Here is a 144,179-nt window from a genome sequence, read left to right on the forward strand (position 1 = left end):
GTTACTTTGTGCTTGTTAATGGGAGACTGAATGCATCTTTGTCTATCTGCTGTGTGTGGGTATTTGGGATGTTGTGGATGTGATGCAATGTCTGTCTGTCAGTGACTGATTCTGTTCAGATATTGCAACTCTGACTACGGTAGAAGTAGAACTAACACGTATGCATAAGTAAATCTCGATAATTCTGACGCCTACATTAGAAGATTTTTTACAAAAATGAATCTACAGCACTGTAAATTTTTTAGTTAATACCCGGTAAAAATTACCAGTGCATAATTATATGATGTGTTGGTGTGTTTAAATGTTTTAATAATATATCAGATGGACCAAAGACATTTTTCCACTAATTTCCAAAGTTATATTATAACAGGCCCTCTGAACACTTTTTCAATTGTTTCTGATTGTTGTTACTGTGCTGTGTCAGAGTTGTTCTGGAGTTATTTTCAGGCCTTTGGGTCCACAATGTTGGTCATGGTTCACAGCTTGTGGTTTAACCTCTGTTTCTTTCAGTCGTACAGAAATTTTATGCTGCAACCTGATGTGCAGTTCAGTGATCCAGCTGTGACTCGGACAGCATTACATGGTCTCTGTGTCGCCTCCTTCTGTCAGGGCCAGAGAGACAGATAGTGTTTGTATGTTGACCACCTTTTGACTCAGGGTTACATTCACTCCATTCTGTAGGGAGGAGGACTTTGTGTTTCTGATGTAGTTTCTACGAGAAAGACCAGGCCTCAGGCGTGCCACAGGGTCCCACTGAGCTCAGTTGGTTTAGTTTGTATATCGAAAAAACTTTTTTAGGCACACTTGAAGTTGAAGTATGACATTTTTCTCATTATTGAGTATATTTGCATGTATGTGCAGTTATATCCTAAGTAGGGCTGTCACAATATCAGGTATTCACTACCTGATACCTTGGCCAACCAAATTCACAATGGTGATAATTACAACCCCCAGAAAGACTTTTAAAAAGAGGTCTAACATAAAAAAGAAACATAAAATGTATTTTTTTAAAAACCCCGTACAACCAGAAGTCATCCAGAAATAACCCAAACAGGAAAACAAAAGGCTGTTGGGCCGGCTATAATGAAGAAATGGAAGGGAAGCCACACAGACTAGCCTACAGGGGACCGTTGTAGGGGCCCTCTACCCTAACAAGACATTACCTTACAAGACTTAACTGCACAGAAAATAAAGCTGTAAAAAAACGTAATATCTGACTGAGAAAAACAGTTGAAACAACCAGAACTAAACCACTGTCAGCCAGTCTCCAGACCAACTGCTGCTGCCAAGCTGGAAGGTGGAAAGAGAGAGAGCCAAGGTTTCTGTCCCCTCTTTATTTATTTATTTTGTGCCAATTATTATGGAGACAGCTAGAGAACATGAAAGGAAAGGAGGTGAAGAGAGCAAGGATGACATGCAGCAAAGGGCCAAAGGTTGGATTTGAACCCTGCAGTGAGGACACAGCCTCTAACAAAAAAATGGGGCACACACTCAGCTGAGCTACTGGGGCGTCCCCTCCTGTAAATATTGTTTTTCCTCAATCGGAGCAGACAACCACACAGGAACACTGGGTTGTTCAGGTACTGTGTATGATATTGCATATACATGAACAGAAAGTTGCAAAAACTGACAGGCTTATTTCTTTCAGAATCAGAACTGCTTTTATTGCCAAGTAAGTTCACATATACAAGGAATTTGCTGTGGTCTGTTGGTGCAAAACAATGAACAATACAAAAAATACTTAGAAGACATAATAAAACTATAAAAATATAAATAGAGTGTGACCAAATTTAGAAGACTGTCCAGATTTGTCCAGTAGTGCAAAACGTTTGCCCTAAACTATGCAAGGTTGCAGTAGATAGTGAAATTGCAATGTGACTAAAACTTATGTACATTAATGTAATGTAAGTGAAGGGGAAGGGAGGGGGTCAGTGTCAGTGGGGGTCACGGGCCTTGTTGATGAATCTAGTTTCAGATGGGAAGAAACTGTTCTTATGGTGAGAGGTTTTGGTCCTGATGGACCGCAGCCTCCTGCCAGAGGGGAGAGTCTGAAAAAGAATATTATAGCAATTTTTAATGGAAATTTAAGGGACACACATGATGTTAGCATCAAAATAAATCGTTCCTGTTGTTGTTGTTCTGCAGACAAAATCATACACTGTGGCTGGTTGAGGGATGCCTATTGTTGACCTTCTTATACAGAGTCTACCTGTTATTAAGATTATTTATATGATGATGATGAGGTACATTTTGACAACTAGAATCAGGACAGTCAAAATCACAAAGCCAGAGAGATTTTATTTCTTCTTTTTTTTTAAACAGAACCAAACTGTACGATAGGGAAAATACAGTGATGTGAATTTTATCATTCAAGTCTCACTGCAGAGCTACAGCTCATCTCAGCCATATACTGTAAAATTATCTTACTCTCTCTGCAGCGTTTACATCTTTTGTTGCCCATGTGTCTCCATCCATAATTTTATCTGCATAATTCCACTGTCGAATCCTAAATTATTTGACAAAATACTTTAGAATTATGATTTCCTAGACTCTAACCACACTCTTCCTGTCATACAGTGTTTTGTCCTAACTCGACTGATATGTGCTCCTTTTGTTATGACTGAATAATGTGTATGTTGATGGAAATAGTTGTAGGGTGTAGGGTGTTTTCCCCATGTCTTTTCCCAGCTGTAGCAGTTTCCTTTCCTCTACAGGTTAGAATAGAGCGCGAGGATGTCTTGCATTAAACATACTCAACATGCTGCCATCCTGACAGCAAAACACTCTGAATGCCTCAGATCTCCTCAGTCAACCCCTCACATACTGTATCTAAACAGTCTTTCCTCCAACTGTTGGTTTTCTCGAGATAGAAATCATTAAAATAGAATGTGAGATTTGTAAAAGAAACATTCACACAGCCCGAGGCTCTGCACCAACCACTGCAACTGAGGAGGGCTCCTGGTTGTGTGCTGATATCTCTTGAAGATTAAAAAAATGATTCTAGTTGCACCTGAAAAGATACCGCAGTAAGCAGTGATCAGAAACCAAAACCATGCTGCAGCTTTAGCAAGCATGCTTCTCACACCCAGGATAGGAAAGGATGTAATGATAGATATGCAAACATGAATGTTATACTAAAAACAGCATCACAATGGTTTTATGAGTTTATGGGACTAGTAGCAGGTTATTTCTACTTGACCGTTCATCCTACCTCTGATTATTTTACATTGATATGGTCTTATTTTCCTGTGTGTCCAATTTCACTTCACTGCCACCAGGAACACTGTACAGTATTTTGTGATTATAGTTAAAAGCAGAGGTGGGCAGAGTAGTCAAAAACTGTACTCAAGTAAAAGTACTGGTACTTTTCATTAACAGTTACTCAAGTAGAAGTAAAAGTAAAATAACTACTTTAGTAAGAGTACACATGTACTAACTAAAAAAGAGGTACAACATCAGCACACTTGTGTTTTTTCCCCCAAGTCTTATTTGTTGCACAATCTCACAGGAATTATTTCAACAACAGATGGCGTTCATCAGGTAAAGAAGTGAACAGACACCTATATTTAATTGTGACACACTAACACATCATCTTCTGATTAGATAATCTGCCTCATTTACACCAGGACAATATTCCCAGTCTGTATCTCCCAAATATGATCACAAAATATTACATTGTTATACACTATTATAAATAGTTTCTTGTTACCTTCTTTGGTTGTTGACTCCTATTTTATATTATGATTTGGCAAATAAATCAGCAGAGCTTGTGCATAATAGACTGTGTCTGTTATGTCAAAAAGTAAATATAAAGACTTTCCACATGTTACAGTGTCCTTACAGTTCAATCATTCCAGTACAGACGTCCCAGTTCCCATCACAATCAGGTGTGAGTCCCCATATCCAGGCCTGTCCAATCACATGAAGACAATTAGACCACAGAAGTGGTTCAATGGTTTTATTTATGTGAAATAGGAGATAATGTGCCTGTGATTAGGGATATAACAATAACAAAAACTCACATACGATAACATCACAATATATAGTCCACGGTACGTTTTTTCTCATGATATTTAAAAAAAGAAAAAGATGACTTGAACAACAACCTTTTAATAATAAATGTGATGTGTACAGCATTTATTATTTGTATACAGTTTGTTTTTACTTTTTACTTGAGGCACTTCTGCTTTCCTACTATAGTAAAATAAAAGTAGCCAGCCACAGACCTAAACATGTGTAAAAAGTAGCCATGAATTGTCTTTGGCAGTGAATGATTGGACTATGTACAATTACAAAACTATACAGCAGCCAGTAGCAACCCCTCCCTCCCTCTGGTTGTACAGCGGGACTACCAGGGCACCCAGGGGGGTGTGACACGGGAGGGCGTCCGAGAACAAGCACTTGGCCACAGGTCAGGTTCCTTAACGGAATGTGCATGAATATATAAACTAAAATAAAAGTAACACCATTAGTAGCGCCATTGTTTCCAAATGTAACGGAGTAAAAGTAAAGATTTTTTCTCAAAGAATCGACTTAAGTATACTACAGCAAAACTATTCCAAAAAGTACAATGTGTCCTAAAACATTACTCAAGTACATGTAATGGAGTAAATGTAAGTCTTTACTACCTGTCTTTGGTTAAACACGGTGTCCTTCATACAACCATACAAAAGAGAAAAAACTAATTTTCTGAATAATAATAAATAATAATAACAATAAAGTTAATAATCATGATTGTAAGATTAGAGACGGCATTCTTGAAAATAAATGACTGGAAATAGTAATTTCCATCTTACCATCCTGAACTTCCAGCCCTCATTCGGTGATGGAAACAGTGATAAAATTCCTCTCCTCTACTCATTTTCCCTCCTGCTCACCCTCCTTCTGTCCTTCTCTGTGCCAAAACAGCACAACACAATAATAAGATTACAACACTGAGTGTGTGTGGAGCTGGATAGCAATGCACACATTTTAAAAGGTTGTGTGGTAGACACACACGCACACACACACAGCTTTTATATTTCTCCTTCTATGGTGTTCGGTGGTTTTAGCCAGAAACCGAAAGCATGGAATTATGCTGGAGATCCATTTTACTGTGAAATTTCCTCTATCCCTGTCTCCCCTCACTCTCTTTTTTCTGTTTTCTTTTAATCCTCTTTGTGTCTTTAATATTTTCTCATTTTTTCCTTTCTTTCAATCTTTATTTGCAACAACAGAGGAGATAGCAAGAAAAGGGGAAGGGTTGAGGGTTGAGAGTAGGAGTAATGGGATGAAGTGGAGGATGAGTAGTAGTAGAAGAAAGAAGAGGAGCCGGAGGAATATGAGTAGGAGGAGGTGGACTACAAGGAGGAGGAGTAGGACTAGGACTTACAGCAGGAGTAGGATGAGTAGGACAAGTTGTAGTAAGAGGAGTAGGAACAGAAGGACGAGTAGGAGGAAAAGGTGGACTAGGAGTAGGAGTAGGACAAGAACAAATGCTAGAAGGGGGAGGAGGACAAGTGATCTGAGCAGGAGGACTAGAACTACCAGGACTAGATGAAGGACAAACAGCAGAAGGAAGAGGATGAGTAGAAGTAGAACTAAGAATAGAAAGTTGTTATGACGGCGGTGCATGCAGATGCAGCGGTCAGTAGCTCCTTCAATCTTCACTACATTTTTGATATGATTTTCAATTTTTTTTGTCTCTATGCCCGCTTTGAATACAATAGAGATGCACTTATCAACATCAGAAAAGGAAGTGCAGCAGACCACAAGAGGATCCCTACCAGCGGCATCTGCTGACATGACCAAAAGCGCTGTGATCACCCCAGGAAGAGAGGAAAGAGAGGCAGCATCAAAGCTAAGCTGACCTGACTTTGACCAAGAGCTGTTCCTCTACCAAGCCTCCTTCTGGCTAATGTCTGAGAACTGTTTTACCAAAATTGCTTGGCGCTCAAACGCAGTTAAAGTCGATGGACAGTGTTCACCAGATGTTTAATTTCTGATGCCAAGATGTCGACCATATTATCTGCCCAAAGAGTTCACCAGTGTTTTTATTGTTGCTGTGTACATTCCCCCAGATGCAAATTAAAAAATGCACTGCAGGAATTGTATGATGTCATCTGCAGCAACATGACTAAACGACCGGATGGAATTTTCATTGTAGCTGGTGGTTTTAATCAAACAGACCTCAGAACTGTTTAAACCAAATTCCACCACCATGTTCAGATCCCCACCAGAGGAAGAAATGCACCATGTGTATACAAATATTCCTGGCAGCTACAAAGCCCTCCCACGTCCTCACTTTGGCCTATCAGATCATCTTTCTCTGCTTCTACTGCCTACTCACTCTCAGCTCTATCCAAAAAACAAAAGCCAAAAAAGCTGCCTTTCAGTCAGACGACAAGGAAACATACAATACTGCCAGAGCAAGACTAAAAGCTGGCATCACGGAGGCAAAGAGGAGACATCAGCGGAGACCGGAGAGGGATCTCAACAACTACAGCCCTAAAGATATGTGGCAGGCGATTCAAAATCTCACAGGCTTCAAAAGCAGGAGCGCCCCCATCATGTTTGAGGCTATGTTGCCAGATGAACTGAACACATTTTATGCTCCCTTTAATCTCCTCAACATAGAGGAGCCTCCTCCACCTTCAGAGGACCAGCCACTGTCAGTGACCACAGCGGATGTGCAAAAAATCTTGCTGAAAGTGAATATAAATAACGCTGCTGGTCCAGGTAATATACCTGGCTGTGCAGTAAAACATGTGCTAATCAGCTAGCTGATGTTATTATTGATATGTTTAACATCTCATACTCACAGGAGACTGTTCCCTCCTGCCTCAAGACAGCCACCATCGTTCCTATACCTAAAAAGTCTCCTTTGTCTAGTCTTAATGACCAAGCGTGGATTAACCACCTGGCCGATTGGGCCAGTGCCCGGTGGCCTCCGACCTGTAGGGGGCCTCCAAAACCCCACCAACTGTGGCGTCATCCTGTCTTTGCTTTGCTAAATGAATGAATGAAAAGTAACTTTATTTGCAAATTTAAAAAAAATTGGTTTGCTGGCTGTGTCACAATGAGTCAGGTGACCCTGGGAACTGGATAGCGCCAAGACCGGTTGTACATTAGCAGTAACATACAAACACATAACAGAGACAAAAAGCGGTGAAGCAGCAAAGCATAAAGTGGATAGCATAGAGATCAATGTAAGGAAAAATACATCTGCCATTTTTAAAAACTGGGTTTTCTGGCAAAGAGCCAAAGCTCTCTGTGAGGAAGACAAAGAAAATGCAGCTCTTGAGCCGGACACTGAAGCGGAGGTCCAGCCTGACACAAAGTGCAGCTCCAGCCCAGTTTTTTGTTCAACCAGAAACAGCTGTCAAACTGCCACCACACTCCATTTACAGAGCTGGTAAATATATCTTGCTCCTCTCCTGATATTTTCACATCTAACAGGGTGAATTAAGGGTTTCAACCTAATCAGACTTAGTGACTGTTGGAACCAAAAAAAATATGAGCAAGAAGGTGTCTGAGTTTTAGTTTGTTTATGTCTGATTTAAATGAAGTGTGTTTCATGATAAGAGAAATGAATGTTTCTGCAAATGGAGTCTGGTACATTTGGCGAGGCTGTGGATAAATAAAAAGCCTTACCTTAGTCTTAATAAAAAGGTCTGTCTCTGTAGGGATTCTGTCTATTATTATTTTTTTTTATCTTAGAACAACAATCTGAGTCTGTCAGTGGCAAAACAAGCACTTAATATGGACGTACTGATGGTGGCAATTGTCCACAAGTATTTGCCTACATTTCGGCCCATTTCGCGGCTGGTGGCTGCAGCAGTCTCACTCAGTACTGGACCATTTTTTTTTAAAAAAGGCTGTCTCTCTCACAGAACATTGTTTTCATAACATACAATTCATTAATTTCATCATGCAATAGCTGTAGATGTTTGAATGAGTGTGTGTGTTTGTGTGTGATTGAATAATCTGAATCACGGAACTGTAACAGGAGGGAGTACGTGCTTGGATTTACTATTGAGCTACATGCTGTAGGTTAATGTGTTGATATTGGTGGCCCAGAAAAGTATTGTTGCAATCATTTGGTGTAAATCCTGTATGACAGAAGATATCTACAGGTGTTGTTGTCCGTCAAGCTGTGATCAGAGGCTGTAGCCTGTCAGTGTAAAGGAGGACGAGTACGAGGTGGAGTAGGACATATGGCAGGAGGAGGATGATGACGAGATAATAGGAGTAGTGGGAGCAGGAGGGCTTGGATAGTAGTAGTAGTAGGAGGTGTAGGAATATGAAGAGGGCTAGGAAGGAGACAGTAGAAGGAGGGAGACTAGGAGTAGGACTTTGATTTTAGGAGTAGAAGGAGGACAAGTAGAAGGAGGATGAAGAAGAGTATAAGTAGTAGTAGTAGTAGGCAATATCTGGCTTAAAATATTTGATAGTGTCATCCAGCCCATTGCGCTGTACGGTAGTGAAGTATGGGGTCCACTCAGTCATCAGAGCTATACCCGTTGGGACAAACATCCAACAGAGTCTTTACATGCAGAATTCTGCAGATACATTTTACACGTACACAGAAACACACCAACAAATGCATGTAGAGCAGAATTAGGCAGATACCCACTGATAATTAACATTCAAAAGAGAACCACCTGAAATCCAGCCCCTGAGACACCCTCCACTCCAAAGCCCTCCAAACTCAAGAGCTGAGCCCAGAAAAGAGTCCCCTATGTCAGTTGGTACTGAGGCTAACTGCCCCCTCTCAGACACAGTCTGACCAGCCTCACAACAACACTGCTCTCCAAACAGCAATCAGAGTACAGCAAATTATAACACCCAATATGTGTCAACATGCCACGACCTAAGGGACAGTGAATGACCGACACACACACGCACACACACACGCAGGCACACACACACACACACACACACACACACACACTGTATTTACTAGGGATGCAACAATATTCAATATTTTATCGAACCGTTCAATACGCCCTGTTAGGTTCAACACACAAAGGCAAACAATACAATACAATACAGTACAATACAATACTACAATAATGTTTGCTGTTTAACTTGATTGGATACTGCATATGTTTTTTATGGAAGGCAATTAAGATAAGTGTTAAATTTTTATAATAAGGTTTGTGGTTTGACTATATCTGCTTTTAATTATTTTTACATGCAATATTGCCTTTGCTAGTGTGAGTAGTTTTATATTAAGATATCGAAACCGTACCGTTACCGTGGCCCAAAAACTGATGCATACCGAACTGTGGGAAAACTCTACCAATGCATCCCTAGTATATACTGTATATATAATTTATATAAATCAATCTTGGTGTTGTGTTGGTGTTGTTATTTGTTATGTTATGTCCGAATGTTTGGACAAATGCTTTGGAAACATTGTTGTTAAACTTTAATGCCAATAAAGCCCCTTTGAATTGAATTGAATATAGAAGGAGTAGAAGGAGGAGGATGAGGAAGAGGAGTAGTAGTAATAGTAGTAGTAGTGTTAGTAGTCAAAGGAGGGGAAGGAGGAGGAAGACAGTTAGCAGAAGTAAGAAGACAAGTAGGAGGAGGAGTAGGACTTATAGTAAAAGCAGGAGGACTAGAAGTATGACCATGATTAGCAGTAGGAGTAGGACTAATATTACGAGGTGGACTAGTAGGAGGCAGATGAGGACTAGTACTAGTAGTGGGAGGTAGGAGCAGGAGGGCCAGGACTCATATGATGAGCAGGGGAAGGAGGAAGAGTAGAACTAGGACTACTAGTAGTTGGAAGAGGACTAATACGAGTAGGATGAGGAAGAGTAGAAGTGGGAGGGGGTTGAGTGGGAATAGGAGGAGGACTACTACTAGTAGTAGTAGTAGTTGTAGGGGGAATAGGAGGATGAGGATGAGGGCTACTATTAATAGTAGGCAACAGTAGAAGGAGGAGGAGAATCTGTTGTAGGAGGACGAGAAGGAGGACTACTTGTAGTAGGAGGAGGAGAGCCAGGAGTAATAGTATAAGGAGTAGGACTAATGTTAGGAGGAGAACACAAAGTGGGTGGATGAGGACAAATAGTAGAAGAGGGAGGAGTAGCAAAAGCAGGAGGGATAGGTCTAGTAGGAGGAGGGGGTTGAGGAGGAGAAGGAGGAGGACTAGAAGGGAGACTACTATTAACTGTAGGTAGAAGGTAGAAGGTAGAAGAAGGTGGAGGAGGAGTGTTATTGGGAGAAGGAGGAGGACTTCTATTAGCATCAATAGTAGAAGGAGAAGGAAGACTAGTAGAAGGACTACTATTAGTAGTAGGTAGCAGTAGATGGACGAGGAGGAGTAGTAGGACTAACATTATGATGAGGAGGAAACGTAGGAGGAAGAGGGCGAGGACTAATAGTAGTAGGAGTAGGAAAAGTAGAGGCAGAAGTAGGACTAAGATCAGGAGGAGGAGGAGAACAAATAGGGGGAGGGTAAGGACTAATAGTAGGAGGAATAGTAGTGGCAGTAGGAGGAGGTGGAGGAGGAGGGAGACAACAATTAATTGCAAGTAGCAGTAGAAGGAGGAGGAGGAGGAGTAGTTGTGGTAGTAGTCGTAGTAGAATAATACCAGAAGCAGTTGTAATAGTGTTACAGCCCTGGATCTGCTAACTATTGATAAAGTAGTGGTAAATTTAAAGTAAAGATAAGTACAGGTAGTAGTAATAGTAGGATGGTGGTAGTGGTGGTAGTTGTATATTAGTATATGTAGCAGTCATAGCAGAAGAAGTGTTTGTGGTGGAGTACTGGTAGTGACTGACACTGGCAGTATAAGAACGGAAGAGCGGATGATGTGTCTTTTATACTTTTGTTTCACATTGAAACTCAGAAAGATGTTGCATGTGAATGTGTTAAAAGCCTCTTAGAGGCAATCAGTGGCAGTATTGATCCTAACACACACACACGACTACAAATTACACACACACACACGCATGCACGCACACGCACACACTTAGACTCTTGCCCTCTCCTCCATTTCTCCAGCTCCCTCCTCCTTCCTCTCTTCCTTCCTCTGGTCCTCCAGTGGCAGACTGAGCTGTAAAAATCAATGGGGAAAATGTTCTCGAACAGCCAATCTAGAAGCCATCTGGCCCTCGTTGTCCTCAGAGACCAGCAGTGTGTCCCCCCGGGGACACGCAGACAAGAAGCTGAGAGAGAGAGTCGAGAAGAAGCCCAGGCACACAACAACACAACGCAAATGTTAACTCAATAAAACGTACATCCACAATGTGTGCTACACATCATGTGGCTGTTACATAAGAGGCAGATAGTTTGACACATACAGGAGATAGACAGAGTATCTTATGCTTAATAAATACTTGTTTTAGAGATTATTTTAAGAACATTTGATCTGGCCCTTGAATCATCTGGGTGTGTGATGTGCAGGGACCTGATAACAACCCTGCTGTATGACTTACTACAAAAAATATTCTGATTCTGATTATTATCTGATTATTAAAAATCCCAAATCAACTTGGAAATGTGCGCACACATGGATCAGCTGTTTATCCTGCCCTTTCCACACCCACATTCAAACATAAATAGTCAATGCAAAGCGCTGGATTTGTTTGTGTCGGTCACACTCGACACCAGATTTTGGAATTGAATGATAAGAAAACTCTAAAATTGTGGTAAAAAGTGACCTGTGCAAAGAACAAGAGAAGCAAGCGAGAAACAAAAAGGAAAGGAAAATGAAAGCAAGATCTGAAAAAGAAGGAAAGAAAGAAAGAAAGAAAGAAAGAAAGAAAGAAAGAAAGAAAGAAGCAGGGGGTTGTGTGGAAGAAGAAAATTAAGAATGATGGGAATATATCAAGAAGACAAAAGAGATTAGAAGAAAGTGAAGTGTGTGTGAGACAGTGAGCAGCAGAGAAGCTACAGACTCAACCATCTTGAAGGAGTTTATCAATACTGGTTTAATGAATATTGAAAGTTATATCTGACATCTGATCCTTTGAAAGGCTTTATGATTCTCTATTACAAACCAACAGAGGAATCATCCTGTCTGTCTGTCTGTCTGTCCTCATGGCTCAGGTTGGTATTGAATCAAAATTCAGGGGATCATATTAAACAGATCCTCAATACATAATTGTATACATGAGTGATTAATAAACAATCATTAAAGAAACAGCTAAGCAAACAGTAGTGTAATGCATTGATGAAGGCTCATTCTCTTTAAGACACTACATTTACTTAACATATCTGAATCATAAATCAAATATTTTTTGCGCTCTAAAACTCCTAAAACACCAAAACAAACAAGTATATTTCAAGCTGTTTCAAATACATACAAGTGTTTTATGTCAAGACATTTGATTCTACTAAACAAAAATACCAATTTGTTTGCTAAATAAGTGACTCTCCCTGGGGCAGAAGAGGAAAATGAGCTTTTTAGGACTCATTTGAACACTATAATAGGGGTGGGTGTATTCACCTATGAACCAAATCATTACTGTTGAATCTGCTTAATATAATACAGCTGGTGTCTAGTATGTGACATATATTCTTAAAGATATACTGTAAAATGTAACTTTTCTGCATTAAAAAATGTCTAAAAACAACCAGACCTTTGTTGTATACTGTCAGTTGTGTACTCACATAACCTGTTTCATCTGGCTGCCTGTCACTATGGCTTTAGGGAGAGTCAGAGAGCGAGGCAGAAGTCAGCTGACATGACTACTTAACATGAGTATAATTTTGTTATATACAATATTACCATGTCAGTAAAGACAGCAACTTCTAAGATGCCACGCTACTTTTGTCTTTATTGAAGGCAGAAATTACTTAAAGTGTGTTAAAGTTTCACCAGGGAAGGTTAATTGTTGTCTGCTTGCTTAACCACGCTAGTTGGCATTAGCGGCATTAGTGATTCTGAATCACGATTTGATTCGGAATCAATTCTCATTTCAAAGCAATTCTTGATTTAGTAATTAGTAAAAGAGGCACTATTTCCAGCCTTTTCTACAGTAAACTGGGTGCTAAACCATCCACTGGAAATTAAGATAAATGATCTGCAGCCTTTTTATTTTAAAAAGTTAACAGCGTGAATTCATTAATTTGAAAGCATGTCTGTATGTGAATAATAAAATATAAGGGTGTGTGTGCTGCTGTGTTATTAGCATTGTAAGAGCAGCCTCTCACATTTCACCTCCTGTATCACATCCTGCAATACTTAATGGTAATTTATTTTTATTTTTTTAATGGTGCATTGTAATCACTAGCACTAGGGAAAAGTAACCAGTATGTGACTTAGTAACTTACGTGTACTCAATTAGGATTCTGAATAACTTTTACTTGTAGTATTTTAACAGTGTTGTATGATTTTATTAAAGCAGCCTCTCTGAACTCTTCTTCCATTACTGGCTATTAATTCTCTTTACAGTATACAGCTGATACTTTATGTGTGGCAACAGAAAAAGCTGCTGAAAGTGGATTTATTAGTGCTCCAAAAATGGACAAAAGGGGGGTTGACTCCTGTGAACTGAACAGGTGGGAGGATCGTGTCGAGCTCTTCCCTCCACTGCGTCCCTGCTCTCCGCACAGACATCACCACATGATAACCACATGGAGGAGTCTCTGCGGCGAGGCTCTCACGCCTCAGATAAAAAACAACCACCCAGCATAGTATCTGCAACATCACTGCTGCTTCTGACACTCAGCTGCCTCTTTCTGCACATTCATACAGCTGCTCAGTCTTTACGTCGCTGTTTCCTCAGCTGTGCCCATGGTTTCTCTCCTCTCTGTCTGTCTGTGCAGCCTGTAATGACTGAGAGAGGAATGCTGCTGGTGTTATATACCCCTCTAAAAATAACTCACCCCTCACTGCCTTGTAGGGCCGGACTGACAGCCTCCTGCAGCCAATAGCGTCTCCGCGTCCCTCGAAGCTCCTCCCCCTCCCTAAGTCTCAGCGCCTCCTTAATTGGACGTCAGTGACATCATCAACCCTATTTACCTTATTAGGTCACGCATCAAATTGAGTGACAGGTGGCTCCTCCCCCGCCTCCCTCCCCTCTCGCGCCGGTCGCCTGGATTGCAGCGGGGTCCAGTCTGCTGCTGGAGGAGCGAACCTGGCAACCTGGCAGCGTGTACGGAGACCGATTGGCAATCTGGCAATGCGGAAATAGATCTGGCACCCCCGATCTCGGACCGAGGAGAGAGGCGTGACAGAGCGAGCAGACAGGAGAAGGGATTGCATTGATAAAGATAAAATAATCAACTCTTTCTCTCCTCTTGCCCGTTTTCTTTTTTAATTAAAGTGCTCAGGTGCGCATCATCCGCAGCCGCACCAGCTGGGGTTTTTCCAGCATTTGTTTGTTTTTTATTTGACAAGTGTGAGAAGAGGAAAGAAGAAGAAGAAGAAGCAGAAGAAGTGCGTTTTTATTGTTTGGATTCCGGACTTCTTCACTGACTTTTCCAGTTTTTGCATCAAGCATGGATGTGTTGGCGAATTACAGTATTTTCCAGGAACTCCAACTCGTTCATGACACTGGTTATTTCTCTGCGATGCCTTCCCTGGAGGAGAACTGGCAGCAGGTCAGAGATGATGCGTTTTCTCTTTTTTCTTTAAACTGGATGGGTTAGAAACTGGGGTGAGATACATCATGTGTGCGCTGGTTGCTGTTTTGTGTGTGTGTGTGTGTGTGTGTGTGTGTGTGTGTGTGTGTGTGTGTGTGTGTGTGTGTGTGTGTGTGTGTGTGTTGTAGTGTTTTGCATCACTGGAGCGCTCCGAAGCGGCAGCAGCAGCCCTGTGTGTAGTTGCGTCTTTTTTTTTTTTTCTCCCCCCCTTCGCTCACATGGAGCACGGCGAGGTCCGCTGACAGGAGAAAACACACACACATAGGGGAGGAGTGGGTGAGAAGGGGGAGGAGAGGGGAGAGGAAACAGACAGAGCTTTACGCACCAAAGGTACTAACGAACAGACTGCCTTTTAAAATGCGTAAAATCTGTCTTTAAATGTATCCACACGCCTTTTACTATGAACAAACGCCCCCCTACTATACTTAAATGTTAATTAAACCCCTTGATCATTAATGGAGAAGCAGGAGCATGACGCTGTTGTCCTGTGAAATCCACCATGATGAGATTCAGATTTGAACTAAAACCTAAAAAAGGCTCTAAAACGCAGGTGGTGAAGCTGAAAATGCTGCTTCCACATAAAGGTTGGTATTTTGGAGATGAGAGGTTTTCGGCTCCACTTCGGTTCTGTTCAGGATCAGATTCAGCTCTTCTACCACTTAGTTATCCCATGCACATCTCCCTCATTGACTAAACCAAAGTCTAAAATTCAGATGGTCAACCTTTTTTTTGTTTGTTTCTTTTTGTTGGTTTGTGTTTTTTTGTCCATACTCTAACAGATAAGAGGCTTTACCAGGCAGAGATAAAGTGACATTCAGGGCTCCACGTTGATCTGATTAGGATCAAATTCAGATTATTTGATGTATATACCTTAGTGAAAATGTGAAAAGTTTAAGGGAATTGTAGGATTTAAAACAATTCATTTCCTTTAACTTTCTATTGTGGTGTGAATGTTTTTTTTTTCATCCTGTTACAAACACCAACTCATCACTGAATGAATGAAGGTGAAAGAGGAATGGTTTTGTTTTTCAGTCAGGGCTGAGGATGGAGCTGGTTTTTAATGTGACTGATCCGATCGATAGTCCAGTCCGCCTGATATGTTTGGATTATCACACACACACACACACACACTCAGAGGCCATGGATGGAAGACGGACACATGCCTAATAGCTGTTGACTTGTCCTTAAATAATATATCCACATCTGCCACTGTTTGTTTACAGATAATCCTTCTGAATTATGCATCATCACCCACTATAGAACATTTGGACTCCGCATGAGAGCCCACAGACTGTCTCATAACCTTTATCTGAGATTTAAATCATCACTGTACTTGTATTGAAATGGATTACAGGCAATATATGGTGGTTTTATGTGCACTACAACACATCTGTGGTCTGAGGGGAGAAAAAACAGAAAGTTTGTTTTCACAAAGGAAATGACCAATACAAAGAATTTGTGTGAGGATTTAAAACAGTTTAAGAATCAAAATATGAAACATAATTGAATAACAGACATTCAGAAGACACAAATATTATCCCTGAAGTTTCCCCGTTAAACTTGAGAAATGGAAGCTGTCTGGAAGCCATCTTCAGTGTGTGTGTGTGTGTGTGTGTGTGTGTTTGTGTGTGTGTGTGTGTGTGTTGCCACCTGCTATTTAATGTTCGGTAAACTAATACACCCAAAGTCTACCCTGGGGTCCTTGCATGGGACACCATCTACTCAGGGAGTGCTGTGTTGGTCCACTGTGTGCATTCAAAAGGTTTGTGGACCATGTGTGTGTCTGTGTAGTCCTAACTGAAGCCCTGACTGCACGTCTCCTCCATGACTGTTTTACTGACACAAATTCACACTGCCTCGTCCTACTTTTTGTCCAAACAGCACGTCGTTTCATCCCCTGTAACCTATTTCTTTCTTCTGTCTGTAAGCATATTGTTAATTGATTGAGAGGTTTGATAGAGTTTCAGGTTTTGATGTCATGTCTCATTTTCCACAGAATGGCTGGAAAAGCTGTTCAAACTGATGCCTACAGACAGGAATGTAGACCTGGGGGAAGGCAATTCCACTCGGTTCATCCGCACTTTTGAAATTTGACAGCAATGCTTGCAATACTTGTACTGAATGACAGTACCTGTTTTGTGTGAGTGGCTGAAATGACATGTGGGCAATCAGAGTTTGCTGTTGATTTGGATCCCCATTGGTTGTTACCTTGGCAGTAACTGGTGGCAATGAAAGGTAACTGGGGAGAATTGAATGATGTCTTCTTGAAGAGCCACTTTTTGAAATCCAACCTTTAAAACAGGGGAAACAGCTGGCTAAAATCTAGTTTCCATCCACCAGCTATTAACATTATCAACAATAAATCAAATGTAATTAATGAAGTGACAAACCCACAGATATGTATCGCCAACTCTTGAAGCAGGGAGCCTTTTTAGCATATTAGCTGTGATAGTCCACTGTACACTACCTGCCCACCACCAGACAGCAGACTGACACAATCAGAGACTAGCTGGTGAAGCAAGCTGAACATGTGGCAGCTAAAGGGACAGATGTTTCTGTTAGGAGTTGGTGGAGACCAAAGCAGAACAAACAGGATAGGCTGATATTGCTTCAGGGCTGACATGTAAGAAGGTTTGCTAACAGCTCAGTCATAACCATTTACAAAGGCATGACTTGACGAGGTGGCAGTCTGTCTGACATTGGGAGGACACATTTCAAACTGATGGAATACCTTTTGTTGCCTTCTTTTGGTGAAAGCTAGCAGTTTCCCCCTGCTTCCAGTCTTTGTGCTAAGCAAGGCTAAGGGCATCCTGGGTCCGGTCCTTGTATTGAACACACAGGGATGAAACTAATATACGTTTTCTCATTTGAACCCTGGCAATCTCAACTTCCCTCATAAAAACTATGATAGAGGTTTCCATACTCTCCATTTTCGATATAAGCTCAGTGTTTAACAGTGGAAACTGTTGGGCTATTGTAGATAAAAAAGACACAACTGAGAGGGAAAGATGTGTGTTTTCAAATTTATCTGCACCAGTGGGGACAGTCTCAGAGAGAGAGTAGAGACAAACACCCACACACACCCACACACACACACACACACATGCACCACATGCACCCACGCACACACACACACACACACACATACTGAGACCAGGCCCACCCACATTTTTTCTAGTCTTGTTCCTTCTGTCTCCCTCTATCCCCTTATTCACTCCATCACACCCACACACACACACACACACACACACACACACACACCCACACACAAACACACACACACACATGCTTGGTTGGCATGCACTAATGGAAAGCTATGGTCTGGCAGGACTCATCCTGCCACTTTCGACAGTAATTGGCCGTTTGCTGTCAGACAGAGAAACACACACACACACACACACACACACACACACACACACACACACACACACACACACACACACACACAGACACACACACACACACACACACACACAAACCAGATTTGTGTGCGTCATTTATCTTTCCTGTCTGTCCCTGCATCATGCTCCTGTTCTTTGTTTCCTCATACAGGCTTCTTTTATCAGCTGCTTTGCATCATGACCAAACATGTGGAAAACACACACACACACTCTCTCACTCTCTCTCTCTCTCTCTCTCGCCCCTGTCTATCAGCCTTGTTGTCTCTGACAGTACGAGCCCATGTTCTGCATATAATTGCTGCATCCTTGCAGGTTTGGACTGATGTGGTGTGCTTTAGGAATGGAAAACCCAGACTTCTCAATTAGATATAATCCATTAAGTCCAAAGCAGAGCCCTGCCAAAGTCTGGTGGGAAAAATAGAGAAAACAAAGGGTTGATGGAGGTGAATACTGAAGCAGAGGTGGTTGCTACAGAGTTAACAGACGCCACATGCAGGTAACTGGCCTCATAGCCCAACAGTGCTTTAAACTGGCGCTGTCTCCTCCCCGTCTTGTCTCTTAATTTATGTACTCTGTGAGTCTGTAGTTCTTTTCAAGCTGATTGATTTATTTCCTGCAGTAACAGCACTATGCTAGAACCAACCAGCTGCATCTACTTCTTTCCAATCCTCCAGTATTTCTGCAAAAGAAATGCTCACAACTCATACCAGTCACCTCTGTTTTTCACATTCAATCATCCAGTTCAGAACTGCTGTTGAAAGCCCAACCAAACACAACCAAAACCTTCCCCAGAGAGGTGCACAGAGGGTCATTATTTCCCTTGAATTTGTCTCGTCAGGCAGGGCTCAGTCTTGGTTGTGTAAGTGCCACTACAAGCGCCATCATTTCAAATCTCTGCTAACCATTTCAAACACTACTGCACCTGAATTAAACCATCAAAAAAATAAATAACTCAGCTTAAGTATTTGATTTATGGAGCTTGTTGGATATGCTACACAGCCTAGCAGGAAATACTTCCATATACTGTAGATTAAATTCAGGTCACAGGTCAGGACATTTTTAGAGGTCTTGTTTCCTCTCACTGGAACTACTTGTGTGTTATTATCATCATTACAATTTTTAATCACCCACATTTTCCACTGACTGACTTGGAACTACATGATACATATTAGTACAGTTCAAACCGGTGTGTTGCTACTTGTCTAAGTACCGGAGCACACCTAAGTAGCACTTATGCATGCATACTTGTGCGTGACTAATCATGGGAATATTTTTTCATCAAGCTTATTTGTTATCTTATCCTTTTCTTTAACTTGTGGAAATGGATTTCCATATTTTGCACCGTGAACCTTCTGTAACGGTGCACTTTTGGAGTGGGTGACAACAAGCAAGGCTGATAGTTTATTCAAAGCTGCACTGTAACTTTTGTCATAATGTTTGTCCCACTGTGAATATTTCTGGCACTGAAGCAGAAACTCTTAATCGACTCTGTGCACAAAGCCTGGACATGTCACATTTTAAATTAATATACAGTATGTTAATAATTTGTTGGCTCAGGTCCTAAATGCAGTTGCTGCTTCTGTTCCTGTGCTGTAACTCTAGTTACTTGTTTTGAGTGTGTAGGTTGGTGAAATGCAGCCTGTCTCACACAGAGTAAATGACAGGACGATACTGTACGTGCCCAGCTCGTTACATATACGTCACATAATGTAATGACCTGTGCACGCAAAGCTGTTCAGCTCTGCCGATGAGAAGATGCCAACCTTGGTTCAAAACATGGCATCAAACTAAGTAGTTTCAGCAATTCATCACTTTAATATTTCCACATTCAACCGGAATATGCAAACTATGAACATTTTATTTCCCCACTTGGAGAAAAAATGTGGCAGAGCGGTGCTCTGGCAGCACTGCACCTATGATTGCGAAGCTAACAAGCTCAGTGTGGTGAATTTAGTAGTGCCTAGCAGTGAGGTTGCAGATTGCAACAAATGAAATACCCCCCATCTCATCCTCCCCTACAGTGGCTCAAAACTAAAAGTTGAAAAGGTTAAAACAAAACGCGAAAGGCCCTATGCAGAGCCAGTGTTTGGTTTGTCCATTCTGGGCTACTGTAGAAACATGGCAGTGCAATATGACCCACTCCCTCTGTAGTTACAAAAGGCTCATTCTAAGGTAACAAAAACTCTTGCCAACGCCTAAAACATTGCATCATTTAAAACTACAAAATATAACTTCCTGGAGAAAGATAGTCCAGTACTGGGTTGGCAGCACGGGTTGCTTTATGGTGGGTTTTTGTTTGGTTTGTTTTGGCACTACGGTTAATCATTAAAAACAAGCTCAGTCCTTCTCACACCAATAGAAGAACCAAGATATAGATCATAACAGTAATAACAGACTATTCAGGCTCTGCAGCTTCTTGTGTGTCGAGTGTTTCCCCCAGTCTCTCTTCTCTATGATAACCTGTTAACCTTCGGCAGGGACCACTGCATGAACTGAGCTCTCACTCTCTCTCCCATGTGGCTTGAGGCTAGCCATGGGAAGTTTGACAAGATAATGAATTGCCATGCATGCTGCAGTTTTTCACATTTCACAGCCACGTTACTGTATGTGGAGATGGAGGAAAGGATGGAGGGGTTGGTGGGTGGTGGGAGGATAAGTGGAGGGAAGGATGAGAGAGAAAGAAAACACCAACACAATACATGAGGCAAAATGAATAAGTGCAGGTGAAAGTTAGACCTTTTTTCCATATTTTTCACTCCATCTTCCTTTTGTGCCCATTCGCCATCCGTCCTGTTGCCACAGACACACACACAGTTATGTAATTGTCTGTGGTGCACAGCTGCTTCCTTATAGTCGCAGCAGACGGAAAAAAAGAGGAAGACGACGGAAAAAAACAAAGGAATGGAGAGAAAAGGAGGAAATAGCATCAGAGAGAGAGAGAGATGAAGAGAAGAAGGAATGTAGCTAATGATTATGTAATAACTAATCCAAATGTCACAAAATATACCTTTTCAAGGCAACTTTACACTGGATTTATAATTTTTCCTGAATGCATTTACAGGAACTTTTGCTACTATTGTTATATATCAGTATTACAACATGTTTCTAGTGCTCAAGCAATACAGCTATTAATCAACTATTTAAAGTGAAAGTAAAAAAAATAACAAAAATCAACTTTATTCAGTTGATAATTTAACTTGTTTTGTAAAAAAAATTGTAATATGATAGTTCCATCTTTTTAAATACTTGTGTGTGTCAACTGAATCTTTTTAGCCTTGTTGACTCTTTGTTCAGCAAACAATGCCAAAGTCTCATTTTAGGTGCTGCTTATGTGTCTCTACCTCTAAGGACTGTGATGTCTGGAGTGAAATATCTCATGTTTGGATTGCTATGAAATGAAATATGAGCCTCCATGTTTCTTAAAGGATGAATCCTAATGATTCTCCTCTGACTTTTCATCTAGTATCACCAATAGGTCAGACATCTCCATCTTTCACTCGTCCAGTACTGATGACCTACTGCTGCATTGTCTGCAGACCAGGAAAAAAACATATTCAGGAGCATGTGTGGATTATTCCATAATGGTCTCTGCACATGGTCACACCAGAATAATGCAAGTAAATCCAAAAGTGGAGGTTTATGAATAAATCAAACCTGATGTATTTTTCTGCTGAGCTGAATCAATTATATTAATATTTGATTCAATTTAGATGTAACAATGATGTCTTCCCAGTCATTTTTTTCATATAGCTGCCTGAAATGACCCATATCCTCAACATGGAATTACAACTAGGAGGAGGGCATGGTTTTTATCACTCAGATGCTTGTAATTTCATTTTTGAACTGAACTAGGCTTCGAACTCTTTCTCAGAGTGTAGCTCTGGCAGCATTTTTCTGTCCGAACCAGACCGAGTCGTGCCTGATGCAGTTAATGTAGGCTGAATGAATGCTTGCTGCACTCAACACGACACATAGCCCCAAGACAGACAGTAGGTCCATCACTTACCATCACTTAGGCTATTTCTATGCCTCCACCGGAGAAAGCCAGGGCTGGAGGCATTATGTTTTCGGGTTTTCCATCCGTCCATACGAACGTTCGTACATCCGTCCGGGCCATTCTTGTGAACGCGATATCTCAAGAACCCTTTGAGGAAATTTCTTCAAACTTTGCGCAAATGTCCACTCTGACTCAAGGATGACCTGATTAGAGGTCAAAGGTCAAAGGTCACTAGAAGCTCACATCTTGTGAACGTGACACCTCAAGAATGCCTTAAGGGAATTTCTTCAAATGGTACACAGGTCAACTTCGACTCAACGATAAACTGATTAGATTTTGGAGGTCAAAGGTCACTGCATCCTTACATATTGTAGCTTCTTAGGAGCTTTACCTTCTTTAAAGTGGAGGCATATAACTGCCACCTGGTAGTTCTAGTTACACATAATATCTACTGTATATCAAGTTATTTATACTATACTGTCACTAAAAGAACCTGAAAGCACCATGTCAGTTGACACAAAGAAACCCGACCCAAACCCAGACATCATTTTTAAATTTTGTTTGTGGTCTGGTATTCATTTTCTAGTCTCTATGCTTAGGCCCTGAGATTGACTGGTGACCTGTAAGAGTGATCTGCCTCTTGCAGACTACAGCCTAATGTGACCCTGTACAGGACTGGCTTTATTAAAAATGGATGAATAAAAGTCTACAATATGATTTGTAAGCACATAATTATGATGCACTCTGTCAGCACAATTTTGATTTAGTCATCGATGATACTTACACTTGCCATTCATTACTACATGTAAATATTATCGTCCAGTGACAAACCAATAATTGGGGAACGATGGAAAAACATCTGAAGCTGTAAAAGAAGTCAGATTTGAAGAAGACTTAAGTCCTAAGCATGCCTCTTCACTTCTTACAGTGTGGAAGCTCGTGCCAATAGTCTCCTCTCTATGAGCAGCTCTAATCACTGCGTTCATTCATTTTCTTTTTTATCATTCCCCCCAAACACACACAGTTATTGTCTATTCCTCATAATTTGAAATCACTCGAGTCGAACACATGCATGCACTCGCCCGAGAACCCATAATTCAGTAAGTGAATAAGGCATTCAGTCTACAGTGGCACAGATTAGATAAGAAAGTGAGCAGTCAGACGGCCACGGCAGGAAAGCAGAACAAATGATCTGCACTCGTGATGGAGAGAGCTTATACTGTGAAAGCCATAGTCCTGATCTTTCAAGATGAGTGGTTTTCTATGGAGGGCAACTCTCCAGCACTATTCACCGTGGAGCCTGATTACCACAGTTTACAAGGAGATTTACCCATTCAACTCTTCATGCCTCAAGTACACTGTGGATATCAACTATTGTGCAGTGAATCATCCTATTGTACATCATGTGTTGCACATTATTGATTTTTTTTCTCCGTATTTATTAAAGGAAAAGTCTAACATTGTAAGAAATGTGTTTGTTTGCTGTATTACATGCTGTCAGATGAGAAAACTGATATCAGTTTCATCTCTGTGGCTGTGAGGATGGTGTCTAGCCCAGCTTGGCAAAGACTAACAGAAAGGGGAACACTGCCACAGCCTCAATCACTGGAGTGAAAATCATATAATTTTGTTGCTAATTCCCTTTTCATAGGTAACGCAACACCATGAGAGTCATCCTGACATAGCATTAAGCTAAGACAAACTAATACATGCTTAAAAGTCCAGTTTTTTAGGTTGTCAGAGCAAAAAATGTATATATTTATAATGTTTCCATTAGTGTATAATTACCTGAAACTAAGAATAAGAATGGGGACGTTCAGTTGGTTTCAGTCTCCAACCACAAAGCCAGACTCCACTTAATCCTACACATATGACCTTTAAGGCTCAGTGACAGCAGCTTTTCAGACAAAAATCAGTTTCAGTGGAATTTCTGCAATCACTTAATTTGCATGCACAAGTAATATAAATCTGTGGCAAGCTTTCATATAGAGTTTAAACTTGGTGAACTAATGAGCTGCAACGATTAGTCAAGTAACTGATTGGATGATCATCAGAAAATTAGTCTGAAACTATTTTGATAATCTATTAATTGATATAGTCATTCTTGTTTCTTTTTCATTATTTTTTTGACATTTCATAGATTGAAAAAATCTGACTTCTGACAATTTAAGAAAGGGAGCTGACAAATCATTTGTGTGCTGCTATGTAGGAGCGTAAACTGTTTCACATCTGACATGCAATATGGCCTGCAGTCAGTGTCGAGCCAGGAGTTGCTGGTCCGGATAAGTTACCTTGAATTTAGAGTGTTAGCTTTCTGTCTGCTTCGTGACTTATAGCATGAGCAGTCTCTGCATAATCTCCATCACCATCTGTTATGAGTTGGATGGACAACAGGATCGTGCTGCATCATTTTCTTGTGTGACTGGGCTTCTTCCATAAGTCATCTTTCAACAACTGCACTATTTTGCCACTTTTCCAATCATTCAAACTACCAGGCTACTTACATGGATTCTATGTCAGGGAAGCTCTGGACTAAATCACACCAGACTTCAATGTGACGACAGGAAAGTGAAGTATTTTTGAATAAATTAAATTGGTTCTACAGGGAGTAGAAGTCACGTTTTTTAATAAATCCTCTCTGTTCCGTTAGGAGACTGGGTTTGCTGGTCAAATAAACTTGTATTTGGGAAGTTATTTCAAAATACAACAGCAGCGATTTTATTCGTTTTATTAAGAGAAATCCTCTTGGTGATCTCAGTCTGACCTGTGTTGAACTTCATACACACAGGTGTGTTGTGTGAGTGTGTGTGTCAGTGTCTCTACATCCTGCTGAGCCAGTGTTTGCAGACCGATTGGCTCAGGGATAAAGCCTTGTGACCTGGCATCCATCCAACCCTCCCCTTCTCTACTCTACCCAGCTCTCTCTCTCTCTCTCTCTCTCTCTCTCTCTCTCTCTCCTTCCTCCCTTTCTGTCCCCTCTTCTCTCCCCCAACATCCTTTTGTTTATACACTGTTTGAATTTGCCACACTCAAAAAGCTGAATGGAACGGAGAGGAACAAAAAGCCTAAATATAGCAAAAAAAGTTTTTGCTTTGGTCTGAGGTGGAAAATGTTTTGTGTCAGCAGAAAAGGAGATGCAATAAAGGCTTATGGAAACACAATCTTCAAATAAACAATGACATTGTAGGACCTGCCTCCTCTTCTTTTTTTCTCTTCTCTCGTCCTTTATTACTGCCAGACAGTTGTCAGAACTCCCAGAAGATAAAGAATAAAAGGGAGGCTGAAGACATCATGGTGTGTGTGTGGCCGGAAGAGAAAAAATAATTTATGAAAAAACACAAAAATACAAGCGGCACTGAAATATTATGATGTACCAGAAGAGTTACTGCAGCTCTTTTTATAATGTCCTCCTGAGAATATGCGCACAGTTAATAAACACGCAGATTCATATTTTACTGTTTAATATCTGCACACCTGGTCAGAATATGGCCTCTTCCTGTCTCTTTAGTTATTTGCTCCTGTGCTGAACCAACAGCCACCAGGGCACTCGTATGTACTGTGTGTGTGTGTGTGTGTTTTGGCAATGACATAATTTATAGCGTGCACAGGATGTTGACAGTGGCAGAGGAAGTGAGTGTCTGTGTGTGTGCTAGCTTAGCCCACAGTTGGCAGTCCAATATCCAGGATGCACACACACACACACACACACACACACACACACACACACACACACACACACACACACACACACACACACACACACACACTCAGACACACACACACACACATTGGTCACTGACGTTTGCTCAGTGACTCAGTGCTTAGTTTTGATGTTAGTAAGTAAGTGAGTAAGTCAGACGGCTACAAAAATAAATAAATAAATAAATGTGTGTTTTATTCCAAATAATTTTATTCCAAATTCCACTTTGTAGGCTATCTCAATAACGACCAACAGCACTTGCACAAGAGATTAGGAAGAAACAGTTCTTTGCAAATCTTTGCAAATATTTCTTTTTTATGTTGCTGCTGCTTCCCTATTCACTACATTTTCCCAGGAAAATGTCCTTGTAACAGACATTGTATCTGCCCCTTCTGAAATTGTTTCCAAAGGCACATCATCATCTTTCTGTGCCAGAGTAAAAGGAGCTGAACAACTTGAGCCTGCCTTTAAATGGAACTCATAGCATTTCCAGCTCTTAAAGTCAAGTACACAGTGTGATTGCTGTTCACCCTTTTAAAGAAATGGGGAACGATTTTGTGTTTTCTGCTTTTATGACATCAGGAGATGTGGCTGAAATCAGTATCACGGTATTAATTACAATAGAATTTCCAAAATCTGTATAAATCAAGATTTAATATATATATATATATATATATATATATATATATATATATATATATATATATATATATATATATATATATATATATATATATATTAATAATATTTACTTACATCAGACAAAACTTTACAGATGTGTACAACAAAAAATGTTGCAACTTGCATGGAAATGATTAATTTAGAGTGTTAACTGATGTCACTATATTATCATGTCATCACCAACCACTTCTCAGAGCCACAGTCAAAGTGTGTCTATGAACCCAGCACCCGCTGGAGAGCTTCATCAGGGATGTCTCAATGTTTCAGAGCATTTAAATATAATATACTGTGTGTAGATTTGTGCGTGTGTGTGTGTTGAGACCGAAGACAGAGCATGCCAGTATTCCAATGTGCCTTTATGCATGCATGGTTGGTGTGTGTGTGTGTGTGTGTGTGTGTGCAGAGTGGGACATGGTAAATGGGTCACATGGAGTGGAGGAGGATGACCTTGGGAATTTGTCCTGTTTTTCTTTGCAAGTCTGCCGACGTTGTTCTTTGTCTCAGAGAAACAGAGCTGAGAGTCAACAGATACACCCAAAGCTGGATTTGTTGACAGGAAATGAAAAGGTCTTCTTCAAACTGTTGCTACAAAGTTGGAAACGCACTGTTGTTTAAAACATTAGTGTATGATGTGGTATTAAGATTTTCTTTAAAGGCTCCCTGTGGAGATTTCAATCTCCAACAGCGCTGTTTGCCTCTGAGTGGGTTCCCATTTTATCTGATGCACAAGGAGAAGAGGACTGCTTGCTAGTAGACATGGTTAGAAACAATGCTGCATTTAAAATACTTTGAAATCTGATTTACAAAATGTTTTATGAGAAAGGAAATGCATTTAACACATTTGTCAGAACTCAAAGATACAATGTGTTTCAGTGAGTAACACTGAATATATAAATATGACTTTTGTGTTTTTTACAAGACAGGGCAACTTTAATTGGATCTATGAAAATAACAACAACAAAAAGAAAATCTCAGCCAGAACCGCACTAAAGAAGTTGTACAGGAGTGTCATCATTCAATCTCATTTTTTCATCTGCTTTCACCAGCTGTCTTTGATGTCATTGCAATAGTGTTTGAAAAATTGAACGCAAGCCTGTTCGGCTGACACCAGTCTACATGCAAATAATGCCTCACATATGTAGGGGGGGTTGATTCTGGTGAGTAAAACCTAGCCACTGGATGAAGAGCTGGAGGAGGATGGGGTGGAGGGTAGAGGGTCGCACGAATGCCTGAAATGACAGCTGACAGCAGACAGGAAAACGGTTTTAAGTTTGACGGCAGAGACGTGATTGGCTGATAGTGTTCGAAGCAGAATCTGGTTGGAGAAACACCCCATGTCAGGTGAATGGAGGGAGCAGGGAGAGAGGTGAATAAAAAGATAGTTTTCCTGGTTGAACTCACTCTGAGCTTCATGTTTCCTCCGGTTCTCATTGGTTGAATCCACCTGATCTGATCGCTGGATATCAAACGAACACAAAAACAGCTGCAGGGCCACAAATGTTAAATGCCTGAGTCACTAAGTGAATCCACATTATGTCATTACCTCTAATGTGCTTCCTGCTGCAGCTTTTAGTGATCTGACTCATTGTTTTGGATGAGACTAAGGTCTGGAACTGAAATATAAATGATTGGATCATTCATTTTACTTGTGTTACTAAAACAACGACTCCTATTAAATTAAATTACAAAGAAATATTTTCTTATTCATGTTTTTTAGTGCTTACGTTCCAGCTAAGTTTTTCTCCAAATGTCACCCAAAGTTGATTAAAACAATAAAGATACTATTAATAAGTACTGTTTGAGATGTGGCTTATTAGGTCGTCATTTTTCAATATTTGTCATAATGGCATGTTACGCAAGTATTTCTAAATCAGGCCAGCTGTGTGCTGCTGTATGTGGACAAATGGTGGTGGTGTCTGGCCCAGCAGTGCCACGCATGCTATACTGGGATATGTGGGTCGTCAGCTATTTTAATCCACAATGAATACCTGAGGGAATAGACCAGTGCTGCGGTGTGTGTGTGTCTATTTATGTGCATGTATAAATGTGTTCCGCTCCGTATGTACTTGTTCACAGATAAGACAAAGTCGAGACAGACAGTGTGGCGTCTATGAAAAAGAGAGGGAATCAGAAGGTGTGTCCACCGTAATGCAAGTTCATTTGTTGACATTTTGTTTTCACGTCAAACAGGGTTGTCATTTTCCAAAAGTGTAACTGACAGACGAAAGGTTAAATCTCTTCTTTTTCTTCCTTTTTTAGTTTGCAAAAAACTAAGACTCTTTAATTCCACCCTGCTGCCTCTGTCTCTTATTTTGTGTGGCAGTGTAGCTAATCAAACAATCAGTACAATTGTGGGTATTATCACAGTGTATCTTTCTCTTCTTATTGCTAGATAACTGCACAAATATAAAATAATGATTAGATTATGGGTCATAAATGTGACCTGTAAACCAAGGCGATCTTTCTTGACTGCTGTTTTGAGACCAATGTCACTTAAAAAAAAACATGTATTGTGTGACTGGATTAGGACTGGGACTATTTTCATTGTCAATTAATCTATTGATTATGTTCTTGTGTAATTGATTAGTTGTTTGGTCTATAACATGTCAGAAAATGGTGAGAAATGTCAATCAGTGTTTCCCAAAGCCCAGGATGGCATCTTTTAATGTCTTGTTTTATGGCTTATTAAGTAAAGAAATCAGAAAATCTGCACTTTCGAGAAGCTGGAATCAGAATTTTTTTTCTTTTTATCTTAAAAAAAATACTCTGATTGATTAAAAATCGAAATAGTCAGTAATTGGTTCAGTAGTCAAAGACTAATTAATTAATCGTTTCAGCACAGACTCTATGTACTGGCATACAGATTGAGCAGAGTTAGTGGTTCCAAATGTAGTGTTTCACCTATTGAAGTTATTTAAAGCAACACTCTGCTGAGTGTATATGAGTCTTCCTTTGTACTAAAACTGAAATGATAAGCCAGTGAACTTAATAACAGCTATAATGATAATTGATTCATCCTTTTAGTAATCGTACAAGCATAATGAGGATTTTTCTGATTTCATCTTGTTTTTATGTCTTTTCAAACTTTGTGTCTTTGGATTATGGTTGGATACAAATTTGAAGTGGCCACCTTGAACCCTGGGAAAAAAATATATGAATTGTTCCCATTTTATAGACAAACAGTTGAAAGACGAATCAAGAAAATTATCTGCAGATTGATCAATAATTATGACAGCAGTTGTAGTTGCAGTCTACTAATTTAAATCCCTCCGTTTGTTTCAGTGTGGATAGTTGTTCCAGTCCACTAGTGTGTCCACAGAGAGTAGAGCTGGGAGCCCAGAGCAAAGCCAACATGCATGCATTTTCAGATTTATGCACATTAGTGTGGACATGGCCTCAGTTTCCAGCTGGATGAAAAGCAAACTTCACTTTGATGCCAATTGTAGACACAATTTGTGTGTGTGTGTGTGTGTGTGTGTGTGTGTGTGTGTGTGTGTGTGTGTGTGTGTGCCGGGGGAAGAGGGGAGACATCTGAATTATTTAAGGTTGAACTGCAGGACACAGCCAAGTGGAGAAATAGAGGGTGTTTCTCTTTTACCCCCAAGACAACTTTCTAATCTAGAGAGGGCTTCATCAGCCACACACACACACACACACACACTCACAGACGCATCCACGGGGGCATGTATGAGTCATGTGTCCACCCACTTTGCTTTCCAGCAAGGCCAATGAGATCAGTGGCTTCCTCAAAATACAAGGACCTCTGGAAAAGGAGAGAGAGGGACAGAGGGAGAGCGAGACCCTGGTGTTAAAAAAAAGGAAAAAAGGTGTGATGAAAGTAGAAGCCAACCTGGAGTCATGAGCACACAAACACACACACAATCTTTCATCTATCCTTGTGAGGTCTCTGCACTGACTGGAGTAAATCTCTCAATCACATGAACTCACAGCTGAACTGAACCTGCAGTAATTCCACAACATTTTCATTCGATGAGGTTTGTGTGTGTTTTGTGGATGAGTTGCTGTTGAAATTCCTTTTATTGTTTTGGTTTCTGAGGATATTTGTGCAAGACCAAGAAATCCTGGACTGTATTGAAAGTTCTGTTTTTTATTTATGAAACAAACCTTCATAGACTTTATTTACTTCATGAATATTTTTTTTAAATTAACAACAAAAAGAAAAGGCAACAAGGAAAGGAGAGACCTGAAAACATGATTCCATACAGAGTACTGGGGTTCACTGATTGGTGAAATGTGTGTGAAATAGATGTAAATCATATGTTACGGCCTTCACAGTCACCAGATCAAAGCAGTTGAACACCTGTGGGAGATTTTGGAGTGACTTGTGCTCTGCACTGCCATAATCAAACACTAAATCTCACCCTCACATACAAGTTAGATTGATCAAAGCATGTTTTTTCTCTCTCTCATTGCCCCCCGATTGAACTGTTTAGTTCCATCAAAGACATCTCATGCAAGTTAGACGTAGTGGTAAAAGTTACAGATGGAGTCAGTCATACAAAATCAGTCAAAAAGGCAAAATTACGTAAACAAACCTGACTGAAAAAGGCCAAAAAAGAGTGAAAAACAGTATTTACTAGGCTTTCTGTCCGTTACTGTTGATGCATCGTGGCCAATATAAGTCTTGGAATGAGAGGTAGTGTTACAAAACATGTTGGGCATCAACTGAGTTTGGTTCATTGGTATGTTCTGGGATGAGGTCCTGATTAAATGGTTGTGTTCAGGATGTCTGAGCTTATTTAAATCATAACAAATGATACGTCTTCAATTATTCAGTGTGATGAAGATGTTTTGATGCATTTAGCTTAAATCTGTGATTTTCAGCGTTTCCACTTATCATCGCCATAAAGTTCAAATTTCATTTAATTGTCATTCTACAACACAGCATGGGCGTCCCACCCACCTTTTCAAATTATTGGTTTCCCACCCGCATTTTAAATGCTCTGTACGCCGAAACAACACAGGGTTATGCAATGAAATGCAAGTTGTAGTCCCTTTATGCTACACCAGAAAAAAAAAAAGTAATTGTTCATGTTGGAGTGTTGAGGATGAGTTCAGGAGTCTCACAGCCGGAAGAATGAAGCTGCTCTGTAGTCTGGTGGTATCGCAGCAGATACTTGTGTATCTTTTGCCAGATGGCAGCAAGGTAAACAGACTGTGTCTTTTAGCCTTTAGTATCCTCTGGGCTCTGTGCAGACCCCTCACCTCAATGATAATTATGATAATCAAATGTTATTGTGTAGAATATAATAACTGACTTAATAATCCAGATATGATCTGGTTCTCTTTGATAAATTTACATGACTCTATTACAGACAATGAAATGAATGAATGAACTTAAACGAGCGGAACATAAAGGAAGGGATCAGCTGCTGTTGTGTCTTAATGGGTTGACCCTGTCTGTATATGAGGGTGTGTGTGTGTGTGTGTGTATGTGTGTGTGAGATTGGGTGGAGGAGGGATGATGTGAGGGATGAGGTCATTGTGTAGTGTGAGCATGCGTGACTCTTTGTGTGAGTATGAAACAAAGGCAGTTGGGACTCTGCATGTGTGTGTAAGTGATGACTTCATTCGTTCTGCATTTATTTATGATCAGTGCTACACGTCAAGCAGTATGAGTGTGTTGTGTTTCTGTGTGTTTGTGTGTATGTTTCTCATCTTAAAAGGAAAAGATAATTTAATTTTCTGGTCTATTGAGGTAATTATGGAAAGTAAAGTCATTATTGATACTATGCTACTCTCTTAAGCTGGGTATACGCTGTACGATTTTGAAAATGTTGTTGTTAATTCCAACTCGTACTGTATAAGTAAATCGTCTGGATGGAAAGCCAAAGCTCATGATTAATGTGCTCACACTGTACGTGTGAAAATGTCCCGTCGGCCCCTGCGGACCATCCTGGCTATTGACAATTGTCAATAAAGATTAGTTTGAAAGCTCCGAGGCAGGTATTAGCAACAATGCTAACAAGGCAGAAGCATGCTTTCTTTGATAATCTGTGCAATCCTGTGTGCTGAAACCTCCAAGTAAAAAAGGTATATATGGACTCGAAGTTGGCTCAGAAGATGTGGACAGTATGGCTTGTCCATTTTGCAGAGAGCTGAAATTTGGCCTGACTGAGTTGTGCAGTCCAAAAATCGAGTCAAAAACAGGCTCAACTCATACAGTGTATACCTGGCTTTACCATCAGAACTTTCTTATTTGAGTAATGTTTTTGAATTCTCTAATAAAGGGACATTCAAACATCTTGGGAAATCCTGTTCTACCCACTGTCAGATAAGAACAATGATATCAGTTTCATCTCTGTGTATTCAGTACGTATGCAGCAGGACATGAGTAGCCAAGCTTATCACAAAGACTGGAATCATGGGGAAGCTGTTAGCCTGCCATCAAAAGTGAAAAAATACACCATCCGGCAACACCAGTATGAGGCTTCATTCACTGATACGTTACACTGTACCGCAACAGAGGTACCACCCGAGTAGAGTCAAGGGTACAATTATTATTATTAATTATTATTAATATTGATTTGACATTTTGTTAAATGGTATCCATGGCAACACGCATTAGAAAGCCACAGTGATTCATTTTTACAATGTACATTTTCTGAACAGCCTCATCAATATTGTTTCTGACACCAACCTCGGTGTTACCTCAGGCTGTGAAACATTTGATGAAGAGCAGTGCAACACAAAGAATAGATATTGCGTATTGTAACATTTTTATCAGCAAAGACATTGGTTTCTTACACATATTTATCAACAGGCAACAACCTGAGTGAAAACTGTTTTTCTGGAAGAATCTAGCAGCAGCATGTGTCTGCCAGGTGATGATGTGTAATGCAGCTCTGGTCTGAGTTAGGACACAAATGTGTGCAGATGTGCTTTGCTGAGTGGAAATAAGCAACAGTTCTGCACAAACGAAAAAAAGAATAAGCGAGTGTTCTGGCTTGTAGGTTTTGTCCTGCAGAAACGTCTCTGAAACACTTAAATTGTGTCTCTGCTTTTCTTTCTCCACTAAATGATGACCTGCACTCAACTCAGCTGAGTGTCTCATGATGAGATATATAGTATATGATAGGATAAAATGTCAGCTGTTAATGTTTCTGCAAATAAACAGATATGTTCAAATTCCGTGTCATATAGGCTACATCTATTTCCACATTGTGTGTTGGGTTCACTGGCAGGACAGGTTCTATTATCAGCAATTAATACATTTTAAAATGTAAACTATTTCACATCAGAGGAATAGCAAAGGAAATGAATCCGAGCACTGACCAGCACAATCAGAAGTTATGACAAAACATATGCCTAAATTAAAACAGAAACTGCTTTGTACAATGTAATAGAGTTTATTTAATGTCACGTGAGAGCTCAAGATGGCGGACGTGTACTTCACACCAGGGGCTGGTCTCGAAGGAGATAATGGTCGAACCGTTCCTGCCGACCTACCATGTGCCTTCGAAATCATAGTGTGGCGTAGGACAGAGCTGAACACTATTGTCCCAATTCAGGTGTGTGTGCTACCGCGACACTCATGTCTGAGTGAACAATGGCTTGGAGACTAAGTTGACCCCAAGCGATCTGTTCACCAGAAGTGTGCATGGATGTGCGTAGGTGTGTGTGTGTGTGTGTGTGTGTGTGTGTGTATGTGTGGGTTGGCAGTGAGGAAAAAGAAAGAGAAGGAAAAAGAGGAGGAGGAACTGACCGCCTTTATATCACTCTGTGGCCAGTGAACGAACTCAGGCTTGATCATATTCCTCCGGTCATTGTTCCAGATAGAAATACACGTCGGCAAAACTAACATTCACTCACATTCACATCGTTGAAAAGCTTAAATCAGCTTGTGATGAGCACAGAGGCAAACGGCAATCACCAACATTCACAGTATTAGAAGCAGCACATAAATAGGACGCGGCGGTCCACAGCACTCACAATGTTCTTTTAGCTTGCAGTACATGATAACAACTAATAGCTTAACTTGAAGATCGCACTGATGTTGTGAATGCGTGTGGTCCGTCTGCTCTGTTAATCCAGCTCCTTTCCTTGGCATGGATGAATGGCATTGCCGCTGTAGTCCTAGAACCCTAACCACTGGATAATTGGGACAATTTCTAGTCATGTTTTGGACGGAAAGTTGATTGTGGTGACCAAAACAGGTATTTGAAGTGAAAACCTGATATTTTTCTAACTCTTACCACATATTTTTGGGCCTAAACCTAACCAAAGCATAAACACAGCATTGTGACAAGAAAACAAATAGAAAATTGAACTGTAAAGGAACGGAGAGTTGCACCATACAGAAACTTGAAGTTTTAACTTTTGTTGTTTTGCAGAAATGTCAAACTCAGACCTCCAGCTGAGCTGTAAACCAAGACTTTTCAACTTGCCTCCAGTGTTGATTTAAAACTTCTCTGACTCCCTCTCTTTGGTCTGTAAACAAGTCACCAAGCACCATCGTTAGCCGATCAGTGGTGTTGTTGACTCTCTGCCTCTGATACACATCAGCAGATCCTCTGCACACTCTCCCTGTAAGCTCTGCTTTTTTAAGTGCCGGAAAACTCCAGCAAGCAATCCAAGCAGAAAATATGCTTGGGTGCCAGGAAATAGGGGTTTGTATTGGTTTTGACTCAAAGAACTGTTCCACCCCCCTCAAATACATTTGTAATAACAGCATCTGGAGAATCTGTTTGAGATCAACTGAGCACAGGACAGAACAAACACATTTTCATCTTCTTTTGTTTATCCCCTGCACTTCCACAGTCGAGTTACGGCCAGAGCATGTGTTTCATGCCGCCTTTGTGCCATCCTTGTTGATGATGGTGACCAACAGAGGCAAATTGTTTATTTGAGTAGCACAAAGTCATCAGAGTTGCAGCTGCAGGCTGTGAGGAGTCAGTTTGAGATATTTTCTATAGTCATGAGTCTTTAAGTCATGATGTCACACACACACACACGCACGCATATGACACACACATACACACAGGAAGGGAGAGAGAGAGAGAGAGAGAGGGAGAACGATAGACTGTAACCAAGTTGTTGATGTGACCTCGCACAGGGGGAGGTGGCAATCTGCTTCTACACCCTTATTGCTTGGTGAGTGCATCTTACTCTATCATTATTTTCTTTGTGTGTGTGCGTGTGTGTGTGTGTGTTTCCTTTTGTTCTGCCCCCTCGCCCCCCTCGTCTCTCGTCACATATTTGTCTCAGCTTTTCTTTGGCCCTCTCATCGCTCTGAGCAGTGAAGATTAGCCTGGCACGTAGGACACACACACACACACACACCCACACACACACACACACACACACACACACACACACACACAATCCAGCGTCTTATAACAAGCTGTTAACCCCTGTCTATAAGTGCGGTCTTTGAATCAGCTTGTTGAAAGGGAGTGTAATCCCTGCCGGACAATTTAATGGTAATCTCCATATCCTGATTAGATTACACACAGACACACAGAATCAGACACACACACATTGTCTGCAACACTCGTAAAGGACTGAATTGAAACAGACATATTCTTCTCCTTTATTCCAAACGTCTGTACTTAATTTAGTTTCCTCTCTGTTTATCTCAAACTGCGCTTCTGGGTTATTTAGACTTTTGGCTGTATCTTTTTTCTTCGTGATCACACACAGTCATGATTGTCTATGCAGATTACCGCTGTTGATGTCTTTTTATACTCTTCATTTCTTTTATGTTTTGGTAACTGACAGTGCAGAATGACAGGAAGCATGTGGAGAGTCTTTGTAGCCATCAGTCGTGTAGAGTGCATCAAGGCCTTAAGTCATCTGATGTGTTTATTTTTAGCTTAACAACCTCAAATTGACTTGTTAAAAACTATATTTAGCTCAAACAGTTTACACTTTTTACACAGTCTATCTAGGACATAAGATCCAGTTATACTTAACACATTCACATGGACGTGAGGGTCTGCATGCAGCCCAAACTTTTAATGACAACTGGACTTAACATGCAGACCGTAAGTGCCAGTAAATGTATGAAGAAGACACCCAATGTAGTATAAACAGAGCCCTGTGTGTGTCAACAGTCTGCGTCCATTTTTGGACTATATAGCTTCATCCAGAGGACGTCTTCCAGCTCTTCCTTTTTAAGCCTAATTCACACTGACATAGTCCTGTGTACAAAAATCTAAACCATAAAGATATAATGCAGCCTCTTACCAATGCCGAGAGCTCCAGCCAATTAGGTAGTGTTGGACACACTTTAGTCAATTTATTACTGTATGTCCATCCACACAATTCTGGTCAAGAACTTTGTCATGTTAACAGCGTAATTCTACAATCCACCTCACAATCAGGGGCGGCTGTAGCTCAGGAAGTAGCGGGCCCCTACAGTCTACATGTTGAAGTGTCCTTGGGCAAGACACTGAATCCCAAATTCCTCCCATTGGCTGTTCCATTAGTATTTGAGTGCATGTATGAATGGTTAATACTCTTGATGAGCAGCACCTTGTGTCATATAGCTCTTTGAGAAGTCGGTAAGACTAGAGAAGCAGTCAGTTTGCAAAGATGGAAGATAAAAATAAATGAGTTATAAATTTACATCTGATCTGATGTCATCAAACGATTAATTTATTGATTAAATTAGACTTTTTAGGATTGTTTTACCCATAGAAACCTGTACCCATAGTGACACACCACATTAATTTTAATATTTACAGATATTTCAAGTTCATTTTTCAGAGCTACCAAACTTGAAAAAGTTAATTGTTCAAATCAGTTTCAAATGAAATTTCATTTCCAAAGTTTGTCAGGCCAAGTCTGATAAACAGATGTGTTATTATTTTGATGTTTTTATCTGCTGTGTAAATTAAATTGAATCTTCTCCATCTGTTCCTGATAAAATATATGATCACAATTTTTGTGCTGTGACCTCCATGCCTGGATCTACTGACTCCTTTGAGGAGGCTGCACACTATCTGACTGCTGACACACACACGCACACACACACACACACACACACACACACACACACACAGCAATCATTAAATGAATGTATTCTTCAGACTGCAGGCTGTCAGCAATATACCAGGAATACATCAGGGGGTAAAAGTCAGCATGTGTGCTGTGGTATGCAGTCCTCACACACACACACACACACACACACACGCGCGCGCGCACACGAACACACACACACACACCATGGTGCTGACATCATACATAAACACCATCATCATGCAGAACATCATCTAACAGCTTGTGGTGTCTGTTTGTGTTCAGGCTGATGTGTGAGTGATCCAAAATCAAGCTTGTTGTTCAGAATAACACTCATTTAAACTAAGCCATCGTCACCAACAATAACCTATTTTAACTGAATGAGAAATGGGCGTTGAGCAACAGCTCACCAAACAACTGATGGGTGAGCTAATGAGCTCTCTGTCATTGTGGAAATAAAAACAGGAAGTTGCAACTGGAAAACATGGATTAATATTATGAGTCTGCTTTATTACTTAGTGAGTGTTTTACATGTCGTTGTGCTCAGCTGCATTGGATGAGTAAAGGGTTATGTCTATGTATGTCTCTTACGTTATTTTCCCCATGGGGATCAATAAAGTGTTTCTGATTCTGATTCATTAACAATTGAAAACTGAACATTTTTAATTTGGCCAAATGACAGTAATATTATACAACTCTGAAAGGATTCTGTGAATATTCATGGTCCTTGGAGGATAAGCCTTCATGATTTGAACAGCTTCAAACATTTCATTTACTAGAAGATATTCTCCTTGACCTTGATCAGCATGTTTCTATAGGTCAAACCCCGTAGATGACCTTTCCTGTAGCACCACCGTCAGAGCGAACTTTGCATTTTTAAAGTGCTTTGTGTACGGAGCTTTGCAGCCTCTATCGGCCACTCTAGACTTTTAATTCTGTCTCGAGGCGATTACAAATGGGACATTTATTATTTTAGCTGAAGCCACCATTTTCTGCTGTAAGTCAATTCTGCATTTTTGTGCCAGGTTATACCTTTGCAATTAATTCATTTCCCAGTGTGAATCACAATTTTCAACATAAAGTATGGTACACTATGGTATTTTGATTATTTTGAAAAGGATATTAATTTTACATATAAATTTACAATATAATACAAATAGGAAGACTGCATCTAGATGTGTTTTAGATGTAATTACCAATTATTCAGTCAAGGTTAAGTTCTTTACAAGCTTTTATATTGAATATGCTTTGAAAACTTATATATTAAAGCCATGAATTATGGCATGACTATTCAGGGATTTATGTATAACATTTTATGAAACAGGTTCATTAGACTCAATCCTGTATTTCCAATTTTCCCCTATTTTAAATCTTTTAATTTGTTGTTAAGGCGAACAAAAGGATACCCAACAACCAGCACGTACCAGTGGTATAAATAGCTCATCTACCTGAACCTGACATCCACAATGTCAGAACTCAGGCAGCAGCAGTATGGTACAGTCAAAGGTAACAACATTAGGCTTGTTCTTTGTAACTTGGTTCTGCCCTCTGGCAGCACCTACGGCAGGTGGTAAAGCCTGATGCTCTGACGTCTTTTCCATGACACCAACACGACAGAAAGAATGTGCATGAACTCAGTCACCCAATGCAGACCACCCTCCTGGACCCTCCACAGGGGGCCGGGATGGTAAAGGCCTCACTCAACAAGGCTTGACTGACCTTAAACAGGCTTGCACTGCATCATACACACACACACACACACACACTCTCTCCCTCTCTCTCTCTCTAACACACACAGAGTTATAGATGGCTTGTCATATTGTCACACGCTGTAGAAAATGCAGCAGTAATATCAGCATTTTCCAAAGCAGGATTCAAAGCGGTGCTACCTGCTGACAGCAGCTGATACTGAAGTAAAACTCACCTCACTCCACAAAGCATGAGTATAAAAGTAATCAAATATAAATTTGCATACTTATCATGATTGGACCAGCTGCCGTGCACATGCCGCAGTATGTCTTTCATACACCTAAATAAAGCCAGTAACCCCCTGTGGATTTGAATGGAAGATATCAAGTGTAAGTGTGTTTGTAGGTGTGAGGAGTGTGTACATGCACATTCACATGCATGTTATCTCCTCTCTGGCTAGCTAGATATGCATTCTGCAGGAATGCAGTCTCATATCTCAGCATTAACATAATGTTCTTCTTCAGTGGGTTCATTAGGTTCAGTGAAGGGTTGTTCACTCAGGCTGCTGGATACAGAAATGATCTGTAGGACACGTTATTTTCTCTGTAATTATGATTTGACATTTGTTTATTTAATGTACATACAGTATATACCGCAATAATGATAATTTCCTTAGAAAATGTTGTTACTATATATACATTTATTGTATTTGCATTGAAGAAAAGACAGCCACAACGATTCAGTCTGCAGCAGCTTTTCTCTCTGAGCTTTGACTTTTTTATCTAAAGAGACTGCATGTGGCACATTTGTAAGTCATTACAGTACTACAGTTTTACAAAGTTAAAATGCTGGCCTTGATATTAGCCTTCAATTAGCAGTCCTGAACTATTGACCCGTTGTTTTTCTTTGGTTTAAAGAACTCAAATTCTGATTTCTACTATAGATTTCTATGTAGCTTTCTCAAGCTACATTTGTCTCCACTTTGCTGCATGTATTTTTTATGCCATATATTTATATACAAAAACTATAGTATATACTTGGGTTGAGCAAGTACAGCTAAAACGGTTAAAACACACAACAAGTTTCTGGTAGAGATATTGTACTTTATGAGTACCAGTATCATCTGAGTAAAATCCTCAGTAAGTAGCACACTGAGGTTCATTCATTCAAGTTTACAAAATACATTGGTCTGAGGTTTAATTTTGAAGCTACTGTGAATAATTTGCTAATAAAATTATACATAGCAACTTCTGATCAACCCATGTCAATTTCAGGCTTAAACCAGGATGGCACTCAGTAGAGAGCATACTGTACCTCCGCCAAGGCCCAACAGTCCCCTGTAGTTCAGTCAAACCTAATATCAAACTAGATAGCCCTGTGTCACTCTAAATTTTAAACCACCCATAACTGCTTAACAATAATTTTAGCTCACCAGATCTAGGCTGTGCATTGAATTGTATTCACTCACAGCCACCTAAATACATATTTTTTTTGTTGTTTTTTTATCAAGATCCATGCATTATGTCCTGAGAAATGGAAATGTTGAAAAACTTTCAATCTTGCAAAATGTCAAAAAGATTCCTGGATCTGTTGCTTTAACCAGTGTAATCCTTCTGACAACCAACCAACCAACCAACAAACAAACAAATGGACGAGGGTGAAAAATGAATCTCCTTGGCAATGGTAATAGACAACTTCTTCTTAGTTCCATCCACTACCACCCATTCTGAGTTCAGATACAGATGAAGATAATTTGGTTGGCTGGTAATAATAATAATAATAATAATAATAATAAAAGAATATTGGTGTACTCACATATCCCTATATATGTATCATTATGCTGTGCATACAGTTAATACAGTAAACATATAAGGAGACACGAGAAGAGTATATTCTGTATCTGCTTGATCACTACTTTGTTGAGATGATAAGCCCATCTCATTAAATACAATGTTAAACCTGAGAGTGCATAGTTGTATAGCTGCAGCTTCCATCACATGGAAAAACTTGAGCTGTCTCGTGCATCATGTTATACAGGGATCTCTAAAATTCAGCCTGACACACTTGACATGTTTGGAAAATCCAGGAATTCTTGTGAGATATAAAACACTGCATTCAAACAATTCATGTAGCTTGTACAGAAGACACAACATGTCTCTTGTTGCTACAGTACAGACGTAAATCTGTCAGTGTCAGTTCTGCCTGCAGGTTCTTTCCAGTTTAACAACAGCATAACAATGTGTGATTGTTACTGTACCAAGGTCATTGGTTGTTTGTCCAGGTTTCTCTTCAGATTTCTCAGATTCTGAATCGATGTTTGGAATCTCAATTGTTTTAGAAAGTGACCAGTATTCACAATTATTATAGACACTTAATGTATAAAGGTTGAGTGAAAAAATGTCAGTGCTGTGTTTTACAAGGCTCAGTCCAGTCTCAGGATACTGATTTCCTATGGTAACGTGTATTTATCTATTCATGTAGTCTATCTGTCTGTCTGAGGATGACTGGAGCAATTGATTTTTATGACATTTGTGGGACATTTCAAACCAGGAGATGGTTATAAATACATTTTTATAATAACAATAGGTTTTTGTAATTATATGACAAAACAACAAAGACTACAACAAACAAAAGATGTCATTTTGTTCCCTGCCACTATTTAGCTTGACTACATTTCCCTATGCAATATTGGTGAACCTGAACCTGTGCAATCACAGGAAGAGCATAAGTTGATCCGGACCAAAGCAGAGCCGGAGGGCAAATTTCAGACCTGGTCCCAGAGTGTCTCAGCCCTGACAGACAGGGGAGGGGACAAATGAGACAGTGTCAATATTGAAACAGGCTAATGGGCTAATGAATGTGGAGAGTTCTGCCTAATGTTCCCAACAGAGCTCCTAGCAAAACCATTAAAGCACTTTTATATGAGTAGACAGGCACAATGCAGTAACTCGATTTATGGGGTACTTTCATGGTCAATTAGGAAGGGAGCGAGAGAGGACAGAAGCCTGATATGGGAGGTTTGTGTGTGTGTGCGTGTGTGTGTGTGTGTGTGTGTGTGTGTGCGTGCGTGCGTGTGTGTGTGTGTGTGTGTGCGTGTGTGTATGTGTGTGCGTGCGTGTGTGTGAAATAAGCTTATTAGCTTTAGACATGCGTTTCTGTCAATATTGTCCTGAGCGACTCTACTTGTGATTGTGTCATTCTGATCAGCATGGAGACCAACTGAACAACTACACAATAAATATGCTGTCAATCAAACATCATCCCCTCTGCCATATATACGGTGGACACAAGTGACTGACTGGACACTTTGAGTAAAAGACTAATATCAGTTTAAATAGTCTCCTGGGAATCGTCCAGACCTCAGTGTGTCAGACGGAATAATAAAGTTTGACATTATTTTTATGAAAGCAGAAGCTCCCTGTGGAACCATCTTATTACCTTCTTGATTACCTTTTACACAGCTGACCGCAGGTGTGGCTGAATGTCCTTTCATCTCCCAATATTTCTTGATGACTCCACACCTGAGGGTCTTATATCAAATGACAAGGATCAGACCTGCGAAGATGAAGGTGGCCACTTCGATCTAAACAAAAGTCAAATCAAGGATTTAATTATTGCAGGGCTCAACACTAACTTTTAAAAGAGGTTGCCAGGCGGGCGAACCAGACATCAGATTTGGTTGCCAGAACCTGAAAATATGGTCAGACTTTTTAGTCGCCTTATATCATATGTAATTAGGATAATGTTCAGTCACATGGTTCTTTGTTGGTTGAATTTGCACATTCCTTTCAGATGTTGATGGGTTCAAACATCTTAATTTGCCCCCACAGTGTCTCTAAAACAGATGCCTGTGTGCACAAAAGTTAATGCACCAGTGCACATGTCACATTGTCTGGCTCTGATTCCAACTGTAATAGCAATATTTCAATAATGCATCCATGATGCAATTATTAAACATTTATACATTGCATGTTTTGCTGTTTGCTGTCCCTGTTTATCAAAATTTTAAAAAAGTGGTTGCCATCCATGGCAATCAAAAGCCAAGGAATGGTTGCCAATTCCTCAAAATTGTTGCCAAAGCCAACATGGCACCTGTTACTGTCAAGCCCTGTATTGATTGAGTGTTCCTGTTGATGCTGTGTTTGATAGGACTCAGTCAATGATGGTTTCTTTTTTATCAACTGTTTTAAAACTGTTGTTTTATAACCTCTGTTGTTAATTTCGGTTGTTGGACTCTTGTTTGTTTGCCCCATAGGTACAATTTGTTCAGGCAGATGTGAACACAGCTCAATGTAGACCAAAAAAATACATTGAGACCCACTTCTGGAGCAGACAGTTTGTGGTGGGAGCACGACCCAACCTTGGATGTGGGCAAACTACATGGTATACTCTACAAGTTTTGTGCTCCCACAGTCAGGTGCACATTGCCTAGAATAAAGAGCGAAAACAACAGTTGCCAGAGAATGGATCCAGGTCTGATGTGGACCAGTAATTAAGTATGATGGGCTGATTAGGTTCTCTACACGATCTTCTTCCTGTGCTTAATATGTCGCTCCAGTTCCAGAGTATTCATAGGTTCTCTAGTGGCTTTTTTATGCAATATAGTTTACTTTATTATTATTTTTATTTTTTTTGAGACAAGAAAGGGAACCAAGGAAAAAAATAAGTAACCAGAAGAGTATATTCAGTATATTCAAACCCTACCACTTACCTGATTTGGACCAGAGCAACTAAACTCTACAGTAGTTTTAAAAAAATGCGCTTAAGGATATAAGACCATGTTCTTGAATGGGTGCACTAAAAACAAGTGCAACAAAATCCATGTTCACACTAAAACAGGTCGTTCCAGAAGCTTTTTGACTTGTGTCAAAATGAGCTTCTGTTAATCGGACAATATAATTAATACAGTTTAAGCAAATGTATTTGTGTTAGCCTCTGCTGATGCTTGAGTGCAGACCATCCTGCATCTCTTTGGCTGAGCAGAGCATGGCAGGGTCACATAAAAATTGATGTTGAGAAACACAGCACCAATAAAACATCTCTTATCATTCCTGACCATCCATCCCCTTAAAGGTCAGTGCAGTTGAACGCTACACGAAAACTCTGCTTGAATTTACTTTGCCACCAATGGCAAATCAATTTTGGCCAGAAATTTCGCTTTTGCACATAAATGCTGGAGTTACCGGGGCCTTATGCTGTGGTCTATCAGGGTAACAACATTTCAGAAAAATTGATTCAATAATTGGCATGACTCCTGATTTAATAGGGGTTTAGACTTCAGAGTGAAGGGGCCTTTGTCTGGAAAAATTGACTGAATTGTGATGTTAGATGTGTTTTGACATTTGGATCTAGGGTGTTTTACGGGTCAAACATCAGTTGTATTAACTCTTGTTTAGTTGTATCACTTAAGGCTGGCCTTATCCAACCATCCACACATCCATCAGTGATATTTACAGTTGTTCTTTGCATCCAGCCATGAGCTCGCACAGACAGATTTATGGTTTGCAAGATCTCAAATAGTTAAGAATGCATGTCTATTTTTACTGTAGCAAGCTGGTAATAACCAGGAACACTGTCCACTGACAGCATCAGTCCAAATGTTGCACACCTTTCTCACACAAACATATTCTCTAAGTCACTCATGTGCTGCACTCAGAGAGTAGTTGCGGCAGGCAGAGTCAGGGGAGGATATTTTTAGTTTGCGACAAACAAATCAGGTAGTACAGTTTCTTTTCACTCTTTCTCATGCTACATCAGAGAGAAAACAGTTTTGAATGAAATGGTTCAGTGGTAAGAGCAGCAGTTCAATGTGAAGCCTTAATGGCTCAGTGAACCCTGAGGTTTAAATCGTAACATAGAGCTTGTCATTTCATGCCATGCAAGTACCAAACATAGTCCTGTGTTAAGAGCAGCTGAATGTGTTTTGCATAGTTAGAAGCAGCATTGTTTTGTTTTTTTTGGTCTGCAAGCTGGATGAAAGCTGCACAGAGATGCTTGGTGTGTTTATTACCAGTGGTAATAGTAGCACTGACAATGAGTCTTTTAATTTAATATTGATCAGAAAAATATTGTTTACTGCTTCTGTAACTTCCCGAGCCACGAAGCAGTAGCATATTTGTTAAACCTTTTAGAAAAGTCAGAAAACTTGTTACATAAATGAAAATATAAAGTATTTACAATGTCAGACGTCAAGCTTTTGAAAATATGACTTTCCCCAAGAGGCAAATACTAAGAGGCATAATTCTCCTTCCAGTGTGTTCATGCTGTGATTTCCTTTGTTTCATTTATTCATAACATTTTGAGTCTAGTGTTAATTTGTTTTGTTGTTGTTGCTGAAAGGCTGAGATGTGGCTGTGTGGGTTTACGCTTTCATGTTTATATTTTTGTTATTTCAGGATATGTGATCAAGCAGTTGTCGGAAATGGTCTTTATTATTTATTATAATAATTGTTATTATTATTATTCATGACAGGCCATGACATTTTTAAATACAGTCTCAGAAAAAACAAGTTTTTATAAAGCAATATGTGAAAAGCCAAAACAGTTTTGCCAGCTGTGACGGAGAAACTAGGATCTCTATCATTATTTTATACTGTAAAGCTTATTTTGTATTTATAGTAATATGTACTTGGAGAACAATCTTCCATATAGTACAACATAAAACTTTTTTATGTCAGTGGACCCGCCTGCAGAAAACTCTAGTTCCATGAGAAAGTATTGCATATTCACAAAATTCACAACATGAAGGAAGTCATTTTTTGCCTTGCGTTACTCACACAAGTTTGACCTCAGAATCATTCATGTTTATTCACCCCAAAAAGCTAGAATACCTTGCTATACATTAGCCATAACCTAGTGAGCAACGGCAGGCACCAAAGGTGGGTGTGTTTGAATTCAGTTCAGCCTCTGACTAATCTCAGCACTGACTAGAGACTCTGGTTCCCTCTCCTCTTTTTTTCCATCTTGTCCCTATACTTTAATTAAGTAACTACTTTCATCCACAGCCTCCAAAATGTTTGCGAATTACAAGCCAATTCCACGAGGTGTGTTTTTTAATCAGACTTAAACCTCATCACGGTGTTTATCTCCATGTCATTCTTTGTCCTCTATCAGGAACGACACAGAGCTTTTATCAAACCACTTGACAGAAGTGTCTCTTTACCTCTTACATTTACTTTTATTTAAGTTTCGGAGTCAAGGGTTTTCCTTTCGTCAAGTGTTGAACGTTCACTATCAGTCTGTGGCTCTGAAACTGTGATGTGAATAGAATTGAACAAAAGCACTCTGAGCACTCACTGAACACCACTCAGTGCTTTGAGTATCTCAGCTACACTGTGACTGATAAAAACTGTATTTACATGAGAAGAAAAACACTGATGAGGTTTATTCAAATGCTGGATAAGACCGAGCTTTAATGACCTCTGTGGGGAAATAGAGTCATTGTAGCAGAATACTGAAATGATATAAAGCAAAAACCATCAACGATAAACAGGAATGCTGTTAATGGGGTGATTGATCAGATGACATTGAACTATTTCAACATGAGAACATGTTAAGTTTACATATTTCATTACAGTAACAGTGTTTGTACAATAACAGTGAAGTGGGAACATGAGGAGAACGGTCATGCATGGGCAAAGGAATAAAAGAGCAAATATGCGGAGATGAAAATATTAGATTTTAGTGAAAGTAAGTTGGTCATTCCTTAAAGAAAATGAACAGGGACATTCATTATTATAGTACGTTTTTTTCTTTTTCTAGATACATTATTTATTATCAAAATAACAAAATAAACCCAACGTTTCAAGTGCAACAGTCGCACACGAATGCAACAGCAAGAAAACTTGTATTAAATATTATATATATACGTATGTATGTATGTATGTAGATTAATGTGTCTTGGTTGGGAGTGACAATTTTATGCAGCAAATACTTTCAATAACTGATAAGTGAAATAAAGTATGTTTTTCATACTGTAAAGTAGGAATCTGGGTGGTACACTGAACAGTTGGTTCTTTGGCTAAAGATGACAGGAAATAGTAATAGTTCAAAGAACAAGTGGTACTACAGAGGCACTAAAATGTTTAGAGAGAGACCCATTCATGCATAAGCTGATTGAAAGGTTAGACATTGTGGGTGCATGTGTGTGTGTGTGTGTGTGTGTGTGTGTGTGTGCTGTCTGGATGTGATGTGATGTGATGTGTAGACAACAAGACCATCATTTTTCCAGGCTGGATAAATGCCTCATGGTGGTGGACAGGCTGTCCGACATGACGAATGACCAACAGAGAAAGAGAGAGAGGGAGAGAGAGAGAGTGGTACTGAGACAGAGTAGCTTCATTAACAGAAAGCACAACAGACAGAGGGATATGGAGCCACATCAAGGCCTAAAGGTTTGTTCATTTGAAAAAAGATTTGATTGAAAAAATACAATCTGAAACTGAAAGTTGAGTCGGAAAAGGTTCATTTCAATTTACATATAATGTGAATGAATGTTATGGTCCTTAAAATGTCTTGCTCATACTTGAGTCTTAACTTGTCTTTAGTCTTAACACATCTGTGTTTCAGTCAGTCGTGCAGCAGCACAGCTGGTCTGAGTATTTCTAAATGTGCTCACACAGAATCTCAATACATTTAAACCGGTGCAATCATTTAAAGCATTTTAAGGACCGTAACATTCATTAATAGCAGCTAACAGCATAAAGCTAGTTAACCTTATGATAGCTTACAGCTTTGACAAACTCCCCACATAAAGACGTCTTTCTGTATGTCCCTATGTTTAAAAATTACCCAACATTGCAATATTTATGATTATTTTCCACAGTACCTCTTCTACAAATAGCATTTCTTACCTGTGCCTGATTTCTGTTCATGTATCAACCCATTTTACAGAAAGTCTCACGTAAATCATCACCATATGAGTTTGCTGCTGTTTATAAATCATCTGAGCCGACTGGTCCTTCTCAGACTACATTAACAAATGGAATCCATTAAAAGTCAAACACAAAGGAAAAAAATACAAGACAACAGTTTTCATTATTGATCTGTCACATATTTATATTGTCGAGGCTTCACATCTGAATCCTCACATCCCACTTACCACAAGTTTTTGTGTTGTTAAATATTTTACAGGCTTATTTAAATTAGTCAAATGCTAATATAGACATCAATTATTTATTGTGTGCTGTTTCTAATATGAATGTGGGCTATTTAGTCTCCACACCGGCCACACAGCAAGTCCTCTGTTAACAGAAAAGCCTAAACCTTCAAAATCAGACAAATAAGATCAAAATCTCTCCAATTCAGCAAAAAAATGAAGTTTCTATAAAACGTCATATGGTTGGGTCAATATCTAAGCCAATAAGCTGTTGGATCAGGCGACAGCCAGGCACTAGCAGTTGGTGGAGAGCAACTGCAGCGCCTGGCTCCAGAAACTGCAGCCGCCTCGATCCCGTGAGAATACTGTTGCCCACATGTACATGACGTCAGAGCAAGTTGCAGACACAAAACCTGGCATGCTTTGTGTAGCCGATGTGCATTGATTCTGATACTGCGCTGCAATACCATTTCTTATGTGGAAATGGGAAACGTGACGAGCATTGCTGTTAAACTTCACAATCTGGCACATTTCACTGCTCTTATATAATGATAATTACCACGAGTGGTTCTGAAACAGCTTGTTAAATGTAACTTTGTCCTGAGCATCACTTAATTCACTGCTAATCAAGTGAATACAGTGTATAGAAAGTGTTGAGTCATATTTCTCAAAGTACCCACATTGCCTGAAGGCAACATAACATTGATGCCTCACCCGCCCCCCAGGTCAGATCAGGGCCAAAAGTCTAAAACTTGAAAAAATACGATCTGAAAGTTATAGCATGAAATCTGAAACTGAAAAAAAATAAGACCTCAAATATGAAATTATATATAAGTGAAAATTAAAAATTAGGAATTTATTCAAAAGACTATTAGAATTCAATCAAAATTACATTTAAATTGAAATTAACCTTTCCCTACACTTATTTTTATTTTGAAAATGTTTTTGATTTTCTTAAGAATTCAAGATCAACACTTGAAAAAAAATTCAAATTAACAACCTGTTGGCCTTGATCTGGCTCCGTAGAGGAACAGATAATTCTGCCACAGATTTCAATCCCTCCATTTCAGCCAGTTAATGAAATAGCTAGGACACACACACACACACACACACAAATACACGCAGAGGGACAAAGAGAGAGAGAATAGCCATAAGCCTGGTTAAGCAGTATTAAATTATTCTTCAAATTAAAAGGCCGTACCTGCCTTGTCCGTTGTGAGCTGTGTGTGAATGTGTGTGAATGTGTGTGCACGCGTGTGAGCGATTAAGCTGTTAATTAATTTTATGTCCTTGTATTTAATAACCGTGGACAGTGAAAATGGTGTGTGTGTGTGTGTGTGTGTGTGTGTGTGTGTGTGTGTGCCTGTGTGTGCCTGTGTGTGCGTGTGTGTGTGTTCCAAAGAGCGTTTTCCGAGGAGGAGACGGAAAGAAAAAAAATCCATGCAGACACATTTTCTGAAGCATTTTAAGAATGTTTTTTAATCATTTGTCTCACTGTAAAGTTATATTTCCATTGCACAAAGCTGCTGATTAAATGTTTGGTTCCCTTTTGAAGTGAGAGAATATTGCATAACTTCTATTGTGATTTATCAACACCATGATAAACTTTGAGTGGGAAACAGAAATGTCTTTTTTGCTTACATTATTTACTACCTGTAGTGAAGGATTATTAGCAAAACTCTTCTATCTTCATACTCCAAGCTGTTTTTTTTTTCTTTGTGAAAGAACATTTGAGATGAATTTAATACAACAGGACCATGATTAATAAAAGTCAGCAAATAGAAATTGTCTATATGTAATGCACAAACTAGCAAATCCATAACTTAAATTTAAACTGTACAGATCATGTCCTCCATTGAGGTGAAGGATTTCTGTTATACTGAAGTATCAGCTGGTAACTGAGCTCTCACACAGTGGTCATCCTGATCCATATTCCTGTGGATATCCAGACTTTGATGATGCTGCTGGCTGCTGTGATGTCTTCAAGGTTGTCACTTGGATGAGGCACGACACCTGCCAAGCAATAACTTCCTCCTCCGATGTGGGCGGCAACACCTGAGCTTAATCACGTCACACAGATTTTCTGTAAAATATGGCATAGTCAGTGTTACTTGTAAGACAAATGCACAACAATATTACAATATAAGTCCAACTACTAAAGGCTGCAGCAGCTCATTGTATGTCAAAGTAGTTCTGATGTGTCCTCAAACAGTGTGTCTGGGGTAAGTCTGTGTGTCAGACAACATCGCTTGTTGCAGGTAACTATAGTGAACGAGACATTTTACTAGTGAGACTCTGTGTTGTTTATAGGCTGATACAGTGTGAGTCTACAGTAGCTTTATGAGCAGGAGATGTTAAACTGGTACAGCACTAATAATGCTCAGCAGTCACTGCTGTTACCAGTACTACAGTAATACAGTGTATCTTAGGGTCAAACTAGCTGTATTAGCAAGCTAACTGCTGGGTGCTAATCAAAGTTGTACAACCTTGACAATCAGTAACTGCAGTTCAACCATTTCATTTTCACACGCAACTACACCATTACAACACAGGGCATATCTATCAAGTAAATGTACTTACAGCAGCAATTGGCAAGGCCTTTCACAGCCAATGTCTCAGCCCAGCAGCTTTTCGGGAGAACAGCGTTGGTCTGTCGGATTTTCAGAACACTCCTCATTTAAAAGCTTATTTTTCTACCACCGGTTATGATGGCATCCTTTCACAGAGCAAGCTGTGCTACCTATGGTTAACTTATGAGGCTAGGAAAAAAATTAAGATATCAAAGAGTGACCGCCCATGCCAAACGTTCTGAAAAGTCAAGCTAATGTATCCACAATGAGATAGGGATCATTTCATTGGTCAGCACTACACCTGGCGTTCTATTGGCTGGGGAATTTTGACAGGATTATTGGACCAAAAAAGTCACAGAGCGCAGGAGAGATCTGAGAGCAGAAGTTTTACGACCGCAGAGAAACAGCACGAGTGTAGGGTTTGATAATTGTCTGCTTTGGTGTCCGGTATTTTGCCAATTATCTTTATCCAAGTTTTATTTTTCTGATTGCAGACAAGAATTAATTAATTTAAAAATGTGCTGCTCTGCTGCAGCCTCTGCCTTTCTGTCTGTAAAGGTGAGAGCAGCCCATCCGGGTACTTTGCCCTTGCATGATTCCCCCGCCCTCCTTCTGGGTGAAAACAGCCCCTCTAGTTTGACTGGAGGTAAATGCAAAATCTAGGCACGCTGCCGATTTAATAGCATAAAATAAGTATACAATATGGAATTTTTAGCCGATAGGAGCTCAAATCTGATAGCCAGACAGACAGGCAATCATGTTATGTTGCAGTCGATCTACATTCGGCGTCATTATATAGAAAAAAGAAGAGAGAAATAGTGGATGATGAGTTTCCTTTCAGTCCCAGTCTCCTCATCAAAGTGGACTAACCTGACACACACAACTACCTTATTGAATGTCCAGGTAACTGTTCTGTCATCTATAATCTTTCCTGTCATTAAGACTGTATTTTGCTGGTTTATAACCTGTCCAATGTGACTTTATTGTAAACTCATTACATCGCTGTGGCGAAGCAGAACCACTGTCTCTGTTCTGACAGCCGTTTGTGCTTACATGTAATTACGCAACCGTTTACCACAAACTGAGAGGAGGTGAGAACAGGCTGGTTTAAGCTCCACTTTCAATGTTGATGTTGCCAAGTTTTATTTTTAGAAGGTAGGTCAACTCAATTTATGTGATTTATTAACATTAAATTCCCTCTGCTCCTGGTGGTCTGTCGAGGGGACACAGTGGTAAACCAGAGTCCATTCTGAAAGCAGGTGTTCTATCTATAAAAACTGCAGTAACTTTACAGAAAAAATAAACCACAAAGGGACAATGTCGATCATACAGCAGCTGTTATTAAGCTATTGTTGTCATAGAGACAAGATGCACATGCAGCATTTTTTCTCTCAGCGCACAAATGCTTCAAATGCAAACTTATGTATTTGTTCTGATTTTGGAAACATTGCATAGCCTTAAATGTACCACAATATGCAACAATAACAATACTACTAAAAATACATTGCGGTATAACTAAAAGGTTCAATAAAACTCTCATGGAGCTAAAGTGACAGCTTTGTTTAGATTGGCTGGAAGGTCAGATGTTACTACACTCCCCTACACTCCACTGTAGCATCAAGTTGGGTTCCAACATTTTCATTCAAGTTACATGCAAAAGTCCACGAGATTCTTCTTGAATTGTGTTTCCTTTTTTATTTCATTGTGAATTTATTTTATTTTATTTCAATTGTTTTTTATCTGTGCAGCATATGAAATGATTTTCAGAAATGTGATTACTAATCAGGATCAATTATAAGAATGAGAATAAGAATTAGGTAGTAAAATGGTTTCTATAATTTACTATGCTACAACGATGAGATGCTTCATCTGATTCACCAAGAGGGTGATATAAGAAAAGGATGTAAAGAGAAAATGAAGGAGAAAGAGAAGGAGAAGGAGAAAGAGGAGTAGCTGACCTTTGCTTTGTGAATGAGAGAGGAGGGTAGAGGTGTTTATAGAAGTGAGAGGGAGGAGATGGCGGAGGGGACAAGGTGCTCAAGGCATGAAAAGATAGAGAGACTAGAGAGAAGATGGAGAGAGAGAAGTAGAGCAGTTACCCAGCAGTAGAGTCTGAGTGCTCTCCTCCACCAGAGACTGCTGATTAAAATTTCATTGGCTGAGGCTGGAGGTCGGAGGTGAAGCTCTGTGTGTGTGTGTGTGTGCGTGTGTGCATGAGCAATAAAAGCTCAGAGCCTCCTCTCTTCTTGCACTCCTGTACTCTCGCTCTCATTGGCTTATTATCCTTCTTTGTCTCTGGTTCTCTTGAGCTCACTGCTTTCTGATTGGCTCTCAACAGTCATACTGATTTCTCTCTCTTACTAAGCTCAGATTTACTTGCTCTTACGTACTAGTCTGTAGTTTAGTTAGCACCACGTGCATGATGGGTACCCCATGTCTCCTTTACTTCACAATATTGGTTGTGCAAGTCCTCAGAAATGAACGCACATCAGTATATCAGTATAACATGACCTGGGACTTAAGTCGCCCAAGAAAAATGACTTAGCTTAAGACTTGGACCAAAGGATTAAGTTTGGTATTTTTCTGATAATTTGATTACTAGATGATTGAGAAAATCAAAGATAGAGTAATTATTGGTGGGAATACAGTGTACGGTATGTTTGATGCAGCCCCAGATTGAGCCATGCTAATTTTTTCCAGACTAATCTTCTGTCAGATCAAAGAGATTCCAGTGACGCTGCAGCATTCTTCTACAGGGCTCATCTCTATTAACCTCTTTTATTGAAGCCTCGTCCTGCTGTAACACATCAGACCCTGCAGGACTCTCCTCTGTTTGTGCTGCTGCTTTTTCAATTAAGGGAGAAGTGAGGGGATACCTGAACACACTGACAGCACACACACACACACACACACACACATTCATACAAACACAGTGTGTGCCCTGTCACTCGAGCTGTATTGTGTTGTGTCAGCATCTTGATCACTGCTGTGAGTGTCATACAGGAATGACTGATTGTAATGTACTTGTCTATTAGTGTGTATGTGCAACTTTGGGCAAATCAGGATCATGTATTGGAACAATTGTTAGTAATTAGTAGTGTTTTATATGTGATGGTGTCACAATAGAAAATGTGCAAAATAAAATTTTGGAGGACATGTTAAGATGGCTGGATTAAAATGTGTCGACATAGCAAATAGACTATTTTAGAGCTGCAACGATTATTTGATTAATCGATAAGTCGATGGAAAGGAAAATTAACTGTCAACAATTTTGATAATTATCTGTTTTCATCATTTTTTGAGCAAAAACATCAAACATTTGCTGGTTCCAGCCTCTTAAATGTAAGGACTTGCTGCTTTTCTTTGTTATTTTTGACAGTAAATGAAGAGTCTGGTTTTTGGACTGTTGGTTGGACAAAATCTGAGGACGTTGGGCTCTGGGCACATACTCATACATCCAGGTCACTTCACTCAGTAAGGAAGCTTCCTCTGCATAAAAAGACTATTTGACTGCAGCCACGGTTTTCTCAGTTTGGTATGGAAGACCTTTACTGGTCTGCACAGAGTGCTGACATGAACTCCATCCAACACCTTTGGGATGAACTGGGACACTGACTGTGAGCCAGACCTTATCACCCATCATCCGTGTTTGACCTCACTAATGCTCCTGTGGATTAATGTTGGAAATCCCTTTAGCCAGGTTGTAGCCAGCAACATCTGGTGGAAACAAAATGTTCCAATCACAGTTGGAATGTTCAGGTGTCCACGTACATTTAGGCCATGGAGAGTCTTCCTTGAAGTAAAGGTTCAGATGCTTCTTCGGGGATGCTCCAGCGCACGTCTAGAAAACTGCAGCTCTATGGGCAAATTAAGAGCAAACAGGTGTCGGCACTCACCTTCAGTATGGAAACCTGTAGTGTTGAAGTTAATCTCCTTTTCCAAGGAAGATTTTCCAAGGCATTCACCTTCTCATTAAAGTAAAGGTCAAGAGTAGGGTCGCTGCTTCTAGCATGTTTTAATTCTTAATCATATGTTCAACCTATTCTGAAATTCTCTGGTGGTAAAAACATGAGATCTTTAAAACATCAGTGGCAGCAACATTTCTCTTTTCATGCATGTCATTTAGAAAATTCACAATTTAAATGTGAGCTGAAAATGATTTGGTGAATTTGGCACCATGTGGATGAGGAGAAAATAGTGCTAGAACAACTAAATGTACGTTAGTTGAGCTTAATGCATCCGTCTGTGTTATTTTGATCTTGCAGGATGTGCATTAGTAAAACAATATGACTCGACACAGACGCCACTGCAGTAACTCAGCAGTGCCAGCATCTTCACACAAACTGCACTTCAGTCTCTAACAAAGCACCAAGCACACTCTGCAGCACTGATGCCTGCTCAGACATAAAGGAAGCAGCTCACTGCCAATAGCAACCGTTTGATATTGTACACACTCCCGAGCATGAGGCATTACATATTCACACAAATCAGTTAAGAGTCATTATGCTCTTCTCACTCTCTCTCTCTCACACACACATCCACCGTGTACACAGCCGCATCAGCAAATTAGCTGAATAAAGAGCCTCTTTTTGCCTTTTCTTTTGAGTGGCTAATTAGCCATCAGAGCCCGCTGTGTGGAGAGAGCGAGATCCATCAAGAGGTAGAGCTTCAAAGAGCAGTTTATGGAAGCCAAAGCACTTTAATTAGGACCTATTTGTACGCGAAAGCAAAGAGAAAAACATAATTTGAAGCCAAAAGCTGTATAATGTGGAGTGAAAATAAACACACGCAGATAAAGAGAGACAGGAACAAACTGAAAGGATCAGACTGGAGTAGATGAGATCCTCACAAGGAGCAGAATGACACCGGAACATCAGTTTTTCTGTTGTTTTTATTCAGTGAGGAGGTTGAATATACCTGTCTCATAGCTTTATTTAAGATTAATGGAAATAATGTGCAGAAATACAAGTGTTGTGTTCTTCATTTGTGTAACATGTAGACATGGCTTTTTTATGGCTTTATTGATAGGACAGCTCAGAGATGACAGGAAACAGGATGAGAGAGGTGGTGACATGCAGCAAAGGGCCACAGGTTGGACTCTAACCCCGGGCTGCTGCAGCGAGTACAAGGCCTCTGCACATGGGACGCCCGTTCCATGTGCTGCAGCAGCCCGTACCAATGCTGTTGGTATTTCATTCCCTTGGATTTGCTCACCAATGTAACTGAAGCCCTAAAAAGGAGAAATTTGGAAACACTGCTGACTGCGTTTTAATTTAAGAACTCCAGGATTGCAATTTTGGTGACAAAGACTCTTGAAAACTATGATTCAGACACCAAGGTTCCCTTCCTGACTGAGTCTTTCGTATCCTTCTCTGATTCATCTTGCCCCTTTCACATTATTCTTTTATACATCAGCCTTTACCACCAGCAGTTAATTTAAAATGGAGAACAAATTACAAGTGTTGCCGACCTTGCTGTCTATGCTAGCAATCCGTATTTATTTCATTACTTTTGGTCATTGATGCTCTTTGTTTGTATTTGTGTGGCTAAGCAGCTAACCACAGAGTAGAACCTGCACATGCATGCCCATTGTACAAGCATTGTCATGGGATATGCATTTTCAAGCTGTTAGTATGGACAGAGCTTATTTCTCAAATGCTGCTCAGGACCTGGCTGAGGCAGGGCCTTTCTGTGATGAGTTTGCATGTTCTCCCCATGCCTGCGTCGGTTCCCTCCGGGTACTCCTGCTTTCTCGCGCAGTCAAAGCACATGCATCGGTCACTCTCATTTGCCTGTAGATGTGAATGTGAGTGAGAGTGGTTGTTTGTCTGTGTCAGCCCTGTGATGAACTGGTGACTTGTCCAGGATGTACCCCGCCACCCGCCCAATGTCAGCTGGGATCGGCTCAAGCCGCCCGCAACCCTGTGAAGGATAAGCGGTTAAGGATAATGAATGAAGGACTGTTTTAAAATTGAAACATATTAGTGACATATCGTGTGATCTCTGTTAGATACAGCTTCACACCATGTACAAGGCAGCCACATGCCTTCAGAATTTTTAGAGGGTTTAAACAAGTCAATCTGAAAAAAACTAAAAGCATTATTAAACCTGTTGGTATTAAATGTCCATTATATTTTATAAAGCTACTGGTTTGAGTTTTACCAGATTAATTGCGCATGCATGCCGTTTTCTAATGCACTGGGTTTTATGATGGATATAATGGCTAGGTGTATCCACTTTAGGTGTCACTGTGGAAGGAGTGGTGTGTATAACTGCTTTCACCTGGGGATTTGTTCAAAAGCCTGAGTCGTCTCACAACTCATTGACAGTACTGATTGTGAAGTGTTGGCTCCTGATGTCAGAGTGGATCTCAGCATTTAAAATTGCTGAGCAAAAAAAAAAAGAAATGAAAGCACAAAGTGTGTTTGTACAGTATCACTGTTCAGCTTGTCAAGATGCTCCATGAGCAAAATCCCATTCTCTGACATAAAGGCAGTTTTTTCTTCCCTGTAAGCGTGTACCTGACATTTATATCACACAATTCCCACCAACCGGCTGAGCTGCTGCTTCATCTGTCTGTCTGACGTTAACACAGATGTCTTAATCTTACAGTGAGAGTGGGGCGAGTCACTCATCACTATGTGGAACATCATGAATAAGCATGGGCAAAGAATTATTTTAAAGCATCAGACAGCATGGTAGGTAAGCTGATACTGCTGTTAGTCACGTCTGGCAGAGCTTTCTCTGGTTGTAAAGCTTCGGAGCGTAAGGAGTTTTAACAAGACTTGTGCTGAACTCTTGGCACTTGGCGGGCGAGTTGAGAATCATTTTTGGGTGTAAATAGTTTTAATAATTTTTCTGTATTGCGATTTTACTGTTATTAGTACTTGCAGTCATTTCTGTAACCTGTATCTATTCAACACCTGAGCAGAATTAAAGGGACAGTTGTACAGTTGAAAAATGTTTCCCTCTTACCTGGAGTGCTATTTAACCATCCAGATTTTTTGGTTGTGAGTTGCACAGTTTTTAATATATTAGCCACAGTGATGTCTGCCTTATCTCCCTTATAATGGAACTAGATGGCACTCGGCTTGTGGTGCTCAAAGTCCCAAAAAATACATTTGAAAAACTCAACAGCAGTGTCTCTGTCCATAAGATCATGACCCAGTTACTCAAGAGTATACATCTCTACAGCTAGTATCTCCAGAACTTGGCAACTCACACTTAAACAATCTAGACATTCTCTGTCTTGTGCAGGACATTCAAATGGATGACCGTAAAAGAAAACTGCTCATATTCCTCCTGTTTTTCAGTCAGTCATTCATGTGGCAAAAACATGTGAAGCAGATCATTACAGGAAGTGTCACTTTAACGAATCGTGTAAATGGCTTAATTTCACCATTGTTCTAATGGAAGTCACATAACCGCGTGCATGCAAACACAGACGGAGCATCTCCTGCTGAACCCACTTCAGTCTGTTTGCTGAGCTTCGTCCTCGATGATCTTTTGTCTGTCAAAAGCTCTTAGCGTTTTCATCCAGAGCCCTCTGCTCTCTGCATTTATTATTAATGGACCTCAGCAGGATGAGAACACACACACACACACACACACACACACACACACACACAGGCAGGCAGGATCTGCACATCATCGGTAGCTATTTTGGCTCAGATATTAAATCAAACACTCAAAATATAAAGGGAAAAACATTCATGAGGGAAAAGGGGCTGATGGAAGACAAAATTGACTTTCCCATTGTTTTTATCTGCTCTGTGTATGAAATAGATCCACAAGCTGATCATACACAAATGTGGTTGCATTTACAAGTAAACAAAGACATTTAGACCTTTTAAAATAAAGTGCAATATACTCTGGACAACCACAGCTGACTTTCACTTCAGAAGTGACACTGCATTTGCTTTTGACCTTGTTTGACCTTGACCTCCAAGACAAATACATTTAAAGCATGAACTGAATATCATATCAATCATAATCTTCTTTATGACTGATTTCCTGCACACATGAAATACTAGTTTTATAGAGTTGCAGAGCAGCTGGTGCGTCTCTCACTGGGAATCAACATTTAAAATTGTACTGATATTATTGCCCTCGAGTTTTGTGTACTAAATACTACATATAGCAACATCACAGCACCTGTGAACCTTAATGCCATGGAGAGTCAGCCAGCCAGCATCAGCTCTACCATTATCAGTACACTTCATAATTGCAATCAAGAACAAAACACTGCATTCACATCAATCACTAAGACTGTAATTAAGAAAAGCCATATGGGAAAAAATCTTCGCTTCAGCACTTAGTTGTATTGTGAGCAGATTAAAATGGGAAATGGGAAGCTACAATATCTACTACAGAAGTGTCAATAAACTGGAGGCCTAATGGCTGAAAAGCCATTAACGCTGACAGTTACTGACAGATGAAAGCCAGTGTTAATACAGACTCTCTCCCAAGAAAGCAGGGTTTGAGTTCCATGTCTGACCAAGTGTTTTGGTCTGATTTGTTTTTAAGCTACAGAAGTAAGATTGCCTATGTAAGTCATGAAAGTGACTTACGTAGGTAGTAGCGTAGTTATTTAAGCGTAGTTATTTAAACCCAAAGCATTATCTTTGCCGAAACCTAACCAGGTAGTTAATGTGTCTAAACTTAACCAAAGCGAGACTGTTTCAGAATGTTAACAATAGTCTAAAAGTCATAATATGTCCTAATATTTTAGATGTTTTTCAGCAAGCTTTATTTTGAAAGTCTAACCGGACATTGCATATTATTATTGCTAACTTGCCCGAAGAGCCCTGCATAATGCAAAACTGACACTAGAGGGAGGAGAAGAATGCCATAGTTTAGGGTATAGGGCCACTGACCAAGCTGCCGTATTTAACTAGTTGGGACTGAGACTGGTTGTAATCAACAAATGTAGCTTGATAGAAAATTGAAAATTTAGTGTCCATTTATGTGGTGTGACTGCAGGGCTAGCAATTGGAGTAAAATGAGCGTTCACAAGTCGGAAGAACAGGAGGTATCTCCCTTTATTATAATCTGCCAAAAAGTTATTGATTATTAGTTAGTTATTTATTTTATTTATTTTTCGTTTACGTCTAAGTTTAGCCTGCCATTAGCTGGCAGCCGACTGAATCTGAAGCTCCCTGATTGAATATTTCTTACCACAGAGGTCTGTTGGATTTAGTTGACTTCGGTCCTAAAACTGTTCTGTTCCTGCTGTTATGCACCCATGAACTCTTGCCAGTGAAGCAGATTTTCTCAAGCTCAGTGTCTCATTGTTTGTTCTGATGACTCAACCAGGAGCGCTTCATGTTCCAACAGTCGGTCAAAATCATTTTTTATGTGAAAAATGAAAAGAAGTGTACTGGCTGCCAGTGTATTTGTGTGTGTGTATGTGTGTGTGTGTGTGTGTGTGTGTGTGTGTGTGTGTGTGTATTTTTCGATGTGACCTTTCTCCATATGGTGTGGGACTGAGCAGGGGGACAGGAGGTGAGCCCTACACATGCTATCAGTCTGAGCTGTTAGCCAGCAGCCACTGACACACATATACACACTCATACACACACACACACACACAAACACACAGGCTGCAGGCCACACATGTCATTGTTACCTGATATTCATGGTGTGTAGGAGAAACAGACGAAGGAGAAGGTCATACGTGTGATGTCAGAGGCGGTGTGTTCACTGCCAGCTGTGGGTTTGATTGCCGTTCGCTCTCCTTCCACAGCCTCGGGCTCTCTCTACCCTCTGTCCTCTTCGCCCACCTCCCACAATCCTCAGCATCAGTCCAGCCCCCACCAAGAGACACACAGACCTTTCTATTTTTGATTTCTAGTCCACATATATAAACATAAATACAGCCATCAGAATGCACCAACAGAGACTGTATTTACTGTATCAAAGCAAACTAATGTTCACGTTGCTGTAGTTGGTCTGAATATGATGAATAATGTATATATCAGAATGAGTACAGTGGCAAAAATGTAATTCTACACAGCCCTGGGAAGACTATGGAGAAAAAATATTTTAGATAGGAGAGAAATCTCATTTTGTGTTTCCTTTAATCTCAAGAAACATTTCTCTTGTGTCAAGCAAGCAGCAATGGCCTGAATCCTTCAGTATAAAAATGTAATCGCCAGTAACATTAATGAACTGGAAAAACTGCATAAATTATATATTAAAGTACTCCTCTGGATGACCTTTACATCCTCATAGTATCTCAAATCTGTAGCAAATCTTAATGTGTGCCGTAATCAAAGCTAAAGGCGGTCCAACAAAATATTAGAGTGTGTGACATTTTTTGGCCTAGCAGTGTGTATATAATACCAATGACAACAGCAGCAACCATAACAATAATAATATTATTGATAACCATACTAGTAGTGATAACAATAAAAAGAGTTTGTGTATGTATGAGTGTGTTTTGTGGCTTGGATGTCAGGCAGGTGCAGATAATGCAAGATCATTTGTTGATGAGTGTGGACCAGGTTTTATTAAAGTCAATGATTTTATGGTTGATGGAGGCAGACATTTTTTCCAGTGTTTCCCATTTCCCATTCTAGTTTGCTGCACCATAGTCTCATATTGATCCAAAAACGTTTTTCACCTCTCATAATATCGCTGAAGATCCCTTCAAAGTGCTGTATCGTTGGCGACTGGACTTGTTTCAGTTTCTTTAAGATGTTTCACCTCTCATCCAAGAGGCTTCTTCAGTTCTCAAAGATTCCAATGTTTCGCGTCCTGGCTTCAGCAAAGCCTCTTTCACTCCCAGTTTACGCCCCCCGCCCCCTGCTTACACACTCTCTCTCTCTCTCTCTCTCTCTCTCTCTCTCTCTCTCACGACATCCTGTGGGAAACACTGCAGGGATATATAATCTATTAGAAAATTCTTCCATTATGCATGATGTTGAGTTTGTTTCTAGATTTCCAGTTTAATACAATGGTCTTCTTGGCGATAGTTAGGGCTGTGAGGAAGAAGAAGTGTTGAGTCATTGTATTCCTGATATGTCGCCTAAGATGCAGATCTTGGGGCATAAAGGGATGTAGCAACCCAGGAGGTGAGATAATTGATCTGTAACTTGTATCCAGAAGTATCTGATTGGTTAGCAGTGCCAGGTGGCATGTAAGTAAGTATCGGATATGTTCTGTGAACAGTGCGTACATCTGTCTGTGTCATTAAATCCCATTTTGTGTCATTTCTCATCAATGTAGTGTCTTCTATGAAAGACTTTATACTGAACGTGCTGTGTTTTTGCATTTGTTGAACATATTATTGCAGATTTGGATCCAAAAGTCGGGATTGGTAGTGATTGAGAGGTATTGTTCCCAGTTGGTGATTGGGAGGCATATTGAGGTGTCTGATGTGATTTTCTTTAATTCTGAAAAATTTTAAATGTATTCATTTTATAATTGAATCGTGTATTATGTATGTATTGGATGTATTCCAGGAACTGTGTGTTCTCAATGCCGAACTGTTGGATGAGCTGTTAAAAATTTGCAAAATGATTGCCTATATGTAATAATATGGTGTAAATGTGTGATTCCTCTATTTATCCAGGAAGTGAAGTTTAATGTTTTTTTATTAATACAAAAGTAAGGGTTGTACCAAATTGGTGTGCGGTGTGATGGGGCACTGGTGGAGCTTGTGATGTGAAGTGCTTTCCATCAAGGTGTCAGAGTTGAGGTTATGGTTATGTTTTGAAAACAGTGGTGTAGCTTGATGGTTGCATACAGCTTGTTCAGTTTCTAACCAGAGGAAGTCATAATTTGATGGGTTGAGCCATTTAGAGAGATATTTCAGTTGATGGCAAGGTAATAAAATTAAAGATTTGGAGCTTATTTTTGGGCGAGTTAATCATTTAACCATTACGACACTTCCAGAAAGACATGGGTAAATTGGTCCAGCGATTTTAAGTCTCTTTGGAAGTCAATTCTGTTGTAAGCCCCATCATTCTGCTATCCAAGACATGCAGCTGTTTTGTCTTGAAATAAAGCACTTGGCTGTTTATGTCAAGATAACCTGATGGCTCTTTGATACTGTCCAGTAATGGTTTCTAGATGCAATAGAAATAATTCATACAAAGATATAATAGCCTCCCTCAGTATGCCTGACCAGATATTATATTACACAGTGCAATTACTAAAAGGAATTCTGGTGCTGCAAAATCATACCAACTATCTGGACAAAAGGCTAACCAGAAGGTTTTCTTCACAGCACTAGATACAGCTTTGAAAATCACATTGTTACTGGGCATCGTCTGTGCTTCTGTACATACATGCTTCTCTTTTTAAGTTTCCTTAAAAGCAGTGTAACCCCCCGGAGAGATATCTTTGATTTATATTCATATGCAAATGTGCATCTGAGCAAAACAGACATTCTTTCAAGGAGAAGAAAAAAAGGAGAAAGGGAAAGAGTTCAGCTTATCACCACTCAACAGATGTTGAGACTAAATGTGTTGGTTTGTCTGTCTCATCACTGAGGCTGAGCAGAGCAAAGCTCCAGCGCTGGCCTGTCTGAATGGACCAAGTCAACCAGCTGCAGCAAACAAAAAACATTTCTATAGTGTCTGTAATTTGCTCCCATGGCAGAGGTGGAAATCAGGATGAGAACCTTCAGCTGCCAAAGGCCTTTGGCCAAACAGAGGAAATTCATTTTCCAAGAAGATGCAGCGAAGGCACTCTGCTGCAGGACAGTGCTCCCGCCAGGTAGCTGCAAAGCAAGTGCTGAGTGGACAATTACAGAGCTAGCCTGCTGTCTTTCCCCCCTCTTTCTCTCTTGACAAAAAAAAAAAGAATCATCACAAAAAACAAACATTATGGGGGCTTTGTTTCCAGAGTTTTAACGATTTCATTACATTCTTGTCAAATCTCTAACTTTTTAAAGCTATAACAGCTACAGTACATGTGTCTTATTTGTCCTGTTGGATGAAGCAAGCTGAATTTGGAAAAAAAAACTAGTCTTGCAGGCGTAAGAGATCAAAGCAGGAGTGGGATCAAATAACCCATGGGCGATGGGTTCCATGTAGACCACAGAAGTGCAGGTGTTAGTTGACGATGAGAGGGGGAAGGAATTACAGAAAACATAATAGTTTAGCGAGGAGAGTTGTAGCCTTTAGGTTAGAAAAGTAGTTTAGTGACCTGAAGGTTTCTGACTCAATCCTCTTGAGGTAATGTGGCAGGTGCCCTTGACAGAGGCACAGAAGGCCAGTGGTCCAAACACTGTGGTGTTGCTGGTCTGCTGCCAAAATCTGGAAATGTTTAGATGTCAAAAAATTCAGGTAAAGGTTGAATAAACACTTTTAGCTTATTTTTCCTTGTTTTTTTCTCCTTATCTCTTTTCTTTTTCCTTTGTGTCTTCTTTTGACTTTCCCTCCGTCATTGCGCTCCCCTCCCTTCCTCTGCCTTGCGATATAACTTCCATGGCTGGTTGATTTGGGTGAGCAGAAGGAAACAGGCAAGGCTTCCACAGTTCAGGGCTCTGGAGAGCTCGGCCAGGCAGCAACAATCAATCACAGACTAAAGCCCTCTTCTCTCTGGACTGCTGTGTGCCAGGTGACACAGTAAACAGCTGCAGAAATATAATGCCTACAGTGGGTATTTGAATTTATAGACATGAGAAAACAGAGTCCCTCAAGAGTCTGCAGTCCTAGGAAAGGAAGGACATATACTGATGTCAGAAATAGTTAGAGGCATTTTTGTTTGTTCAAACATATGATTACATTTTTTGGACATATATGGATGGTGATGCATACAACATACTTTGTGACTTTGGCATTGGAAATTACTTTTCTATCCCAGTTCCAAGAAACAGTCAAAATTATACATTGAACTCTCAAACTCATGTTCACAGCGGTTCAGGGCACCATTGCCTCACTAAAGAGTAATAGCACTATAGAACTATGGTAATAGTTGTAGAGAAGGCGTTCCACCAGGTTGAGTGGTATTACTTATTTGAAGTCCTCAACAGATTCCATCTTGGAAATAAATGACCTGACAAGCCTGGATGATTTACCATTTGAGATCTCTCTAGAAAAAAAAATCACTTATCTGGGGGTCGAAGTAACAAAGAAATACTCTTCTCTTTTCCAGGCAAACTTTCCCCCTTCAATAGAAAAATTGCCGATAAGATTGTCATTCTGGGACACTCTAAATTTCCCCTAATTGGAAGAATTAATGTCCTGCAGTTATTATATCTGTTCCAGAACATCCCTATTTTTCTTAAAAAGTCATTTTTTGAACACTTTCATCTTAAACAAAGTAATCCCTTCTCCTACCACCACAAAGCCCTGCAGTGCCAATAGATAAGGAAAGACAAAAGTCGGCTGAACCTAACCTGAACCTTTGTTCTCAAACCAGTTCAAGCAATGATGCTTCATAAGCAGTCTGAAACCAGAACTATTAGAGTCAACCAAATTATAAAACAACAGAAAGAAAACTATCTTACTTATTGGAATGCAAAACCAAACACACAATGTAAAATGCAATGTTATCTGGCTCTAAAAAGACCCTGTGGCAACCTACCTGACCATGGTGACTGATGTTAAACAGAGAAACATGTTAACAAAGTACTCACAGCCTGGCCATAGAAACAGGAAGATATAAGAAATCATAGCAACCAACAGAGGAGTGACTGTGCCAACAGTGTAGAGGAATTGCTGTGGAGACAGAGCAGCCCTTCCTTACACATGGCCCAAAATTTTGACAAATTCAGGATTAAGCACCAACATTTTAACCAATCAGAAAATGAGAAAATAAAAGTTGGACTGGGGGAAATGAAAGAGAGCGGCATTCTCACAGGACAGTTTGTCCCTGCCTGCCACAACATGAGGGAACCAGACTGACCTGCTGATCTGCACCAATCCTCAGATTGTTAATTTGAAGAATTAGAATTGAGGAATTCTTTATGTTGGAATTATCAAGATGTTGATGCTTTGGCAATACTTTATCTTGCTATGGTCATGCCAATAAAGCTATTTGAAATAGTTCACTGTTTCAGTCAGAGAGACATTAATAGAGTCACCATTTTGCTCTTGGAGGGAACTCTCAAAGAATCTAAGCAGCAAGAACACATCCTCCAGCGTAGTCCTTTTAGCTTACAGAATTATAGTATGCTGAGGCCAAAGATTGCTGTATACATTAACCATAGAAGATAGCAAAGGCAACAGTAGTAAAAAACTGATGTTAAACACATGAGATTGAAGTGGTGGTTGGAGCTTCAGCAGCAGTAAATGGTGTTGGCTTTGAGGTGTCAGCAGAGTAACAACAAGACCTGTTATAAAGGCCATCCTGTATAACTGTTTCAATATGACTGTATGTCACTAGTCATGCAGTAGTCATATAGCTGATTTTGGGTTATATAAATAAAACTGACTGTGCTTGACTTGCTACGTTTGCTGACTGAAGAATGAATAAATGAAAAACTAATGGCCAATCAACGGATACAAGTGTGATTTCAGTGTGCTGCCCTAACAAGTACTGTATTTGAAAGTTGTGTGAAAGCTTGTCAGAAACACTGAACTAACAGGTGTAAAGAATATTTATGTCTGGCTCTGTTTGCTTCTTTTTCTTACAGACATGTCTAGAGTTGGAGCGGTACCTACAGACTGAGCCCAAGCGATTCTCAGAGCTCTTTGATGAGGAGCTGGACTGTCTCTTAACGCCGGCCTTCATGCAGGGTGGTGACAGTGACGAGGACTTGATGGATCCCCTCCTCCCCAGTCTCCCTGACCAGCCCAGCCCCCCTCCGCTACTGGTAACTCTCCCCAAGGTCCAGACCAAAATTCTCCAAGCGCCCAACCCCAGCAAGACCCAAGTAGAGGCAGGGACTGAAACCCTCACACCAAAGGATCAAGTCCTTGCAGGAGTTAGTGCCGCACAGCTCAGTGCCGCTGTTACATCCCTAACACCGCCATCGTCACCGGAGCTTGGCCGCCACCTTATCAAACCCACACAAACACTGACTGCAACGGCAGATGGTACACTAACGCTCAAACTTGTGGCGAAGAAGGTAGGGTTAGGGGCGGCTAAGCTGGTGGCAGCACGAGCATTACCATCACCACCAAGCCGAGGAGGAGCTCTCAGTGACAGTGAGCAGGGAGGAGGAGGAATTCTAGGAGGAGACGTACCAGAGAACAAAAAGAGAGTCCACCGATGCCAGTTTAATGGCTGCAGAAAGGTTTACACCAAGAGCTCCCATCTGAAGGCACATCAGAGGACTCACACAGGTAGGACCTTCGTTACATTCATTACAATTACCTTCAGCACAATCGCTCTACATTAAGATGCTGACATTGAAGACTTTTTTCAGTTCTGTGCTTCAGCAGTTCAGATGTAAAATGAAACAGTGATTATGAGGTTGCAGTGCTGACTTTAAGCTATAATTTGAGGGTATTCACATTGATATTGGATGAACATTGAATGACTCTTAATTCAAAACATGAGATTTTGGCCGCTTGCTTATTTTGACCTTTTTTTACAAATCAAATACTATGTTTTGACCCATGCATGAACATGCAAGAAAACTTCTAGGACTTTCAAATGTATCTTCGAATTGCAAGCAACAGTCATTTTTCCAAAATGACACCATCACATCATTTGTGATGTGTTTAAGCAGTGCTCAAAAACGTATTTTCTGACATGTACCATGGGTCCCCCAGATTCAGGGCAATGCAGGACAACATACAGATATGGAGACTGAGTTATATGGCCAAACATTGCAATCTTTTAGTCCAGGGATATTCAATTAAAGTTCTGTAAGGTCTTGTTTCCTCAAGTGAAGGTCTAGAACATCATAATGTTTAACTTGCATTAAGATTCACTGCCATATACGGAATATTGATGTAGTCTAGTAGTTTCATCAACGTCTGTATGTAGTCAACAACCTCCTCTTAAAATAAAGTGCTTGATTTTAGAAAAGATAAATGAATACACTGTACCTTGAGGTTACCTTTTTCTTCTTTTACATAAGATCCATTTCACATCTAACAGTCTCAACCGACATTGTCAAAAACAATCTCAACAAATCTTAACAATTGAACAGTCCCACTCTTTTTTTTTGATGCCCCTTAATTCGGATTTCAATGGGTATGTTTGCTTAAAAGACACGCGCTTCGTCTCGTAGTGGTGCTTCACAATGCTGCTTTTAATAATCACCAAGGTATCAGATCATATAAGACGTATTGGTTTTGAATTGCCCATGGGAAGAATGAACATGTAAGATTCCATTCTTTATTAAAACTTTTCTCTTTTTAGAGCATGCCATTTGAAATGTGCAATTTTTACCCCAAAGTCTATTTTTATTAAAACCTAATGTGCTAAGGTTCAGAAACAACAGTTGTATCTTCAACAATGTGCTTAAACCTGCAGCTTTGAGTAAGGCCAAAGACATAACAAAGCATATACAAAATTCAGAAGATACTTGCAGCTTCTGAAGAAATCTGCAAAGAAAACATCAGATTCTCCTCTTCCTCTTTTGCTTTTCAGATGGTCCTCTAGATTTATTAATTTCCTCATGAGTCTCAGTACCAGTTCAGTGCCAAAAGGCCCTGCCTCAGTAATTGCCTGATGATTGATAGCCTGGTAATAAATGACATTGCGAATTCAGCCGTGTCCAACTGGGTCTGACATGCATCTTTAGCTGCTAACTACAGCTGCCCTCTCATTGACCCTCAGACAGGATGCACACCAGGCTAATGTGTCCAGGAGCTGCTTGCCGTTAGCTTTCCAATGTGTTAGCATGTAAGACGGGCTTTGGGTTGATGAAGGAGACACATGAGAAGATAAAGATGGATTTGACTGACGTGGATTGTGATGAATTCATGATGTGCTTGTGTTTGAACTAGGGCTGTCAAGCAATTAAAAAATGTATCTAATTATTTACAAGCTTTGCGATTAATTAATTTAAATTAATCGCTTATGCTAATGTTTGCCGTAAGCATTTAAAAATATTTCAATGCAATAATCAGTTATTGAATCAATGGATAAATGGAGGTTTGAAGTATTACTATTAGGAAATTCCTTGCTGAAAACAATGCTCCTTGTCAACAGTTCCATCTGGCCATTTTTTTTGAAGTACCACTCCAATGTGTTTTGGTATTTTTATGATCTTTCCTGACAATGTTTTATAATTTTTGACAAATAACTTAATTTTGTGCTTCAACTTAAAAAACAAAATAAGTTGATGCTAAAATGGAAAGGACTGCAGTAGAATCTGGGACTTGGCCTCTAGTGTTAAAGAGTAGCATGGCTCCTTTAAGAACAGGGCAGTTTGTAGTGAGTGAGTGGAGAGTGACAGTCGGTGGTTGTAGGGGTGGGCAATACCACAAAATTTGGTTTCGATACGATACCAAGTAATTCAAGGCTGGTAGCGATACTTTATATAATGAAAACACAATACAGCTTCAAAGGCAAATAACATAAAATATTTATTTTATTAAATAAACTAAAGATGTGTAACATTAAGATTCTGTTTGTACTTGTATAAGCCTATAAGTGAAACATACAGTCTGAGGTATATGTTTACGCCCAGCTCGAAGGCAGTGTGGAGATCGCTGTGAATTAGCTGTGGCAGAGTGCGGTATCCAGATTAATTTGTGATATAACTTTAAGCAGTGGTGCAGGTATACCGCATATAACTACATAGTTTTCAGTTGGCATTGCGTATACCCACTTCTAAATCCCCTCTGATGTGTATCTTTGTTAAACTGTTTGAGGGAACTATAGGTAACTGCATACTTGTGGACGCAACCGTCACTAATGCTAGTGTAGCTCCTCAGGGATTTAAGCTGTTACATTTCTAATTTTGATAATCTAACCCTTGACAACACATTAGTTAAGGTTGTAAGGCTAGCTAATATGTGCTAACGACAGTTGCCACTTCTTTTTATAGCAACAGTAAACATCACGTAATGTGAATACAGTAGAGTGCAGATTCAGGCTACATTGCACAGTATGCAAGGCTCTTGCTCTCAGTGTGACAATGCACCTTGTGGGGGCTGGAAGACCTCATGGACAATGGACAATTAAGTGAACAAAAAAGTCCACTGTAATGCTAATTAGGTATGTAGTCACAGTAGCCCTGCTGGCCCAGCCCTGCTGCTGCTGTCTGCTGCACACAGAAAGAAATAAAACATGTAATTTTATTTGGTGGTTTCCCTGTCCTGGGAAATGGATAGAGGGGAAAACCCCTCTCCCCTACTTACTACATGTTCACAAGCTCAAACAATTCTTAGTTTTAGTCTCACTTGTGTATTGTGTCTTTGATTTTTATTCTATTTTTACATGTTGTTGAGCAATAAAGGAAATTAAATCTTGAAACAGTTTACGTTGAAAGAAATGCTCTATTTAACTGGAGCAGGAGGAGCACTGTGGTGCTGTGTGCGTAATGTGGTGCGCGGATCTCAGTCCTCTGATCGGACTGGACAGGTCATAAGAACTATCATTCTGATTAAAAGGGGATGGGTTGTGGGTGGGTGAAATAATTCATCTTTGATGAGGAACATATTAATAACATAACCTGCAATGGACTCCAGCAGCAGACACATTAAGTGCGTCTCCCCCTTACGAGAGACGGTGCGCGTGTTTACGCATGAGACAGAGTTTAACCCAACTCCTCCCGACGGGTTAGGCTGTCAAAATGTTATTAATATATTCCTCATCAAAGATTAATTATTTCACCCGCCCACACCCCATCCCCTATTAATCAGAATGATAGTTCTTATGACCTGTCTGGTCCGATCAGAGGACTGAGATCCACGCACCACATTACGCACACAGAGACGCACCGCAGCGGTCCTCCTCCTCCAGTTAAATAGAGCACTTTACTCACAACAGTCAAACAGAGTTGTTGTCATCATCTTTATTGATTATTGATCACAATCAAAGGCAAACTCCATGTAGAAAGATAGGACTGTCAGTAGCTGGGCTGTGCTGATCAATGAGAATAGGGCAGAATCCATGCGCACAGATTGTGAATCCGTTCGCATGGATTTCCACATCCAGTTTTTTTTTCTAGGCAGGTATAAAGTAGAAATATGGGATTCATTTTACAAAATAATCTATGTGTTTGCACATGTTTGATTGGCTAAGGTAGTTCTTTGTGTTACTTGTATGACATGACCTTGTATTATGGCAAAAGTTCAGCCAGGTCCACCTTTATTGCTAGGTGATTGTGTGTTTTCTGCTGGAGCCTGCTGTGCGAGCACCCTCACTGTGTCAATACAATGGTCTGATTGAAGTTAATGAAAGGGCTGTGCTTTTTCAGGCAGTGTTGTCTGTCTGAACATGATCATAAAAGTGATTTTTTTTTTAAGTGGTAACCAGAGACCACATTCAGTGGTAAGCAAAATAAAAAAAAAAACCTTAAAACAGAAACCAATCACAGTATTTGTTTACAATAAAATAAGATCCCAGAATCATGTATCTTGCATTAAATTTAATTGTCTTTTTTTTTCACGATGTTACATTGAAATTTTATACATCTCATTCATCTAAAATGCATATTTGAATGCTTTCACATATGAAGAACACTTTCACTAATGGGTCGGAAACTTTATTTACCTGTTGGGACACGGACTAAAGAAAATGGCAGCTTGAGTTTACCCAAAACTAGCAGTTAGCGGTGAGATGTTGCCAATTGGGTAGATTCAATTCATCAAAAATGCTGGCAAAGCAACAGAGCACATAAAATAAGCACAGCAGAAATGTTAGAGTTAAGTTTAAGTTTAAATCTTAAAACGTTCCAGTTACAGCTGAAAATGACAATGACAATAATATGCCAGTTTGCCAGTTTTACGATGCAAATCAACTGCCAGTTGTTTACCAAGTGACTGTTGTTGTTAGCATGACGTCAGTGTTTCCGTCCATAGAAACCTTTATGAAGAAGTGACTGAAACCAGTGTACCACAAATGTATATTCTTAGAAATCCATTCACAGTCAAAATGTTTTCTGTATTGGACATTTCAGCCTGAGTAACTGAGGCTGAATCCATCGCTTACCTGCAGCATGAGGCCTGTACAGACTGATACCACCTGAAGCTAGCTCAACTTTAGCTTAAACCGCAGCATCATTTACAGTCTCTGGAGTGGTTCATGGCCTCCAGTTGTCATCATCCACTGTTAGCAGTTTCCTTGGTGTTCACTCGGATTACTGTACATCGCCTTTGGACCTCCACTGTATTAATACGAGCAACCTTGGCATCATTAATCCAGCGTGTTACAGGCTTATATGATCCCAGCAACCATCGCTTGGCTTTAAGTATAGCATGACATTCCAGGGCAGCACCTGGCATACCCAGGGGGAACTCACAGCTGTAACTTTATTATAGCTAATCCAGACTAGCTTTCTGGTAGCCTGGCCACTAGCTGCAGTATTTGTAATCTTCTGATGATTCTATGGTCGAGTCATGATAACCAACGATGAGCTTTTAGAGGCAGAATCATTCACTGAAAAAAAGACACCCCGAAGACACTGCAGCTTCCTCACTCTCTCTGTGTGTGTGTATGTGTGTGTGGTATAAATGTGGGGGTGGAGTATTCCCTCCCGATCTGTTCACTACAAGCACAGCACTGTGGTTTAATTAGCTTAATCCTCTTTTTGGGTTATTATGACCATAAATCATTGAACATACATGTAGGGAGGGATTAACATAGCACACACTACAGGGAGGAGCAACTACAGAATGCCTGCGCTGCATCAATACACTTACTGTCACAAAGTGCACACCAGAGGCCGTTAGAAACATCATTATAGTGAGTTCTGTCAGGAGGATGTGCTGAAATTCAAAATAATGTGTAATGTAGATAATGATATTCCTCTGTTTATGTCCAAAATAATATCTCTGCAGCACAGCTTTGATATGAAGGGTTCATTTTCTTATATGAAAATGTCCAATTAGGGCTGAGTTGTAAAATTATTAGATGTACAAATTAATTCAGTGTATCTCTGAAGTACTCAGAGCTGCTCTGACCCAGAGCTAGGGTTTTCTCGATTATTTTTCACTCTCTTTGATCTGGTTGGATCTCTCAAAACTGTACATGGCTCATAATCGTAATCTACATGATATTTAAGCAGTGGTACAAAACAATATACCTATGTGGCATCAGAGACAGCAGAATAGATGAGCAGTTTTTGAAGGAGTGTAAGAGTGTTCGTCTGTTCTGTACCTGTAACGACATTTTTGTTGGAGCATCAACTCAGTGTGCACATCCAAATTTAAACCATCTTCAAACAAACAGATTTTAGATTTCTGTGCATTTTTTGAAGTCCATAAGCTTTTCAGTGTTTTCAAACAGCAGTGAAAACCTCTGACAGTTCACAATGTAGGATGACATTTAAATGCACCGTCTGACATTTAATGTCTGTGAACAAAGATATGTACTTGTTGGTAGTTATAACTGATTTATATAGCAAACTATTTTATTTTATATATTTTATTTCATTCTACCATTAAATACTGCTACGTCCCCACTACACTGTTCTCTAATAATAGGCAGTTCATTAACTACAAATCATGTGCAGTTTATGTTTTTATCATAGTCAGATTAATTAAAAATTAATGCAGGCTTCATGTTCAGTGCAGTGGTTTATGTAACTGAAGCATGTTCAAGAATGAGCTCATTGATTTTGAATAAACCAAAAGATCCCATAAAGCAAAGGTACATTTTGCACATGGTTAACAAAATGTCTTGCAGGGACGTAAAGTTTAATTATGTGATATTATGTAGCTCATGGGTTAAATCATGAAAAACCACTGGGCATGGCAACTCCAGCCCGAGTGTGACTTCTAACTTGAGACAGCCTTCCACACACACACACACACACACACACACACACACACACACACACACACACACACACACACACACACACACACAGTTTATACCTCCATACTCCTCTACACCCACTGGTCTCAACCTCCAACCTGCTCTCTCTCTCTCTCTCTATCTCTCTCCTACTTACTCATTCAGTTTGGGTTGCCAAGCAACTGCATCACACTCTTCCATAATTGGTTTGTGGCTGGTTGATTGTCCATGCCTGTTAATCTCTCTCTCTCTCTCTCTCTCTCTCACCCACCCACCCCCCTCTCTCCCTTTCTCTCAGTTGCTAGGTGACTTTATCACGCATCCTTGCCTTGCTGTGCTATAATTGGCTGCCGTCATGGTTGCTGTGGCGTCAGGCCCGAGCTGGCCTTGCCTCATTCCCCCACCAGTGTGTGTGGGTGTGTGTGTGTGTGTGTGTGTGTGTGTGTGTGTGTGTTGAGGGGGGTCCTATTGAAGGAAGATGGGGTGCTCTGGCCAATTACTGAAGACGGGTGTGAAACGGCCGCCAGTCTGGCACCTGCGGCCCCCACTCATACCACATATCACACACACACACACGTAGGTTGAGAGTGTAACATTTCTCCAACAGGATAAGCTGTTAAGTGGTTTGCTATTGTATGTTGAAAATATTGGTCCTGTATTGAGTCCTGAGTGAGAAGGACTCTGTGGAGTGAGTAGGAGGATTCACACATACACATACTACAGCTGAAGATTCAGCATGGATCATTTTAGCTTCTTTACAGAACTAGAAGTAATCCGTTGTAGAATCACACTTTTCACAGCTGTAGCTGAGGATTGTGAGCTTTTATTTTTTAATTATAATATTTTTTAATATTTGACAAGTCCCGGTTGTAGCATCAAAGTCAAGTAAACATGTGTAGCTTACCTCTTTTCAAGAAAAACAATTATAACTTGGAGAAGTCTTGTCTGTTTGTGACTGTTGTGTTCTCTCCCAGAATAATTTATCTCTTTTAACAATCATATTTGAGTCGAATTAGAAACAGCAAGAATTAAGAAATAACAAAATATTTAGTCTTTACCACGAGAGCCCAACCGATACGTCAGGAAGCCAATATTAATAACATTGATTTATTGAATTTTAATATTTAACACTTTTTGCAAGTATTTTATTGATATTTTTGTGTATTTAAAAAGTATAGGAACAATCTGTAAAACAAACAGGAAAAATAATAAAACACTACAGATATTATTTCACAGTGTATTGATATTGGCCTTTAAAAGGTCAGTGTCATTTGGATTCTTCTGACCACGTTCGAGTTATGGTCACACTGACAATATGTCGTGACTGTAGAGTTGCTTGAGCACTTTCTCCACCAAGTTCCTCATGCTCTTCCTGGGGGATGTGACACATGCTGGTAGATAAAGTCTCCACAGTTTGTTTTTAGTCTCCCACGGGGTCTCCAACTCTATCCTTCTCCCCCAAAGGGAGGCAGCCTCGCTTGGTGTCTGAACTACCTCAGTTGGTTCCTCTTAATGAGAAGGAGCAGTAACTCACTAACGAGGAGTTCGATACTCAACTCACGTCTGTGCAGGAAACCTGAGAGAAGGATGTTTTTAAAAAGTCAGTGTGTTCAGCTCTCAGTATTTTTGTAGCTTCTGACTGAATCTCTTTAGTTTCTCTCGTCCTGTTTGTACTTTCAAACATTTGCAGTGCTAACCCTAACCCTGTACTGTTTCAGGTACAACGTTTTCTGTAATGCTGCTTCTTAATAACAGTGGGCTTTTATTGTGAAGAAGTTATAGGAAATGAAACTTGTCAGTAACTGACTTAGCGTGTTATCCAGTGGTTACAGTTGAATATTCCACTGCTGAACTTCCCAACTTGACGTTTATCATTCAAAATCTCATGCAGTGGCTCTGGTTTTTGCCGGGTCAGGGTTTGTTTTGTAGTTTCTCTTTCTCCCTTCCATTTCTTGCTCTTTCAAAGGGGTAAAAGGAAAAACATGTCATGATTTTCATTAATTATAATTGATAATTACCAAAGGAAAACTCCATGCAAAAAGATAGGGATGGCAGTTGCAGTCAAATAAAAGCAGTCAATGTGTTCTAAGCATCAGACACTGCAGCTGCGACAGCCAGTTGCTGTGGTGTGTTTACCAGGGCAACTGTGGCCACCAGGCCATACAGAAGAGCAGCTCTGGAGGATGAGTGACCCCAACAGGAGCAGGAGAACACTGGGAGAAAGGCAGAAGAGGTCGGTGTGATTACCTGCAAAACTACAGCATATAAACAACCAAAAACAGACATTACCATAGCGTCTGTGTGAGTTAACAGTACGAGTCAAGCATAGAGAGCACGGCAAACAAAACCAACCAATCAGAGGCGGTGTAGGGTGGGTCTTGTGAGAACATAAGTGGGAGCCGAAATAATGCCACTAAACAGATTTAGCGCTGCAGTTCTAAAACATTGTCGGACAGGGTTTTAAAAAAGGTACTGATAATGATGCCACAAAACCAGAGATATCATTGGCATCTCCAGACTAAATTGCAAATACATATTAGTCTGGAACCTCTACATTCATTTTCGATTTCCAAGGATCATTATCAATGAGCGTAGAGCAAAGTCCCACTGGACATAATTGGATAGACACCCAACCAATTAGAGCAATGAAAACATGGTAGTAGTCACATGCAAGCTTGGGTGGTTATTGGTCCATTTTCAGGAAAAGCTAAAATTTGTCTTTGAGGTGGGAAATAGGCAATGCTGTAACAGAATTTTGAATCGTATTTGATTAGCACTGCCTAGTTTGACAGCTTGATCTAAGTTTGGTGAGCCAGGTGAGTTGCACTAGATGGACCTGATAAACCTCTAAACAATCAGAGCAGTGAAACGTGTGACATATAACCTTTCAAATTTGGATCAGTGATGCTCCTCCGTCAGTCATCGTATCAAACCCACCACATATCAAATGAACAGTCGTGACTGGCCCACTGGAAATCGCATAGAATGGAAAATCTGTCTGAACAGGACGGAGACCAGACACATCTACCAAAGCAAATGTAACATGAGCTGATTGTTCTGCTTCAGAGGATAGACATATTACCTTTTTATTCCACACATTCTTCTTCCTTTTCCAAGCCTGGCACCTACATGACCCTCAATACAACCCGACTACCAACAGCTCTGTTTGAGTTTCAGGTGTATCTAATGTAGCCTTGAGCTGCTAGCCTACAGCAGAGTTGAGGAGCTGGCCTTTTAAGCTCATTAGTGCAAATTTTAATGAAACAAAAAACAAAATTAATGTGTCTCCTGCAGACTTTCAAGAGTGTATAAGAAGATATAACACATATATATATATAGATATACACAATAATCAGTAGCTCTTCTAAAGGTTCAAGGTGCTTTATTTGCCAAATACACAGAGCATTCAATACAATTTGCCCTGAAATGCACCAAATGCTGTGCATTAGGTTATCTAAGCCGGCGTCCGGTCTCACCCATGCCATCCCCAACAAACCAGAAACTGTAGACGAGGCAGCAGAGAAAGACCTGTCTGTCTCCGAAAATGGTCAATGGCGAGACAGAAACAAAACCTAAATCCCTGTTGTGGAAAAGAGCAACCGACAGCACAAGATTTGACTGGAGAATTTGAATATGCAAATCCAGGAGAGCACGCCTCGTGATCTGGAATTCCTTTAGTGCGGGAACAACTGCGTCACCTTGTAGCCACATTGTATCCGTGGATGAAAGATGACTCCGATCAAAGAGACACAGACACCAGGGGGAAATGAAGGAGAACGGGGCATCATTCACATTTGGATGTTCCTGTAGCACATCATCTTTTACTTGTAGTTGCATCACATTGCACTCAGAGCTGCTCTCCTCTCATGTGAAGGTGTACTTTCTACAGCTTCTTTTATTCTGGCATGATGATTCAAGTTGGCAACTTAAGGCAATTAAAGTTATGAAAATCAATTTCACATTGAGTACACCTGCTGGTGATGGAGAGGTTATGCCTGGGGTATGGTTGGGACTTGTGGGTAAACAGCTGAATCAAAAAAGGAAGCTGAACCTGCAGATATGTCTGCAGTGAAATTGTGCACATTTATCTATGTGTTTCCATCAACTAGTGCATTAGAATATTTGTTAATAACAATAATAATAATAATAACATAAGATTATTTAAAAAGTAGCAGCTGTAACACTTCTGTCTCTCTGGGTAATCATTTCAGTTCATTGCTTTTCAGCTGAAGTGGCACTCATCTTGGCAATCAAACTGAATTGCCATTTTGTTTTCACTTCATGATTGGTCTGTCATCACCTCCATTTTGCTGCTTTCTGTTTAGGAAGGGTTCTGAATTTCCTGAACTAATCACATGCAAGTGACCTAACTGTCCCACCAATCAAACTGCGTTAGTGGTGGCTAGGAGCTGTTAAACTGTATCATAATTGCTCTCGCTCTGGCGCAGGAATATGATGACTTAGTTGTTAGTCTTACCAACTAATTTCTGATGGTCAGGGAAAGAGACATCAGTAAGCACAGCACCTGATCTGTTTGAATCACTGGAAAATCATCACTGGAACTGGTTTCTCTCTCAGGGTTTGTTGGCCTTTGTGTACACATCCTTTTCCATTACACTCAATTATGCTTCCACCTTATTGTCAAATGCTTCAGTTTTCACATTAGTTCCACTTTGTTTTGGATTGGTCTGCATTTGTGTTTGTCTCCTTAAGAAGATTGGTGTTTGCTGTGATGGCAGTGGAGGGGCTGCTGGGACATCTGGTTAACTGACTGTAAGCTGCTGTATCACTACCCATTAGGAGTCATTAAGACCCAAATTATAGTTAATACCCCCCAGTTCACACACGCATACACACACATACACATACACATGGCACAGAGTGACTCACATTGGGGTCTGGAGTTAGGTTTGGCCATGTTTTGCCAACACAGTGTGTGCAGTGGAGAGAGGCCTGTGCTAGGAAGTGTTTAATCTTTATCAATATTTGAAATTAAGTGGATTTTAATTACAGTTTGGTTGATGTTTGAGTCCATCAACAGTCTCTGTTGATTTGAATTATGCTACTGAGACAGTTGGAGCCCAGACTATGGCTCTGAAACAAAGAAAGTGCAGGGTCGTCAGCAAAATTGTTGAACCTTGCACCACAAAGCAACGCAACAACATCCAGCACACAGCTTTGGCAAATCAAACGTGCATATTTCTAGTAGATTACTTTCTGTTACCTACTGTACTGTAAACAGTGTCATCTTACTGTTTAACAACAAAGGATAAAAGTATTGTCACGTAACAACTTTCCAGAGTTTTAAAAGTATGTCAGATGTGATTAGACACTGGACGACCTGGTATGTGTTTCATCTTCTCACTGGTACCTGTGGCACCACATCACATGTCATAGAAAGGTATAGCATGCTAAGGGCTGTGATGAGGTTCTGATCACTGGAAGTAGACTAGCAAGTAGAAAATGTTGCACCATCTGTGGCTCAGATTTTCTTTTTAATTTGATGACGTTTCGGCCCTCGGGCCTTCTTCAAGATCAACAACCAGACTGAGACACAGGCACTGATATGTTTTATAGGCCACATCCTAGTAACACATGTGATAGTGACAATCATCCTGCACCACCTGGGTGTGAACAAACAATCTTGAGGTCTTGAGTGACTAAAAACTCAAGACACAGCCAATCAAATTACTTCTAAAGTGAAAATTAGTCAATTAATCATTTATTCCGGGTAGATTCTAATAGATATATGACAATGAACATTATAAACACCCTGTTCTAAATATCCAACAAATAGAGGTATTTTACTGAAAATTTCACTTAAAATTTTAAACAGATATACAGAAAGGTTAAACATCAGCTTTGAATGATCTGCAGCAACACAGCCACACAATCACAGCCCAGGCATTTCAACCAAGAACCACTCCCAATCTTTGAGGTTTTAAACCAAAATGACAAATAAGGTTGTTAGCATTTGCACTTCAGAGCATTTCTTTCTGCATTACATACTTATGTCTGCATGTTGACAACTTAATTAGCTGTTTTGTGATTTTTGGGTCAGAACCCATCACACTCATATGACTTTTGAGTTGAGAATGCAAATTCTTTTGTTTTCGAACCAAAATGACCAAAATGAGATACCCAAAATACAAAGATTCACAACTGATCCTTCGTGTGAAGGATCAGAACAACTCTGAGCAGCAGGAGGTTGAAATCAGTGAAAAATGAAACATTTAGTCTGCCAGAGAACGGAAGTATAGATTTGTGTGATAAACATGTTAATGCAGTGTGATAAACTGTATAATCTGTTACAGTAATCTGTTAATTACTGTTTTTTAAATTCTGTTATAGATTTGGTAACTAATGAGACTTAATGCAAGTGCCTTCATCATGACATGTTACATAGCTTGGTGCAGAATCATGCGTAGTATCAATTATGTAGCTCTCACCACAAGAGGATATTATTTAGTAGATGATAAGTGAAGGCCATTTTTATTAGGTCTTAAATGTGTTGTTGTTTTTTACATATATTGTTAAACCTATTACTGTATAAAAACTGAGTTTCAAAGTAGCTTAATTAATGAAAATGTGTTATTTTTTCCACATTATTATGAGTTAAAGTATTACCTTTTTGGACGTTATAGGATTTTGCAGGGAGACAACTTTGCTGCTCTATCTGCCGACCCCATATAGCCTGCACACTCACACCCACACAGAGAAACACACTCTCATACAGGCTTTTACACAGTCGGACATCATCACGTCCCATCTGAAGACAGTCTGCTCCTGCACACCGCACACACACGCACACGCACACACACCTCTAGCCAAAAGATACACTACACACACACACACACACACACACACACACACAGCTGGAAGGCTTTCTATCATAGAGAGATAACTACAGGCTGAGAACAATAGACCATCTCTTCTCCCATCTGGTGAAGTGGGGGATGAAACTTCATTTACATTTCAGATCCTGCCACCTCAGGGAGTGTGTGTGTGTGTGCGTGCGTGTATGTGTGTGTGTTTGGGGGGGGGGGGGATGATAGAGGGAACAAAACCAGATCCATTTCAGGGTGAATTTTGGATTATGAATTAACACAGCGCAGTGCTGACAGACTTCATTTACAGCAAATTGAGTGTACTGGCTCATTGAAATGCCTTTTGTGTCAAAACTGGTCTGCCTGGCCCCTGGGCTGTGTGCGTGCATCTGTGGCTGTGTGTCTGTTTTGGTTTGGAAAAAGCCATGGGTGGTAACCTGTATTAGTGAACAGCTGTGGTTTAGACGTGTGAAATTAGATAAAATGTGACATCTTCTCTCTCTGTCTCTCTCTCTCAGGTGAGAAGCCCTATAAGTGCTCATGGGAGGGCTGCGAATGGCGTTTTGCCCGCAGTGATGAGTTGACACGACACTACCGCAAACACACCGGAGCCAAGCCATTCAAGTGCAACCACTGCGACAGGTAAACACATAGTAACTGTGAACATACAGCATGCTGTATACTTTGCAGGACATTGATATGCCCTATATCTGTCAAAAACCTGTGTGTAACCTCCACTTTCCAACAAGAATAGAACTCCAAAAAACAAAAAAGCCCTGGTTATCTTCTTGTCAAATCATGCATCACATATTTTGTTTTTGTTTTTTTTTGTGTCAAGATTAGGGCTGCATTTAATGTTTTTATTACCACATCACAGCATCAGTAACTGATACCACTGTTAGCTGAATTCCATTTAGTTGCTTCAGTTTCAGGGTTCTTGTGTTGTTCATGCTGGCACACAGTCACAGTCTGGGACACTTGAAGAGTTTTTTTGTTTATGATTGATCAATAACATCTTTAAAATTCTTAAAAAATAAATCTTAAAATTCTTTAAAAATGTAATTCCTAAAACTGTACTTACATAAAAGCACTTCCATTAGTAGAAGTGATATACACGTCAACATAAATTACTTGAGTAGTGAGTAACTTAAAAAATAAAAAAGAAGAAAAACACCGGCACACACGTGCTAGCTCACTGCCATCTTTGTGTGGGTGTATGAACACGTGGATGAGAGATAAAAGTGCTACATAAATGCAGCCATTTACACCATCTCTGTTTGGTGTTTGGTCTCAAGGTAGAATATGTGGTTGTGTTTGTGTGTGTGTGTGTGTGTGCTTACTCATGCCCCTGTGCTGGCAGTTAAATGGACTCTGGCTATTGGCAGACCAGTCGCAGCTAATTGAGTGGCACCAGATGCCAGCTCCACTTTAACATACACTCTCTCTGTATGTGTGTGTGCCTGCACTACCTTTTCTGATGAACACACATGCAGTTTTGCCCTAGAGACAGTGTAATTGGCGGTTGTGGTTTCCCTCTAGTTTGGGTTTTAGACATAAAACCCTCCAGAAACCTGCTGGAAGCTTCTAATCCTGGCTGAGAGCTGGGACTGTATTAGCCACTTTTGGCACACACACATGCATACACAAACACAGTACACAGACACACACACACACACACATGCATACAGAACACAAAGACGTTTGGATGCAAAGTCATACTGAAAGACACAATCATTTAAAGTTAAATGTCCTGTTGATTTTCTGCATTGACAACGTTGATGTCTGACAGTTGGGGCTCTTCAAGACTTGGATGGACATGAAACTGTTCTGATTAAATCAACACTGCAAAGGATGGACATCTGTGACATAAAGATCTACAGCTCTGATTTAAGATCTGTCTGACATCTTTGCTAGAGGAATGACCAATGTTGCTTATGGGTACTTCAGTGTTTGGAGCAAATCACCATACGTAACTGGCCAATGTCAATGTTTTCTGCAACCTATTTTAAGGATTAGGCTTCAGGATGAATTACATGTTAGCTCTAAGATCTTCCCTTTATTAATACACCAAGCTGGTCAGCCACTTTAGTCCAGACTGAAATATCTCAACAAGTATCCGATGGATTGCTATGAAATTTGGTGCAGACATTTCAGTTCCAGTTCAAAGTTTCAATTTATCCAATACTTTGGAATCTGAATTGAATCAGAATTACAGCCTCACAGAAGTCTTAAGATGCCTCCAAACATTGTTTTCAATGTGAACATGCTGGCAAGTAGAGACGGAGCAGCTAGATCTCTAATGAGTGTGCATGGCTTTTCGCTGCTCTGTTCAGAGTTCATGATGGTTCAACCTTCTCAACCTGCTGCCGTGCCTCACCATCTGACCACGGCAACCAGACACTACACAATAAAATGAAATAGGAGTTGATTTCACAGGTATACAGGTATTTATAGTTCCCTGGATAATACACCGTTTCATGAGCAGAGAACAGACAAGTCAATGAAGAGATCTCGCACTGGGTTAAAACCCCACTTTATTTAGCTGGATGGAGATAGGCGGTGGTGGCATTGTGCCCTGCTGCCACTGATTCAAAGTGCAGAACACCAGTGTTGCAGCGCCAACCGCTCGCTCTCTGAAAGTACCTTTAATCTTATTTTCACTTTTCCAGTATTTCCCTGTAGGCTTTTTGATGCTCGTTACAAGGTGGAAGGAAACATGTTTAACATTGCCAGTATGCAACTTAGTCTTAACAGTAGTGCACACGCACACGCACACCCACACACCCACACACCCACACACACACACACACACACACACACACACACACACACACACACACACACACATCTGTGGTGGGTGGAGCCCACCAAATATTACCATGAGAATGGCAAAAAGTGGCAGCCATGGAGAGGTTAACATTAGATAGAATGTTCAATCTGACACAATTTCTCCTGGGGAAACACACACACACACACACACAGTCTGTCATTTATCCTGCCTAATCAAGCAGAGACCCCCTGATGTTTCCATGGAGCTGGAAGGAGGGAGGAGTGATGAGGAGGAGGACAAAAAGAAGTGAGGTGGAGAAGGGAGAGTTAAGAGGAGGAGAAGAGGAGGATGGGAAGGAGGGGTGTGGGGGGGGATTGGGGGTTACCAGCTGGTCTGGCTGCTCCACACCCCCAACAGTGACACAGTGTGGCCATCTGTCCAGCCACACAGACATACAGATTGGTGAAGGTGTACAGTAGGTACCACATGGCCAGATAAAGGTTGAAGGGAAACACTAGACCACAGAGCAAAGTTAACCTGTAAGATGACACCACGTTCACTGTAATGCCTTGAAATCTGAAAACTAAAGTGAATCGACTTGTCAAAGGGGGTCGTGAAATACTGAAACAACAAAACAGCAGGAAAGACAGTTGATTCTCTAAGCAACATATACAGAATATCTCATCACATATAGTAGCTTTAACAGCTTTAGCGTCTCAGAGCTTTATGTGCAAGGACAAAGTCTAGCTCAAGATGAACATTTTCAACTGGTTTCTTCGCAGTTTGTCAGGCTCGGTGTGAAGCTGCACCTTAATTACTGTATTCCGAATGATGCTTCCTGCAGATAACACTGACATTAAGAGACTGGATCACAGTAGAGGCATCTGAACTTTCTGTTAAGTCCTGTCTACTTGTATCTGGATAGAAACACAGCCTGCCTAAACACACACATGCACACAGAGGCACACACACATAGAATAGCCTAGACTAATTAATAATGAATAAAGCCTCTGGCAAATTGAATATTTAATTTCTCATTTTATTCTCGCCCACATTTTGTTTTGCCTTTTCCGTACTCATATCATTTGAGATTCATTTTATTGTTGATGTTCAGCTTTAATGGCCTCACAATGGAGTAATAAAATTAAAATACTCGTGACATTGCGATTCCTATATTAAACGTCACCAGCATCTGGTTTTATGTCTCTCTCACGGCAGGTGCAGTCACTGCTGAGTTAAATGATCCTGCATTAGAATCGTACTGCCGGTCTGTGTGCATTAGTGTCCATGTTCACAATGCATATCTAATTAGTTCCTACAATAGTCTTCTACTCAGAGCTTGAGGGGTGACTGCAGAGACCATAGGTCTGGCTGTGATTTATGGTCGTGTCTGAGTTGTCTTTAGGAAATCACTGAGCTTCACGTCTAGGTTTCATTGGTGTAACATATACTGAAGTCAGACTGCTGAAATTTACTGTACTTTTAAGATGAAGTGGTTGAGATTCTCTGCACCACTAAATTTGTGTGTTAAGCTGTGAGCTCTGTCTCAGTGTTACAGTCTCTCTGTCTGGCTTCATACTGAAATAGGCTAACACTCATATGGTGAGCTTTTCCTGTAGGCTTTACTTATCCAGTTAAATATAAATCTAAACATCTATCTTCATCTCCAATACTTTTTGATATCGTATCTCTTGGAATTTGACCTATTAACACTTGTTAGATAACTCATAGGAAATCAGAGGTCATTAATAAGGAGAATATCAACATCCACATGTGGATGGACACTGATCAAGTTAGCATTAGAAGCTTATGTTAGCAAGCCAAATGTTCAAACTTTACCCATCATGTTTCATTGCTGTTTAATCCAAAAAGCTAGACATAGCAAAATATCTACTATTGGACCGCCAATATTTGTGAGACACTGTTGTTGTTTGGTATCTTCAACGAATATTAGCTAGTTAGTTTAAGTGGCTTACACTAGCTAGTGTGACTCACAGGTCAATTACAACTAACAGAACATGATTCAGCATCAATAATTGAATTTCTCAGCAAGTTTATACGGCATCAATGTTCAGTTAAAGGTCAAGTGTGTGGGATTTAGTGGGATCCAGCAGTGAGGTTGCAGATTGCTACCCAGTGAAATCCCCCTGCCTCATGGTCCACTAAGGTGGATGCTCAAAATACTCAAAATGCAAAAGGCCCTAAGACCAGTGATCATTTTGTCCTTTCTGGGCTTCTGTGGAAACATGGAGTTGTAACAAGGTGGCCTCGCCTTCTCCCATTCCGGCTTATTCTAAGGTATCAAAACACAACGATTTCTAGTTTTTGTTTGAAGCCTAGGTACAATGGAAGTTAATCAGAAAAACCCTTCAGACCCACTCATTTTCAATCTCTTCCCATTTATTAATAAATTCACATAGAGACTCCATTCAAACTTTGAAACGTTAACAGCTCTTGGTAGTTTCTTTTATCAGTAAAATGCGTTCATATCATTCTTACTTTAAACACAATTTCAGTTTCAAATTTCAGGAAATTTTAAGCCCAAACAGACTTTTACATTAGTGTGTATGGGACGTAATATTCAGAGCTTAAGTGAAGGACTCAATTGTTACTTCCAAACGAAGTGTGTCACAACAGCTGCCCCCTTGTGTTTTCAATGGAGAACCCCCACACCAACGTTGACTAGATGGTCCACGGCTCTTCACGTCACTGTCCAATTTCCAAGAGGGGCGGCGAGGCCTAGAAGATGTTGCGTCCAGGATAGGGCCTCATCAGATGGGTTTTCAGAGGGAACACAGCATCTCCGACCACTGTGAAAGGCATATTTACCAGATGTTCAGTCCCAGGTATGATCACATCTTCAGCTACATTGAGGGTCCCAGCCTCCAGACCTCTAGCCAGCACTGATTCAGCAAAGACTCCCCCATCACTGGACCTATCATAATCCCCGTTGGGACCACCCTGAACTGATATTCTGCATCTTCCAGAGCCATCAAGACAACAGAAAAACTCTTTGTATAGTTGAAATATAGGCTGCCAGAGTGAGGGGGGTGCCTGTATCCAAATGTTTTCCCCAGCAATCACACGGATGCAATAAGGAAAGTTAGACTTTTCAAAGAACTTCTCTGCTATTTCTCTCCAGTCATCCTCAGCTGGCCATGGCATGGCATTCCCAATCATCCTCCAATTGATGGCATCGGGGACAATGGTCTCGCTCTGGCGGTGGCTGAATGCAAGACTGGATATGGAGTCTCCTGTGGCTAGATACCTGTAAAAGAAGTCTGTGAACATGTGTGTGATAATTTACCTATTTCACATTAACAGTGGCAGACTGCAAGGCAAGTTGGAGGTCACTGAGGGACAGCTTCTTCCCTCTGGGGCAACAAGACAGCGTGACTGGAAGTATGCCTCCCTCATGTCCTTCCTTTTGCCGTATATGTCAAACAGAAGGTTCGCCCTCTGAGCAATAACATTTTCAGTCTTGATTTCATTACCTTTGAAAAACTAGCAACAAAAGTCATTATTTTACTTTTTAGTAATTTATAGATACAGTTGTTTTACTTCTAGCACCACAGTGAATTTGGAGGTCTCTGGGCCAGGACAGGACCTTGAGAAAGAGGATACACAGGAGCAGCAGGAGGATGAAGCTCCACCTCCCAAGACTGAGAGAATTCCACAACGAGCCAGGGCAATGAGCAGCAGACACAGATGGAAAAGCCCTAACAACCTGTTGTAAATGGGAAGTTGCTGGAATTTTTACAAGTCCCCCAAAATCACCTGAGCCTGTAGCACCCAAAAATAAGTTGCTATAAAGTTTGGTCCCTCAGATGGAGAGACTCAACCCTAGGAATAAAACAAAGCCAATCCGAGCTTTCTACAAATACTGGACCTGGAGACCTCACAAGAGGGCGGGAGATCTGTGACGCAGGAGGAGGAAAGATTTTAAGGAGAGAGGGATGGACAGTTGAGCTACCAACCACCCACCTCGTTCGGCCAGTCTATAAATCAATCAGCAGCCGGGACGCCTGCAGGGCTGCGCAGCCAGCGCATGCCTCTGAGAAGAACAAATGGCAACCCTCTCATTGGAGATGGGGATTAGAGGAAAATGAGGAGTAGCTAGATTGTTGTTTTTCTTTAAAATTATACACTCTTGAATGCATCATCCCGGCGAACAAAGACTGCTCTCATGTGGCTCTTAGTCGGAAAATTAGTCGGAGCTGTTCCTGTTGAGTTTGGTCCCTTAGATGGGGACACTCAACCCTAGGAACAAAACAAAAGCCAAACTTATCTTTTTATAAATACTAGCGGACCTGAAGACCTGACAAGAGGGGAGTAGACCTGTGACATTTCCTGTCATACCCCAGCCATATGACAGATCCAGGTCTGTCATGCCAGGTCAGTGGGAAGCTAGCTCCCACCACTTGCTAGCCATGTAAATGTTCCATCCTGGATCTATGGGAAGGCCAAATGCAGAGCAGGATCCACATTATAAACATTATGAGTGAACCACAGGGTCCCACATGTTCAATCATACAGATTTAATTAATGTTAACTCTGATATTACGAAGGTTGAAGTTTAAAATGTTTTTTCAAGGAAGACCTAGGCACATTATTTCTCCAGCTGTGCCTTAATGTGACCGCAAGCTTTTGTTTGGCTTCGATGGGACGTTGTAATTTGTGTTCATTTTTGTGATGTCGGGTCCAATTATGGAGAACTTGATCCATCTCAGCTGCACTCATCCTGAGGTATTTTTAATGGTGCCTCTCAGGATATACCCAGAGCATCTGGACCAGATTGTGGTACGCTTATCCTCCACTACCAAATCCACATTGGACATGAACATGAACTACCTATAAGCTATAATATCGTATCACAACAATGGATAGCTGTCAAAAGGTTATGCATCAAGGAAATACCACCATGACACTGTAAATTAATTAACATTATTTAGATTACCACAACAATATCATTCAGTCGTTACTACCCTGATAATAACGTACCCATGATAAGGTCTTGTTACAGTAGTAATAAACAATTTACGGTCTTGCTAAAAATTTACCATAGAGGATAGGCTACTGCTATGTTTCTGTGCAATAAAGACTTATTTTGAAGCTTTGCTACAAACGTTAATGTAGACAAAACATCCAGTGTAGGCTTTTGTTAGCCTGCCAGCTATGCTAGTCAATTTACTGCTTTCAAAGCTGCTGCGCTAGTACAACTTGTACCTAAGAATAGAGAGAAGCTTTAAAATCTGCCAGAAATCTTCTCATAAAAATGCTCTAAATCCCACAATTTTCACTCCAGTTACATAATTTGTACATCAAAATGTGGGGAAATGTGTGCCGGTTCACAGACATTTAACTTAGAAAGCAAATGTGTAATGAATATTATATTCCATCCTGCCAATAGGTCCTGCTAAATCCTACACACTTGACCTTTAAGTTTTAATAAATAAAATAACTGAACAAGCATACACAGTGGATAGTTCAGTGGGTGTCTGATTGAGGTAGTAGTATTACTAGCAAATATACAGAGCCAATGTGTAATGTAGGGGGGCTGGAAGTGTGTTCCAGCAAATACACATTGCCGGTGGGAAGTTCAAGGGGCCTGGGATTATGGAAAGTTCCCAAAAAATAAACAGAGCCAGTGGGTATTTCAGGGGGCCTGGGAATGTGGCCCAGCTAATATACAGAGCCAGTAGCATTGATCGGCAACAGATCATTTGGGCTTTTGCACGTCTTGTATGCATTCATGTGAGCTGTTTTCTCTTTTAGTTTTTTCTGTTTCCTCTTTTTGCCCTGCGCTGACACAGTTCCAGCCTAACAACTCTAATTTTCTGTATTTTTCGTACGTATTCCAGGTATATTTGGGATATTTCTGACATTCTGACATGTCTGTGTTTCTCTCTGCAGGTGTTTCTCTAGGTCAGACCACCTGGCCCTGCACATGAAGAGGCACATCTGAGGGCGAAAAACAGAAGGAGTGGGAGAGGGGAAGAAGCAAGAGGAGAAAGAGGAGGAGGAGAGATAGGAAGTAGAGAGGGATGGGCAGTCTACCAACCGCCCGCCTCGTTCACCCCATCTATAAACCAGTCGGCGGCCATGATGCCTGCAGGGAAGCGCATCCAGCGCATCCATCTAAGAGGGTCATAAAGATCAAACAGACAGACCGCCCTCTCATCGGAGACGGGGACTGGAGGAAAATGAGGAGTAGCTAGATTGTTGTTTTTCTTTAAAATTACACACTCACACAACTTGCAATAGTTAACACTCCACACACCGTTGAATGCATCATCCCGGTGAACCCCGGTTGCCCTCGTGTGGCTCTGGGGGCTTGGACACTGCCAAACCAACATATACTTAGCTTGCTTGATGAAACATTATGCCGCCTTATTTTCTTTCTCTGTATACAGTGTGTTTAAACCATAAAGTCACTTGGGGTGAGGAGATAGTCAGTGAAACTTTAAATATCCATATAGTGAGTTGTTAGTACTTTACCGGCATTTAAAATCAAATACTCAACTTTTTTCTTTGCTTTTTAATGTTTTTCATATATGGAACATAAAAAAACATCATCTGCTGAGTCAGCTTCAGTAATCTATGTGAAGAAAACAACAATGCCAAATCTGCAGGAGAGTGACTGTATGGATTGACTTCTAGCATAGCTGACAATCGAACAGGGCTCGTTTGCCGGGTGTTTCGGTGCACCCATGAGAACTCGGTCAGCGAGGTGCTGCTGCATCTCAGGCTCTCCTCCAGTGGGTGTTTACATCTCTCACCTTCACTGAGACGCCTGCCACCTCCGCAGGCCATCTGACAGAAATGCGCAGCGACACTTTCTTCCTTTTTTTTGTACTTAGAGAACGATAATTCTTATTGTTGTTATTACAAAGAAAGACACTTTGTTTTTTTCTCTCTTGGAGAAATTGTCTTAAAACTCACTGAATTGTGTTCGAGAAAAAAAAAAACTGAAAATCTAAGATGACTTCAACAGAATGTGTGGGATGAAGGGGAAGAGCGTTGTTGGTCTTTTAATCCCCATGTGCACCGGCTGTGCTTCTGCAGTCTGTAAGCAAGCAGTGGATGAACAAAAAAACAGAATCACACCAACTCTCAGAAAAGGGATTTGTATTTTTCTTTTTTCTTTTTTTTTTTTTTTGGACTTTAATAAAAGCGAAGAGCGGAGGGGTCTTCAGTTTTTTGTGCTGCTCTTTCTGCCCTGTGATTCACTCCAGCTGAAAAACAAAACCCTTGCACGACCCTGCGTGGTCTCGCACTCTACCAGAGTCAGGCGGAGGACACGCTAAGAACTGGAAACTTCTTTTTGTTCTTCTTTTTTTTGCTTCTTGTTGATTCTGAAAGACATCCTGGACGGTTTTCACAGACTCTCAGATCCCATCTCCCTGGCAGCACTTCAGGGCAAGAGCGGAGGCTGAAGAGCTGCTTTTTGGTTATTTACGTGGGACTTGTGACGACCTTTTGCGTGGCGGTGCCGAACAGACACAGTCACATCGGCCTGGTCACATTTGCCTGTTTCGTATCCATTGACTGCACTGACTTTTTTTCAATGTTATCTGTGGGTTTTTTTCTACAGCAAAAAAAAAAAGAACTCAAAGAAAAAAATTCATAAAAAGACTTGAAAAAATACAACACAAAAACAACTCTGTCTCGCTCTACACATTGTATACAGAACAAGCACACATACTCCGTCAACACACACACTAACACTGCAGTTTCTTTGCTCACAGCTCCTCTTGAGATAAGACTAATAAGATTTAGGAAAATAATTATTAAACTAATCAACAGAGCTGGAAAACAAAATACTGCATGGCAGGCTTTATGCAAACACACACACACATACACACACACACACCAGCTCATGTACACACACACGCACACTCTTCCTGGAATTATATGTTCTGCTCCCAGATCTTTTTTCACAGTAGGAATTTAGCAACTGTTGTTTAGTAGAAGAGTATCTTAGCTCTCGGCTGGAGGTAACAAACGATTCCAAAATCCTTTGAAGTGAGAAATCAGCTTGTTCTCATTTCCAACAATCACCCACATATCCCTCGCTGCGGTTTGTGCCTCTCATTTAATCAGTGTTTTTACTTCAGAGACTCTAGTTACATTGTTCCTTACAACTGATGCTATAAGCCACTCTTCTAATAAAAAATAAATGGAACTAAAACAATTACAGCATGCCTTTTATCAAAACATACAACACTGTTGAAAACATGTCAATAATCCCAAAAGACCCTTCTGCCCTGCCGCTCATGTACAGTGAATTTGAATGTTTAAGATCAACCTAAACAAAGGTACCAACCAGGTTTCTAACAAATCTGGTAAATGAGCTTTCCAATCATGAAAAATGTTCATTCAAATGTTGGGAGAACAGTTATTTACCAAAGGTTTCACAAGCTCCTCAAACTTGTTTTTATGTCTGATATCCACATAACAGCTGACATCTCTGCTCCGTTTTTCATGAGACAATTACAAATAAGCAAAAAATTATTAAAGGTACCCTTTGAATTTTTTGACCGTAGGTGATGTTATTGAGCAAAGCTTTGTTTATATTGCATTATTTTATATGCACTTACCCATTCATATGTGTAAGCACATGAGTGACATGATACACATTACCGCCATCGGTTTAACTGTGTTCCTGCTGACGGCAAGAGGCAAGGAAGCATAGCGATGCACCAACAAAGGCAAGGAAAAATAAAGGCTGCTAGCTAGCCAGCATGTGAGTAAACAATGCAGAATGTAAAATATTATATATACAAAAATTGGCTGTGTCATGAGGGAGTAAATGCATTTAACTCATTTGACATCAAAACTACACATTGCATTTTGGTTAAAAAACATAACTTTGTTTACAAGAAAACTCGACAGGGTACCTTTAAAATCAGCTTTACCTGAGAAATCAGGATTTTCTGCATCTGGCTAATGATGTTGTTTTTGTAGGCTATCTAAAGCAACTTTGAAAACTCAGGGCAATGTAATTGTCTTCGAGTAGAGACCTGCACAAAATTTTATTTTTCATGAGTAGGAACTGATGGAAAAGGTTCAGTCACTGTACATTGAAGGTAGTAGTTTGTTAGGATAATGCAGGATAGAGTCCTATGGTCCTTATATTCCAGCATATGTGTGGAGGATATTTCAAAATTCACTTTTGGCAGCAATGTAGCTTAGCCGAATTCAAATTAAACTCAAATAACATGGCCTACTGATGAGCAGCACAAAGTAGTAAATAAATATATTTTAATGCCAAAAGCCTGCAGGATGGTTTGCCAACAGCTGTTTGCTAGCTTGCTTGCTAGTAATGCAGCTAGCAACCCAGCTAGCTTGTGGCAGTCTGTAGAACTGCAATAACGAATAAAAATGTTTTGTTTTTTTTGTCCTGTTGTGACCTGAAGGGCTTGAAGGTTTATTGACATGTCTTCAAAACCACAGGAAGGTTTATGAAATCATTTGCTGGGTTTCCAAAGCTATAATGTTTGATTAAAAATGACTTTCATCTGCAACCTGAACATAGTCACTGACGCTAAATTCTCTAATGTAAGATACGATACATGAGAGGTGAAAACCGGGGTGAGCACATATCCACAGAGCCTGCTTCCTTTGTTCAGTGGTTGCAGAGAAAACAAACTTGCCTTGCAATCAGAGCATCACTGACACCGCTGCTCTATCCGCCCACCACCACCTATATGCCCTGTAGCACATGCAAACAGTCTAACTCTCGCTGCTGCTGACTGGTGCGGCTGGGTGAGGGTGCAGGGTTCCTGAAGCTGGAAGGAAATTCACATCCCAGCATGCCCAGTCATCGTGCCAGTTGGCCTTGCCAGCCTTCATTAGGTGAAACAGTGAAAACATTCCCCTTCAAGGGGGTTTATGGTGCAGCTTCGAACAATCGATACCAAAAACCTCCAGCGTGGAACTGCCCTTTAGCCACGGGCAAAGTCTCCCCGGTCAGGAAAGATCAGCGGGAGACCGCCTCCATATGAGGCCTCTGTATCCAGCGGCAGCTTTCTCTACTAACTCTCTCTTTCTGCTAAACACGACGTAAAGCAACCCATGTTTGGGATGAATCCAGTGTTTCACTTTTGATTTCATTTCATTGTTAGGTTTCCGTTACAAAAGCTGTATTGATGGTTGTTTTCTTCAGCTTGAATGATGCAAAGTCATGCCAAAATGTTGGGACATGCAATGGGATGTAGAAAGAGCCCTCCTATACAGGACGTACAATCATAGAGGGATGGGGATCGTAGCACTTTTGAGAGGCTTTTGATGGCATGAATGTGTATATGTGTGTATGTTTGTGTCCCCGTTAGGCATACTGTAAGCGAAGCAGTAATTCATCAAAGTGGTTGATAACATATTTAACTGCTGAACATGTGTGGCACAAATGTTGGTTGATGTATTTGCTGAGGGAAAATGCTTTTAATCGAAGCAATGGCTGACAATGTTTATTAGGTTTATGTTCAAACCCTTCATTTGTTCATACATTCAGTCATTCATTTAGATAAGTCGTGGAGCTTGATGACTTGAGTCGAAGAGATATAGAACTTGCACCTTGTCTTAAAATCTAAAATCGGACTCCTCTCTGCCAGATTAATCTAAATAAATTAAATGTTTTCTGAGGGACATCTACTTGCTAATAATCTCAGAATTTATCAGCATTGGTTCTGAAAACCAAAAAACAAATACAAATATCTGGATTTAAATCAGATCTTTAAAATACCATTTGCTGTAGTTTAACCATCTTATATTTAGTAAAAAGAAGTCAGATGCATAATCAGCAGTTCATTTGCATTCTGTTCCCATTTGGCTTGTCACTTTGTGTTACCTCATTTCCTGCTAATACCTCAAGAGGACCTAATTTACGGATAACCGGATGGCAGGACCAGTGTCCTGTTGCAGGAGTTCACACTAAAAAGCAAATGTGTCTTTTAACTTATTGAGCCCCAAACTACAAAGACATACCAAATCGTTGGAGACGTCATGCACCATTTTAGGGCTTACATTTTAAAACCAGATTTTAAATTTCAGCCTTGACCAGAATGCAGCAATTTGTTTTTGGCATCTAACAGATCACAAAGTCACTTCAGATCCAATTTCACATTTTATTTCCTTCATGTCTCTCAGCCAGTTGGAGAGGGTTTTCTGTCACAGTGTTGCTGCAGGTCTCCAGACGTCTCTCAGGCTCCTTCAGGTCGGCTAGCTGCCGTCCCACAGCTCTGATTAGCATAATCACCATCGGGTCCTCTTCTCTCATTGCAGTCCAGCTAATGAGATAGCTCTGAGTCACAGGGAAACTGAGTGGTCTGGAGAAAAAAACAACAGGGACCTTGAGCCGAACCGATTCCAGCGCTGAGTACCCGGTGGACAGATTTGATGTAGAACAAACAAGATCCAGTTAGTGTAGAGAAATGCCAGGAGACAGCGAGATATTTGTCGAAGTGACTAAACTGTGAGGAAAGGGATTTAAAAAAATAATTTACCCAGATGAATATCCAAATCATTAAATCAGCCCTTGTATTTTATCTCATGGATTACAGATAAAATAAATTACCATTTATCTGCAAAGTCCCTACAGATATTAAATCCACTGTGTGTCCCCCAACCCTCCCACTTTCCTTCACCGTTAAAGTGCCATTCTGGTTTCCCTACACCTCCATCCTCACCCCATTTCTCCCTCTTAGTCCACAGCAGTTGTCCATGCACTATCAGCTGCATGAATGCTGAATGCACACTTAACACATTTTGCCCAAAGATTTGCATATTTGCAAGTTATCTGCTGTGAATGTAGTAGATGTAGAGGAAAGAGCGGGGAGGCAGAGACGCAGAAGAGGAGTTATCGGATGGAAGGTGGAAGGAGAGGGATTGTTTTTCCCTGCATGATCGTCCCATTAAATCTTAATTACCGGTGCGCTCAGACTCTTCATGCTTCATAACATTTGCACTCTCTTGTCTACTGTCAACTGGAGCCGAACTCATTGTTCACAAATGTAAAATAATCTTCTCATGGTCTTATAGGGTGCCCGGTATAGTGGCGCTAGCAGCTTAAGCAGGAGTGAAGAAGCTTTAGTTTAAGTTAGCTTCTTAACACTGAAAGTAGCACCATTAAGTCTCATATTTCAAAGTCATAGGTGGGCTGGAGTCTGTGGTGAAACAGTTGACTGTGGAATCCAACGTCACATCAGAGAGTTTGAATGAGTTAACACTACCATCCAAAAACTTCAAATGGTTAAAGTTCAGATAAGTTCTACTCTTTGGAGTTTACTAAAGGTGTTTTCACACTGGCTGCTTGGTCCAAATCTGGGAATGATTTGCCGGAAACTTTACTGCAGTTATTATTATGACAACATTATTACTGGCATTCTTGCATTGTAGGCAATTTTATGAGAGGAGAATAACATGCAAGTTCAACCTTGTTGACACCCAGTTGACTTTTCTTTGCATATGTCAAAATGAGCACCAGCATGGCTTCTTGGTGACAGGCAGAAATGGTCGCACTCATTGGCGTGAATCCCAGCAGGTACAAGGCGGTTACAACCAGTCCATATTAGACCTGATATAGTGCATATCAATCAACAAAAGTCTTGCTTCAGAAACAGTTGGAGATATCTAATCATAATATCTCTGGATTCTTGCCCTTTTTGCACACTTTGGTGAGAGAGACAAAGGTACCACAGATCATGGCACCAATTTTGCAGCATCCAAGCTGCTACTGAAATGCGAGTTATTTTCCACTCTTCCTAATTTTGGTCTCAAATATGAAATATGTGATTTACCATTTGCAAAACAAAAGGAAAAAGAACATGCAATCAACATGTTAGCAGTGCTCGCAAATTCTTTTTGTGGAACAGGCCCTTGAACTAATGAACAAGTACACAAGCAGACAGTAGCAGGGTTAGGAGAAGGAAGGCTTACCAACTCAGAGTCAAACCAACAAACCCAGTGTGAAGACTGCCTTTAGACTTTGTCTCTGACCACAGCCAGTTGTAGAACACAGTCTTTTGAGGGACTAGGCTTCAGTTTCCATAGTTTTCCACTACATCACCCTGAAGAAGGATTGTCACCTTAGGCAGCTTTTGTAAATAGCGTGAGATCCTTCATACAGACCGCTCTGTATGAAACTAACTGTATATGGCGACAGCACCGTCTCAGACATTTCAGCCTTTCTATAGATCTGCTTTAGTTCTCGCAAACATTGCACTACATGATCATACTTAGCTATTGCACTCTCCATGAGCACGCACTTCTAGCATAGTCTATTGGAGCACTCTGTCAAAATATCCACTTAACATTTGTTCAGTCCAGGATGCACTTTGCCACCAAGAACCAAGAACAGGTCGACTCTCGATGGATCAGACTGACTATCAACTTAAACCTCCAGTTAAATGCCTTTTTCATCACTGTTATTCTGGGGGAATATGTTGTACTTTATAAACATTCAGTCATGCTGAGACTTGGTTGAACTTTCTTGGTATCATTGGCATCCCGGAGTGATTCTGTCCGTCTGTAACTACTGTGTTTGTTTGTCCATGCTTGATGTGTCAGTATATAAGAGATTCACAGATCTTTACCCCTCTCCTTGTGTCTGTATATTTCACCTCACCCACACCAAACCCTTTCCACCAAAACCACAACCGTCAGAGCCCTGTGGGGCAGAACATGCTCAAAGTCTTCAGATATCCAGCTGTACTGGGAAGAATTCTCAAGAGCTATGCAGCTTCGGAGCTCCAAGCAGTTCATAGGTGAGACTGCAATAACTTCTCAACCTTGCCAGCTAACCGTCCTTGGTTGGTAAAGTTTGTTTTAGTTCAGTCGACCCATCCTCGTAGGTGCTTTTCCATCTCTGTCAGTTGATCTGCTTAATTAGACCCTAATGCCTGATAAATTTATGTAGGGTACTTAGAGTTTAAGAACTACTTTTTTAAATTTGGTCAGTACAAGCAAAAAGGATTGGTATCCAAACTGTTATGTTTGTCTCTGGTAAATAGCTCTGTCAAACAGTAGAGTTTCTATGCTAAACCTCTCACAGCATCACAGATTGTCTGCCATGGGAAATATGTTATTTCAAATTATATAATTTTTATAATCCTCAACAAGTCAATTACCGTCTGCCCGCCATGCTAAGAGTTCCATTTTTCTTTCAGGTGTAAAGCATGAAAAAGGGTTCGTTAATATGCTGCAGATTGTAAACCCAACCGAGATTGCTTCATTTGTAAGGCGAGCTATGAACCTGTAACTTTGATACAGATGTAGAAGGATTAATTTTGATTTATTGAGATTCACTTATGGACAGACAATTACTTTCCAACATGTAACAAGTTTTTCAGTATCATAACCTCTTATTGATTAACTGTGTATTGATTTCTTCCTAAATTGTAACTTAAAATTTTAATTCTGCTCACCAGCTGCTTTTCAGAGATATAGGACACAGTAGAGAAGACACAAGACAACTCTCCCTCAGGTTCAAGTGCCAAACGAAAGCTTTAGGTCATTATGGTTAAATTTGATATTTTAGAAATATGCATGATGCTCATCTTGCTTCCCCAAGTAGGTCTTGTGAAGTTGTACTAAATGGAGTCCCTATCTCCAAAATCTCTGCAATGCATCTGCAACATTTTGTGATAATCAACAGGAATGATGGCCAAAATAAGACTCACATTGAAAAAAAAAAAGATTACCATTAAAATATTTAGCATTATCACCCACACTGACTACAAAAACCTTCTGGAGACTCAGACAGTATTTTGGTGCCAATCCTCATGCTACATATTGGGAAACGTGACCAATCCAGTGTCGTCATTTAGCAAATTGTATTTTCGCATCTTTATATCATCCAGTGTGTGTCCATGATGAACTCAATCCATAACTGTTAATTGATCACAGCTCTATATTTCCTTGGATGAGCTGACATAAAGAGAAGACAGCAGATGTGTTTTTACCTCTGACCTGTCCAACAGGGGCTCTGTTACTCTGATACCTGTCATATCAACCTTCCATCCATTAACCTTCACTCCACACCCACCTTCCTCTCCTCTGTCACCATCACTTCTGTTGAGATTTTTTTTTTTGCGTTCTCTTGATTTACTTGGAATTTTTTGCTGTACAAAGTGTTTAAAATATTATTTGTATTATATGATGTTAGTATGGTAATGTTCTTTATTAAGGAAGAAGAAAATTTATTTTTGTTACTGGTCTGTTTCATAATTCTTTTCTAAATTGGTATTGTAAGATATCTATGCAAGAACTGTTAAGTGGAGCATTTTTATTTAAGAATGTAATATGTGTAATAAATGGTAGAACCTGGCCATGGCTCTCTTGTATTGTGTTACATCAATCAATATTTAGACTTCATTGACTTGGTTGAACCTTGAACCATTGAACTCACAGAAGTATCTGTACTTGATGCACAGTTGGATATGCAACCTGAAATGTTGCAGTTTATCTAAGCTATACTACTTAACTCTTAACTTGTCATAACCAACTTAACAGTGAAGTAAGCTTACTTTAGCTTAGTTTGCCTCAGTGACAGCAGCGTTTGCTCTGCAGGTGGTGTCTAAACGTGCTGCAAAACACAGTAATGTTAAAGGACAGGATTATTTTCAAATCTGTCTTCCTGAAATGACATACATTATGAGAGTTACAGTCTATTTTAATCATTCCTAATCATTGTGTGAAAATATTGCAAAAGGTTATGGTAGATACCTTGTATTTCAGACAGTGTTTCTTGCTGAGCCACAGAGACATACACACTATTAATTGTATGCAAGGGCGGATATTTCATTTTACTGTTGGGGTGTACAATAAACAGGAAATATTCTCAAGAGCAATTTCGGAAGGGGGTCATCAAATGTGCGGCCAAAAGAACTGCTGTACTAAATGTACTAAATGTATAGAGGAAATGCTGTTAACTGCTATAAAATTATACTACCAGCTTGTTGTTGGGACAAAACGCGAGCAATAAATCACAAAAGACTGCCAGGATGAAGATTCCTATTTATATGGCTTACTCATACTAAAGAATGAAAAACTGAACTGAATTGTTGAGCTCTCCTAGTGAAACAACGAAAGATGTTGTCTATCATTTTCTGATCTGACACCATTATCAGCAAGTTGCCATATTTTTCTGTCTTTCAAAACTGTTACAAATCACTGTTGAAAAATAAATCTGTTTTTCGATGTGTCACCGTTGTTGTTAAGGTAGGTCATGATAAAAGAAAAACTTTAAATCAGCAGAACAGCAGTCTCCTGTCTTACATTTTGCGGACTAGTCCATCCATCCCGACCTCCACCACAGGAACTTTATAACTTTATAACAAATGCCACTTTGGGATTCTTTATGAAACCACAATTGTTGTCATCAGTACATGATTTGTCAATTTATAAGAGGGAAAAATGGCCTTAACCCTGTTGTAAAAACTATCTGTAGTCATGCCTCCCCTGAAATACTTCAGCAGCACAGATGTTACTGAGTGATCAGGAATATTAAAGGGGATCTTCATGTTTTTCCATGACTAAATGATGTTACGTGTCACTTTGATCACAAAGGGGATACTACTCAATGGAGTTTATAAGCTACAATACTGTGGTATAGCATTGAACATTTAGAGTATATGTAGTTTAAAGAATATTACTGATCCAAAACAAAACACAAAGAATGGTCGGACTGAGAGAAAAAGTCACAATAACAAATTAAGCTCAGCAAAAGTTCAACCAGGAAGACTATCTTTTCATTCACCTCTCTCCCTGCTCCCTCCATTCACCTGACATGGGCGTTTTCTTCATGTACTCTCTCTCCATTTAACCAATAAGATTCCGCCTCGAACACCATCAGCCAATCATGTCTCTGCTGTCAAACTCCATCGGGAGGTTTCCTATTCTACGCACAGCTCCATCACCTCCCCAAATATTACTTCATCGCAATGGAGTCGTGTTTGTTTTGAGAGATCAGCCTGCAACCTAAAAAACATAACATCGCCCAATCTGCCAGCATTAATACAAAACATGTCCCTCCAAAAAGTGGATCACATTCACTTCTGGACTGGCACCTCCTGGCTACCACGCCTTAACTATTTCTTTTGTCTGTATGCCATAACCGGTATATGTTACAGGTGTCAATTAACGTTTCCAGTGTGCGGGAAGTGTATTGCTGAAAAGAACAATATACACCACAGTCAGGAGAGAGAATAGACATGAAGGAAAGAAGAAAAACTGAGACACCTGGCTGAGCAGCAACGCTGAGCCCTTGAATGATTAGGTCGCTGATGATTAATCTGTGGTTAATCTGTGCTTGTTTTATAAAACGCACAGAACACTTACTGAGTCTGAAACCCAAAGATATTCAATTTATGATCACATAAGACAAAGAAAATGAGCATATTTTCACAATTGAGAAGGTGCTTAAAATGGGAAATGTTTGACAATTTGGCTTGAAAAATGATTTAAACAATTAATTCATCATGTAAAACAATCCCACTTTTCAGTGTTCAGACCTTCACTTAAGACAAGGCCAGCAGAAACTAATAACCTTGACTGAAATTACCCCTGTATGGACATCCAGATGACTTTAATTACGAGTAACATGGTAGCACATTATTCTTTCGTAATGGCCATTTAAGGAAGATGGACACATCCTGTCCAGCTGCTGGCAAGAGGACAGACGTACGGAAAACCAGCGTCACATTACCCCAACAGAAAGGCTCATATTCTCAACACTGCTGGTAATTTAGGTTTTATTACAGATTAAAACAATCTCATGAATATCTATTGCTCTCCCCTGCCTGTAAATGGCTTCTCCTAGGCTGCTTATAGTGTCCTGGTCTTTAATTAGAGCTAACTTGTCACTGACTGAACTGACATGCAAGCCAATGACACGCAGACTAAATGAGGTAATCAAATAATTAATGGCTAATTGGGGATCAATTAAGCAGAAGTAAGGGAGCTCGTATACAGCATATCTGCTCTGTGAGTTTGTCCTTTTACATAGAAATTGCTAATTAACTAATTAAAAGGGACCAAATTGCGATTGTATTTCTCTGACAGGATGGATTTGATATTCATTCCTCAGATTTAAATCATCTTAACTGGTCACTAGGCTTCTGTAAATACAGACTGTGCATTTCCTCACATGCTTATATATTTTCTTTGCTTACAGAGCTTTTAAGATGCTGGATGAAGACATCTCAGCAAAGCTAACGCCAAGGATTATTAATGTGTCTCAGCAGGGCTGTGTTGGCTGGAAAATTGGAATTCACAATGATGATTAGTGTGGGCATTTTGAAGTTCTGCAAGCTTGTTCACTTCTTGTCAGTGGTAGAAAAGGAAGGCAAGTGAGCTGTTTCTAATCTTATTCAGCAGCATTAGTCTGTGTAGCGTTGGTAAGTGTTTAGAGAAACAGCAACCATCAGCTTTCCTTAACAGCAGAAATAAACAGAAATGTGGTGAATTGCTCCATGGCATATTCTATACTTATCTCCCAGAAGGACCATGTCAGCTCATTTGGGTGACTCTTAGACCGCACTGTCCACCACCAACTATCCATATAATGCTGCTTTGTACTAACAGAGGAAAAATATCATGACAGCTGTGCAAAGAACACAAGCAGCTCTGAAGTTATGCATGATGACTGAAAAAGCGGGAATCTAGCTAATTTAATGCAATAGCTGCATAAGCCTTGTTTCCACTACCACTTCAAAGTCCTTACCAGCCCTGTAACAAAATAAGACTATAAGACAATATTGGATGATTCTGCAAAACTCCCAACATTTTTTTTAGGGTTCAAAGGCATTTTTTTTTTTATGAATTCTTGCTGTCTATAAATGGCAACTACTGCAAAAACTGTTGTTTTTTTTTAAATGTATTTCTTTCTTTTTGGCTCATTAACATTGGCATATCCTCACTTTTAAAATAAATAATATGTAACATTTCGGCATTAAAATGTCCAATACATTTTTTGAGTTGTGAACCTACATTGTCTTAAATGTTTCTGACAATGTTTAACCCAAAGAAATCCACAAATTTACTCAAGGTAACGGTGTGTTTCGTTTGGTCGACTGTCCCTATAATTTCCGGGATAGAGGCAGAGAGTAAGGAAGGAAGTCTGCGAAGTCTACCTCGTCCATGAACATGTCACGTCAGCTATCATTTTCATCAGCAGTGTTGGTGTGTTCACCACCAGCCTTGCATTACTTGTGCAAGTTTGACCACGGGATCATTTGTTTTGTTACTTGCCTGAGTGTTTATTTGCCTTGAACAGCCAAATAACTTCATTGTACATTAACCGTAATCTAACAAGCAAGGGTATGTGGGTTTGAGGGTGTGTGTCTTTGTGTGTTTGAATTCAGGTCAACTTCTGACTTAACTCAGCATGCACCAGAAACTCTGGTTCTCTCTCTTCTTCCCCCCTCTCTGTAATGTTACGTTCATTAAGTAAAGTACATTTCCCCTCCTGCTTGAGTTGGTGGTCAATATTACAATTCATAATACTCGACATTGATCATTCTGTCCCTTTAAACAGGATATGTACCACAGTCTTTTAAAGTAGCTGTAATTAAACCGCCTCTTAAAAAGCCAACACCTGATCAAGAGGTAAGAGCCAACTATAGACCCATATCTTACCTCCCCTTCTTCTCTAAGATTCTTGAGAAAACAGTTGCCAATCAGCTGTCTGACTTCCTACATAACAATAGTTTATATGATAATTTCCAATCAGGGTTTTAGAGTGCACCACAGCATTGCAACAGTGTTGGTTAAAGTTGCAAATGATTTGACTATGGTCTTGTCTCTGTGCTAGTCTTATTAGATCTTGGTGCAGCTTTTGAGATTATTGACTATCACATCCTATTACAAAGACTGGAACATTTAATTGGTATTAAAGGAACTGCATTGAGCTGGTTCAAGTCCTATTTATCAGACCGATCTCAGTTTGTACAAGCTAACTATGATTAATCAATGCATACCAAAGTTAGCCATAGCGTTCCACAAGGTTCTGTGCTCGGACCAATACTATTCACTTTATATATGCTTCCTTTAGGGAATATCATTAGAAAACACTCCATTAGTTGTCATTGTTTTGCAGATGATACACAATTATACTAGTCCATTAAGCCAGATGACACTATCAGTTAGACAAACATCAGGCATGTATTAACGACACAAAAACCTGGATGACCTGCAATTTTCTGCTTCTAAACTCAGATAAAACAGAAGTTATTGTGCTGGGCCCTAAACATCTTATCTAATGATATAGCTACTCTGGAAGACATTACTCTGGCCTCCAGCACCACAGTAAGGAATCTGGGAGTTATCTTTGATCAGGATTTGTCCTTTAACTCCTATATAAAGCAAATTTCAAGGACTGTCTTCTTCCACCTTCCTGAACAAATCAGGAAAATCCTGAGAAATGATGCAGAGAAAAACGCTTTTGTTACCTTAAGGCTGGATTATTATTACTCACTTTTATTAGGCTGCCCCAGTGAGTCTGTCAAGACTCTCCAGCTGATCCAGAATGTCCTGTCCAGTCTGATCAGGGGACAGAGATCCGCGCACCACATCATGCACACAGAGATGCAGAAACATCTGTATGTTTAAGAGTAGACTTAAAACTTTCCTTTTTGATAAAGCCTATAGTTAGGAGAGGTCAGGCTCTTAGCTATGCTGCCATAGGTTTAGATTGCCAGGGGATTTCCTATAATGCACTGAGCTCCTGTCTCTTTCTCTCTATCTGTACACATTCATGTCTTATTAATGCACGTTACTGACATGGCTCAGAGTCTCTGTGCTATCTCCCCCTCGTCCCATCTCTCCCACAGCTTCTCTCGCCCTCCCTTCCTGACCCGTTTTGTACTGTGCAGGTAATGTACAGTGGGTTTTTACAGTATTTTTGTTGAAAACAACTGCCTGCTGCAACCAAAAATGATATTATGACAACGGTGACAGTTAACCAAACAGTAAAGTTGTGGCCAGAAACACAGCTTAAAAACGGGCTGGGACTCCCTTTAAAGCTCTGTAAAGCCGAGGGGAGTTTTAAAGTCACCTTGTTTTGACATAGTCATTTGATAAATTGTTCTTATAGAAATATTTATTACAGCTGCTTTGGCAAAGGAAGTGAGATTAAGGTATGTTTAGGATAAGGCTAGTAAACACTTTGTTTAGATTCATATTAAAAACAAGAATGTTGATTGCAGTCTGTGTAGGAGGTGAAATCCAGTCTCCTACATGAAAGTCAGACATCTTACATCCACCACACCAACCTTAACACCCTTACTTTCCGCTTCGCTTCATAAAGGTCATACTAGTTCCTCCATTGGCACTGGACATAAATCATGAGGAGCGAAATCCTCCCATTCCGTAGGATACAGGGCTGGTTATACTGTAGCCTTGCTGCAGTGCTGTAGATGTGTACGTCACTGTTGGGTTAACCATTAGAGGTCAGTGAAACAATGGTTTTAAGCCTAATGTTCCAGAAAGTTATCCTTATGGCTTATCAGCCAACAAACAGCCAGAAAGTTACAGTCTGTTTGCAGCTGTAACTTACCATGTGTGGGCAATGAAGACGAGGACTTCTTCTTTGAGTCCATGAGTTTGACGCCTTATCGGTTGGCGTCATTGGCTGCACTCCACAGACACACCTTTTTGGTTTGACCTCCATTAAATTTTATGTCCTCTCTATTGATATTTGTTCATTGAGGTCCGGTGAACAATCTCAAAATGCATCACAAAAGGTGCCTCACCAATATTAACCTTGTGAATTAGGTAGCTGCTGTCTTCATTTGTCCTCTCTGGAAGAAAAGATAAATAAGGTGTAGCTTCAATTCCAAAAAATGTTAGTGGGAACATTATACTTACATACAAATATATATACTTATACAAAATGTGAATGCTCTGTAGTCACTTTTTCTTTTCTTTTGTAGGAACTTAGCAACGTATCTCATCAATCTGAGCTGTGTGAGTGCGCTGCAGTTTGCCAGTTTCTACCAAACACACTGATCTAAAAATATAAAACTACATGCACAATCTCTGTCTTCCTCTCTCTCTCTCTCTCTTTCTCTCTTACACACACACATCTTATCCACTACCTGCTTTTCTTCCAAAATGTCATCAGTGAAGCTTCCTTGCACACTGAGACCGATGCATTAATTATTCTATTTGTTGCCAAAATTCCCATTACGAGACAAAATAAAGCTGAAAGCGGTCAAGATGATTTCGTGGTCCTCTCACTTCTTGAACAAAAAAGTCAATCCAATACAATACAATGCAATACAAGACAAGAGCAAGGAGAGTTTCAGCTGCTGATAAAGAAGCTGCTGAATTCTCCTGATTGCTTCCAGGTGTATTTCAGGATGTTGGTGGTTCTGTTTGATTCACTGCTTGCTATAAGGGAACCATAAATTAAAAAGACCACCTGTTTCTGTGAACCAGTTGATCCTGAACAGCGGCTGGCAATATGTCTAAACTAGGGATCCACACACACATGCGCACCACACACATATCACATCAGGAAAGGATGCAAGAAAAAAATGCTTACATTTGAACCTGTTACAAAAAAAATGTATGACAGGCAAAAGTTTCTGAGTCTGAGTCGGAGTGTAAATACATAACAGGAGGTTGTATTTATTTTGTCATGCAGCAATTTTGGATGTAACAAATGGACTTTGTGTTTACATGTTTTCAATTGTTTTGTTTTACAGAGCAACAAATGGAATATCTATCTTGTCTTATTATTATTAGTGAGCGTGTTACTGAAAAGGAGAGGATAACTGATACAGTTTTAATATTAAAATTAGTGTGCATATGCAGGTTTTTTAAACCTTAAAATAGGCCTCCTCTCCCGCTGCCAGTGGCCGAGTTTGTCTTCCTGTTTTTTTTTCTGATGTGTAACCTTTGACATTGATGAGCATACCAGAAAACAGGGAGCAGTAGAAAGCAGCAGATCATACACCTCATCAGACTGCTTCCAGAAGACCAGACTTGTTTTTAAAAAGGCTTAATCAATAACATCCTTAATTAGACATGTTGCTTTTGTTTTTTCACTTTTGACTGTGCCAAGCTTCTGAGATTTCTCTCTGCTCACTCTTGAGCTAGACTAAACACATCCTGGACCTTCCTGAACTCACAGAGGCGAAACTGATATCCATCATCTTATCTGCTTCTGGAGAAAACTCTGAATAACAGTGGACCTAACATTAAGCTGAGTGAGGTTTTCATGATAAGTTGCTTATACATAGCCTAAATATTGACGTCAATTTTAGTCCATTTAGATTTAAAACCAAATGGAGGAAGCACATACACACACACACACACACACACACACACACACTGAAGAATATGGAATTGAATATTGATCCCTCAGCAGCACAGCATTTAGTAAAATTAGACCACCTGGACCAGAAAATACATTGAACATTGTTAACATTTTTACCAATGTTAAAAGTAACAGATTAATAAAAAGATAATTTGCGTTGTTACAGTTATTTCACAGTGAGAGATTATTCCATTATTCCATTATTATTCCACAACGACCTACTAATGCAAATATTAATGAATGTCTTTTGACCACATGGTCTGCAGCCAGAAGCTTATTATTCATTTATAAATACTCTTTCCTGTTTGTTGCGGTGCACTTGTGATGCGTTTGTTGTGAATAAATGAACCCAGAGCTCCCACTCTGTTGCTCTTGGACAGCTGTGTTTCTCTACCATTAGTTTCCTGGTGTTCTAGGTCATTTCAGGCTGCCAAGCTCAATACAGCTCCTGCCAGCTCCTGGAAGTGAGAACCCTGATTAGTTGTGACTCTGTCTTCCTAAGTTTCAAAAACCAGCCTCATGATGAAGTTAGTGTTGATAGTGTTTGCCTGCTTGCCTCCTGAGCCAACTTTTATTCCAATCTCCTAAAACAGTTCTGTTTTATCAACAATTGTCCTACTGTATAGATTTGTTTATGTACGGCAGCTTGCATATATAGTGATTAACTGAGGGTGGAAAAGGCACAAGAACTTCTCCGAGACTTCAGCAGCTTAGTTTGTGGAGTTCAAAGGTCAAGAGTCTGGACTCTCAGGGGTCACTGAAGTAGAGAGAAGTGGTCTGTGTAAATTCTGTCTTTACATGTTCAGATAGATGAACTAATTACAGCGAGTGTCTGCCGAGGTCCACAGACAATCAAGTCTTTAGCTTATCTGCCGCTCACAGCCACTCAGGAGGTCAAACACACATTAGCCTGCTATCACGGCTAATCTCTGTCTCCCTGTCAGTCTCGGCTTTCTCCTCACTCCACTTCCACTTGCTCTCTCTCTCCCTCTCACACATGCACACTGCATGCATGTCTACGTAGGTAAGCAGGGTTATGGCTGGTTTTATGCAATAAACTGATTTCTAAACAAAACTAGTTTTCCTCAATCTTGTTCAGGGATTGAGAAAACGCTTTAATACAGGTATTTCTTCTTGGCCATAACCAGGTTTTTTGTGGGATTAATTCATGTGCACACATAGCAAAAGAAGTGCAGCAAGGACCGCATTTTTCTGTCTGAACCCAACGGGCCCAAGAGAGTAGTAACAGAGTTCGACCCGACCTCGACAGTTTGTGTTACTCCAGGACCAGTGTTGGGTAATGTCATTATGTTACAAGATTACTTCCATCAAAAAGTAACTTGTTATGTTACTGCCTTATGTATCTACTGAGAAAAGTAACACGTTAGAGTATTTTAGAGTTATCAAAAATTACGGTAAAACCCCTTTGTCACTCGTTGTGCATGTCGGTTATATTGTCCATATTGTCCATATATTGTACATGAACCTTTGAATGTATTGACTCTACCGTCACTTTGTAGTCTTTTTTACAGCCCACAATCAGAAACTCTGCAGCCTGATAATAGGAATGACAGACGCAATATAACATTTACAGCTCTATATTTTGCTGACAATCTGACAGCGAACTGGGCAGAGGCATACGGTATTAGACACAGCTGTTTCAATGAAAACAATATAACACGGGCTCTTATAGCGGAGTATATGATGTTTAAAAATGCAACTAATGAATCCGTAAACTGGGTGCTTACATAGAAACGATAGGCACATAGGCCTTTTAACACAGCCTGAGGAATGAAGCTGCTCTGCAGTCTAGTGGTATGGCAGTTCATACTTCTGTATCTTTTGTCAGAAGGCAGCAGGGTGAACAGACTGTGGCTGGGGTGGGTGTCGTCTTGTAGTATCTTTTGTGCTCTGTGTAGGTATATCTCACTTCCCTGATGTCACTGATGCTGTGTAGATGGCTACCAGTGATGTTCGTGATGGCTTTAATCACCCATTGCAGAGCCTTCCTGTCCTGGCCGTGCACGAACCATGCCAATTTATGATGTTTCCAGTCAGGATGCTTTCTATTGTTCCTCTGTAAAAGTTGACCAGAATCTGGCTCCAGAATTTAGCCTTCCTAAGTTTCGATAGGATGTAGAGCCTTTTCTGTGTTTTTTAAACCCAGGTCATGATGTAGATTGTTCCCTGTGCAACATTCTGCAAGATTGTTGATTTCCTCCCAATACGAACTCTCAGTGTTGTTTATAACTGGAGGGGGCTGAGCACACAGCCCTGGGGGGCTCCAGTGTTGAACGCTAACACAGAGGAGGTGCGACTACCAATATGTTTTCTCTGGGGTCTGCTTGTGAGGAAGTTTGATATTCAGTTGCAGAGTGTTGTATTCAAGCCCAGAGTGTTAAGTTTTCCAATCAGCCTCATGGGTGAGATTGTGTTGAATGCTGAGTGAAATCAACCAACGGCATTCTGATGTAGCTGTTCTTATTCTCCAGGTGTGTGGATATTGAGTGAAGGGCAGTGGATATGGCATTCTGTGTGGATCTGTTGGTTCTGAAAGCATAGTGGTGAGGATCCAGGCTGGCAGGGATGTTGTCTTTGATGTGCTGGAGAACCACTTTCTCAAAACAATTCATCAGGTGGGGGGTGAGAGCCACTGGGTGGTAATCATTAAGACTAGAGACAGCAGAGTTTAGGTACACGAATGATGGTGGCTGTTTTATTAAAATGTTACAGCATAAAATCCTCCTCAGAACCCTCATACACATTATAAGTTGTAGTGTAGAAGGAAGAGGAGAAACCTGATTGCTGCATACAAATGCAGCTTTGCTGCTTCAATCTAACATCATATGTTCCTCTTCCCCTATTCCTGAAAGTCCGTCCATTGCAGGGGCATGCTCCTGTAATGTCAACATACAGTCACATACTACACAGTCTTTTTTTTTTGACCAGGCCCTCCCTGCATTATATCCTGTGTGACACTCTTCATCAACATCACATATGCCAAAACAAAAAGGTATTATTTTCTTGCAGTGTTAAATTGCAGAGCTTAAACAAGCTAAACTGTCAGTCTTCCCGAATGACAATGTAGAACTGGGATGTAATCAGGTAACATTACAGCTTAATCTGGAACAGTAATCTAGGAAATTGTCCTCTTTGTGTAGACGAAGAGCACTGACTGTTCTGCTTATCACATCGAGTCAAATATCGAGCAGTGATCTTTCTACCTTCGTCTCTCTCTGTCTCAGTCAGAGCTTCTGCCGTTCGGTTGACTTTATCACCGGCTGTACTGTAAAGCTTTAAATTATTCAGTGCATGCACAGATCAAGAGAAAGAGAGAGGGTAAGGGGGAGAGACATTATCTTTGGTAGCGGCCTCTATTTCTCTCCTCTTCCGTCTCACTGCACATCAGTTCAGACAGTGTTTACCAGAATAAACCCTGTCCTCCTTCCTCCTCTTTGCTTTCCTGTGGGTGCTCTCTTTCCCTTGTTTGCTCTGGAGTTACATTACAGGACAGAAGTGTTAAATTTACTCCACAGCTGTAGATTAGCAATTCCTGATCCTGGTCCACATAGTATAAAGAAATATTAATTCTAATAACGTTGCAACACAGAACTAAAAAGACTCTGGCCTTACTCACCAAAACTATGGGATCCTGCTTTAGGCTATTGATTATCTTTTTCAATGTCTGATTATTTTTGACCAAGGTGGCCTCCATTTGTCATGTGCTCGTATGCTGTAATGTTGACTACCAAGTGGATCTAGAGGTGAATGGTACTTCAGAAACATAACGTTACAGGGAGGAGAGGGAAAACAGAAAAAGGGGGAACTGAAGTCTCTGGTGAGTGCTGAATACAGTGACTGACCTGAATGCAAACACATGGGTACACACCCTCTGCGTGTTCCTGCTCATAAGCTTACGGCTAATGTGCAATCTGATGTAATATTTTAAAGTTTAATTCAAGGACTTCTTTCCTCATTCTATCTCGGTTATAGCATCAGACTACCAGATGAAAAGCACTGTTGCCTTGACTAAACCTGAGGATTTCTCTGGGTTTGAACATTGTTGGAAGCATTTGAAACAATGCAAAAAAGTACACAACAACAACAAAGGTTCTTTTTTGACATTTTAATTTTTACATATTATATCTTTAATACAATCTATGTTTCTTCCACCTGATGTGATCTCTTGATGTGTCCCAGCTTCTGGAGCTCTGTTTGTAACCATCTAGTTTGCCAATGTTTGAAAAGAGGCCTGAGGCCAGGGTTTCTTCAAGACGTGTCCGACTCAGGAATTGTGTTTCATGTCCTAGTGGGCTCTAGCATTGTCATTACCTCCACAGAAGTTAGTGAGCAGAATGTTATCACAACCTAAAGGAATAATGGTGGACCCTACAAAATCAGACCCAGGTTGTAAAAACAACCATCAATTTTCCTTTAATCAAGAAGCTATCGACTCTCCTCAGATAAAGGTCTGTACTGGTACTCTTGCCTTTGATAAGGGACCTAAAAGAGCATCATAGATCCCTCCTGTCCATGCAGCTAAAAGCCTCAAGCTCTTTGTGTCCCTTCTGTCAGTCTGTAATCATCAAACATGAAACAGTATAAAAAGAGTGAACGAAAGAGCTGCTGAAGGGCCTGTTTCTCCTCGCAGGAAGATGGTTGAACAGAAGCAGTGAGTGAGTGTTTAGAGAACAATGAATCTTTGTCCCCGTCTAGATCCACAGAGCTCCACAGTACACAGTCAGCCAAACTGATTTTAATTTTCTGGCTGAGGACAAAACCTTTTTTTAAGAAATCAGCCTGTCAACATTTTCCCGCTAAGGGTGACACATTTTACAGTTCACAGTGTTAATAACCACTGTTTGGCAAGTTGCGTCCAAAATGTAATCTATTATATATTGCTAGTTATCATTATCATTTGAAAGTAAAAGGGTACTTTACTATATTAATGTGTGTAGAGTAATGCGTTACTAATTACACTGCTGTTGTGTTGCTTTCATCAAAATAACCACAAGAGTACAGCTGCATTTAGAAAACTAGAAAAAGATGCTTCTCACTGCAAAAACTCAGTCTGTCTGACAGGGCACTAAAGCAGTCTGTGAGGCGAGACTTTGCACCATAATTGCCAGTAGGCAATGGGAGACAAGTACTGAAATTGCTTGGTTCACATGCAACTCAACTACCCACCTATACACTGTTGGAAAGGCAGCAAAGACACATGAAAGAGCCAATTGGCCTTCCAGACTGGGAGCTCTCGCTGTACTCCATTGACTGTCCAGAGGTGAAAACTGAACAGAAAAAGGCGGGGACCCTTTCATGTTGCAGGCAGCAACATAACAACAAGAAACATAGCCAATAACACCGGGCAGAAAGAGTAGGAAATATGTTTCCTGTTGAAAGAAGTCATGTTTTAGATTGATGAACAAAGCTTGCATACATGTTTTCACAGGACAATATTCACAAATTCATTTTGAATTAATATAGATTATCGAGGAATAAACACAATGGCTTTACGAGCAGCCCAAAGGTAGGGATCACTATTTCTCATCTCTTTTGCTTACTGTCCCGGAAAATCTGAATGAATTATTCTTCAGTTCTTACGGTTTGCATTAAATGAACAGAACAACCGAATTATCGAGAATCTCACAGACCTAACATCTGCGTAATATGTTTATAGCATGCCAAATTCACAAGAGTTTAAGTATTTATATCGCTATGACAGCTTTGAACAAGCTTAAAGTGGTTGCCAGCAAAGTGGTTGTTCTGACGAGGTTGAAAAACATCTACAAACACTGAATTTTGGGTGCAACGTGATAGTGGACATAGTAGAAACGCTCTATATCACTCCAATGTTTGTGAGGGTTGGGGTTTTTGTGTATATCCATAATGCAGAGACCGGAGGCAGAGAAACAGTCCAAGGGTGTTTAATTAACAAACAAATGTTAAACAATGAAACGTGAGGGCAGGCAGGTTGGGTGGCATGGTCTGGAGATGACAGTGAGAGTTTTCAGGCGGGCCAGAGACGCCGAGAACTGAGCAGAGAGACACTGGAGAATCTGAACACAGAGGAGGAAAAAAAAGCACAAGCATGAGTTGAGATCCAATCTCAGACAAAAAGCACAGTAGCAAAAAACACTGGAAGCACGTAGCGACAGAATTCACTGAGGAAGTAACTTGAGCTCAATTATATTCACTATACGTGACGGAACAATCTGGCACAGGAGTAGTGGAGAGACCAGAGTAATACAGCCAGAGGAGGATGAGCTGATGGGAAACAGGTGCGTCTCTCTGCTGCAGAGGGAACCAGTAACCACGCCCACGGACACAGACACACAGGGAAAGAGCAGGTGATGGAGAAAGGAGGGGGGGAAACAGACAGGGGCTAAAACAAACACATAAAAACCCAACTGTCACAGCAGGCACCGTGACAATGTTTACTTCTCCATTTGATATACAGTATAAACAAGTATCCTTTAGAGGACATCATTTATAAGACTTAGTTAATCGTTTTTTTCAGCTCAGTGATTAACGATGCACTTTGTTTCATATTTCATGTCATCTAATATTATGCTGCATATATCGTCACACTCTTTGCATGTACGGATAAACAAAAAGAAAAGCTATTTTGCATCATATCTCCTGAACCAAACACGATAACACAGAAAAGGTGATGTCTACCCCGATGTTTTGATGGTCAAAGACTACAGTGATACCATTTACAACATCGTAAATTGTTCAGGTGAACAGTTAATCGTGAATTCCGGTACATTGTGAGAAGGAAACTGGATAATACAGGTGATATGTCGAAATATGTTTTCTTGGTACAGTTGTACAGTTTGGGGCCCTGAATTTCTTAAGATATGGAGCCATTGCAACAACGCCCCAAGGCAGCCATTTTACTTTACACTATAACTGGATTATGTATTTGGCAGCATATCTTTTGAACCAAAGATGATAACACAGACAATGTGACGTCTATTCCTATGTTTTGATGGTCGGTGATTACAATGTGTTACGACCCTAGAGGTCATAAATGTTTCCTTTTGTCTGTTTCAATAACCCTCTTTTACCTGAGTGAGAGTGAGTGTGTGTGTGTGATTGGTTGCAGGTGTGTCTGAGTGATTGTAGGTTGCCCCGGTGAGCTGATTGGTTCCTGCCTGGAAGCCAAGGGTTTAAGGGCCGGCTCCTCTCCAGTTCCTGTAGGCTCTCCTCTGCTGTCCCAGACTACCAGCATGTGTGATTGTGGACAAACTATGTTTGTTAATAAAACCATTTAAAAACGCTTTGCTGCTGGTGGTGCTTGGAGGATGGGAAGAGAGGAGTCTCATTTTCATGTTGCGCCAGGGTTTCCCCGAGGCCCTGGTCGTAACACAATGATACCATAGACAACATCATAAATTGTTCAGATGAAGAGTTAATGATGAATTCAGTGATGTGAGAAAAAAATAACAGCATCTGAGAAGCTAGGTCCAACTTTATAATACCATGCTCACTAAAAGCTTAATCCTTTTATTCATTAACCCTATTAACACAGTTACTGTAATACACCTATATACTTTTTTTTTTTCTCTTTTTTTTTTGTTACCTTTATGGCGTTTATTAAGGGGGGCACTGAGAGCAATGTTCTCTTCTCAGGAATACTCTGCCACATTGACACAGTTACACATTCACACCTGGACACATCCAATGTGACCTTAGCAACTCAGACTAAGAGGTCTGATCTGTGGACTGATTTTGTCATTGCGATAATGTCACAACCCTGCAAAATGCTGTCATGAAACGTCATGTATATATATGTTTTTATATATTTTTTTCTCTGTCTTTCTTTCTTTTTTGCTATAGTAATATATATGATCTATAACTTGTATACCTATTTAATATATTATGGTTGATTTTACATATAATATAATGAAAATGAAATGGAGGGTAGGAGAGGTAGGAGGAAGAATGGATGTTTTCTTTTTTATTTATTATTTATGCGTGTGTGTATGTACCCTAATCCACTTAATATTGTTACACGTTGCCTTTTAGCCATCCCTGTTACTTCTAAACCATACTCCCCTTTTCTGCATCAACACACACACACACACACACATACTCACACACTTATACAAACACAAACATACACACAAGCACACACACAAACCGCCCTTCAAGGCAGCATACAATGCACTATACAAATTTGTTTTTCCTTGTTCGTTCATTTGTCTAGTGTTATCTTGTCTTGCTATCTACATTGTTTACACTATCTTTTTCGTCTTTTTTGTACTATTGCACCATAAACACCTATTTGGCCTTGGTTCCAGTGTGATCACAAGATGGTTTCTAGTTGTTTTGTGGGAGAGTTGCAGAATTTTACAAAATTCTAAAGCAATGCTGAATTTGCCCTCTTCCGTATGTGACTACTTTAGCTTTCTCAACAACAAATTACTATTACTAACCAACCAAATCTGTTAGCTGTAGGCTTACATGTAACAATTATGAATGGTGAACTAAACAAAGTTGAATTTGCTTTACTCTCGTCATATTAACATATTTGATGGTGGACAGTGGAGGTAGTACCTGGACGCTGGTTCTACTGTTGAGCCAAAGATGTCATGGGCCTAAGACAACGAGACATTGAGGGAAGGGGTTTCTATTTTATAAACCTGCTGAAGCATCCAACACAGCCCCTGTTCAGAGGGAGGTACCTTAAGGGAGGGAAAGGAGAAAGCAATGCCTCAGGCTCAGATGGCTCAGCATGAGTACCTTTCAAGGTGAACCTTTGTAGTTGCCAACTTCATATTGAATACCAAACATGCATGCCCCCCCCAGCCCCTCTCTGCCCCCCTCTCTCTTTCATCCCCCTCCTGGCTGCCTACCCTTCAGTCTGGTTCTGCTCAAGGTTTCTGCCTGTTAAAGGGCAGTTTTTTCTTACCACTGTTGCCAAGTGCTTACTCATGGGGGAAAGGTTGGAAAGTCATCACGGCAAAATGTGGTCCTGGTGACACCTACTGTAGTGGGAACCAGCCACAGAAGCTGTTTTGAGTAGGCGATATGTATGTCTGTCTGTCTGTCTGTCTGTCTGTGAACACATGTGTTAATGTGATAGCACTATAACTGTGGAAGATGCAGTCATGAATCTGTACAGGTGTGTAATTGTGATCAAGATGAGGGCCAAAGGTGGGTTTGGTCTGATCAATGATTACTGAGTACTCATGTAATGATGTAGTAATGACTACTAAGTGCCCATGGGTCAACATGTTAATGGTTAAAGGTTGTGTGTTCCCATCGAAAAATGGTTTCTAGTTTGCTTCTCACAATGTAACTGAATTCACCATTACAGCTTCACCTTAAGAATTTATGATGTTGTTTATGGTATCATTGTAATCACTGACCATAATAACATAGGGAAAGACATAACCTCTTCTGTGTTATCATGTTTGCTTCAGGAGATATGATGCAAAATACATAATCCAGTTATGGCGGAAAGTAAAATGGCCGCCTTTATGCGATGGCTCCGTATCTGAATATGTTCAGGGTCCCAAACTGTAAAACTGTACCAACTGTCAAGCTTTTATGAAAAAGTGAATGTTTTTTTCAAATATCACCTGAACTAGAAAAAAAATCAAGTAGAAGTGACGTGAAGCATGACACATTGTAGAAAAGCAGGAGAACAGTCAGAGGGTCTGATTGGTTATTTATTCATTCAGTCATCTTTTGTTTATTTCCCTCAGTTCTGTGTATGTGGTATGTGTGTGTGTGCGCGCGCTTGTGTGTGTGTTTAGAGAGTCCATTTGTGTGTGTGTGTGTGTGTGTTTTCTGCACCTGCAGCAGCCCACTGTGGAAGCGGAAAAGGAAGTGGAAGCCTGAACTCACACACATGCACACACATGCATGCACACACAGACGTGCGCACACACAAACACACATACACACACAGCCTTATCACACATGTACACAATCAGACTCTTTTGAGTCAAGGTATGAGGTCATTGTTGGAGGATCCGCTCCGATAGAACTGGAACAAAGGGCACAACGAAAGAAGACTCACCAACAGAACACAATGCCACATTCAGCACAGTCAGTGACGATGACTCAAAATGTTAATGTACAAATGTGAACATGAATTAGCTGTAAGTTCACTAACAAAGATCACACCATTGTGTTGTATAGTCATTTTATTGAGAATGGCTAAAAGATTCAAAATAAATAGGATGAGGGTCGTATTTGATGGTGGATTGGGCTTCGTGGAAAGGAATGAAAGGGGGTAGGCTGCCCCGAGTTGCGGTGTAGCTGTAGCATCTAGGAACCCAGGGGTCCAGACTGAAGAGGGAGGCACGTCTCGATGAGGAAACAGCTTCATCATCCCTAGAGGTTCCTTTAATAAAGACGAAAGAAATGGAAGATTTTACCCTAACACACGTCCGTAGGACCAGGCAGAACCCACGCTTACAGCTGGGGTTCAAATCCCGGATTATCTTGATATGAGGCAGTGGTAAGAACTGCTGAGCTGTTTTGCCACCCTAAGAGAGGGGAGAGAGGAGAAAAAACATTTTTGTGAGGAGTTGTTGTGAGAACTTGTGACAAAGAGGAGAGGAAGGGGCTTTAGACTCACCTAACTTTATTTCTGAACTCAGAAGTCTTTGTTATTTAGTGTGCTAATAGTGTACATTTAATGCTGCACTCAGCCCGTGTAAGGGGTCAACAATATTTCAAGAAACACACCAAAGGCCTGTTGTATACAACTGGCTCATCAACATTATACACAGCATACATTATCAAATCACAATACTTCACTTTCTACTTTAATGACTGCTATTTGTCTCTTAAATTAAGTTTCAGGAGATTTCAAGAGGTTCTTACACAAAGCTGTAGAACAACACATTTGACAAGTCAATCTAAATAGACTTTAACAGTAAGATATATCCAAGGGCGTAGGTTTGGTCTCAGCTTTGGTAGTGACATTACCAGGGGTGGACTGGGACAAAAATTCAGCTCTGGCATTTTCTGTCCAGACCAGCCCACTATATTATCAGCGGACACCACGAAGAAGTCCACAAATCTCGTGGCGTCCTTTCTCACACATACTACAAAGGAGAGTCATATTCCTTGATAGCAGTTAACAAATAAAGCACGTAGCTATGAACTCAAGGACTAAAACTGACAGCTATAGCAATCAACCAATCAATCTTTGTTCATTATAGTGTCAAATCACAACAGAAGTTATGTTATGACCAGGGGTGGGACGAGACTAACGGGAAGAACCCAAAACCAGAGACGGGGTGGAGTTTTTCTCACATCATTACTTACATTTGCACAACAGTTGGTGCATTTCTCAAAACAATTAGTACAAACTGCAAAACCTTGTTGATAACCTGCAAAAGCATGTCACATGCTCAAAATAGAGGTCATTCCTCAAAACCAAGTATTCCTATCAATGAAAGTGTGTGTGTCATAAAAAAAAGTCCTGACACCATCATTTATGAACAAGGTAGTCAAATGGCTTTGTCGTGTTTTCATTAGGACACTTTACTAGTGTTTCCCAATGCAAAAAAGCCAGATCTTTGTGACCTGAAAATGCTCAAGACTATACACTAACACTATACACAGCCATTTGAAAACTACAGTAAAAGTAACACATTTACACACAAATTATACCTATTAGATAGTTATCACCTCAGTAAACAATAAATGAATTGAAAGATTACAATAAATTCAATGGTAAATATTGCAAATTAAATTTATTATTTGCTATAGGTTTACTTGTGTTTTGTATCTCTGTTTACAGCTCATCAGGCCACGTGAATGTTTACTGTTGCTATGGCAACAAGAGACCGCTGACGTTAGCATCTGTTAGCTAGCTTAGCTAAATCATCTGAACAATAATAACCCATAATATCACAATTCGGCGTATTTGAACAAAATCAACCACAACTACCAACAGTCACAGCCCTTTAACTCTGGGCTGATGTGCTGCCACATGTTAGATTGTCAAAGTTAGAAAATAACGACTTCAGTCCCTGAGGAGCTACGTTAGCATTAGCGGCAGCTACGTTAGCATTAGCGGCAGCTGCGTTCATCAGTATGCAGTTAGTGAGGTCGCATCACATTCAATGTAAAAACGTTTTTTTACTTTGTTTTGGACATGTCTCAAACATTTAGCCGAGCCAGCCCCAGGCTGACGTTACTGACCCTGTCTGCCTCCACTCGCTCATCATCGTCAGGTCCTCCTCCCTCGTCTCCCGGCGCAGCAGCACCTGTGGCTGCTGGCGGGTCGGTGTCACTGGTCCCGGCACCAAAAAGCTCCGTCAACTTCGCACATTTAGCAGCCTCCACCTCCAGAGACTTCAACTTTTTAATCGCTGTTTCTCAGCTGTTTCTTCCTCTTATCCATTTCAAGTAGCGGACACAGTTTGGAAGATGCTCACTACTACCACTCACTAACGTTACTACTGGCTCAGCAGCAGACAAATATTGGTAGTGACTATTTTGCAATCCTCGAACATTGGTTGTGACATGTCACGACCATCTATATAGAAACCTACGCCCATGGATATATCCTACAAACCACAGCTGAGGTCTTAAATCACAGTTCACCCAAAAATTAAAAATCAGTCATTATCTACTCACCTACATGCAGACATGCTCACAAGTCATTTTTTGCAAGTCCAAGTCAAGTCTCAAGCCTCTTATGGTTGTAATGAGCGTTCTATCATCTGCTGCATGCCATCCGGTCTGCTTAGAACACTGCATAGTAGTGTAGTATTATCAGCACTGATTAGTTGTTTGGTATATGATCACTTTAAACAGGCCATTGCAATGCAATATGAAAAAAAAACAGTGTGTGTGTAGTTCCTATAGGCAAAACTCATGACAAACGGGAGAGCAGCAGCAGCAGTTGTTCTGCTCGCTGACAAAGTGTTGGTGTCATCTGTGGCTGCGTGCTGCATGCACCAGATGCGTAAGGTTATGCATAAGGGAACACTAAGCTCATCAGACATTTTCTTAATGTTGATAAAAAATACATTTAAAATTGTTTACGAGTCCCAAATCTCAAGTCTGAGTGGAGTCTCAAGTCTTTTGAGGGAGAGTCTCAAGTCAAGTCTCAAGTAAACTGAGTGTGCAACTTAAGTGTGACTCGAGTCCAAGTCACAAACTTGAGTACCCATCTCTGCCTACATGCCGCAGGCAGCTTCAAAACTATAGAGGGAGGCATAACCGCTTACTGCTGCTCAGTATAGCCTACTCTTTGCTGTAGCTGCCTTTGGTTGTACCGAATATGTGCCGATAGCAAGTAGCTTAGTTTGCTGTAGAACTAAGTGGCCCAATTGGCTGACAGGTGGCCAATTATTACATATTGCACGTTTTAAACACCGTGTCATTTTAATGATCTGGGCTGAGTGACTTGCATCTTGACAGTTTACTTCAAAGATTTGAGACAACGCTATCCCACCACAGCCATTTTATCCAGTGATTGTGTAAAACATTACTTAATGGAGCGCTGGCATTCAGAATAAAAATTCTTGAGTTAGTATGTTTGATGTTGGTCGAAGTGTGTGTGCTATCAGCCTGTCCTTGCTGTGTCCAGCGGTGACAGCAGAAGCTTTGGTCCTGTCACTGCTCATCGCTGCTTCACATTCACAGCGCTCAGAACGTGTCAGTGTTACATGGGGGCCAGTGGGGCATCGTTACCATCTGGCTATAAGGCTATACTGATGTCAAATATAGGCCAGTGAACACACACACACACACTTACACACTGATCATCCACACAGTGTGCTGTTAGCACTTGGAAAGCAACAGGGGGAAGGAGGCGACGTAGACATGAGGCGAGCCGCTGTGACAGTCCGTCCAAATTGACCGCCAGCGCTCTGGTGGCAGTTGGCCTGGTTCCTTCTCATTGCTCTGTGACATTCCCTCAATCAGCACTGTAACACACACACACACACACACACATAAAAACACACACACACATGCTCACACTTGCAGAGCGATATCCTCTAGCGTCCCACATTGTCTCACTAGACTATCCATATGAGTCATTGTTCCCCTGACTACAGCTTCCAGTAAAACACACACACACACACACACACACACACACACACACACACACACACACACAGAGGCTAATTTGTCCCCTTTTATTCAGCAACAATAAAAATCAACATATCTGGCCTGTTGTGACAAGTGAAAGGGTCAGCTATTCAGAAAAAGGGTTTCCTCATTTTTTTAAAAAGATTTATCGCTTTATGTTATAAATGAGTCTCTGTTTGAGGCTTTTGCATTTCTGGTTTAGTCTCCTGAGAAAATATGCCATGTTTACCCCACCAGCTAGTCTCCAACTGTGTCTGTCTGCTGTCGGGTGCTGGGCAGGTATTGTACAGTGGGTTTATCAGAGCTTGTTAGCTGAAAATAGCCGCCTGCTACTGAACAACAAGGTTGTGTTCTCATCAGTAGGACTAAACCTAAACTAAACTACAAATGTGGGCTAAAAGAGGCTTGAAACTGCCAAGAACTGCAGAATTATCAGATAATTTGCTGTAGATCATCATTGCGAGTAGCCACTGTCATTTTATTCACTGAAAGATGAGTGGAGCTTTCAAGTAAGAGTGTATTTGCATATTTTCTTATGAAATGTAAATATTCAGTCACCGATCTATAAACTTAAGTGGATTTTAGCTACCCTGAGACCAAACCAGGCTGATTGATGAAGATCACTTACTCCTTTCATACTGAACAAAAAGCCACTAACACCTACTAATATCAGAATTTTGTCTTTAATGTGAATGTGTACGATCTGTATTAATTCATGTGTCAAATGAGTACAATTTAATGCAGACCCTAATAAACCTCTTCTATTCTTCCACAACACAGTGGAGATTATGATTCCGTCTGCATTGTCCTAGTGGTTGGCTGTGACAGATCTGGTGAGCTTAAATTATGGTTAAGCACTTATGGGTGGTTTAAAGTTTAGAGTGAAACAGGACTATCAGGTTTGATATTGGATTAGGTTTGTTTGAATTAAAGGGAACTGTTGGGCCTTGGCGGGGATATGTGCTCTACTGCGTGCCATTATATTTATTCTACTGTTCCCAGTTTTCTGGCATGTCCATGATGTCGAACGTGACACCCCAGAAAAAAAATAGAAAGGTAAACTTGCCTACTGGCAGTGGGTAAGGAGTAAATCACCTATCCGTAGCGGGTTAACTCACATTTAAAAAACCTGCATGTGCACTAATTTTGGCGTAAAAATATTACTATTATATTTGCCAGAATATCGACTCAAATCTAAAAACAATATATAAATTGTTTTTGCATAACTGGTAGAAGACATGAATCTGCAGCACTTATCCCTGGTGAGTTTCACCTTTCCGAGCAGTCTTCTGAGAGCTGTTGGTCTCATTAATCTGCTGTTTTCCTTCCCTTGCCTGCTTTCCGCTTTATTCTTCTTCCCTCATCCCTTGCTCCTCCTCTCTCCTTTTCCAGACAATGATCCAATTAGCTGCTAGCTGCTGTGGCACCAGTTGCCTACAGATGACAGATGCCTCTGTGTGTGTGTGTGTGTGTGTGTGTGTGTGTGTGTGTGTGTGTGTGTCCCCGTGCGTGTTTGTGTAAATACCTCAGTAATGACTGGTCTGATACTCCTGCAGCTCAGTAACCTTGTTCTGAGTTCTGACTCCATGCCTCACACTGCTGGTGTGCGCCGCTGTTTAAAGGGTGCGTAGAGCTGTGAACAAGTTCTATCTTTAATCAGCTTGACTGCCGTAGGAGTCAAGGATGTGCTCGCGCTTTGGTCCGGAGTGGAACTGCCACAGTGAAGTCACAGTGAAATACCATGTCAGAGCTAATTTGCTCACACATGAAGGCACAGTACTATTCTGAGATGGGCTTGTTTTTATGTTGAGTTGTATGAGGTACAATGAGGTGCCAGGTCAGACTGAAATCAGATGGGTTTAAATACACCCTTTCACAACATTAAACATGTGTTTGAAAGAATCACTTCTCCCATGTGTGTATTTTTCCAGTCCAGAGTTGCAAAGCTGTGACATTACACAAATGTGATTGGTCAACTGCAATGATGGCCCTGGAGCAACATTAGTTACAATGTTCCAGAAACAACACGGAGACAGTGATATCAGATCATGTCATATCTGTAGGATACTGTGAGCGACCCCTTGCAAATACAACTAATCAGGAGATCAACTGTTATCATAAAAACATGGGATGTAGCTGCTTTAATTCAACCTGGTTTGCCATCACGTGTCTGCATTTGTGTCATCTTCATATGTGAGTCGTGTATTAACATATGCTCAGCTGTCCTTCAACGACCAAACACCCATGTCTTAAACAAAATTTTGAAGCCCCTCTAGGATGCTGTTACTTAAGAAATACATGCGAAAAAGTGTGTAAAAACATTGTACTTATGATATGATGGAACTGCTAAATCTATGCTCACTATGTTTATATCTGATGACTCTGCATTAATGATTTACATACAGTTTCAACATTGGTCAAGCAGTCAATGCTTTAATGTTTGTCATTTATATTTGTTATATGATTTAACCATGAGTGCATTGATCTGAAGCTTTGCAGACTTTTGAAAAGCTCCGTTCTCCTGCCCACACTGAAAAGCAAGGCCAGCATTTTCAATGTATTCACTGTGAAGAAAAGCAGAAGGCTCGGGGGTGGAATGTGCTGGCTGAGTGTCGACTGAAGGCCAAATCAAAGTAAAAAAGACTCTTTTTAAAATGTATCTGCATTATCATGTACATGCTCATGATGTGTGCACTGGGAGAGACAGGTGTACTGTATTTTTGTGTGTCTAAAGGTCCATCGAGGATCTATTGTCCATCAGTCCCTCCTGTCTTTCCTGCTTTTGTCCTCCTTCTTTTCTCTCCATCCTCAGAGCCTCTTTCATCAAGGTCCTCAGGTCGAAGAGAGCAGCAGCTGCCTGAGGCTGTTTATGATCCTGAAGGTTTGACCTCTGACCTCTGTGTTACAGCACCATGCCATTAATTTATACTCAATTTAACACAGCAATATGAGCGAACACAGAACAGAGCGTGCAGGATCAATGAGGAAGCATGCCTGGCTTTATCTTTGAATCAGGGGGAGGGGTTAGGCTGATGTGAGCTTTTATAGTCCCATAACAATTTCATGTTTGGGGATGAAGCTCTCAACATCAATAGATGTCATTCAATGTTTTATTCAGTGTTTTTTTGAAGTCATGTGTCTCACAGGGAGCTCAAACCACAAGATGTTAACAATGAAGGAATAATTGTCATGAGCAGTGTGGAATTATTTCCAAATTGATTATTTGATGGATAGGAAATTAATTCTTAAAAAAACTGATGAACTGACCAACCTAAATTCCAAAGAGCCAAATTGCTATTGTGGCTAATATTGTATCTCTTTCAAACAACACTATATTCTCCGTTTAACACTCAAACAGACAAAACTGGCTGACATAGTGCCAATACCCTCCCCAAATATCAAGGTCCAATATCAGATCTACATATTAGTTCAATCATAATCTTGACCTATCCCTAAATCACTGTTAGACAACTGTTTTAAATATATATGCTTCAGGCTGTAGTTTATATTTGGTGACATTACACACTCTTTCTGCATTGCCTGGACATGTCAATATCAAGGCAGCTACTTGAGAAATGTATTCAAAGGACAATCATGGACCTCCTCAAGAGTTTCAACAGACCTGGATGGATAAAAATCATTTGTGCCAGACTCAGTCACAATGGTGAAAGGTTAAAGTGATGTTTTGTTTTGTTTTTTAAATCTGCATAGGTTTTCGGTTTTTGGGGAATTCTCTGTCAAGTTGCCTGTGCTGAAGGGAGGAGAGCTGTGTGTGTCAGTGAAGATCAGCTTGTGCAGATTCCATAAGAAATTTAGGGCCCTATTTAAATGATCTAAAGCGCATGGCGCAAATGCTTTTAGGATGTCTCCAAGTCAATTTTATTGTTATACAGCGGATCATCTGGGCTGGAGTTGTATTTAGACTCTTCATTAGTCATGGGTTATTTTGGGTGTAGCATAAATTAAACCTATCTGGGTGCCATCTCCCATTTCCTTTAAGAGCCAGGTGCGCCAGGACCTGGAGCACTTTAACAATGGCACGCCCTTCCCTGGGGGACAGGTATGTGGTCCTTGGCTACTGGACCCTCTGCCTCCGCCGTCTCAATCATCAACAACTCTGTTTGACTGCATATGATATAGAAGTTCTTAGTCATCCAGGTCATGGTAATTTTAAGTGCTGTATTGTAGGCAACTGGACTTGTTTCAGTTTCTTGAAGATGGAGCCCATAATGTTTATTGATGGAGTCTGATAGCACTTTGACCTGTCTGATGTTGACTCCATCCCACTCACACCGCATGATAATTAGACCCTCTCTTGTCATTAAGGGCCATAAAAATTGATTTTGAGCACAGGCAGAAAATATCAGCATAAATCTTAATATATTAGAATTAGAATGCAAGACATTAGTGCTATTAGTAACAATTTGTAATTTATGAAAGAATAGATGAGCCAGAGCATGTTAGGCATGTTTTTTGTCTTCTCTATATGTGGAAAGGTGTGTGTGTCCATGGAGGTGCATTTACTCACATACACTGTGACTGTGTGTGTTTGTGTGTGGGTGGGTGGGTGGTTACCAGGTGTGGATCATGCAGTGACACAAGAAACACGCACAGATGGCCAAAATCTCCAGAGTCTTTCATATGCACATGTGTAAACAGCCGACAACATACAGCAGCCTCTCTACTGTCTGAAGAATACTGGGAAAATATGGAATACTTTGTCATAAATTGCAAAGCTTAATATTTGGGGGGTCTTTATTGTCAGTTCTGTCTTAATTGAGAGAGTGTCCAATATTTACAGTATGTATTGATTGATGTAATAACATGGTCAGCCTTGGAATTATTATTACTGCTCAAACAAGTGGAAACCATTGCCTAGTAACAGCTAAAAAGACCTTTCCAGCTATGAGAATTACTTTAGAGCAATGATACAGAAGTAACAGCAGAAACCATGGAAAATATTCATTTCTGATTCGGTGTATGTTATAATTGGATATGAGGACATGACAGTCAAAGTAGACACTTTTAATCCCTATTCTGGACAGTTTTTCTTCCCGTTAACCATCAACATTCTTTCTCAAACAGAGAATTGGGGTGTGGTGAATAGTGAGACATAATCGATTACCATCGCAAACGGATGAACGATTATGGGTGATATTTCCGGTGCTCAATGGAACTAGCATAAATAACAGAGCGCCATAATAACTGATGCACCAACAGTACTTTTAAGACTTTACAAGTGTTAGCTTAGTGGGATAAGCAATAATAATAGTGCTGGTAGTATTCACTCACTAACGTAGATCTTCATGAATGAATGATACGCTGTACCAATCACTCTGAAAACGAGGATCAGCATCCTGTTACCTTGGAAAACAGCAGTTGCAGTTAAACATCTGGACACACCAGAAGTTAGGCCCATGATTCACCCAAGGTGTCATGGGGGCTAGAAATAAGGTCGATAGTCACACATCATTGTTCCATTTGGGCAACTGTTAAAAATGTTTAAGTTTGAGCACAAAATTGAGTCAAAAATACTGTGTGGCTTAACAACATTGTCAGTAAATGACTTAGAAAAAATGTAATATCATAAAAATGACAAAACACACTGGGATTCAAGGGTATATGAAACAGAAGATAACCATAGTAACAAGTTGCCAGTTAACTCTTACCTAAATATAGATTGAACATGGCCATAATGACATGAACACAATCTCTCTATTTGGCGGTGGTATTTAGCCGTGTATAGTAGTGACAAAGCACTGAAGTGATATAGAATGTAAATATAAAGAAAGCAAGTTAGACAGTACTTAACTCTAAATATGTCTAACTTCATGTATTTACTTTAACTGTGAGTAATATATATGTAATTTTACAAGTTATTAGCACTAAATATTTGGCACAATGTTTTCTTTATTTGATGATTTTGAAGCCCTGACTACTTGGGCTTCTTATGTATTTAATTAATTGTCATTTTGCAGGAAATTGCCCATGTACAAATACATTAAACAAATAATCCATGAATTATTCACAGTGTAGAAGCTAGAAGAGGAGGGTGTTCTAATGTGGAGAGTTATTTTTCTATCCATTTATACTGGGAATTAGGGAGTATGAATATGTATGTTTGTATTGTATAGTTTTAGGATAATGTATTCTTTACATAATTAAAATGTTCGCATAGTATAGAGGAAACACCACTACGCTTCTCATTGTGAAATTCTTCACTGCCACCTCCTCTGTTGTTGTCAATGTTTGGACACCCTGTACTACATTATAGCTTACATGTGTATAATTCCAAATACTGCACATCTGACATGAAATGGGGCTCTTGTAATGGGGAGTTTGCTGTGAACATCAAACAGTCACTAGACTTGACTTCACTACAGATCAACAGTTTGTCATAGACAGACGATGAGCGCTGACTGGTTCCCACTGCAGTGGTCTCAAGTCTTCAATTAACATATCTGTGTGACAGTGGCGCCTGTGTGTGTATGTGTGTGTATGCTGGCAGAGGAGTGTGAAATTGGCTAATTAACGTGACCTCCCTTTGATCCGGGGAGAATACACATATGACATCTGAATTGGGGTAAGCCGGAGGAAAGGGAGGGTTTCTGGAAATATGTTAAAGTGTGTGTGTGTGTGTGTGTGTGTGTGTGTGTGTGTGTGTGTGTGTGTGTGTGTGTGTGTGTGTGTGTGTGCTTGCAGCAGCTTGGAAAAGTTAATTTAACCCTGTGTTAACCCGCAAGCTGCAAGATGCAGGAAACAACAGCAACAAAGGCGGGCTTTTTGCTTTTTGCTCAGTTCAAGGTTTATTCTAACTCTTATTATTTTTTACGTAAACCTGAAGCTTAAGCAAAACAGACCAGAAAAATGAAAAACTGCTCATACTGCACAAATTTTAAATTTGGTACACATATTCCCTTTGATGGCGTTAATGTTTGATTCTAGTTATTGCATGACACTAGCCATGACAACCATTTATCGTTCATCACCTGCCATGTTCTGCTAAAATGATCAAGATCCTTTTTGTTGCCACAGCCACACCTCAGTAGCCACTACTATGGTCAAAGTCACAATAAAAATTAATATAGGTTTTAGGTGTTGCATTATATAAATGGCTCATTAACATGGTTTGAGAAGATCTAGGAGAGACACAACATCGAAAAAGAAAAAACAGCAAATAAGGCTAGCTGTTCTGTAATGCTGTGTTCAGACCAAACCTGAAGAAAGTATTTGATTGAAGTTTGATTGCAGAGTTCTTCATTTTTAATCGTGTATACTCACTTGAGTAATGCGAAATAATAATAACTGTGAACGCATAGCACCCAGCTCAATGAATTTCTCTAATACCATCGTAATGCCGCCTTGTAAAAAGCCTGAATTCATGCTTCGTCAGGTCTGTTGGCCAGACGACAAGCAAACAACTTTTAAAATGCTTGTTCCTTGAATGGAGTTTGGATCAGTAAGAGTTATCCTGTGCTGAGACGTATTTCCAAAACTTACCAGGTAGTCTGACTTTCTCACTTACTTCCCTCCACGGCAGCTCCTTATTTGTCCTGTCTCGGTACGAGTAGATGTGTTATCATACAGCTCTGGGTGTCTGCAAACGGCCATGATTAGTGACAATTATCCTCTCCTCCATTGTTGTCCATGTTCAATGTCCGGACATCAGCGACGTTAACGTCATGACTTCAGTGTGAATGTCAATGCCGATAGGCTTTCGTGACACAGCGCCACGTGAAAATTTCACTTGAGTTCAATATTTACAACTCACACGAATGCTCGCTTGACTCAAAATTTCATGTCGCGTCATTCGACCAGCCCGGAGCAATTAGAGGTGAATTTGCGTCTAATTGCGTCTTATCATTGACTTTGTATGTAATATGGTCACAGCATATTACATGAACACATATGAACACAGCATAAGTGTATAGCTGCACCAGATGGAGGGAGTTAAACAAAACATATGGGCAATGAACTGCTTCATCACACCAATATGTAAGAACCATATTCATTTTAGCAATGTGATTCTTCCACCGAAGATACAGACCCCGACAGCAGTAACCTCCAGAGAGAGCATTTTCATCACATTTCTATTAGAGATAGTGTATTTAATAATCCTACCATTGTCAGTCAAGCAGGTATTAAGGGAAACTAATATGCTGTTTATGTCAGAGAGAAAAATGGCAGCAACAGCCTGTAACTCAGATTCTGAAAATGGCAGAATATGCAAAAGCATCAAACTCAGTAAAGTGAAAAGATGATGGGACACTGTAAAACAAGATATTGTTAGTTTTTGTTGCGTTCTCTGGTTCTTTCCTTCCTAGAATAATGACCTGCTGAGCAAAGGGGCTAAATAGTTCAAGAGGAAAGTCAATGGTATTTGTAGAAAGCCACTGAGTATGAGCTTGTAACTGTGCAGCAGAATTAGGACTAATTGTATCAGTCTTACAGCTTCTTGACATAAAAATTGCAGCTCATGAACATTGTCTAGTTGAGATCAAAAATAGCACAATTTCCTCTGGCTGTTGGAAAGAAGAAAAGGTGTGTAAAAGAGATAAGTTTTAAGAATTTGTAACTGCAAGTGACAGAAAGCATGTATTTATATGATGACAAATATCCAGGGAAACTAAGTGTCTAAAATGATCCAATGGGGGAAAGTACAAGAACTTCAGTTTTGTAGTGATTTAATTTGTTTCACAAGCCATTTCATGAGATAAAAAGATTTGAGAGCTCACTGGGTGTCACAAATGTGCAGAGTAATACCACAAGCATAGCAGTCACAAGAGACACAGCCACACCAATGTGACGTAAAGGGAGCACATAGAGGGGAAATAAAACAGGTCCAAGACTGGAGCTTTGAGGAACTCCACAGGTAAGAGGAGCAAAATAAGACTGTGCAACGCATACACAAAACTTGCTATTCTTTCAGTGCTACTAGATATCACAGCCTAATTTCTCAGATAGCATTTTAATTTTAATAGCATTTATCTATCTAGTTTACTGTTTCTATTTTATTCTACTTCTTATCTCCCAGTGTAACTGCTGGTATTTCTGCTGTCTTCTGAGATTGTAACTTCTTATCTATGAAAAGTGTTTAATGTATTAATGGACTGATTGATTAGTTGTATCAAGAACCATATTATAACATATTATAATGTGGAATCTAGATGGGCAAAAATGCACTTCGATGCATTTAAATAAAAATGTTTCCATGATTATGCCACTGAACTGACAAGTTATTTCAGATATGTAAGCTTTTCTCAATATTTGCCTAATTAGTTACTAATCATAATCCTTAGAAATGTACCGTTTAACATTTATTTTTACATTTTCTTTTGCACATATGAAAGTTGAATGTAGGCTTACTATAAAATAATGGGTCACTTTTGTGACATTTCTGAATGAACTTGCTCTTTTCCTCCAGTTTTTATTTTTCACGCCTCATCATCTGTTTTAGAACTGCTCACCTTTCTTTTCCTCTTCTCTACTTTCACCTTCCCTCATCATTCCTCTCTGATCTGTCCTTTCTTTCACCGTCCATGTCTTTGTAAGTCCACTCTCATCCTGTCTCTCTGTCTCTGTCACATCAGGTCTTCTCTGCAGTCTCTCAGTGTCTCTTTCTGGCTCCCTCACCTGCGACTCTGTCACACCGGGGTCTCTGCTCTTTCTGTCTCTTTTCTTTTTTTATTCATCTCTCCAGCTTTCTCACCCTCCTCCTTTCCCCCCTCCTCTTCCTCCTCCCTCGTCTCTCTCTCTCTGTTCCCCTCCATCACCTCCTGGGTAATGAAAGGGGGGACAGGTGGAGAACAGACCATCACTACCACCAGTCTGTGTGTGTTTGTGTGTGTGCTCGTCTGTGTCATTTGCACACACACACACACACACACACACACACACACACACACACACACACACACACACACAGATGGTGGACAGGGGCCCTGCCGGCCAGCCTGCCTGTCTGATGATGGGGTGTTGTTGTTGTTGAGTGCACTCAGCCACACATGATTAGCTAGACAAACACACACACACCAACACACATGAATTCCCTTCTACGTAGCACATATGGGGCTCAGCACCAAAACAAGTCACCTGCTATTCCAGTCACACACACACACACACACACACACACACACATACAGGACAGCTGTAGCTCTGGAGGTAGAGCGGGTTGTCCATTAACTGGAAGGTTGCTGGTTGGATTCCCCGGATCCCCCTTCTGCACATGGACGTATTCTTGAGCAAGACAGTGAACCCCAAATTGCTCCTGATGAGCAGTTGCATGGCAGCCTCTGCTGTCAGTGTATAAATGTGTGTGTGAATGGGTGAATGTGAAAGTCTTGTAAAGCACTCAGTAGAGTGGAAAAGCGCTATAGAAATGCAAGTCCATTTACCAAAATGGATCACAGGGCTGTGGGATGGTCAGTATAGATAATGCAGGCATTTTTTAAATGTATTTATTTATTTTTGCTTTATGTTACATTATCAGTACAAGTGCATCATGCTACCAAAAATGACAGTGGTATTTTCTTGGATGTGATCTTCAGGAAAAACATTTTATAACTGACTGGGCTGTGAAAATCTGAATGTTGTTGATTTGTCCTGATCAGAGGGATTCATAAAATTAAATCCATTTTTTATGGTGGAGTCCTGAAGAGGAATTGAAGAGTCTCACAGTCTGAGGAGAGAAGCTGCTATGTAGTATGGTGGTACGGCACGAAAACAAAATTTAAGTTGATTCACCATTGTCTGTTTTGTCAAAGGAACAACAGAATCAACAGAAAATGAATTTGTCCTTGTAGTAAAGTTTTTTTTTCTCGAACATATCATTATAAAGTAAATGTTGATTGTGCAATGCCATGATTACAGAAAAATGACACTCAGTGGCGTTTACATTGGCTCCTTATTAACTTCACTTTCACTTTGCTATCTTGTCTGCAGGAAATCTCCCAGGAAAATGAAGGCTCATCCAGTCAGACCGGCAGCCCGGCACCATTTCTATCTGTTTTCACATCTCCATTATAAACCAAATGATTGAATAAAAACAATCCACTCCGCCAACAATAATACGACTTATATTACACTAAGAGGTGAAAAGTTGTCTGTTTCCACTGAAAGTAGTCATGTGTCGTGTGAACATAAATCAGGTTTCCGTAGAAAGGGTTGATGATTAGAGATACGCCCTCTGATATTTGCTTTGGGAAAAGAAGTAATGTTAATGCAACAACTTTTGTCCAACCTCCAAAGGATGGATGCACAAATGCTGTACAGTACATAACTAGAATACAGACAAAAGGCCTGAAACACAGTTAGTGTTGTAATTTCAGGGCTCTATGCTGGCCAGTCAACACCAAGCTGGGGAAACTATTTCTTTATGGGCCAGGCTTTGTGCACGGTTTCAGCATTGTCATGTTGAAACAGGAAAGGGACAAGGACAAACTGTTGCCACAAAGTTGAAGCAACACTTTTTTGCATAGTGCTTATAGTTCTCTGCTCCCCTCTCGCAAGATGTTCCCCTTCATCCTGTACATGCTTCCCCTTGGTCACATAATCCGCCGTCATGGACTTCAGTTTCACTGCTTTGCTGATGACATTCAACTCCACATCGCCACCGAAGCCATCAATCCTGCCACTCACTCTATCCTTACCGACTGCATCATTGAAATAAAATCCTGGCTTCCAGCCAACTTCCTCAAACTTAACTGTGACAAATCAGAAGTCATCATCACTGGTCCCAAATCCCTCATCAAATCCACCCATAACTTCTCTCTGTCCATCGATGGCTCCACCGTGCTCCATACCCCCACATCTGTAACCTTGATGTCACTTTGGATCAAACCCTCTCCTTCCACCAACATATCAAACACCAAACATCACCAAAACAACCTTTTTCCATCTCAGAAATATTGACCGCCTCCATCCATCCCTCTCCTTTTCAGCTGCTGAGACCTTCATCCATGCATTCACCACTTCCAGACTGGCCTACTGCAATAGTCTCGTCAAGGTTCATCTTCCAAAACACTCACAAAATTACAATATATCCAGAATTCTGCTGCTCGTCTTCTCACAAAACTCCCGCACACGTGACCACATCACCCCTGTCCTTCATAACCTGCACTGGCTCCCCATCCCCCAGGGTATCCTCTTCAATTCCTGATTATCACCTACAAAGCCCTCCACAACCTGGCTCCCAACTACCTGTCTGAGCTCCTCTACCGGCACACTCCCACCTGCACTCTCAGGTCTGCTGACACAGATATTTTAAATGAGGAAATCTTTCTTTCTTTCTTTCTTTCTTTCTTTCTTTCTTTCTTTCTTTCTTTCTTTCTTTCTTTCTTTCTTCCTTCTTTTTCCTTTTGAGGGGAAGGGGAGATGAGGGAGAAAGGGGCCATCAGTTTATCACCTTCATGCAACATTGGCCATACATGAGAAAACTGATAAATGAGGGAAACTGATAAGATACATTTCTATATGTGTGCCCCCTCTCTGACAATCTGCTTCATTGCATTTTTCTATGCATCGGTGCTAACATCCCACTCATCAGTGAGTAGGTGCAGAGCAGGTGCACCCAACGATGCTGCACCTTCAAGTCACATGAAAACTGTCACATGTCAAACGACAGGATGTTACAGAGCAGGAGCAGTGACGCTCCAAAGATTGTAGAGGTGAATGTGCCTTTGGGCAGTGCACTTAATTCCCAAAGTGAGCTGGTGGAGAAGCTCAGTGCAGCCTATGGTTAGTAGCTGTGGTAGCTTGAACTCTGACTTGTGCTAAAAATATCAACCGTAAATTCGTCTTCATAGTATTTTATTACAATTTGCCTTCTGGGCATCACTACTAGAACAATGTCCCCAAACACCCTCCCCCCTCCAATACCGTCCCAGGAACACTATTCCCATGTGTGTGCATGTGTGTGACTCTGCATGTGTGTGTGTGTGATCACCTTGGACTGTCAGAACAATGGCATCTGTTCTTTTGAAGCTTACTAGCTTTATTACAAAAAATGTGAGTTTTATTTCCCTCACAGTTCTCACAGTTTAATTAGTGGCTGCAGAAGCTATGAAATCATGTTCCTCATATTAAATAGTTCAGTATGACTCTCAACACCAGTGAAATTTAGCTTCACTTTTTAGATTTACTGAGAGTTGTTGGCTTTTTAATGAGGAGGTTTTTGTTTTCGTAAGATTATTTAAAAAAAACAAACACACATGGTGGATCAATAAATCAAACAATAAGTCAGACAGAGTCAAAATACTGAGCTTTGGTTTATATACTCACTGTACTTTCACTTTATTATTTCATCTTATGGGTTTTTTACTCCAATGTAAAATAAAATATACTTCTTATTCATCCACACTTATCTCAGATGATAGTGACTGTAGTTATGTATCATATTAAGATTTATAAACAAAACATATAATCAGTTTATAATCATGCTGTATCTGAAAACCTTCCAACAAAAAAGTCACACTTCTTTGACAAGTAATCATGATAATAGTAATAATAGTTTTTTTTAATTTATTATACTGTTTTAATCCCACAAGGGGAAATTCTTTTTATCACTCACATGCACACCCACACACACACAGTGTATAGAGGAGAACGAGTTTATGGGCAGCCATCTGCAACGGCGCCCAACGAGCAGTGTTAGGGGTCGGTGCCTTGCTCAAGGGCACCTCGGCAATGCCCAGGATGTGTGAACTAGTATTCGCCATTACAAGTCCACATCATACTTTTTTGGTCCGAGTGGGACTTGAACCGGCCACCTTTGAGTCCCCAAGCCAAGTCCCTACGGACTGAGCTATTGCTATTGGTGTTTTTTTTCAAAGTGCTACTCCAGTGATTTAGTATTCCACTTTCATTAAATCGGGAGATTCTTAATGGGCTGATTAATTTACAAAGAATGGTAAACATTTTCAAAAATAAAAAGCCCAAGTAAGAGGCTAAAATATCATAAAATTAAAAAAAACAAATGCTGGAGCCTACGTATCCCATAATGCAACTGATGGTGTCAATGCCCCCATCTTCAAATTCCCTACCTCCCAGTTTGTATTCCAGTTTTTTTGTTATAACCATATAGACTTAACATAGGACCTCCAGAGCCACAGAAGACACACAGAAGAATTTGGTGGAATGCCCCTTTAAGGATTGCTGTGTGTTTCCCATTTTCTACCTTGAGTCAACATGATTTGTATTTTTTTTTGGGGGGGGGGTTGTTTTTACCTCCACTACAATCCTTTCCTAATGGTGCGTTCAGACCAAACACAAAGAAAATATTCACTATATTCATTATTAATTTTTATTTGCGTTACTCGCGCAGCACCCAGCTCAGTGAATTTCACTGTCTGGAGCTGCATCTGAATGAGTGCAGCTTCCAGCTCTACCTGAGGCTGATCGGTGCCCAGACCTCAGCTGCAGAGCTCAGCTGCGGAGCACCTGTCCATCTGTCTCCAGTCAGTGGCAGTTTCTTAATAGGTGTATTGAAATCAATTAAAAGTCATTGTGACCAGCAAGTAGACGTAGACTGAATTAATCTGTTTGACCACATCGGTAAGAATCCAAAAACAAAGAGATTTCTCTGTGATCTGACTGCAATAAATGGATCAAAAGGACGTTGCAATAACAACATCATAATGTCGCCTTGTGAAAAGCCTGAATTCATGCTTCGTCAGGTCTTTTGGCTAGAGAAGCAAACAACTTTTAAAATGCTTGTCCCATGAATGTATTTTAGATCGATCAGGGCTATGCTGTGCTGAGACGTATTTCCATGACTTACCAGGTAGGTAAGGCGACTTCCTCGCTCACTTTCCTCCGCGCCAGCTCCTTCTTTGTCCTGTCTCGGTACGAGTAGATGTGTAATCGTACATCTCTGTGTGTCCGCAAACGACCACGATTAGTGATTATTATCTTCTCCTCCATTGCTGTTCAATAATGTCCGGACATCAGCAACTTTAATGTCACAACATCAGTTTGAATGTCAATGCAGATGGGCTTTCGCGACACAGCGTCACGCAAAATCCTTGCTTGGATTTAATATTTGCAAGTCACGCAAATTCGCTAATGACGTGAATTTCCGTGTGCTCCTGTCATTTGTGCTCGAATAATTGGCCTTGCGTTTGGTCTGAACACACCATAACTGCAACTCTGTGGTTATTATTGTAACCATGACAACAAAGATCTGACAACAACAAGAACAACAGTTTAGTAAGGCACAGACAAACAATGTCGACTGGGGCATCAGATCAGAAAAAGGACACTTAGAAACAACATATTTTGTTGTTTCATTTGGAGGACTTGTTAGACTACATCTCCCATTGTGCAGCATCAATTAACCACAAATTAATGACACTCCAGGATTTTAGTATCCCCACATCCTGAAATGTCTTTGGGATTTGGAGGCGTTGAAAAAAGACAAGAATGATGGTATGTGTGGGTGTGTGTGTGTGTGTGTGTGTGTGTGTAGCTCACACATACATAATCAGCAGGAGCTGTCAGATCAGCATCAGTCCTTGCCAGTCAGATTAAGGATGTTACAGCAGCAGCACCTGGCCAGTAGTCGAGTGGCTGCAGATAGATTTCACATTCTCTGTCTTTATCTCTCCCCTGTCTCTGCTTCGGTCTCTGTCTCTCTGTCTTCTGTGTCTCTGCAGGACTCGGCTGCTCTGTGGGCTCAGGTCCCAGGGTCGAATGGAGGTGAACTGAGCTAAGTGGAGAGGTGACGGGACAGGTGGCGCGAAGCCACAGTCTCACCAAAGCTACCAATCGATCACAGATCATGAAAAGTCGCCCTAAAAAAAATCATAAATCTGCGGCAGGTGTGCAGGACTGGAGGAGCAGTGGCTACTGAGGAGAGGAATCTGACAAAGTGGAGAGGTAAAATTTCAAAAGCCTATTTAACTGGTTTATTACACTCATAAAATCATTCAATTCTTCAAAACCACTTCCTTCCTGCCAGACAACCTGATGGCTCTATTAACTAAAGTTCCCAAACATACAAAAAATACATCATCTTTTTTTTATTTGACAGTGACGATACATGTAGTAATTGTTTCATCTAAATACAACTGAAGATATGTATATAGGACTTCTAGCTGTGACTAATTTGCAGTCATTAGCTTTTAAAGGATAAAAACACATAATACAACATGCTCATACATGCATTAAAACCTAAAAATAAAACAGGCACAGACAGGCAGCCACTACAAACAGTCATTGTGACAACAATGACTAAGAACAACAAATAAGCACAATATGAAACATGAATGTTGGGGAAGTGTCTAAAATGATGCACAAGACATTCAGGATATTTTTCCATTCGGTGGGTTGGTGCAACTATTAAAACAGTCAGAGGTTTGAATACTCATAAACAGATGTTGGTTTTCGATGATCACTCATCGTGTGTGTGTGCTAAAGAGTTGTTGAGTTGTTGTTGCGCCACACAGAACATGTGTACTGGGCCGCGACCCTACTGAATATGAATGATGAACAGTTTTAGCATTACAATTTCATTGATGTAATTTGGATTATTCACATTATTTGAGGGCTCCCAATGAACTGTCTCTGATTATTTAAGAAATGTAACTTGCTATCAATAACTAATAGACAACTTTTCTGCTTTAACTTATCAAGCTGGAATAAATACTGATTGTTCAGTGTGATAGGTGTAGAAAAATAACACCATCTGTGTGTACTGTAGATTGGTTCTCTAAAAATCTCGCTTTCACTATGCTATTCGGTCTGACACAGGGCTGGATTTTTCTTGCAAAAATGAACGTCAAATTCCGGCACAAATGAATCTGTCTGCTATCCCCAGGTAATGGTGGAACAACTGGAATAACTGTGGAAACTACACTGCAGAAGAAAAAGAACCCCACTGATGGAGGAGGCAAAGACAGCGAAGAGGGAGAATAATAGAAGACGAGAGTAAACGGACAGGCATTCACTCAACACCTGTGCACCTGTGTTGTGTCAGTCTGTGCAAGTCTGCCCCCCCCCCAGATATGTTTCCAACAGGATTTGAGACCACAGGTGAAGAGCACTCCGCCGCGTGTTTTCCTCCGGTTGAACATAGACGGGTTCACAACACGTGTATACTCTGCTTTAATGGTTAGAGGGGCTGCTTTCAGTTACTTTAAGTTTCAATGAATGCAGTATTATCACTGTAACAAATAACATGGCACATTTGAGCAGCAAAACTTAAAGCTGAAGAGGAAACATACCAGGGGAAACAGAATGTAACTTTTAGCTTCTGTAATACACATTTTTAGACAGGACAGCAGCTTCACTCCAAATTATTTTACTGTTTGAATCTGGACTGTGTGTGATTATTAGATGTGAAGTTGAACACAGAACTTTAATTACATGAAATACTAAGCGATCCTGTCGGTGAGTCAGGCATTTCAAATAATCAATTAAGTTTATTCGCTGTTCCTCTTGTGCAAATGCGCATGTTAAGGGAGGGATACACATATTGTTTCTGTTGCTGGAGGATGCTGTAGGTAATGTCATTGATATTTTTCTCATTAAAGATGCATTTCTCCCACTTGCATCCCACCTGCTATTAATCTGAATATTTTGATGACCTGCCTTGCATTGTCCACGGGGAGAGATCTGCACACACAGGGATGCACAGCAGCGCTCCCCACCTCCTCCTCCTCTATTAAATATCAGTGTTTTTTCTCATATGCAGTCAAACAGAGTTGTTGATAGGACAGATGATTTTGAAACGGCGTGGGCAGAGGGTCCGGCAGCGGAGGGCCACATACCTGTCCCTCATGAAGACTCTGTTTAATATCGATGTTCCAGGTTCTGGTGCACGGATGAGAAATGTACTTCATTAACAACATTACAGAGAGGAGAGGGGGGAAGAAGAGAGAACTGGTCTATGGTGAATAGACTGATTTGTCCTGAAGATAACCACATAGACACACACACACCATTGGTGTGTGTCGTTGCTCACTAACGTCAGCTTACAGACAGTGAACTGTGTAGTAAGCTGGCTGTTTGGGGCAGATAAACACTGCATGAGAAATGCAAATAAACACAAATGATCCTGCTGTGAAAATCTTTTCACTACAACTGCTGATGAAAATCTATCCGATGTGACTCAGGCAGTGTTGGGCAAGTTACTTTCAAAATGCAATAGATAACATATTACTAGTCACCTTCATTTTAAAGTAATATATTATGTTACAATATTACTGTCTGCATGGAGTAATATAGTACTTATTACACTACTTTTTAGTTACTTTCAACAAAATGCCCAAAGGAGGGCGGCCGACCAGACCTACAATCTCAAAGCATCAGTATTTGAGTTTGGAATGAGACTCAAAAATCAACTAATTGGACCTTTAATAGACATTACTACTCATTATTAAAGCCCTGTGAAAGGAACAGTCCAACATTTGGGAAAATATGCTTATTCACTTTATAGCTTGAGTTAGATATGAATATCAGTACAGGGGAAAGCTTGTCTGGATCTGTCCAAAGGTAACAAAATCCCCCTATAAACATTTTATCTTCCCTGATAAAGTGTGAGAAGAACAATTTGGGGGCTATATATATCTATACAATGACATTACCAGTGGATGATTTACTGTTTTCTCAGAAGCTCCAGAATAATTTTCCTTTCAAGATATATTAGTTTCCCAATTCTGTACTGTCCTTTGTTTATTTAAATGGCACCCACCCTGGAGTATATTTAATACATCACCACATTGGCTGACAGAGCCTATTTATACTACGAACTCATTGCTGAACCTCACTGTCTTCTGAGTTTGTGAGACTTCTGTGTGTAACACAAAGCTGTGGTGATTCTTGAAGCTCCATCGTGAGGAAACACGATATTCATGCCAGTCTGAAAGAGGGAGTCGAGGGCTGAAAACTGCTCACAGCTACAGCGCAGAGGATTTTATTGAGTGACACGACCCTGTGAAGGTCACTCATCCATGTAAATAATATGGCAACTATGAACAAACACACACTGACAAACACACACAGTGCAGGACAGTGATACAATGATACTCGAGGATACCACAGTATCATATGTGAACATGAATAAATCAATAAACTTGTTGTGAAATATGAGATGTATAAATGACCCATGAAAAATAGTTCATGGTCAAAAACACATGAAATCTAAAATTAATACCCACGCACACACACACACACACACACACACACACACACACACACACACACACATATAAATACATATATAAAAGCAATCAGACACTCCAGAACGAAAGAACAAAACAGTTTTTGAACTATAATGAACACCCATTATAGTAGAAATTGGTATTTTGAGGAATTTGGTGCCTCCCACTGTTTCTGGGGGCAACACAACTGTTACAAATAACTACAAATAATAATAAAAATTTGTCAGATGTATTGTAACCATAAAGCTAACAACTAAAATCTGGATACAGCAGTGGAGACTTCCCCTGCCCCTGGAATCCCCTGCAGGGCCTGTGGTCCACCCCCCATAGTCTCATGAAATCCTGTGGGAAACACTTGTTTCCACCCGGTATTATCATCCGTTCTGAGTGATCCGATCACAAGTGGACAGCTCTAAGTGCATCTGCTCCCACCTGGCATTAACATGTGTCTACACATGCATCTCCAGGTGAATATATAGGAGAATATAGCAGGAAGAAAGGGATAGTTGCGGCTTTCGCCTCTACTCTGATCGCCACAAGACCCAAGAGGAGATTTTGGATGTGTGCAGAAAGTCAAGACTGGTGGGACAGAATTGTAATTGGGACATACACTGACGAACAATGGCGACACATTAGCGCACGGCCATACAACTGGAGAAGAGGATTGCGGTGGCAATTTGGTACCTCGCATCAGGTATAGACTTCAAAACATTGTCCGAGTTGTTTTGTATTGGCAAAACATCAGTGTCCGGATGTGTGTGGGAGGTTTGCCGCGCTATACGCACAATCTAGTGGCAATTTATTTTACTTGCCACAAGGGGACAGACTGTGGGAGACTGTGGATGGTTTCAAAGAGAGATGGGGGTTCCGCCAATGCGGGGGAGCAATAGATGGCTCTCATGTCCCCATCACTGCCCCCTCCAACAACGCAAAGGATTACTACAATCGTAAAAGGAAGTCATTCCATCATTTTACGAAGTAGGCCAAGTTTGTATACTGAATATCTATATTGTATCTAACTATGTATCAACAGTTCTGTTTTTCTGCTGTGATAGTAGCCTGTTTGCTTGTCTCGTGGAATCAAAGTAGGTCACTAAAGCTAGTCCGTTTCCTTTTTATTCTTCCATCCATAGATTCACCATCATCAACGTTGGATGGCCTTGTGCACGATGCAAGGGTGCTACGGAACTCCACACTGTTCGATCTAGCTGAGAGCAACAAACTTTTCTCACCGGTGAGGCATAAACTTGTACTTTTCTACAGATGACATGCCCTTGAACTAATACAATAAAGTACACTAGGTAAGTATGCTTTAGTATAGTACAACTATACTATTTCATAGCATGAAATTAATATACTTTCAGTTACAAGAGGCATGCATTAATATGTATTTGGAACATTCTTTACTATATGTATGTATATGTTTGTACATGTCCTGTGCATTAACTGCAGAGAAATCTAGTTATTAACCTCATGGTTTTTTTGTTTTTTTACTTTTCCATTTAGGACACACAAGAAATTAGAGGTGTAAAGATACCCATCATGCTCTTGGCAGACCCTGCATACCCTCTCTTGTGCTGGCTGGTGAAGGGATACCCTGACAGTGGACATCTCACTAGAGAGCAGAGGCTTTTAAATTACAGACTGAGGCTTAAGCGGAGATGGCGGTGTCTGTTGAACAGAGAGCTGAGTGCTCGTCAAAAACTCACCTGTTTGCGTTGTAATAGTAACAGTAAATACCACAATACAAAAATGTGTTTGGGTGTACTCTTTGAGTACACATTGGGAAGCAATGAGCATGCTTTTGCTAAAGTAATACTATTGCAGAGTCTGCATGTCCTTATTCATCCATTCACACATTTTATTTAATTTAATTTATCTGTAATTTATTTAGAAATGGAAGATCTTATTCTCAAAATGAGTAAAGCTCTGTGTGCAACTGATATCAAAGATGTGTTAGAATGAGACAACCATGGCCCATAAGTGGCAAAAAAGAATGCTTGCTGTAATGCTAATGATGTGGTGTGTCTGTGCAGACTGGTTCTCTATTCATATCTTATGAGTGTATTGAAAATGCAAACGATGCACACATTCCAATTGTCTACAGGTGATCAGCTTGAATAGGTGGTGTAGAGGTGAGAATGTGTGCAACTGATATCAAAGATGAAAGTGTTTAAAGTTTAAACACATTTTTAAAGTTTAAAGATACAAAATAACATGCAATAATCATAATAAAATAAAGGACAAAGTGCACAAACTGTGGAGTGCTCAATGGCATAGTGTGCACAACTGTTTAAACATTCTTCAATCTTTTGGGAGAAAAAAACACCTTAAAAAAGGAGGAGAAGGAGGATTGGCCGGATGATGCAGCAGCAGCATTTGGTCCAATGATAGTATATTCAAACACAAACATGTACAAATAAGACATTAGATCCAGCTTTCATTTAGTGTAAATAGACAATGCAACAATGCCATGGTTTTCAACCTACTACTCAGCGAAATTGACAAAAGCAGACTAAACCAAAATGTACATTGTGGTCTCAGACCACCTTCCCATAGGAGTTATACATTGTTATATTTTATATACTGCTACTACTACGAAGTTAGCACATTTGGTACAGTCAGCATCAGCTGCTAACGTAAAGGGTAGCTTGAGAACAACCACATTTATATAGGAACAGGGATCAGACTGTTCAATGCATTTTAGTACAATTAAGTTTGTTTATCAAACTAGGTACAAACAGTCACTATTATCGTTGTCACCCTGGCTTTCAACAGCTGGAATATTACCCGGGGGACTGCAGCATCAGCATTTGTTGTGGAATTGAGAAGAGGCTCTTCCAACTCAGACACGTCCAACACGTGTCCTTCACCGGGACAGAATGAAGGTCGGTCTCCCACCACCCTCTCCAATTCCTCATAAAACAGACATGTAATCCTGTCCCTACTGGACTTTTTGTTCGTGTCCTTTGCCTTCCTGTATGCGTTCTTTAAATGTTTCACTTTACGTTGGCTCTGCTGCCATGAACGAGCATAACCGTTCTCCCCCATCTGCCTGGAAATCTCCTCATATATCCCCCAGTTGTGATACGAGTCTTCCAGCGTTGGCTGCATGGATTCCTCAACCCAAAGAGAAATAAGGCAACATATCTCCTGTGTTCTCCATCCTCGTGAACCCATTGTAGTGCTGTTGCCAGTTGTTGTCATGGGGTGTTATGGCTACCACTTATTTCACACTTTGTTATGATGCCGTTGTGGCACAAATGACTATATACTTCTGCTAACACAGAAGATGTCAGTTGAGTAGGCGGTCCTTCAATATGGTCTAGGACGCATTGGTTTACACTGCTAAAAGAATGTGGCCACATGTGGCTAAGACCACCTCCAATTGTGGTTTGGTGATCGGATCTTAAACGTGTCTTCAATGCGTCTTGGGTGCATTACCACCTGTACTTAAGGCTGTCCACTTGTGATCAGATCACTCAGAACGGATGATAATATCAGGTGGGAACAGGGCCTAAGTAGTTCTTTGTGTGAAATCAGAGAAGTTCGCCTTTTAGGTTCCTGGCGAAAGAATTTATCATGTCAATGAGCGCTCACATAAGTACAAACCTGTGTGTGCAGGCTGTCTATGGTGTCCCAGCCACCGTCCATGCTCCTCTACTGGGTCTATGAATAATGCAGAACTCACATTTTCATACCACTTCCTCTTCCCTCCCTCCAACCCATTTTCTCCTTCCCCTCCTCCTCCCCCCTGTGTCGTAGTAAAAATAGAACAGCAGACCTGCAAGCTTTCACTCTGGTGTTTACACCATCATGACCAACCCCACCGCTCTCTCTTTCCTGACAGTAGGGTTATTACTCTCATTCATCTCAGGCTGTTCTCTCTATCCTCCACGGGAGCTGGAGAGCAGAAACAAGAGAAGAGGTTGTCAGGCCAGACTGGGAGCAGAGAGAAGGTCCTCAGGTAGCATATAGATGCTTTATCTCCATATCTTTATTATGTGCCTCATAAAAATAGCCCTGCTAAGGCCTTCGCAGCTCGCCTCCGCTCACCTCCCACTCCTCCTCTGCATGCACTCAGTCTCTGCTCAGGGGAAATGAGGAGCAGCTCTTCCCAGACATTAAATGTAGAAACTAGGATGCACAGACAGACAAATGAGATGCCTGCTCCTTCTCTGTGGATGCAATGCAGTAATAAAGTTCAAGAATATACACATCAGGGATTTAAGATTAAAAAGTGTTGTATACTTATTTTATGTAGAGTTTTATTTAGTGAATAAAATGTGTCTGCCTTTTCAGCATGGTACAGATGTTAGTCAGCTATCATACATGGTAAGGAATAATTAAAGTGTTTGTTTTTTTCCCCCTTTTCTGTAAATGTGTTAACAAGCTTTTGAGGAGAGACAGTAAAAAACAAACTGGACTGTTGCTATGAGTAACTTGGATCAAGATCAAGATCAAGATGTACTGATGGATACTAGTCATTTGGCTAAGTCTGGCATC

General features: G+C 40.4%; 1 protein-coding gene across 2 annotated transcripts; it reads left to right on the forward strand.

The window, feature by feature from the left end:
• The first annotated feature begins 14,443 nt into the window (after positions 1-14,443).
• On the forward strand, positions 14,444-89,109 carry klf7b (Kruppel like factor 7b). Of its 2 annotated transcripts, XM_073474084.1 has the most exons (5): positions 14,444-14,545; positions 66,295-66,474; positions 66,541-66,946; positions 80,869-80,992; positions 89,034-89,109. In XM_073474084.1, the coding sequence occupies exons 1-5, from the start codon at positions 14,444-14,446 to the stop codon at positions 89,083-89,085; spliced, it is 864 nt and encodes a 287-aa protein (XP_073330185.1). In that variant the 3' UTR covers positions 89,086-89,109. The 2 variants fall into 2 exon arrangements, with proteins under 2 accessions (XP_073330185.1, XP_073330184.1); XM_073474083.1 differs by having other exon boundaries at positions 66,295-66,946.
• The last annotated feature ends 55,070 nt before the right edge of the window (positions 89,110-144,179 follow it).

Source organism: Pagrus major, chromosome 9 (assembly GCF_040436345.1).
Source record: "Pagrus major chromosome 9, Pma_NU_1.0".
Lineage (NCBI taxonomy): Eukaryota > Metazoa > Chordata > Actinopteri > Spariformes > Sparidae > Pagrus > Pagrus major.

Excerpts from the sequence above, each read along its gene's own strand:
- klf7b (XM_073474083.1), top strand. The coding sequence starts at position 14,444 with ATGGATGTGTTGGCGAATTACAGTATTTTCCAGGAACTCCAACTCGTT. Across the intron at positions 66,947-80,868 it reads ACATCAGAGGACTCACACAG|GTGAGAAGCCCTATAAGTGC; the intron begins GTAGGACCTTCG and ends TCTCTCTCTCAG. Across the intron at positions 80,993-89,033 it reads AAGTGCAACCACTGCGACAG|GTGTTTCTCTAGGTCAGACC; the intron begins GTAAACACATAG and ends TTCTCTCTGCAG.